At 50.3% G+C, this 136450-nt stretch overlaps 12 protein-coding genes and 1 pseudogene across 18 annotated transcripts; 5 read left to right on the top strand and 8 right to left on the bottom strand.

Annotated features, from left to right (window-relative positions):
- Positions 1-4173: 4173 nt before the first annotated feature.
- LOC114887633 lies at positions 4174-5101 on the bottom strand (annotated as a pseudogene).
- A 1931-nt stretch (positions 5102-7032) lies between these two features.
- Positions 7033-32456, bottom strand: CAPN1 (calpain 1). The gene is made up of 23 exons (XM_029208050.1): positions 32438-32456; positions 31809-31868; positions 30808-31075; positions 30584-30653; positions 30203-30321; positions 28532-28665; positions 28276-28444; positions 27347-27430; positions 26912-26997; positions 26481-26555; positions 26183-26343; positions 13780-13961; positions 12884-12895; positions 11875-12086; positions 11730-11769; positions 11110-11175; positions 10966-11023; positions 10111-10175; positions 9643-9711; positions 9299-9377; positions 8558-8674; positions 8206-8264; positions 7033-7834 (listed from the first exon to the last, which is right to left on the bottom strand). The coding sequence occupies exons 3-23, from the start codon at positions 31072-31074 to the stop codon at positions 7808-7810; spliced, it is 2151 nt and encodes a 716-aa protein (XP_029063883.1). The 5' UTR covers position 31075; positions 31809-31868; positions 32438-32456; the 3' UTR covers positions 7033-7807.
- A 7832-nt stretch (positions 32457-40288) lies between these two features.
- Positions 40289-42016, bottom strand: SPDYC (speedy/RINGO cell cycle regulator family member C). Its single transcript, XM_029207098.1, has 6 exons — positions 41875-42016; positions 41551-41609; positions 41203-41288; positions 40928-41099; positions 40502-40844; positions 40289-40323 (listed from the first exon to the last, which is right to left on the bottom strand). Exons 1-6 carry the CDS (start codon positions 42014-42016, stop codon positions 40289-40291), a joined length of 837 nt encoding a protein of 278 aa, XP_029062931.1.
- A 24359-nt stretch (positions 42017-66375) lies between these two features.
- Positions 66376-73484, top strand: SYVN1 (synoviolin 1). 2 transcript variants are annotated; one of them, XM_029208193.1, is made up of 16 exons: positions 66376-66451; positions 67296-67444; positions 67670-67762; positions 67852-68004; positions 68127-68175; positions 68591-68694; positions 69343-69469; positions 69567-69666; positions 69744-69809; positions 69906-70022; positions 70116-70279; positions 70567-70695; positions 70793-70945; positions 71035-71221; positions 72052-72203; positions 72280-73484. In XM_029208193.1, the coding sequence occupies exons 2-16, from the start codon at positions 67313-67315 to the stop codon at positions 72384-72386; spliced, it is 1833 nt and encodes a 610-aa protein (XP_029064026.1). In that variant the 5' UTR covers positions 66376-66451; positions 67296-67312; the 3' UTR covers positions 72387-73484. The 2 variants fall into 2 exon arrangements, with proteins under 2 accessions (XP_029064026.1, XP_029064027.1); XM_029208194.1 differs by lacking the exon at positions 66376-66451 and adding an exon at positions 66531-66656 and having other exon boundaries at positions 72280-72392.
- Positions 73208-77113, bottom strand: MRPL49 (mitochondrial ribosomal protein L49). The gene is made up of 4 exons (XM_029208195.1): positions 77030-77113; positions 75879-76029; positions 74930-75054; positions 73208-74820 (listed from the first exon to the last, which is right to left on the bottom strand). The coding sequence occupies exons 1-4, from the start codon at positions 77105-77107 to the stop codon at positions 74674-74676; spliced, it is 501 nt and encodes a 166-aa protein (XP_029064028.1). The 5' UTR covers positions 77108-77113; the 3' UTR covers positions 73208-74673.
- Positions 77114-77304: 191 nt separating this feature from the next.
- FAU (FAU ubiquitin like and ribosomal protein S30 fusion) lies at positions 77305-78848 on the top strand. Its single transcript, XM_029208346.1, has 5 exons — positions 77305-77429; positions 77695-77777; positions 77864-78008; positions 78454-78509; positions 78675-78848. The coding sequence occupies exons 2-5, from the start codon at positions 77703-77705 to the stop codon at positions 78798-78800; spliced, it is 402 nt and encodes a 133-aa protein (XP_029064179.1). The 5' UTR covers positions 77305-77429; positions 77695-77702; the 3' UTR covers positions 78801-78848.
- Positions 78849-81100: 2252 nt separating this feature from the next.
- On the top strand, positions 81101-82460 carry ZNHIT2 (zinc finger HIT-type containing 2). The gene has a single exon (XM_029207273.1). It carries the CDS (start codon positions 81213-81215, stop codon positions 82410-82412), a length of 1200 nt encoding a protein of 399 aa, XP_029063106.1. The 5' UTR covers positions 81101-81212; the 3' UTR covers positions 82413-82460.
- A 120-nt stretch (positions 82461-82580) lies between these two features.
- TM7SF2 (transmembrane 7 superfamily member 2) lies at positions 82581-87253 on the bottom strand. Of its 2 annotated transcripts, none has more exons than XM_029207270.1 (10): positions 86948-87253; positions 86333-86529; positions 85915-86230; positions 85593-85787; positions 85411-85514; positions 84087-84206; positions 83825-83993; positions 83538-83618; positions 83329-83451; positions 82581-82997 (listed from the first exon to the last, which is right to left on the bottom strand). In XM_029207270.1, the coding sequence occupies exons 1-10, from the start codon at positions 86994-86996 to the stop codon at positions 82837-82839; spliced, it is 1515 nt and encodes a 504-aa protein (XP_029063103.1). In that variant the 5' UTR covers positions 86997-87253; the 3' UTR covers positions 82581-82836. The 2 variants fall into 2 exon arrangements, with proteins under 2 accessions (XP_029063103.1, XP_029063105.1); XM_029207272.1 differs by having other exon boundaries at positions 82612-82997; positions 86176-86230.
- Positions 87254-87329: 76 nt separating this feature from the next.
- Positions 87330-110904, bottom strand: VPS51 (VPS51 subunit of GARP complex). The gene is made up of 10 exons (XM_029207269.1): positions 110644-110904; positions 110024-110153; positions 91281-91427; positions 90980-91199; positions 90160-90877; positions 89552-89767; positions 89134-89352; positions 88486-88607; positions 88307-88394; positions 87330-87693 (listed from the first exon to the last, which is right to left on the bottom strand). Exons 1-10 carry the CDS (start codon positions 110866-110868, stop codon positions 87433-87435), a joined length of 2346 nt encoding a protein of 781 aa, XP_029063102.1. The 5' UTR covers positions 110869-110904; the 3' UTR covers positions 87330-87432.
- A 146-nt stretch (positions 110905-111050) lies between these two features.
- On the top strand, positions 111051-119740 carry TMEM262 (transmembrane protein 262). Of its 4 annotated transcripts, XM_029207277.1 has the most exons (5): positions 111051-111223; positions 114531-114737; positions 118990-119280; positions 119387-119486; positions 119587-119740. In XM_029207277.1, the coding sequence occupies exons 3-5, from the start codon at positions 119107-119109 to the stop codon at positions 119661-119663; spliced, it is 351 nt and encodes a 116-aa protein (XP_029063110.1). In that variant the 5' UTR covers positions 111051-111223; positions 114531-114737; positions 118990-119106; the 3' UTR covers positions 119664-119740. The 4 variants fall into 4 exon arrangements, 3 of the variants coding, with proteins under 3 accessions (XP_029063110.1, XP_029063111.1, XP_029063109.1); XM_029207278.1 differs by lacking the exon at positions 114531-114737; XM_029207276.1 differs by lacking the exons at positions 111051-111223; positions 114531-114737 and having other exon boundaries at positions 117376-119280.
- LOC114886599 (protein FAM161A-like) lies at positions 112296-116551 on the bottom strand. The gene is given in 3 exon segments (XM_029207279.1): positions 112296-114490; positions 114701-114799; positions 114801-116551. Coding segments are annotated over 3 exon segments (2163 nt in total). The 5' UTR covers positions 115457-116551; the 3' UTR covers positions 112296-113082.
- ZFPL1 (zinc finger protein like 1) lies at positions 119709-123831 on the bottom strand. Of its 2 annotated transcripts, none has more exons than XM_029207274.1 (8): positions 123664-123831; positions 123237-123346; positions 122815-122926; positions 121419-121612; positions 121254-121326; positions 121033-121179; positions 120660-120783; positions 119709-120171 (listed from the first exon to the last, which is right to left on the bottom strand). In XM_029207274.1, the coding sequence occupies exons 2-8, from the start codon at positions 123336-123338 to the stop codon at positions 119985-119987; spliced, it is 939 nt and encodes a 312-aa protein (XP_029063107.1). In that variant the 5' UTR covers positions 123339-123346; positions 123664-123831; the 3' UTR covers positions 119709-119984. The 2 variants fall into 2 exon arrangements, with proteins under 2 accessions (XP_029063107.1, XP_029063108.1); XM_029207275.1 differs by having other exon boundaries at positions 119713-120171; positions 123651-123815.
- Positions 123832-123991: 160 nt separating this feature from the next.
- Positions 123992-129326, top strand: CDCA5 (cell division cycle associated 5). The gene is made up of 6 exons (XM_029208673.1): positions 123992-124091; positions 124313-124407; positions 124489-124554; positions 124641-124676; positions 127060-127497; positions 127690-129326. Exons 1-6 carry the CDS (start codon positions 124046-124048, stop codon positions 127768-127770), a joined length of 762 nt encoding a protein of 253 aa, XP_029064506.1. The 5' UTR covers positions 123992-124045; the 3' UTR covers positions 127771-129326.
- Positions 129327-136450: the final 7124 nt, after the last annotated feature.

The raw sequence follows: 136450 nt of genomic DNA, 5'->3' as shown, positions 1-136450 counted from the left end.
CAAGAATCATTCACAAAATAATTTTTGAATTCTATTTTGCCCCTATTTCTTTCCTTTGGGCAGCCAACACATTACCATGAGATTAGGGAGGGGGGTGTGCTGATCCCAGTTCTTTTGCACAATGCTGGAAACAGGGACTGTTGCCGTGAGGACTTTTTAGAATGACTTCTTGGCATCAGTGATGCACAACTTGGTCTAGGGTCAGACATGCACACAGGAGAGCCTGTGGGCTACAAAACAGGTTATTCCTTCCTACCACTGTAGCCCCAGCTGAGCTGGTCTTTGTCCTTGGTGGAGAACCAGACCTCTGCTGAAAGGCTGAAAACCTATCCCACTGCCCCTCACCTCTCCATGCCCCCTACCAGTGGGACGAGCTCCATGGGAGGTCACTGATTGGAGCCTTGGCTGCCTTCTGGGTCTTCCCACTTCACAGGCTTTGGGGAACTTCAGCATCGCACAGATCCTTCCCTCACTCCAAGCCTCAAGAGGGGCTGCCCTGCCTCTGAGAAACGGCCTAATTGAATTCCTATAATTTTTTTCATTGTGTGCCTCATTCCCTTGAATACCAGAGAAAACCTGCTCAATGTAGATAATTTGGAGAAAAAATTTTTAAATATAAAGCAGCCAGGAAAAAAATAAAATATCACCTATACTTTGAGTCAACCACTGTCACCATTTTAATATATTGTTTTCTCTCTACCGAGTCTCTATTTCTTGACATAATTAGGAAAATATCATAAGTAATTATAATACACTGTTTAACAGCATACTGTAAACATTCCCCTTGCCATTAAAAACTCTTCATCAACATGGCTTTTAGCTAACGCACAATGTATCATAATTTATTTAAATTGTTCGATATTTGGAGAGTTCACATTTTTTTCTGGTACATTAAGCAGGATGATGAATATCCTTGTAAATAAACTTTGTCCGTATTTCAGCTTATTTTTTTAGGGCAGAGTCTGGGAAATGTCATTGCTGCTTAGAAGAATGTGAAAATTTTTCCAACGCATGATCTATAATGCCAAAGAAACTTCCAGAAAGGTTGCAGGAGTTTCCTCCTTGCTACCCGTACATCTCCTGCATTGACTATGCATTGACATTACTATGTTTGAAAATGTTTCCTTAAATATTTGAAACAGGGCATCTCCTGGTTTTAACTGCATTTCTCTGATTATGACTGATGTGGAATCTTTTCCTCTGTTTACTTCCTATTGGTATTGTCTCCTTTGTGAATGTTCTATTCTTACATAAAAGGATTTTTTTTGAACGGGGTTAGTCAGGTGCTCCTTTGCTACGCTGCTCCAACAAACTCGGGCATAAACCCAACTGGGTCACCGTGGCTGACCCCCAGACTACACCAGGCATTCAGACCATTCTGAAAACAGTATCTGGTCTCGTGATTAATGAAAGATCTTGGGGATGAGTAACTTGAACCCTAGAAACAGGCATTTTCTTTTCATCTTAATCTTTAACATCCCGAGCCTATGACCAGCACTCATAATTATTTGATGAGATTAGAAATTGAGGGCTTCCCTGGTGGCGCAGTGGTTGAGAGTCCGCCTGCCGATGCAGGGGACACGGGTTCGTGCCCCAGTCTGGGAAGATCCCACATGCCGCACAGCGGCTGGGCCTGTGAGCCATGGCCGCTGAGCCTGCGCGTCCGGAACCTGTGCTCCGCAACGGGAGAGGCCACAACAGTGAGAGGCCCGCGTACCGCAAAAAAAAAAAAAAGAAATTGAGAAAAATGAGATGAGCTGAGGAGTTCTGAATTCTTATTGTCCAGAAGTCTGAAACTCCACTTGACTATCTCGTGAGAGAGGCTGTCTCTCGCCTCCCCTTCCCCAATGTCACCGTTTCCCCACAAACTAAAACAAGTCCAGTTGTTTCCATCTCATGTTTGCTTGGACAAGGACTGTCAAGAAGAACCCTGGACAAGTCACTGAAGAAGCCCATGTACCAGCCAGTAATTTATAAATGTGCTGGTCAAGTCTGAACCTCCTCTTGGAGCAGCTTCTACCAGCTTGTCTGCATTGTTTATTGAAAATTGTAGGTTCATGGTCTGCTCCTGGTTTACCAGGTTACACAGCCTGATTTGGGCTGTGACCAGAGGGATAGAAAAAACTCCTCAGCAAACTTGTACTTGGCCTCCCTGAGATAGAGATAGCTCACATCCATCCAATGGCTTGTGATGCAGGGATGAATGACACCCTGGGGGCTGCGAGGACCCTGGGAGGTGCGCCTGGGTGCCCTGGCCCTTCCTGATGTTCGCCTGTATTTTCTTCCTCCTGCTGTATTGTATCCTCTGTCTTTTTTTTTTGGCTGCACCGCACGGCATGTGGGATCCTAGCTCCCCAACCAGGGATTGAACCCAAGCCCCCCACATTGGAAGAGCAGAGTCTCAACCACTGGACCATCAGGGAAGCCCCTGTCCTTAGTCTCATGAAAGCCTTAAATAAGTGTGCTTTGTGGAGTCTTATTAGTTCTTCCAATTATAAAACCCTGTGTAACTGCTAGAGTCACGAAAGTCAAAGAGCAAAGGACCTACTCCTGAAAGAGAAGCAACAGCTAAATGCCATTTGCGATTCTGAACCCGATCCTCTTGCTTTATAGGACATTGTTGGGGAGGACTAGGGAAACTTGAATGAGGTCTGAGGGTGAAATGGTAGTCATATAGCAACTCTAACTTTCTGACTGTGGTGGTTATAGTGTGGTCATACAGGAGAACATCCTTGGAGGAAATACACATGAATATATTTGAAAGAGATGTCAACGTCTTTCAGAAAAGAAGTTCTTTGTCCAGCAGTAGCACTTCTGTAAGTGCTTCTGGGCCCCAGGTCCTGCTTCTCCGCAGGACATGCTGACACAGACCCAGGAACCTAGAGGGAGGAGAAGTGGAAAAATAGAATGTGGCAGTGGGTTCTCTCCTAGCAGGGCCCAGTATCTGCCCCCAAACCACTTACTGAGAAACTCCTACCATCCCTCCCAGCCATCCCCAGGTGTGTGAGTCAGTGGAGATGGAGCAAAAGAGAAGAGACTTCTAGAAAAGGCGACAGTAATTCTTGTTGGCCCTAGGCAGGCCGGGGGGCGTCAAGGGAGAATGCAGGTCTGATTTCACCACTCCAGCTCCTCCCAGGTGGACATGAGAGGCAAGGCCCCCAATATGATGCTGGACAAACTCAGGTGAAACATCTCATGGCCCTTAACACCGCAGGGGAGGCAGTGTGATGTGGGCTTCCTTTGGTCTGGAGTTGTTAAGCTTGAGAGTAGATAATCTGACCTTGGAGGGACCAGTTCTGCTTCACTGGTCTCCTGACCCCACCTGGACATCATGGTCACTGCATGGACTGTCTTCTCGCCCACGCTTGTCCTCCACTGGTCACTCCCTTCTGGTTGGTTCCTCTTGTCTCAGCTTCCCTGACATGGCTCCTTCACCTCTCTCCTCCCCACTCTGTCTGGTGTTGCTCTGTCTTCTTCCCCCTTCTTTCTTCTCTCAAGTGTAGATGCCCCTGTCTTCCTTACCTTCACGAGTTCATTTGTTCTTTAATTTGCTCCTGCACGCTGCCATGTAAACGTTCTACTATGTTCTGGGCACACAGCCCTATCGGGGCTTCCAGTCCGGTGTGGAGACCAGCATTTGGGGAAGGAAATCCATCATTGAAGAAACTTTGTCACGTCACTGAAAATACAATAAAGTTATCCATAATGTTTCCCTGCCTTGACGTCTCCTGAATGAACACTGACTCCCTTCCTTTTAAAGCCTCCCAGGGGACTTCCCTGGTTAAAACTCAGAGGGCCTGGGTTCGATCCCTGGTCAGGGAACTAGATCCTGCATGCATGCCGTAACTAAGAGTTTGCATGCCACAGCTGAGGAGCCCGCGTGCCGCAACTAAGCCCTGGCGCAACCAAATAAATAAAAATTTTTTTTTTTAAAAAGGAATATACCTCTTTTTTTTTTTTTTTTGGTACGCGGGCCTCTCACTGTTGTGGCCTCTCCCTTTGCGGAGCATAGGCTCCGGACGCTCAGGCTCAGCGGCCATGGCTCACGGGCCAAGCCGCTCCACGGCATGTGGGATCTTCCCGGACCGGGGCACGAACCCGTGTCCCCTGCATCGGCAGGCGGACTCTCAACCACTGCGCCACCTGGGAAGCCCCCCTCAGGGGCTCTTTTGGTCAGCTGTGGCTCATCTGCACAGTGGGATGCAGCCCGGACACAGGGAGGACAGGAGAGCTTTTTCTGAAGGAATACGCAGAGGCCACGAATGAGGTTAAAAGCCAGATACAAAACCATGCATGGGTGTGTCAGCATTTGTATAGAAAAGGGGGATGGAGCACATGTACATGTTCACCTAGATTGTATAAAATCATAAAAAATCTCTGTAAGATACATGGAAACCAGGCTGCCCTGTAGAAATTACTGGAGTGTGGGGCAGAGGGGAGAACGCTTCCTTGCATACCCGCTTGTACCGTCAGGAATTTTGAAGCTTGTGAATGTATTGTATGTATTATCTATTTTAAAATACACAAACTTTAATAAAGAAAAGTTAATGAAGAGGCGCGGGAGGCTGGGACCCGTGGTGCCCACCAGCACCCCGGTCATGTAGACGGACTGAGCCAGGTCTCAGAGGGCGTGGGCCTCACACACCAGATCCCACCGCGGGGAAGGGAGGGACGCTCTAGCCTCGGCCTCAGGCAGCAGCCCCATGGGCCCCCCCGGCCCCTCCCCCACCCCGACCTCCATCACCATGGTGGGCGGGAAAACACTGTGGTCCTAGACTGAGTCGTCCTTGCGGCCCTTGGTGGCCGCCCTGTGGATGGAGGTGTTGTGGCCCAGGAGGGCCCACTGAGGCTGCATGAAGTGCCAGCATGGCTCGGGGGGCCCCAAGCAGGTCCAGGGGTACGGTGGCCCTCAGCCAGGCCCTCGAGCCATTGACAGTGGCCGCAGTGTGGTTGGCGGGCCTTTGGCAGTAGTGGCGGGGCACGGCGGCCATGAAGTTCAGTTGTGGACGGCCAGCAGGCTGCAGGGCAGCAGCAGAGCCGTGTAGACCAGCTGGAAGCCACCCACGCCACCCAGGGTGTCCAGCGGGTCTGTGAAGGCCATGGCCACGGGCCTGACCTGAGGCCCAGCCTCGGAGCCTTATGTGAAGGGGCTGGGACGGGGCCCTGAGAGGTGGAGGAACAGGCCAGGGTTAGGACCTCAGATGCCCTCGTCCCGCAACTCAGAGGGGTCGGGTTACACCTCACAGGAGGCCTTGGGTGTCCCCAGGTCTGCAGGCCTCCCCCTCCTGCCAGGCCCTTTCTCCTCATTTCTCCCAGCCTCTCACCTCCGAGTTAGAAAAGCGAAGGGTCCTAGAGGGCCGCCTCATATCCCACTGCCCAGATCTCCAGGCTCAGCCCCCTGCCCATGGCCCTCGCAGGGGGGACCCCAGCAGTAAATGTGGCACCATCGTCACCCTCCCCTTTTCTCTGGAGGCCACTCTGAGGCACCTTCAAGAGCCCAATTCCAGGGGACTTCCCTGGCAGTCTAGAGGTTGAGACTCAGCGCCTCCAATGCGGGGGACGCGGGTTCGATCCTTGCTCGGGGAACTAGGATCCCACAAGCCGAGGGATGCGGCCAAAAAAAAATAAAATAAAATACGTGCAATTCCAGCCTCAGCACATGGGATCCAGCCCTGTGCCTGGGCTCCCTTGGCGCCGGCAATTCCAGCCTCAGCACATGGGATCCAGCCCTGTGCCTGGGCTCCCTTGACGCCGGCAATTCCAGCCTCAGCACATGGGATCCAGCCCTGTGCCTGGGCTCCCTTGACGCCGGCAATTCCAGCCTCAGCACATGGGATCCAGCCCTGTGCCTGGGCTCCCTGGGCGCCGGCAATTCCAGCCTCAGCACAAGGGATCCAGCCCTGTGCCTGGGCTCCCTTGGCGCCGGAGCCTTAAACGCTTGGAGGTCACACAGGGGGCACCAGTGATTACAGCTGCTTGCCCCTCCCCCACTTCCCTGGAAGTCAGAGGCTGCATAGGAGACACTTGGAAAAAAGTCCTTGAAAAATGCCCAAATAGGGCAACCAAGAGGAAGCCCTACTCTCCCTGCCCCCATCCCAGGTACTCTCAGGCTGGGGGTGTGGGAGGTGGCAGGGTCTCCGCTCATCCAGACCCGCAGTGTTCCAACCTCTCATCAAAGGAAACCCAATACAGAGAGCTAAGCGGGTGGCGCCTGGTGCACCAGGCTCCCCGCCCCTCCGCCTGGCCCCTCTCACAAACCAGCCCAGGATTCCGGGAAGTGACGGGCCACCCCTCTCACTGATGAGGAGGCCTAGCAGGACTTGCCCAGGGACTCCCAAAGGCAAAAGGCAGATTCCAGGCCCTGTGCCCGACAGTCTGCCACTCAGGGCTCCACCTGGGGCTCCTGGTGGCCGAGGGCAGCCCCCACCCCCCAGCTGGGCTCCTTCAGTCTTTGCTCTGCAGACGCTGCCCTTGTTTGCGGCTCACCCCTCCCCACGCTGTCCCAGCTCCTCCTCTACCCCCACCTCAACCTACTCTTTGTCTTATCTCTGGTAAGAAGAGCTGGGATCCCAGAGGGGCTGGAGCAGCTTATATAAGCTGCAGGTGTCTGGGTCACAGGGGCAACTCCCCTCCCCCACCCTCGAGAGAAGACTTAAAAAGAGGCTCTGTGTTCTGGGGAGCTTCCTGGGGGTCAGGTTTGCGCTAAGTAGGGGTTTGGGTTTGAGCCAGAGCTGCACGGGCAGAGTGTGTGGGGAAAGAAGGGGTCAGGGCTTAGAGGAGCGGGGCATGTAGGACCAGCAGGGCCATGTGGGACCTCAGCAGTATGGCCCTGTCCCTGCAGGGGGTACCCCATCCTCCCCTCCCAGATGCCCAGGACTCCAGCAGAGGTGCGAGCCTCCAGGGTGATGGGGAAGGGGATGGAGGGCAGGGCAGGGGCGGGTGTGAGGCCCTGAGCAGAGTCCCTGCAGGACAAGGCTTGCTGCGCCCTCCTGGGCGGCAGGTTTAGGCAGAAACGCACTCTGGAGTCAAAGGTGGGGCCGTTTCCTTTATTATTCGGGGTTTCTCTGCATGGAAACATGAGACTGCCCCACCCCATGCCCAGGTGCCTCTGGCACCCCCATAGGTGGTACGTCAGTCCCCACAGAGGCCCCTTTAAAATCACCAATATAAAAAAGGAGGGAGGGAGGGAGGGAAGGCCTGACCACCCCGCAGGCCAGGCCGCTCCTGGTCGGCAAGTGGGGACAGGGCTGGGGGGAATGTGGGGCAGAGGGGGGCACTGGCTTTGGCACAGGAAGGAACAGGCATTCATTCCCAGCCCTGCGGAGGATGCCCCAGCTGGGAGCGCGCTCTGCGCCGCTAGACGGCAGGCTGTGCAGAGCTAGTGGTTATAAAGGCTGCAGCTGGGCCGTGGTGGGCTTGGGGGTGGAATGGGTGGCCTGTGGAGGGAGGGGAGGGGACACATCAGGATGTCCAGAGGCCTGGGGCCGTCAGCTCCCCCTGGGGCCCCATGTGAGGCAGGAACTAGCAAAAGCTGCCTTCCCGGTTTGGCAACCAGAGGGGCTTGGGGAGCCCATCTGAGCCCGTGGCCAGTGGAGGCAGGGAGGGCCACACAGCTCTGCCCGGAGCAAATGAACCGGGGCGGCCGGGAAGTGAGGACGAGGAGGACGAGGCCGCCTCCTGCTCCAAGGAAGGCACTTGCAGCTGGCGGGGCCTGGTGTGGCAGGGCCTGGTGTGGTGTGGCGGGAAGGCATGGCCCGGCAGACGAGGAGGGCAGAGAAGCACAGCAAGGGGCTCGTGCAAGAGCCCCTCATGCGAACATGGTCAGCTGTAACCACTGCCAGGCAGAGAGAGGGTGGAGAGAGGGGTCAGCCAGGGCAGAAACCCCAAGTCCGGCCTCCCAGCTCCATGGCTCAGGAGTCGCCATCTCCTCACCGCCCTGAGGGCAGGTGGGAGAGGGACCCTCCCGGGGAGGGGGCGGGGCACTCCCTTACCTCCTCGACCCCTGGGAGCCCAGGCTGCTGGCTCCTGTACAGGCCTCCCGGGGTCTGGCCCATCCTCCCCAGGACCCAGGCACCCAAGCGTGTCCTTGCAGGACCCAGGTGGCCGGCCTTAGGGCTGGCGCTGAGGCCGCAGCCTCCAGCCCAGGAGGGTAAGAAAACACTGCCCCTGAGCACCTTCCCCAACCGGACAGGAGGACAGCCCCACCTTAAACAAGTCAAAGGTCACGACTCCATCCAGATCCGTGTCCAGAGTCTTGAAAAACCCTGTGTGTTCAAGAAATGATGACATGGGGCTGAGAACTCAGTGGGACCTTCAGGCAGGGCCAGGGCCAGGGCCAGGACCAGGCCCCACCTCCTGCCTCACCCCCACCTCCCCACAGCGCCGCAAGCTCTCACCCTCACAGCCGGGGAGCAGCCCTTCCTGCTGCTCGAGAGGCCCCTCCAGAGTTCCCACCCAACTCCGTGTCGCCTGGCACTCAGCCTGCCTGGACCCCACCTCCCCGAGACCCTCATTGTTGGGGACTGAGCTGGAGGGGGAAGCCGACGGGGACACTCACGGAACATGGTCTCCAGCCGCACCAGGCAGCACACAAAGTTATCGAAGTCCACAGCCAGGTCGGGTTCCGAGTAGCGGGTAATGATAAGCTCGTACAGCTTCTTGTTGAGCTTGAAGCCTGGCGCAGGAGAGCAGGTGAGGGCCAGGGACGTGCAGCCGGGCCAGAGGGGGCGGAGAGGGGGACTGAGGCTGGGCAGGGTGAGCCCCAGGGCTGGGGGGCATGAAGACCTCCTGGGCAGGGCCTCGAGCTGGGCAAGTGCTGGTCCAGAGGGAGCTTGAGGACCCAGACTGCCCCAGGGAAGCAGGTGCTGGCCATCAGGGCCCAGGGTCCAGTTTCATTTGTTCTGAATGCCCTGGCCTCATCCTGACACGGGGCTGAGGATGAACCCTGCGCTGCTCCCTTTGGAAGCTCTGGAGGCCAGCTCCACTCCTCCCTGGCTGTGTGGCCTCAGGCCAGTCACTACCCCTCTCTGAGCTGCACTTTTCTCTGCTCAATGGGATACTAAAAGACCCTATCCTCATGAGGCTGCAGTCAGAACAAAAGGAAATGCTAATAAAGCGCTTGGCTCAGTCACCAGGAGAAAAAGGCAGTAGATGGCTGTTACAGCTTCACCACCATTGCAATCACCCCCCCCAGGGACAAGGGCTAGGGGGTGGGCCACCGCCCTGGGTAGCTGTCAGAGAAGCGAGCCAGGGCCATCTCCCTGGGGCTCCACGAGTGCCACCAGCCCTCAGGCCTCACCTGCAGACTCGATGGCCATCCGCATCTCGTAGGCACTCATGCTGCCCGACTTGTCCAGGTCAAACTTCCGGAAAATCGACTGGGGGGTGGTGGGGGTGGGGGTGGGGGGCAGAGGGTGAGGGCTTGGTGAGCATCCGGCCCTTCCCGTCTGCCCAGGGTGGAGGGCTGACGAGGGTGGAGGGGAGAGGCCCGAAGGGGGTCAGCCACTGGGACACGTGGGCTCAGAGAGGCAGACCCAGGGCAAGGGCCTAGTCCACTCAGCTGGTCTGGGAGCCGGAGCCCGGCCGCCCGCTGCGACTGAGGCTGCTGAGAAGGGGAGGGTGCCGCCAGCAGGGGCCACCTACCAGGTAATTCCGGATGCGGTTCCACAGGATGTTGAATTCCACCAGGCCCAGCTTCCCGTTGCCGTCACGCTGGGCGGCCGTTAAGAAGAAAACTCCACAGCCTAAACCAGGCACTGGGTGAGTGAGCACCGGGGAGAGCAAGACGAGGAGGGGGAGGGGAGAAGGGGCAGGAGCCCGCAGACAGCTGCCTGGGGCCAGGCCTGAATCGGGGTGGCTGGGAGGGGTGCAAACAGAGCACCAGCCTCAGGGTCACCTGCAGACGAGGCCCTGCCTGCCTCTCACTCAACGCAGGCCTGTGCCTCGGTCCCCGCCCCACCCCGATCAACGGGAAGATGCCAGGAAGGAACTGGTCTGTCCACACTTATCCCTTTCTCTGAGCTGCTCCTGGGATGGGTCACCCAGGGCTCTCCCCATGCCTACATCCCACCCCAAAGGCCGGCTCAGGAGGCAAAAGCAAAGGGAGGATACGTCCATGAGGTTCACCATGCTGCGGCAGGACTCCAGGCTGAAGCCCTTGGTCCGCAGGTCTTTGTCTGCAAGAAAAACCAGTCCCAACACCTCAACCCAGCCAGCTTCCTGGGCCTGCCCCATGCTGGGCACACTGGTGGGACAAGGGTCCGGGAGGCACCATTTCTGTCCCCTGGTGTGTAAAATCTAGGCTAGTAGGTATGTAGGATTGTTTCCATCAACAGAAAAAAGAGTTTAAGGTATTTTAGCAGTCAAGCCGGTGTCCCAACAGGTACGTCAACACCACCATTAGACCCGAGTGAAAAGGAACAGTGCTAAGTATAAGTGAAAGAAACACAGTGGAAACGTGCAGCATAGGTGGTCACGGCAGGGGTGGGGTTTGCTGCAGGCCCCGAAGGGTGAGAAGAGCAGGAGAGGGGTCCTGGGCTGAGGGAACAGCAGGGACAGAGGTCGGAGGTGAGAGGTGAGAGGCGGGGGCAGAGGGAAGGTTGAAGGGTGGTTGCCTTCAGTTTTGCACATTGGGGAGTGAAGCCGGCCACACGCCTTCTGGGAGGAAGGGGCGCCCGCACACTGGCCCTGAGGTGCTGTCAGCCGGCTAAGCTTCTAGTTACACCAGGCACAGCGCTCAGGCACGGAGAGCAGCAAGACGGCATGAGGAGTTTGGGAGGAAAAAGGGGGTGAGCAGGGCTCAGAAAGGTGGTGGAGGCTGCCCCACCCACGGAGACCAAGGGGTTGGGTTCAGCCCAGGGTGGGAGCAGAAGGCTAGATTCTGGAGTTTGGAGGAACGGAGGTGGGGGGGTAGGGGTGTTGGGAAGCAGGACATGGGGCGGAGAGCAGCCACTCAGGGATGCTCACGTTTGCCGATGATCCTGTTGAGGATGGTCTGCAGCTCCTTGACGCTGATCTCCATGTCCTGGGGGAAGAGGGAGGATGGCACCCACTCTGGGGAAAGGCTGCCCCTCGGTGCCCCCGACCACCCGTCCACGACGCCCAGCCTACCTCCCCTGCCAGTTGTCTGAAGAGGGATTTGAAGTTCTCATCAATCTCCTCTTCTGAGAGTACTTGCTGGATGGAGAAGCGGGGGAGAGCAGGTCAGGGGCACCCCCGCCTGGCCCCTGCATGGGCAGCTGCTGGAGGCAGGGCTGGGACCACTCATCAGCGATGTGTCACTTCACCTCTGAGCCTCACTCTCCTCATCTGTAAAATGGGAACCTGGCCCCTACTCTATCCCTGTCCAGGCCTCTGTGGCCTAAATGTGGAGAGTGAAGGTCAGCTCAATGATGAACAGTGAGGCTTTGATTCCCTGCTGCACGACCTTGGGCAAGTTCCTTAACCTCTCTGAACTTGAGTTTCCCAATGAGACAGCTGTTATGGAGGAAACGGGGTGACCCAGGTAAAGAGCTCAGCACAGACCCAGCAGAGAGCAAGAACCCAGGGACCCTGTGCCATTATTATGACAAAGTCCTTTGCAAACTGTAAAGTGCTGGGCAAATGAGGGATTAGTATTACTCTTACGGCTCCTGCCAGGAGGGGCTCTGCGCTGCCAGCCGGAGCCCAGGGCATAGGACACCCAGGGTGAGGGAGAGGAGGAGGGTGGCTGGTGGGGGCAGGGCACGTACCTCGTCAGGGAGATTGGCCTGGATCTGGTCATCCAGCTCTCTGCAGAGGGTGGGGAGACAGGGGGCCAGTCAGCAGTGGGGGGGGGGGGGGCAGGGGGGGGGTGGGGGGGGTGCAGAGAGCGGGGTGGGGGGCCCTTCTACTCACTGGGTCCCAGCGCTCTTCTCTGAGAAGAAACGCAGCACAAAGTCGCCCTCCTTGTTGGGCTCGAAGGTGGACGGCACCACCACATACTCCCCGGGTGGCAGGCGGAAGCGGGTGCTGACCTCCCGCAGGTTGATGAACTGCTCGGAGCGGGCCCGAGACGCATTGGCCAGGAAGAAGTCCCGCTTCAGGTGCACGGCCGGCCGGCCCATCAGCTGGCGGGAGGGAAGGAGGGAGCGGGGGCTGCAGCTGCCCGCTCAGCCCACCCTTAGGAGCTGCCCCCAGACCCAGATCCAGACCCAGAACCAGACCCAGATCCAGACCCCAGGCTCCAGGTTCTGGCCAAGCGGCTGGAGAGCTGTGTCACGGCTCCGTCACCCACAGGCTACCCGACCCTGACAAGTCACAGTGCTTGTTGCCTCATCTGTAAAATGGGGGTAACAGCCCCGCCTACTGCACCGGGTGGAGGGGAGGAGACACCATGAGGTGAATGTAGATACTGTGACACCATGAAATAACTTTGTCATTATCCTTACCTGGAGCTTCCCCTGTGTCAGACACCGCAGGGCCTTTTACACATGTCACCTCACTTAACGCTCATGACAACTCATTTTACAGACACTGACGCCAAGGCTTAGAGCCTAAGCAACTTGCCCAAGGGTACAGGACACTCAGCCCACTACCAACCTGCTCCTAACCAGCACCCCAGACGGCCTCAGTGTGAACAGTAAGACAGGAAGAGCCTCACGGGTGCGTGTCAGGTGGGGCTCTGAGGGCCAGGGTTCAAATCCAGCTCCCTTACTTATTGCCTGCTCTGACCCCCAGGAGGACAGTGTTTGCTCTGCCCACTGAACAGCAGGCAGGGGGGTGGGGGCACTGTGTTAGCCCCAAGATGAGAAGACTTCTTAGCCCTCTACGTGTGGGCTTGCCGCCGTCCTGCTCCCTCTGGGCACCATTGGGCCATGTGTGTTCAAGGGTGTGTAAATCCAGGCGAGTCAGATGCCACACCTACCTCCGGAGGGACCTGCCAGAGAGATGAGGGAAGTCAGAGATGCTGGCCTGGCCCAGGGGCAGATGCTGTGGTGTGTGCTGGGCAGCGGCCCTGAGTTCTTGAAATGAAAATGATGGGATGAAGAGACCAGGAGACAGGGTCCTGGACAGGGGCCAGTGTTGACCCAGACCTGTATTCATGCCTGAGAGGGACCCCAGGACCCCAGGAGGGAGGCCCAGGCAGGGCCCTCTGTTCCTGGGATGCCCTGTACCTCATCTCTGAACCAGAGCCTCCAGGACTGCCCCATGGGGCGGCCAACTGCAGAGTCCTCCGGCCCAGGGACACTGGAGGTCCACCCCAATCTGCTACAAGGGGCCGTGGGCCTGGGCTGAGGCTGCGACTGTCCTTTACCCCCACCAGGGAGATCCAGAAGTCTCTGTCTTGAATACAGTGCGTGAAGCAGGGCCCTCCATGGCCAGCCTCTGCATACATACTTCCAAGACAGGGAGCTCACTACTCCTTCAGGGAAGACCACTTGCCCACTTCTTTCTGAAACTGAGTCAAAGTCTTTCTCCCAGGTGTCAGCTAAGGCAGATCCCTCTGCCCCAAAGCAGCCATGCAGCCTCTAAGGACAGGGGAGAATTGCAGAATCTTCCCCTCTCCTAGCTAAACATCTTCCTCATCCTCCATCTGCCTCACGGGATGAATTTCAGGCCCCTGGCTGCCCCAGAGGGCCTCAGCAGGTGCCTCCCGAAGGCTCAGTCTAGGGCTGCGTGCCTCAGGGGTGTGACTGGCCCCAGTCGGCTCTGGACGGGCGGGCGCCGCCTTGTCCTCTGGCGCCCCTGGCGCCCCCTGGCGGAGCTTTCCAGGAGGCCGCTTTCTCTGCCGGGTGCTGGGCGATCTGCCCGCTCGCTCACCTCGTAGACAGCGAAGCCTATGGTCTCCATGTCGCGGCCAAATCGGCGCTCCCTACGGCGGTGCTTCTGCATGAGGGCGAGCAGGAAGCTACAGCCTGACTCCCGACTCCTGTAGTCGTCGTCGTCCGGGTCATCCGTCTCCTCCAGCCGGATCTTGAACTGGGGGTTCACCCAGAAGGTGGCTGCAGGAGGTAGGGAGGCAGGATCAGAGGAGAAGCAGAGCAGTGCCCCCAAGCCTTCCCTCCCCCATGTTTTCATTCATTCATTCATTCAACAAATTTCTACTGTGGCCACCGTGTGCCAAGTGACAGATGTGCCACAGGGACACACAGGGTCCCTGCCCTCATGAGCTCCCATTCCAGAACGAAGCGGAGGCAAAGCATGAACAAGTCAGGTTAGTTAATGGAACAATTACAAAGAAAGCAAGCTGAAGTCCGGCAGGGAAGGAATCTTCGAGGTGACATTTGATCCTAGGAAGCCTAGGCAGAGGGAGAAGAAAAGACCCACACCTGGGGCTCCAGTGAGCACAGGGGATCCAGGGAGGTTGGCAGACGTTGGTGGAAGCAGGGTCGGTGATAAGAAGTGTGGACTGAATCAAAGACCAAAAGGACTCCCTGACAGGTTTACACTGGGAGGGGCATGACTGGATCAGGATTTTAGAAGGTGGCTGCAGGAACTTCCCTGGTGGCACAGTGGATTAAGTTTTCATGCTCCCAGCACAGGGGGCCCGGGTGTGAGTCCTGGTCAGGGAACTAGATCCCACATGCATGCTGCAACTAACAGTTCACGTGCCACAACTAAGGAGCCCTCCTACCATAACTAAGGAACCCGCCTGTTGCAACTAAGGAGCTGGCAAGCTGCAACTAAGACGTAGCGCAACCAAATAAATAAATATTAAAAAAAAAAAAAAAAAGGTGGCTGCTGTGTGGACAGTGATTTAGAAGAGGGCGAGAGAAAGCAGGGTCTGAGAGGAGGCCACTGAGCTGCAAGGGCTGAGGGGGACTTGCATTTCTGGCAATTTAGTGATTCAGCTGCCTGAACAATCCTCCTGACTAAAACAGCCAAGTGCCGGAGAGAATATGCAAAACTTCTTTTTAAAGGCACCAATAAGTCCAGCATTTCCCCCTCCCCACATACAAAATTAACATTAATCAAAAAGAGAGATAATAAGCAAGGATGTGGGGACTTCCCTGGTGGCGCAGTGCTTAAGAATCCGCCTGCCAATGCAGGGGACATGGGTTTGAGCCCTGGTCTGGGAAGATTCCACATGCTGCGGAGCAACTAAGCCCGTGCACCACAACTACTGAGCCTGTGCTCTAAAGCCCATGAGCCATAACTACTGAGCCTGTGTGCCACAACTACTGAAGCCCACACGCCTAGAGCCTGTGCTCCGCAACAAGAGAAGCCACTGCAATGAGAAGCCCGTGCACTGCAACCAAGAGTAGCCCCCTCTCTCCACAGCTAGAGAAAGCTTATGCACAGCAATGAAGACCCAACGCAGCCAAAAATAAATAAATTTATTTTTAAAAAATTTAAAAAAATAAGCGAGGATGTGAGAAATCAGAACCTCAAGCATAGCCGGTGGGAACGTAAAACGGTGCAACTACTTTGCATAATAGTCTGGCAGTTCCTCAAATGGTAAAACACAGAATTACCATATGACCCCGCGATTCCACTCCTCTGGGGGTGTGTGTGTGTGTGTATATCCAAGATTAATGACAACATACACCCACACAAAAAACATGTGACTGTTCCAAGTAGCATTATTTATAATTGCCAAATGGTAGAAACAACCCAATTTAAACAAAATGTGATATAACCAAACAATGGAATATTATTCAGCAATTAAAAGGAATGGAGTACTGACACGTGCTACGTAACATGGATGAACCTTGAAGACATTATGCTAAGTGAAAGAAGCCAGTCACAAAGGACAACGTGTTGTATGATTCCATTTATATTAAATTATTGTCGGGAACAAGCAAATTCATAGAGACAGAAAGTAGATTAGTGGTAGCCTGGAAATGAGGGGGAGGAGGGGCTTGGGAGTAACAGCCAGGGGGAATAGGTTTTCTTTTGGGGGTAATGAAAACGTTCTAAAATTGATGTAATAATGGGTGCACAACTCTGTGAACATAGTAACGGCCACACTGTAAATGGGTGAATTATGTGGTATGTGAATTATATCTCAATAAAGCTGTTTTAAAAAATGGAAACTGGGAGCCATGAAAGGTAAATAATGCCAAAGGATTTCTGCAGACTCCTAGAGGTCTTGAGTCCTGCCTGGGCTCAGGGGCAGGAGATAAGGTCCAGTAGGAGATCACAGCCATAAAACTGGAAGCCCCGTGAGGAATGCCAGCAGTGCAAGTGTGAAAGAAAAATAAAACCACTGGGAGGAAGTAGAACATTCTCTGAGGATTTATAACCACAAGCCAGCCTTCTCAAGAGCTTGCAGATTTAATTCATGCTGCCCATGAGGTCAAAAAAAAAAAAACATTAAGGAGAAAATTTATTTTTAAGAGTCCTGGGTCGGGAGTATCCCAGGTGACTGGCAGAAACACTAGAGGAACTTAACTTCATCCAATAACTCAAACAACTCCTGAAGATAAACTTCTAGGTCAAATAAGCCAAAAACCTCAGAAGGTTGAGAACCAGCAGCCACAATGGATGAACCTCATGGTGGCTAAGGATGAGCAGCGACAAACAACAACTCACCAAGACTTCAGATACTGAAATTATCAGACACAGAATATGAAAGACTAGGCTTACTATACTTAAAGAAATAAATGAGATGCTTAACTATATGAGCAAGGATGAACAGATTAGAAAAAGAGCCATTAACACTTCCAGAAATAAATTTTTCAAGTGAAATTAAGTATTTGTTGGAAGGATTAACCAACAGCAAAAAAGAAAATTTGTGCATTGAGAATAGATCTAAAGAAACTACCCAGAATGCAATCCAGGGACATTCAGAGATGGAACATTTAAGAGATGTTAAGAGATCTTGAGGGTTGACTGAGGGGGTCCAGCTTACATTTGATTGGCATTCCAAAAGAAGAAAATAAAGAGAGTAGGAAGGTGATATTCTAAAAGATCATGGCTAACAATTTTCTAGAATTATTGAAAGACATCAATCTTCATACACAGGGAGCTCGACAAATCCAAAGCATAATAAAAAGAAATCCCCACCTCAACACATCATGGTCAAATTGCAGAATATCAAAGAAAAAGAATCTTAAAAGAGAGAAAAGACAAACCATTTCAGAAGGCATGGTAGACAGACTCCCGACTCACATAGTGACAGTGGAAGCACAGTGAAGAGTAATATAGCATATTCAGGGAAGTGAAAGTAATGTCAACTCAGAGTTCTATATCCAGAGAATTGTCAAGAATGAGCACACTATAAAGGCATTTTATACAAGTACTGAGAAAGTTTATCACCAAAAGACCCTCAGTAAAAGAAATTCAAAAAGATATATTTCAGACAGACAGAAAATGATCTCAGATGAAAGGTCTCACCGTTCATGAGAATAGTGAGCAAAAATACTGATATTATGTGGGTAATCAAACAAATACGGGCTATATCAAATAATGGGGATGATGATGGTGCTAATTTAGGACAGGCAGGAAACTGTTAAGAATTAAAATACTAGCTAAGGATAGCAGATTGAACAAAGGGAGGGTGTGATCCAACTTAAATATTCTCAAGTCTTTACATTATTCAGGTGGAGGGTAAAGATACTGATCAACTAACTTTGGAACTTATTAAGCAAGCTCTTCTGTCTTCCAAACTCACATAGGGAAAAACAAGCAAAGAGAAAAGAAAAAATTCAACCCAAAAGAAGGCATAGCAGGAGGGACAAATCGAAAATGCATAGTAAGTCTGCTGAAATAAATACAAATATATCAGTAATCACTATGAATGTAAATGGATTAAACTTTCCAATCAAAGGACAATGTTTTCCAAATTCAGCTATTAAAAAAATCAGTTATATGCTATTTATGAGAGATAACTAAAACAATGAGCTATAGAAAGATCGGACATCAAACTGTATAACAAGACATACCACAAAAGTACTAGTAGTAACTAAAAGAAAACTGCAACAGCATAGTAACACAGACTGAAACAGACTTGAATGTAAAAAGAATTACTAAAGATGAAGGTGGTCACTAGATAGTAAAAAAAAAAAAGTTTAATTCACTAGGAACTTATATCAATTTTAAACTTGATGCACCTAGCTCAACATATGCAAAGAAAAATAACTGACAGAAATAAAGGGAGAAATGGGCAAAGCCAGCAAGATGGTGTGAGATTTTATTATCCCTCTTCCAATAATGGATAGATTAAGCAGACAAAGTAATCAATAAGTTTGATATAATGAACAATTATAGAAGATTCCCCCTAACATTCAGAGAACAGTATACTGGTCAAGAGAACAGACTCCAGGTTCACACTGACAGGGTTCAAATCCCAGCTCTGCCACTTATTAGTGACTTTGGCAAATTGCTTAATCACTCTGTGTCTCACTTTCCTTATCTGTAAAATAGTGATAATGTAGTACATCCCCCATAGGGTCAGTGTGAAAGTTAAGCAGGTTGTTACATTTAAAATATTTACAGGAGTGCTAACACAATATATGTGTTAGCCAGTCTTTTCAAGAACACGTGAATATGCATGAAAACTCACCACATGCTGGGCCATAGCACCAGCTTCTGTTTATTTCAAACCTATGATCTCATATAGATCATATTTTCTGACTGCAAGGAAATTAAGTTAAAAATCAACAATAAAATAATAACTGGGAGGTTTGATTATTGATTCAATCTCTTAAGTGTTACAGGTCTATCCAGATTTTTTATTTTTCTTGAGTCAATTTTCATAGTTTGTTTCTTTCTAGGAATTTGTCAGTTTCATCTAGGTTATCTAATTTGTTGTCATACAATGGTTCACAGTATTTTCTTATAAATCATTTATTTCTGTTGGGTTGATAGTGATGTTCTCTCTTTAATTCCTGATTTTAGTAATTTGAGCCTTCTTGTCTTTTTTCTTGTTCAGTTTGGCTAAAGGTTTGCACTTTTTGCTGAGCTTTTCAAAGAACCAACTGTCGGTTTCATTGATTTTTCTCTATTGTTTCTCTGTTTCATTTATTTGGCTTTCTTCTGCTTGCTTTGGGTTTAGTTTGCTCGTTTACTAGTTTCTTAAGGTGGAAAATTAGGCAATTGTTTTCAGTTGTTTCTTTTTCAATACAGGTACACAGTGCTTTAATTACTATTCTATGTGATTTCTCATTTACATTACTATTTCTTTTGATAAACTAACTCATTCTACGGGGCCAGCATTACCTTGATACCAAAGCCAGATGAAAACATCACAAGAAAAGAAAATTACAGACCAGTAACATTTATGAATATCAATACAAAAATCCTCAACAAAATACTAGCAAACCAAATCCAACAGTATATTAAAAAGATTACATACTATGAAATAGGATTTATCTCAGGAATGCAAGAATGGTTCAACATAAGAAAATCAACCAATGTAATACATCATGTTAATAGGACAAAGGGAAAAAAAAAACACATGACCATCTCAACTGACATGGAAAAGGCATTTTACAAACTCCAAAACAAATTCATGATAAAAATATTCAGGACTTCCCTGGTGGCGCAGCAGTTAAGAATCCGCCTGCCAATGCAGGGGACACGGGGTTTGAGCCCTGATCCGGGAAGATCCCACATGCTGTGGAGCAACTAAGCCCATGCGCCACAAATACTGAGCCTATGCTCTAGAGCTCACGAGCCGCAACTACTGAGCCTGCATGCCACAAATACTGAAGCCCATGTGCCTAGAGCCCGTGCTCTGCAACAAGAGAAACCACTGCAATGAGAAGCCCGCACACCACAACAAAGAGTAGCCCCTGCTTGCCGCCAACTAGAGAAAGCCCGTGCACAGCAATGAAGATCCAGTGCAGCCAAAAATAAATAAATTAAATAAATAAATTGTTTTAAAAACTCAGAAATTTAGGAATAAAAGGGAACTTCCTCAACATGATAAAGGGCATTTATGGAAAACCCACTGCTAATATCATACTCAGTGGTGAAAAAAAAAAAAAAAGAAAGCTTTCCCCCCAAGATCAAGAACAAGATGCCCACTTGCACCACCACTATTCAACATTGTATTGGAAGTTCTAGCTAGAGCAATTAGTCAAGAAAAAGAAAAAGTATCCAAATTGAAAAGGAAGAAGAAAACTATCTCTACTTGCAAATGACATTATCTTGTATATAGAAAAACCTGAAGAATCCATAAGAAAGTTTAGAGTTAATAACAAATTCAGCAAAGTTGCAGATTACATTAGAATATAAAAATCAGTTGTGTTTCTATACACCAACAATGAAAAAATCCAAAAAGGAAATTAAGGAAACAATTTCTTTATAATAGCATCCAAAACTATAAAATACCTAGGAATAAATTTAACCAAGGAGTTGAAAGACTTGTACACTGAAAATTACAAAACATTGCTGAAACAAATTAAAGAAGACATAGAAAAGTCAAAAGACATATCTTCATGGATTGGAAGACTTAATATTATTAAGAGATCAATATTACCCAAAGTGATCTTCAGATTCAATGCAATCCTTATTAAAATTCCAACAACCTTTTCCCACAGAAGTGAAAAGCAGATCCTCAAATTCATATGGAATTGTAAGGGGCCCAGAAGCCAAAACAATCTTGAAAAAGAACAAAGTTGGAAGACTCACACTTCCTGACTTCAAAACTTACTACAAATCTATAATAATCAAAATGGTGTGGTACTGGAATAAAAATAGACATACAGACTAAAAGAACACAACTGAGAGTCCAAAAGTAAACCCATACATAAATGGCCAATTGATTTTTGACATGGGTGCCAAGACCATTCAATGGGGAAAGAACAGTATTTCAACAAATGATGCTAGGACACCTGGGTTTCCACAAGCACAAGAAATAAGTTGGGTACCTATTTTGCACCATAAACAAAAATTAACTCAAAATGGATCAACAACCTAAATATAAGAGAGCTAAAATCATAATGGTCTCAGAAGAAAACACAAAGATAAATGACCACGGATTTGGCAATGGATTCTTAGATTATGACACCAAAAGCATGAGAAACAAAAGGAAAAAATAAAAATTGGGCTTCATCAAAATTAAAACCTTCTGTGCTTCAAAGGACACTATCAAGAAAATGAAAAGACAACCCACAGAATGGGAGAAAATACATACAAACCATCTACCTCATAAGGCTCACATCCAGAATATATAAAGATATATATATATATAAAATATATGAAAAGACAGCCCGATCTAAAAATGGGCAGGGCTTCCCTGGTGGCACAGTGGTTGAGAGTCCGCCTGCCGATGCAGGGGACGCGGGTTCGTGCCCCGGTCCGGGAAGATCCCACATGCCGCACAGCGGCTGGGCCCGTGAGCCATGGCCGCTGAGCCTGTGCGTCCGGAGCCTGTGCTCCGCAACAGGAGAGGCCACAAGAGTGAGAGGCCCGCGTACCGCAAAAAAAAAAAAAAAAAAAAAAGGACAGAGGAACTGAATAGACATTTTTCCAAAGACATACAGATGGCCAAAGAACACATGAAAAAATCCTCAACATAACTAATCAACATCGCAATGAGATTTCACCTCACACCTGTCAGAATGGCTATTATTAAAAAGACAACAAATAAGTGTTGGCAGGGATGTAGAGAAAAGGGAACCCTTGTGCCCTGTTGGTGGGAATGTAAATTGGTGCAGCCACTATGGAGAACATGGAGATTCCTCAAAATGGAATTCCTCACTATGGAGATTCCTCAAAAAATTAAAAATAGAACTACCATGATATCCAGCAATTCCACTCCTGAGTATTTTTCCAAAGAAAATGAAAACACTAATTCAAAAAGACAAATACTGGATGATTTTGTTTATACGTGGAATCTAAAAAAACAAAACAAATGAAAAACCACAGCTAAACAGTAACAGAGTCAGAGATACAGAGAACAAACAGGTGGTTGCCAGAGAGGAGGGGGAGAGAGAGAGAAGACAAATAGGTAAGAGAGATTAAGAGGTACAAATTTTCAATTACAAAATAAATGAGTCACAGATATGAAATGTACAGTGTGGGAAATATAATCAGTAGTTTTGTAATATCTTTGTATGGTGACAGACGACAACTAGATTTATTGTAGTGATGGTTTTGAAATGTACAGAAATATCGAATCCCTATGTTGTGGACCAGGAACTCACATAGCGTTGTAGTTCAATTATCCTTCAAAAACAAACAAACAAACAAACTCATAGGAAAAGAGATCACATTTGTGGTGATCAGAGGCAAAGGGTGGGGGCAGAGGGAATTGGATGAAGGTGGTCAAAAGGTAGGGAATTGGATGAAGGTGGTCAAAAGGTAGGGAATTGGATGAAGGTGGTCAAAAGGTATACATTTCCAGTTTTAAAGTGAATAAGTGCTAGGGCTGCAATGTACAACATGATAAACAGAATTCACACTGCTATACGTTATATATGAAAGCTGTGCAGAGAGTAAACCCTAAGAGCCTAAGAGTGCTCATCACAAGGAAAAGATACATTTCTTCTATTTCTTTAATGTGGTATCTATATGAGATGACAGATGTTCACTAAACTTACTGTGGTCATCATTTTATGACGTATGTGAGTCAAATCATTATGCTGTGCATCTTATACAGTGCTGAATGTCAATTACATCACAATAGAACTGGAAAGAAAAAAAGATGTCATAAAGTCTAAAAATAAATCCAAAGAAAGCAGAGGAATGAGATAACAAGCAAGAAAGCAAAGATTAATAATATAGAAAAAAAAACTAAAAAGGATCGATAAAGTAAAAAAATCATTTCTATTTAAAGACTAATATTGACAACCCCCTCACAGGATTAGTAAAAACAAAAGAGACAGTGCCAACAAGCAACATTACCAATAAAAGAGATGATATCATTGCACGTGAGGTATCGTATATTAAGCATGACTTCACGCTAATAATTGTGAAAACAATATGCAAAGGATCAACTTCTAGAAAATAAAACTCATCAAAAGAGTCTCAAGAGGAAATAGAAGACCTGAATAATTCAATCACCATTAAAGATACTCAATAACAAAAGTTAATCTTCACACAAATAAAAGAGCAGGCCTGACAGCTTTATAGACCAGTTCCACCAAACATTCAAGCAAAAAATCATACCCACCTTATGCAAACTCTTCTAGAAAACAGAAAAAGAGAAAACATTTCCCAGTTCACTTTACCAGCCAAATACAGCACCAATACCAAAACTAGACAAGGCAAGTATGAGAAAGGAAAACTATAGGCAAATCTCAGTCATGAACATGGATGTAAAATTATTGTATAAAAAAAGTTATGTCATGACTCTGGTTTTCTTTTTTTTTTTCTTTTTTTTTTTTTGCGGTACGCGGGTCTCTCACTGTTGTGGCCTCTCCCGTTGCGGAGCACAGGCTCCGGACGCGTAGGCTCAGCGGCCATGGCTCACGGGCCCAGCCGCTCCGTGGCATGTGGGATCTTCCCGGACCGGGGCACGAACCCGTGTCCCCTGCATCGGCAGGCGGACTCTCAACCACTGCTCCACCAGGGAAGCCTGACTCTGTTGTTTTTAATCTCAGGAATGTAAGGTTAATTTAATATTAGAAAAGTGATCAGTGTAACTTACCTTTTTAACAGATAGAAGAAAAAAGCTAATTCTAATAATAAAGTATTTAATAACATTAAGCTTCATTAATCTGATAAAAGGTGCATACAAAAATGAAAACAAGGGGCTTCCCTGGTGGTGCAGTGGTTAAGAATCTGCCTGCCAATGCAGGGGACACGGGTTCGAGCCCTGGCCTGGGAAGATCCCACATGCCGTGGAGCAGCTAAGCCTGTGCGCCACAACTACTGAAGCCTGAGCGCCTAGAGCCAGTGCTCCACAACAAGAGAAGCCACCGCAAGGAGAAGCCCGCAAACCGCAACGAAGAGTAGACCCCGCTCACTGCAACTAGAGAAAGCCTGCACACAGCAACAAAGACCAAACAAAGCCAAAAATAAATAAATAAATGTATAAACAAAAACAAAAACCTACAGTAGAAAAGTTTTTAGTGATGAAATCTACAGTCAACATTTACTAGTAAAAACTTTTCCTTTGGGCTTCCCTGGTGGCGCAGTGGTTGAGAGTCCGCCTGCCGATGCGGGGGACACGGGTTCGTGCCCCGGTCCGGGAAGATCCCACATGCCGCACAGCGGCTGGGCCCGTGAGCCATGGCCGCTGAGCCTGCGCGTCCGGAGCCTGTGCTCCGCAGCGGGAGAGGCCACAGCGGTGAGAGGCCCGCGTACAGCAAAAAAAAAAAAACTTTTCCTTTGAGAGAGGGGTAATACCAGGACATAGCCAGTGTTAGTCAGCATGCTGCAGGCCTGGCCAGCACATTAAACAAGAAAATGCAACAAAAATAATAAGAATTGGAAAAGAAACAAATTCATCACTATTCTCAGATGCTATACTGTCAGTTAGAAAAGCAAAAAGGATCTACAGAAAAATGAGTAAAGTTAACTACAGTTTAACAAGTTTGCTGGATACAGAATAAACTTAAAAGGTCAGCTGCGTGCTACAGTATCAGCAACTACTTGGGAGAGGTAATTTTAAAAGAGATACCATTTACAACAGCAACAAGATGATAACGCATCTAGGAATAAATTTCAACAGACGTATAAGCCCTTTACGATGAAAGACATTAAAGAAGGCCTAAATAAATAAAGAGATATACCACATTCTTGGATAAGAAGATTCAAAATTGTAAAGATGTCAATTCTCCCCAAATTGGTCTGCAGAGTCAATCCAATTCCAAAGTAAAATCTCAAAAGGGGCTTTTTGTAGGACTTGGTAAACTGATCCTAAAATTCACATAGAAAAAACAAAAAGAGGAGCACGAAGAGCTAAGAGGCTCCTGAAGAAGGAATTCATCCTGTCCAATTTCAGGACTTATAAATCTATAGCTACTAAACCAATGCACTCTTGGCAGTGGGATAGGCCAAGGGACAGAAAAGCAACTCAGAAACAGACCCACACATACGTGGGAACTGTATGACGGGGCTGGCGTTGCAGGGAAAGGATAGACTTCTCAATAAGTGGTACAGGGAACAGTGGTCATCTGTTTGGGGAAAAACTGATGAAATTAGATCCCTGTGAGGGAGAAGAATGCTTGAAAACAGAGGGCTGTGAGCCAGCCTGAGAACTGCTAACAGGGGCAGGTCATGAGAGCAGAGCTGTAGTGGTGGACGCGGGACAGCCGAAGCTGGCCAGTGAGACGCTGCAGCACCGGGGTGGGGTGGAAGCTGGACCAGAGGGGGTTAAACGCTGAACTGGAAGCGAGCAAGGAAACGCTGAGGGCGGCACTGCTGAGAAATTTCACTTTGAAGGGGAGCAGAGAAATGGGCGGGGGAGTGGGTCGAGAGACAGGCGACTGTTCTGAGGCAGGCAGTTCTCTCATCACGACACAGAGTGAGAGGTGACAGATGAAGGAGCGGGAGGCTTTCAGAGTAAGGGAGAAGGGAGTCTGGAGCAGAGGTGCGGGAGGAATTCCACGAGCAGGAATAGTTCTGCCACTGTCCCGGGTGGCAAGGCAGCAAAGGCGGGCACAGGTCCAGTCAGGCTGGGGGACTTGGGGGTGGGAATGGGATGGGTGTCCCATGAAATCATATGAGAGTGACAGTGGAGGCAGGTCTGAGGAGAGAGTGGGAACGTACTCATAGGAGCTGCTGGGGTCATGCAAAGTGCACGACTGAGGTTTGCGTCTGTGAATTTACAGGGAAAATACTGCCCCAGGTGTGTAACTTCTCTTCAGGCACAGTCAGCGGTTCTGGAGCCGGTGGAGAGGGTTCAACTAGGGTTATGGGGCACAAGGACAAAGGGGCCGGGAAACTCGAGCGTTTGCAGGGGGAAGATTAAAATGGTGACTCCAACCTGGTAAGGATGAGGGCTCTAGCCTGGTAAGAAGAGAAGGCGAGATGGGAGAGGAAGGATACCCCACGGATCTAGACGCCCAGGGAAAGGTGACAGAGAATCAAGGAGGGAGACAGTGGGCCAGGAGGAAGGTCTTGGAATGAGGAGTGACAGGAAGGTGGCTGGACGGCAACAAAGCCTTCTCCCCTTGTCAGCACTCTGGCTCAGACCCCAGCAAGGGAATCAAATGTGGCTCTTTGGAATTTACAAGGACATTCAATATTTCATCCTCAAAGCAAACTCACGAGGTCAGCACAACTACCCCTACCTTACAGGCAAGGAAACTGAGGCTCAGAGAGAAGACATGTCCGGGGCAGCAGGGCCCAGACCCGCCCCCCTGCGCTCTCAAGGCCAGGTCACCTGGGTAGTTGCGGCAGCCCCCCGCGGTGCTCCCCCGCCTCCAGGTGCCCTCGTACAGGGTGGTGTTCCAGTTGCGGAACCTCTGGCTCTTGAGTGTGTCGGGCGTCAGGTTGCAGATCTCCAGGCGGGTGAACTCACGCATGAAGTCTCGGAAGGACATCCTGGGGGGGTCGAGGTGAGAGGTGAGCCAGGGCCCCCAGCCAGGGCACCGAGGGACGTGGCACGGCTGGGTTTGGGGGGATTGGGAGCTGGGGTGCCTGTCCCCAAGAACGGCCAGACTGAAGAGGGGGCTGCTCACCAGAACTCCCCGTCCTCCATCTTGACCCGGAGCTGCTCCCGAACATAAGGGTCTACGCTGTTCCACTCCGGGGAGCTGTGGGGAAAGGGCACTGCCAGGGGCTGCTGGCCACTGACCTGCCCAGCCTCTGTCCCTGAGGCCTGTCCTCCCCTGGCCCGGGTCAGGAGGCCTCCTCCAGGCCAAGTCCAGAGATCCCAGTCCCAGTTGTCTTATAGGGGCCGGGTCAGATGCCCCAAGGATGCTCACAGGCTGGGCACAGCGGCCCGCACAGCCTGAGCTCTGTCAGGGCAGTCCTCAGACCCAGTCACATGCAGATGGGCCCCTCTGTCCAATCCTGAGCCCACCCTGGGCTGGCAGAGCCCCCAGCAGAAATGCCAGTGGCACTGAACAGCCTCCCCCAGCCTCCCTGGCCAGTGTCAGCGGCCCCTCACCCGTCACTCCAGGCTCCTGTCCACTCCACCTCGCCCCAGGGGTTCCGCATCCGGATCAGGTTCACCATCTGGCCCTGGTAGTTCACCTGTTCCCCAGAGCTCCCATCAGTGCCTGCTTCTGGTACACACTTTTAGCACCCCTTCCCTCCACCTCACCCTCGCCGAGCCCAGCTCAGCACCCAGCACCCACCATGGGAAGCACAGCTGAGAAGCCTAATGGGGAGTAACCTGCTGAAGAAGGCAGCTATGTGCACAAACTAGAGTAAGTCAGGGGGGCACAAGATAAACATCTCTGGATGAGAGTCCCCAGGAGATAGAAAAGGTGCTGCAGGAGGTCAAAGGAAGAGTCAGCCTCTCCCACAGCCCTGGCCACAGGCCAGAGAGACAAGGAAGCAGGAACGGCCCTGCAGGGAAGACCTCCACGTGGGGCAGTACCTGCTTGGCCCCGGTCACAGAGTAGGCGTGGCCCTTCACTAGCTTCTTGAAGGTGACAGCCTCCATATCCAGAATGCTGGAGATCTGCAGAAAGGCACACATACTATGGCCATTGTCCCCATCCCCGGTCAGGAGATGAACCCCGAGTCTTGGCGTTCCCTTGCACACACAACAGCTATGCAAAGTGATAGGCAGGAACCCTGACCCCATCTCAGCCCCTGGAAGGGGTGCTGCCTGCTACTCCACCAATGTTACCACTGGTGGCGGGGCCTGGGCACCCCACTGACACTGCTTGTGGCCAGAGCTGGCCACACCCTGTGCAAACATGCATGAACACACACATACAGCCATGCATAGCCCCTCGCCTCACCACAGAGCCACGAGGTCCTCAGAGGACCTCGTGTGGAGGGACACAGTGAGGCGGAGAAGAGGGCGGAGAACAGACTAGAGTCGGGTAGGACTGAGGAAGAGCATGGGGGCGGGGCTGGAGTGGAGGATGCAGTGATGGTGGGGGTGGAGGCTGACATCAAGGATGAAGGAGGTCTGAGGATGAGTCGTGGGAACAGAAAAGCAACTGAGGGAGTGAATGGAGTGCGGGAAGAAGCGGGGGCCCACGGGAGCCGGCACTAGGAAGGAGCTGAGGTCTGAGGCTGCGAACTGGAGAGCAGACAGGCAAGGCCTTAGATGACAGGAACAAGGAGCTGAAGTGAGGAAAACAAGCTGAGGTCTGAGGCTTTGGGGACCAGGATGACGCCAGGCATGGAGGTGGAAGATGGGACTGAAGTGATGGGCGCGGCTGGGTGAGGATCCGGGGATGGTGTGAGGTGAAGGATGGGGTCTGGAGCCAAGCCTGCAGCGAGTCTGAGGCTGGGCTGGGTAGGGAAAGGGAGCCACTAGGAGGCTCAGGTCACAGGATGGAGCGCACTCACATCAATGGAGCAGCCCAGCAGGGAGCCTCGCTCCAGCGCCTTGAGGATGATGCTGTAGAGGTCGCTGGGCGCCTTCCGCAGCTCGTACCATTCGGTGACCCCACCTGTGAAGTCCTCAAAGCCCTCGGAGGTGCTGCCTCCTGAAAGGGCCTCATAGCTGCCATTCACCCTGTGGGAGGCCCCGGTCAACACTCTGTACCAAGCGGGACCCCACACTCTGGGGGTGGCCTGGAGCTCTCGCTGGGCCCCTACTCACTTGGCATAGGCCTTCTCCAGCAGAGCACTCCAGAACTCGTTACCTTGGGCAGAGTGCACGAACACCAGCTTCCCGTCCTTGGTGGGCAGCAGGTCATCCACCACCACGTCCACCCACTCCCCAAACTGCCACAGCTGGGGGAAGAGAAGCATAGTGAGTACCTGCTTTGAGATCCCCGGGGCCTGAGCTTAGGCCTCAGCAGCTCTCCCACTTACTAGATACCTGATTCTAGGTCATATGTCCTAGACACGGGATCTGAGCCAGTTATCCTCTCTGAGCCTCACCTTCCCTCTCCACAAAAGGGAAAAGCAATGCCTTCCTCATGGGAAAACTAAAGAAGATTAGGAAGGTAGTTTTTAGGGCAGCATTGTTGATATTTTTTGAAACAGACCAAGGGATGGAGAGGTTGCAAAGCCCTTGGGCCTTGGCTCTCTCGGAACCTTTTAAGGCCATGACCCCTGCCTTTCCCCCTCCCCATTCTAGGCCATGGTGTGTGTGTGTGTGTGTGTGTGTGTGTGTGTGTGTGTGTGTGTGTGTGTGTGTGTGTGTAGGGGGGCTGCGGATACCTATGTAAATTAGGTGTGGAATAAAAATGTGTCATCCAGATCCTTCAACCACAAGGTGGACAGCAAACCGCAGGGTTTGCTTCATAGATGCCTTGAGGGCCAAGTTTCCCAGAGAGGTAGGAGTCGGCCTGCCGAGGCCAAAAGTGACTCAGTGCTACGGCATTGGCATTCGGGGCTGTGTGTGTGCGCCGAACAAGGGGGCGAGGGGGGGAGGTGGGCCCACCGCACTGTCTGTGAGGGAGTGAACGGGCCAATCAGAGGCCGGGGAGGAGCGGATTGGTGGAGTGAGGGGAGAGGGTGGGGAAAGGGCGGTGAGGCCACGCCCCGGTGGGCCAACGCTGGCAGGTGCCGCACTTGGCCGCAGTAGTTGCCACCGCACGGTGGTCCTGCAAGTCAAGCCTTAGGCGCCGAGGCCGGTGAGGACGAGGTAGCGCAAGGGGCTCCCTGGCTAGGCGGAAGGAGAGGACACAGGGGAGAGATTCTCATCCAGGCTTCCTGGGGGTGTGTCTCTCCCAAAACCAGCCTACTGAGAATTCATTAGCGTGATTTGAAAAATGGGCCCTGTGCGCAAACAACATCAGGAAACGCTGGTTTAAATAGGCTTAATCCCGAGTCTTTCTTTTCTGCAAGGCTCTCTAAGAGGCTGGCGATTGCCAAAGTGCAGGCGGAGCTGGGAGTGGGTGGGTGGGTGGACTGATGCCAAGGGTGTAGATGGCCACATGTGCTGGTCGGTTTTCCCGGCAGAACACTCTCTGTTTCTCAGATAGGGAAACTGAGACCCTGAGGAGGAAAAGGATTTGTCCCACAGGATATAACACAGAGATCTTTCTACTCTTCTAAGCACTTTTCTCCCCCGATGTGCACAAGCGTCCAGGAAAGCTGCCAGCCGAAATACCTGTCCAGCCGTTTCACACATGACAGGTTCTCACACATGACGGATCGGAGATGGAATCAAGAGGTCACACACAATACTTTCGAGAGGGAGGGCTGGCCCTGCAAGGTGTGGCCCTGAGCCACCCTAACTTCAGTGTCCCCACCACCTGCAGTGCCTGCTACCCCTCTCTCCCTCACCCCCCTTGCCCAAGGTGCATGTGGGGCTCCTCACCTGGAAATGGAAGATGCCGACGTAGCCATCCTGGAAGCTTTGGCCATGTGGAACTACTCGGTGCAGGAGGGTGTCATTGAGGGTAAGGGAGGCGATGGCCGCCAGGAGCCAACAGTCCCCTGGGATGGGAAAGAGCCACGTCAGGCCTGCTCTACCAATCTGCGCCCAATGGTGCACACGAGTGCCATGCTGGGGAGAAACGGGCTCCCTGGGCAGGGCTCCCCTCAACTTACAGAAAAGACCCAGGAATCTGGGCAAACCAGCCCCAGCACTGATAGCCAGAGCCCGCTTGGGCTTGCAGAAGGGAGGGGCCGAGGCAGAGCAGGAAGGAACGGGTATAGGGAACTACTTTGGAAAAACACTCAACGCCCCAGGGCCTACCCAGTGCTCCCTGGCAGATGTCTGTGCGGGTGGCTCCATCCACGATGAACTGGGGGTTTGAGAACAGCTCCTGCAAGAGACCCAGAGTCCTGTCTCTGGGCCAGCCCCTCCTAGAAACTGGAACCCAGGTACCCCAGACCCCACTCTAGGGACCTGGAGTCCTATTCCCACTCCTCACCCAGGAAGGGGGTAAACTGAATCCCACCCAGGGTGGCCCCTCTCACCGTGGGACGCTTCCACTTGATGCCATAGGTTTTGGAGGAGTTAGGGCCCAGGTCCTTGAAGCCCAGGCTCTGGGGCACTGGGGGGAAAGCCTCATCACGGAAGAGGGCCCCACTCTGCAGGCAGTGAACCCGCAGCTGATCATAATCCTGGCCCAGGTACTTGATGGCGTTTTCATGGCGGCCCAGGCCCAGCTCCTTGGCCCGCTGCTTTTGCACTTGTGCAGACACCCCGGTGCAGTACACCGGAGTGATGACCTCCTCAGCCATCCTGTGGGAGAGATGGGCCTGCTCAGAACCCAGGCCTTCCCAGGACTACAGCTGGGACTCCTGTCTGCTAACACTGCTTTCCTTCCTCCCCAGACCTGGGATTCCCCCCACGACTGCTCCTCTCACTGAATCAGGGCTGCCACCTCCCTTTGCTCCCAGAACCCTGGAGAGGGGGCTTCCCATCCCCCCAGGTATGGTGGCCACCATCTCCCTACCCCCACCCAGTGCTACCACCTCTCTTTTCCCAGATGCCCATTGTCCTGGGTCTGCAGTCCTGTGGTCAGCCAGTCAGGTTGGGGAAGGGCGGAGCCCGAAATAACACAAGGAACCAGGAAGGTGGGAGACCCCAGGGAAGGCCTCTTACCGTTTGCCTGCCTGTAGCCCCCCTCCTCAAACTAGCCGAGCTCCCGTACACTGGCCCCTTTCCCTGGCCCGGGGGCTGAGTACTCCAGGCAGTCGGGGTCCCCCTCCCCAAGCTCCTGAGACAGGTTGAATGATCAGGGCTGCTGCGCCTCAGTCCTTCCCCCTCCGGCCCTCCCCTAGCCCAGCGCAGCCCGGCCCCTGGAGGCAGTGAGGAACGCAGGCTGGGGCGGGCGCCGGAGCTGTGCGGCTTCCCCAGCCCCTGCCCCAGTCCCAGGCACTCAGAGAGCCCGGGATAGAGGTAGCCCCTCAGCCCGGGAGCGGGAGCAGTGGCCAGGCTCCGGGAACAGCGGCCCGGCCACCCACCTCCTTACCTGGGGGAGGAGTGTTCGGGGGGTCGCTGCGGTCCCTGCGGCTGGCTTTCCCGGTGGCAGCTGAGGACAGGGCCCAACCAGGAAGAGCGCTCCTCCCCGCCCTGCTCCCGCGGCCCCTCCGCCCTCCTCCCTCCCTCCCTCCCTCCCTCCTTCTGCCCCTTCTCTTCCTCCTCCTCGGGCTCCAGGCCCGCTTCCTCTCTGCCCTCCCTTATCTCTCGGGCACCTTCTCAGACTATCTCTCTAACTCACGGTGTCTCCCCGCCCCTCCCTCCGCAGACGCCGGGCCAACTGCGCGAGAGGACAAATTAGTAAAAGGCAGAGTTGTCCCCGGGGAGGGGCCAGCGCCAGTCGGGGTGGGGAGGGCTGGGGCCCGGACGGAAGGGCACCGCGGGGGATGGGGAGGGAGAGGACAGGACAGGGGGTATTTTTAACCAGGGGCAACAGCTCGAGTTGCAGGGCCCGGCGGCCCCACCCCACGCGGCGCCCCCAGAGGGCATTCTCGGGAGTCCGGCCCGGCGGCGCCGCCTTCCGCAGCCCCGGGTCCGTACCCCCGGCGCCCCTCCTCCGCGGGGCCGCAGCTGTCCCTCCGCCCCCGGCCCCGCGCGCCCTAAGCGCGGGGCCGAGATTACCTCGGGCTGAGGCAGCTGCTCGGAGGAGGGGCCGGGCTGGCGGGCGAGCCGACCCCTGTCGGACGCTCTGCAAACGGCAGCCCCACCCTGCCGGGTCCTCGCCGCAGACCGGCTCCTGGGCAGGGCCGGCTTCCCCCCCACGCCACCCCCGCGCCCTGGGGCGCAGGCTCCGGGCGCCGGGCGGGGCTCGAGGAACCGGTCCCCCACGCCCGGGCTGGCTGCGTGACCTTGGGTAAGTCCCTGCCCCTCTCGGCCTTAGTTTCCCCATTCGCGCAGCGACTGTGATGAAATGAGGAACCGTGGAAGCCCATCTTTCTCTTACTCTCTGAGGTTTCTTGAACCTGGAAGTTGCGAGGCCGGCATCCCTGCCCTCTCCTCCAAGCTCTCCTTCTCCCATCCACCTGGGAATGCCCGTGTGCCGCTTTACCCAGGAGGCGGCGGGAGAGACTGCGAGCAGGACAGTAGGCCCACCCGGGACCGGGAGAGACCCCACCTCCCGAGATGCAGAAGGTGGAGAGTCGAGAAGCAGGAGGGAGCGAGACTGCAGCGGTCCGGTCCCCCAGCTCAGGGCTTTTGATTGACCTTGGGGGCCCCGACCTAGCAGGTCGAAGCCCTTATATGATGTACACACAAGCATTTTGTTGGGGAAACAGTGCGTAGCCTTCCTAGGACTTGAGGGCGCATGACCCCAAGAAGGTTAAGAGCCACTGATCTAATCTGACTCCATTCTCACTCCTAGTTTACAGATGAGGAAAACTGAGGCCTAAGAGAGTGCGACTTGCTCAGCTCCTTCAACTGGTGAGTCAGGGCTAGAACCAGCTTCTGAGCTCTTTGCTCTTCACCACTGGGCATTAATGTGTCCAATCTTGACTAAACCGCCGACAGGTCTTTGCCTAACAGAGACCCATGACTAAGGCAGACCAGCGCGTGCTAGAGGAGGCTGCTCTCCTGGTTCAGCTTTGGGGATTAAGGAAGGTGAATCCTATTGGAAAAGTCGGAATTAACCAGGCAGTGAGGTGCTGGATAGGGTGTTCTTAGCTGAAAGAACTGCGTGTGCAAAGGTCCAGAGGCTGGGGGAACAGGCCAGTAAGGGGAATTGCAAGTGTTCCTTGTGACTGGATCACAGAGAGCAGGGGCCTGGGAGAGGAAAGATGCTCTGGAGAGGTAGCAGAGGCCACCCCTCCCCTCAAAGCCCTCTGGCTCAATCTATGTGTCCCACAGTCCTCAGAATTACTTCCACCCAACTGTCACTCCTGCTGACTGCGTTTGACTGTTCATGGGCACTGACCACCTCCTGTATGTGCAAGGCACTGTGCTCACCTGGGCATAAGATGGTGAAGACCTATGGCCTTGGCTCCCTCTGAAGGAAGCAGACAGTGCCTCAACTTTTAGACCCACGATTGGTTGAGAAGAAGAATGGTGTGAAGGAAGCCCATAAGTGAAGCCTTAGCTAATCTAGGTGTTAGAAGAGGCATAAATCAGACAAAGGGAGTTATGGCAGGGGTGGGCGAGATGCCAGTGAGGGGAATTAATTGCCTTGGCATATGGAGGAACTGAAATATTCTTAGTGTTGCTTGAGCACAGAGAGAGAAAGGGAGAGAAGAGTTGTGGCAGGTCTGGGTCGGCCATGGAAGATGGATTTTGTTCTACATAGAAGGCTGCTCAGATTTGTACAAATGAAGGAGAAGGATGCCTGGGAGTGGGTGGATCAAACTAGGGAGGTGGTAGACACAAGTGGGAAATAGATGGATTTGATAACTATTTAGGATACACCATATCAAAATGTAACTCCAACTGGATTATACACCTAAATATATACTCTAGGACTATAAAACCTCTAGAAGAAAGCATAGGAAAAATCTTAGCAATCTTGGGCTTGGCAAAGATGTCTTGGCAAAGATGACACAAAAAGCTGAAACAATAAAAGAAAAACATTAAGTTGAACTTTATCAAAATAAAACACTTTGTTTTCAAAAGGCACTATTATGAAAATGAAGAGACAAGCCACAGACTAGGAAATAATTGCAAATATATATATGTGTATCTGATGAAGGACTTGTATTTAGAATATATAAAGAACTTTTACAACTTAAAAAAATAATCCAATAAAAATGGTTGAAAGATATGAATAGACATTTCCGAAGAAGATATTGGATGGCAAATAAGCACATGAAAAAATGCTCATTCACTGGTAAAGTGCAAATTAAATCAACGAGAAGGACCACCATTGCAAACCTGGAATGGCTAAAATTAAAAAGACCGACCATGCCAAGTGTCGACAAGGATGTGGAGGAGTTGGAACTCTCATACGCTGCTGGTGGGAATTCAGAATACCACCACTTTGTTAAACAGTTTGGTAGTTTCTTTAAAAGTTAAACATATATTCAGCAATAAACAGAAATAACCTAGCAAGCTACAGAAAGATGCCAGAAGCTTAAATGCATATTGCTAAGTAAAAGAAGCCAGTATAGGGGCTTCCCTGGTTGCACAGTGGTTAAGAATCCACCTGCCAATGCAGGGGACACGGGTTCAAGCTGTGGTCTGGGAAGATCCCACATGCCGCGGAGCAGTTAAGCCCGTGTGCCACAACTACTGAGCCTGTGCTCTAGAGCCCGCAAGCCACAACTACTGAGCCCACGTGCCACAACTACTGAAGCCCGGGTGCCTAGAGCCCGTGCTCTGCAACAAGAGAAGCCACCGCAATGAGAAGCCCACACACCACGACGAAGAGTAGCCCCCGCTCGCCTCAACCAGAGAAAAGCCCACGTGCAGCAACAAAGACCCAAGGCAGCCAAAATAATTAATTAAATTAATTTTTTAAAAAAAGAAGCCAGTATAAGAAAACTATATAGTGTATGATTCCAACTATATGACATTCTGGAAAAGGTAAAACTAGAGACAGTAAAGAGATCAGTGATGGCCAAGATTTCAGGGAAGGTGGGGGAAGGGAGCACAGGGCATTTGTAGGGCAGTGAAACTCTTCTGTGTGATACTGTAGTGGTGGATACATAACATTATGCAAAACCCATAGAATGTACAACACTAAGAGTGAACCCTAAAGTAAACTATGGACTTTAATAACAATGTATCAATATTGGTTCATCAACTGTAACAAATACACCACACTAATGCAAAATGTTAATAGGAGAAACTGTGCGCAGGTGGGAAAAGGGATATGGGAATTCTCTACCCTTTCTGAGCAGTTTTTCTGTAAACTTAAAACTGCTCTAAAAAAATAGTCTATCTTAAAAAAAGAAAAATAAAATTAAGTACACACCTACGACACGACCCAGCCATTCCACTCCTAGGCATTTACCCAAGGGAAATAAAAGCGTGTGTCCACACAAAGACTTGTGTGTGAATATTCATAGCAGTTTTAATTGTAACAGCCAAAACTCGACACAACCAAATGTTCATCAACAAATTGTGAACGGATAAGCAAATTGTGGTGCGTATATATGCAATAGAATACTACCCAGTAATGAAAAGGAACAACAATGGATGAATCTCAGAATAATTATACTGAGTGTAAGAAACCAGACCAAAGTACATTCTTCTATATAGTTCCATTTCTATGAGAATTCGAGGAAAAGGATGGCCATTTAGTGACAGAAAGCAGGTCAGTGGTGCCTGGAGGGGCCGGCAGGTGGGAAAGGGCGGGAGGGAGAGATTACAAAGGGGCTTGAGGAAACTTTTTGGGGTGATGGATATGTTCATTACCTTGATTGTGATAATGGTTTCATGGGGGTATACATGTCAAAACAAAAATGTACCTTTTAAGTATACATAGTTTATTGTATGTCAACTATACCTCAATAAAGCTGTTGAAAACACCTATAGAACTTAGCCACTGATTGGATATGGCTCTTGGGAGATAGGGAGGAATCTGGGTGGATTAATGGTGTGGGGGACACTAATCTGGAGGGGATACTGGAGGATCAGGTTTGGGAAGTACCTTTGGGACCCACCCCCATCCAAGGGGAGATGCCTGGGGGTGGGACTAGCCCTCAGAATAGAGGTACAGATTTGGGAGTCACCGGCCATCGGTGCCACCTGAAAGAAGTACGTAGAGGCAGGGGACAGACACTTCATTCTGGACACAAAGATGCTTCATAAAGATGTCTGTTCTTAAAGTAATCTATAGATTTATCGAAATTAACAATTCTAGGGACTTCCCTGGCCATCCAGTGGTTAAGACTCTGCGCTCCCAGTGCAGGGAGCGCAGGCTCCATCCCTGGTTGGGGAACTAAGATCCCGCATGCCGCGTGGTGTGGCCAAAAAAATAAAAAATTCTAACAGATTTTTTAAAATTCTAACAGATTGTTTGAGGGGAAGAGGGACTAGAAAAGCTGATTTAAACTTCATATGGAAAATTGAACAAGCAAGAATAGCCAAGAGGGACTTCCCTGGTGGCACAGTGGTTAAGAATCCACCTGCCCATACAGGGGACATGGGTTCGAGCCCTGATCCGGGAAGATCCCACATGCCGCAGAGCAACTGGGCCCATGTGCCACAACTACTGAGCCTGCGCTCCAGAGCCTGCAAGCCACAACTACTAAAGGCCGTGAGCCTAGAGCCCGTGCTCCGCAACAAGAGAAGCCACCACAATGAGAAGCCCGCACACCGCAACTAGAGAAAGCCCGTGCACAGCAACGAAGACCCAATGCAACCAAAAATAAATAAATTAAAAAAAAAAAAAAAAGAATAGCTAAGAGACTCCTGAAGACAGGAGACTAACCCTACCAGATATTAAATCCAATCTATAATAATTAGACGTAATGAAGAGAGGTACTGATACACAAAGATCAATGAAAGATAGAAAAACCTAGAAATAGATCCAAATGCATATAGAAATTTAGTATAAGAGCAGCAATTCAAATCTGCTGAGAAAAGATGAGTTTTTCACTAAAAGGCATTACAAAAATGGGCAGGAATTTTGTATATGATAAATTCCAGATGAACTCATGATTTAAATGTAAAAAATGAAAACAAAAATACAGCCAGCAGCTAAGGGAGACAGTCTTTTAATCATCTCAGTGTGGAAAAGGTCTTTTCAACTATGACACAAAACCCAGCAGCCACAAAAATTTATTTTACTACACTAAAAAATCTGCATAGCAAAGTTAAAATGATAAACCAAAGAAAATACTTCCAATTTACATCCTGAAAGGCTACTTTTCCTTATATGTGAGTCAGGTACCAAAAACAGTGGCAAAATGGGCAAAGACAAGGACAGTTCACAAAAAAGTAGACAAAGAGCTCGTAAACATGAAACAATGCTTGAGCTCACTCAAAAGAAAAATACAAATTAAACCTTCACCAAGACACCATTTTCTACTTAGCAGTTTGGCAAACATAAAACAATCTGGTACCTCACTGATTGGTGAGTGTTCTGGAAAACAGCCTTCACATGCTCTGCTAGAGGTTGGGGGGGAAGGTCAGTACAGGCATAGCCCCAACAGAGGGACATTTGGCAAAGTCCTTCAATTTTGACTTGACCTTTGGCTGAACAATTCTTCTAGGAATTCACTCTACAGATACCTTTTCACATTTGAATAATGCTGTTCTTACAAGGTCTTAGTGACTCTCTATAGCACTGTTTGGAATAGCAGAAGTGTAGAAACAAATGCCAATCAATAGGAAAAAAGATACATTATAGTACATCCACACAGAGGAATACTACACAGCTGTCAAAAGGAATGTGCAGACAAGGAACCATCTTTAAAATACGTTGATAAGTACACAGTAGGATGTATGGAATTCTCCCACTGGAGTGTTTTAAAAATGGGGGTGGGACATATATGCATATTTGGTGTGGTATCTTTTTTCTGACACCACGTCTCACACCAAATAGCTTTTTTCCCGGATACCAAATACATGCGACGGATCCACACCAACTCTCCAAAACCATCTAGGTGCCTACAATTCAATTCGGACACCAGTTGCCAGAGTTAGCGCAGACCCCATGGGTTAAGGGCTCAGTTCCACAAGATGCCAGCCACAAATGGAGTGCCCAGGTGACCCACGCTCCTGTCTGGCCGACTACAAATTTGGGGATGCCCACAACACCCCTCCTCAGGCCTGATAATTCAGTAGAACGCTCTCAGCACTCAGGAAGGTGCTTTACCTACTGTTAACAGTTTCTTATAAAGGATACTCAGGAGCAACCAAATAGAAGAGATTCATAGGGCAAGATGGGGGGGGTGCAGGCGGAGCCACCCTCCCCACAAACTCCAAATCTCCAGTGCCCTGCCCCTCCTGGAGGAAGTAGGGAAGCTGAAAGTTCCCACCCTCTAGATCAGTTTTTCTGGTGATCAGTTTTCCCCCATCCTGAGTAACCTCATTAGCATAAACTCAGGTATGATCCAAAGGCGCTCATTATGAATAACAAAAGACACTCCTGTAACTCTGGAAATTCTAAGGGTTTTAGGAGCTCTGTGCCAGGAACCAAGGACAAAGACCAAATATGTATATTTTTATTATACCACATTTGGTTATATACATTCAGATTCTTTCTCTGGAAGGACATGAATTATTACTTTCATTGCTTCCAGGAAGGGGAACCAGATGGCTGGGAGTCAGGGGTAGAAGGTGACACTTGGTGCAAAATTCAAAACATACATGTGAATATATTACCTATTTGAAAAACTCTTACAAATACTTTACAGTCCTTGTCATGGCTTCTAATGGTCGCAGTCTCCAGGCTTTACCTCCTTACTTCTTGGGAGCCACTCATAGAGAGGCAGGGGAATCACGTCCAGATTCCTCTGCCACCTGACCCTTTAGACTTCTCTGTCTTGTGTTCCGGCCGCTCCCCAAACGTACATTCCCCTCTAGCCTTTCTCTGGGCAGCAGTTCCCTCTACTAGTAACACCCACATTTGAGCTCTACTCTTGAAACGTAGTTCTAAACCCTTCTAGGATTAACTCATTCAAATCTCAACCGACACCCTTTTTAGTGTAATACCCATTTTACAGATGAGGCAGTAGAGGAGATTAAATAACAGGCTAAAGTCACACATAAACCTGGACTTTGAACTTAAGCTGTCTGGCACCAGAGACCAAGTCTTAATCACTACTCTGGACTGTCTTTCCAAGAACACTGTTCCTCACCACCAGCACCCCAACACCACCACCCGAGCACGGGCAAACCTGACATTGTTCAAGGCCCCGTTCAAATGCCAGCTCCTCGGGTGAGTCTTCCCTGCTCCCCAATTAACAAACTTACTTTGGGGAAGGGAGAGGGGGTCTTGTATTATAATAATTACATTATATTCGATTGCCGCCCAGAGCAAGGACCAAGGCTCTTTCCTAAATAGACCTGACCCTGCAGGCATTTCTAGACTGACAATGGAACCGTTTTCCTTCTGAGCATTTTTTTGTCCAGTAGGTTCCAGACCCTTTTCTAAGGACTGCATATACCTCATCTCATTTAGTCCCATCTGCACTGTGTGGATCTCACCATCCACATGGATGTTAAAAAGGGGAAACAGGCTCAGGATGACTGGTCACGAATGGGAGGAGAGGAGCTATTACAGGACCTGTGCTCATGGGTCTCCAACCACTGGTACCTAAACCTGGCAGATGCCCCTCTCCCGGTAGCTCCCTCCCTACCCCCACCCTGGGTCAGGGACCCAGACTAGGGCCTAAGCACAGTTGGTGTCCTGTGGACATGAATTTACTTGAGGAGTCAGGTCAGAGTGCGTACAAGTTGCAGGTTGGGAGGAAGGGGCAGGGGGCATGGGCAGCCCTGCCAGCCTGAGGCCAAGTAGACAGGAGGCCGGAGGGGCCCCAGCCAGTAGAGCACTGGGTCAGCAGGCGAGCAGACGGGCTGTTCTTCACCCTGCGAGTGTCAGCGCCGAGGGCATGGCAGCAGCTTTGAGAAGACTGGGGGAGGAAGGATGGAGAGAGGCTCAGAGGAAGCTTGCCAAGCCCAGGCGGCTAGGAGGTGGCAGGGCTGGACACATGCCCAGGTGTGCTGGACCCCAGGCCCCTCCTTCCCATTCTGCTGGCCCCGCACCTGCCCCCCAGCCCCTCTCAGCTCCCCCTACTGTACCCTACTCACTGTGGAGGGTGTAGGTGCCTGGCTCCAGTTGCAGCTGGGTGGGCAGGACAATGAGGAAGGCCCCACTCCAGGAGTCTCCAGCCACTGAGAGACAAGCTTGGGAGGGAGGGCGGTGCCGCTCAGGGTTTTGGGAAGGGCACTTGGATATGACAGGCAAGGGGCAGGGGTGGTGGCAGCGGTGGCTGTGGCAAGGGGGCAAGCCACACAGGGGACAGTGGGGTGGCGAGAGGCCGGGGCCCCGGGGGAGGGGGATCTGGGCCTTTGGGTAGCTCCTCTGAGCCCTGCCGTGGTGGGGATGCCTCTCCCGAGTCCAGGCCCAGTGGGTCGGCTCCTTGGCCATGACCTGGCATGAGAAGAGTGGATGGTAAATGGGAGGTGGGAGGTCCAGCCTCTTTCCCCCACCCCAGGGTGCTGGTGGGACCTCACCTCCTCGCAGCTCTGGCGTCTCACCACGGCCCTGAAGCCCATCCGTGCCCATAGCTTGTCCCTCTGACACAGGAAGTCTGACACTCGATGATGCCAATCTTGGCCCAGGGCCCACAGAAAAATCACGCTTTTGGGGTCCTCCAGGTCTTCCTCCATGTCATTTGCAAGGTACCTGGCCACAGAGGCAGGGGGCAGGGAACACAGGCTGTAAGCATCTCCCTGCCCCACCCTGCCACTCCGAGTCAGGGTCCCCATCACGCGCCCAGGCCACTCACAGTGCCAGGAACAGATTGCTGTGGGTGTACTCGCTGAGCTGCAGGTTGGCGCGCCGGAAGTAGACCAGCACCATGGCCAGGAGATACTGCAGACACAGAAATGGGGAGAGTTAGAGTGAGGCACTGGGTGGGGAGGGGCTGCGCCAGCCCCTTCTGCACCCAAGGAAGTTCTGGTGGGGCTAAAAACTCTGGGGTAAAATGGTGGGGAGGGGCCTGCAAAGAGATGGGTTAGAAGGGAGGTGCTCCCTCCACCAGACCAGAGGACCCAATGAATTAGCAGCACCGGAGCCCCACTAATTCAATCTTCCCCAAGCGAGGCTGGCCTCTGCCCCCACTGTGCCCTCTCACCTTATCTGAAATCTGGAAACAGGGATCTTTGGAGAGGAAATCCTGGAGGAAACTGTGCTCTGGGGGTAGAGAGGAGAAACGGTGGACTGGGGTTACCACCCCAACACACACAAGATAAGAGGGGCAGTAGCCGTTCCAAAGCCCAAGCCTCCCCTGAACCCACTTTCTGACATGACACTCCCCACCTGCCAAACTGGGGCCACCTGAGAAGAGAAGGGACAGAGGCTGCAGGTGATTGCACGGGCAAGCTGAGATCCCACCTCCCATATCTGTTCACGCTTGGTCCCCACGGCCCCTGCCGTGCCAGCCCCCAAGTGGACTCACCCAGAAGGCTGAGGAAGGCCTGGAGCTCCTCGTGCCGGCGGAAATGGAAAGACTCACCCCCCTCCCCTTGACGGCTCCAGCCCCTCAGCTTCACCTGAGTGCCAACCGCAGGGATTGTGGCAGGATCTTGGGCATCACTCATCTCTTGGGGGGTGGGGGTGGGTGAGGTGGGGTGGGACGGGGTGACCTGTAAAGGAAGCAGCCCAGGACTTCGCACTTACCCCACTGCCCCCCAGAAGTCAAGGGGATCAGCATGCTGGCCTGACAGATGACCTCTGGGAAGTGGAGGCATGGGAAATGGGGGCTCAGAACAGAAGGAAACTGAGATGTGGCGCAGCGGGTGGGGGAGGGGGCGGGGATGGGGGCAGAAAAGCAGCAGAGCTCCTGGAGGCTACAGCACCCTCCCCCCTCCTCCTGGCACCCCAGACCAGGCCAGAGAGGAAGAACAGCAGCAACAAACACCTCTGAGGGCTTCCTAAGTGCCTGAAGCTGTGTTAAATGCTTTAAGGACATTATCTTATTTCATCCTGGTAAGTAGACCCATTTTGCAAACACGGAAACTGAAGCATGGAGGTCTCACGGCCACTTCAAGGTGGAGCCTGTCTGACCCCAAAGCCAGAGTTTAACGGCTCCTCTTGTCTCCCACCTCACAACAACCCCCTCACCCTTCACCAAAGCGGCAGCCCTGAAAGAACCAGCAACCCTTTACCGCCCAGAAGGAAAACTGAGGCCCAGAGAGAGGAAGGTTATTGGACAAATACTGGGGTTTAGGGCAAGTTGAGGTGGGGCCACCTCAAACATTTTTAGCTACGAAGAAAGAGACTCCAACTATGGGGCTTAGGGGAGGGACCCCTCCACCACCCCTCGGTCAACCTAGGGGCCTCCATCTTGCTTCCCACAAGCAGCCCAGCCTCTTCCCTCCAGAAGCATTACCTGAGCTCAGGAGTTAACCTACAGCGTGACTCCAAGCCCAGCCAGCGCATTTATATAGCCCCAGGGCTGCCCCGCCCCCGCAGCCCTCCACCAATCAGGCCCCTTCCTGGGAAAGGGTGGGGCTTCTCGCCATCACCACCCACCTCTACCTGGAGAAAATCCAGTCAGTTTCCACCACTCGTCTCCCAGCTGCGGCTCCCCAAGGTAAAATCTCCTCCAAAGTCTCATCACCTACAAGAGGGTTGATCTCATCACCTACAAGAGGGGTGAAGGCAGGCTAGCTGGACCCCACAGCCTGAAAGGCAGCAGGAGCCCCTCTCGGCTCTTTACAAATGCAGAGCCAAGGCGCGGGGCGGGAATGCTACCGGCCTGGGCTGAGGCGAGCGGCTGATGAGTAAGATGGGATTCAGGGATTGGGCCTCGCTGGGGAGGGGTCGCTGGATGTGTCTGTGTTTGTTTCAGATCCAGGAATCCCCAAACCTGGGAGCCAGAGAGGAGACTGTCTTGGCGTGAGAATTCCCAGGGGCCACATCCTCCTCCCAAGGTCTTTTAGGGGTATGGGGAGCCCGGCCAGCAGCTCCAAGGTGGGGGAGGAAGGCTTTGCCCAGGACCACCTAGCTCATCCTCTCCACACCGCCACCCCCCGCCCCCGCCACACACACAGCAGACCTTAAGCCTTTTCATCTTCACTGGCTCAGTTACGCTTTACAGCCGGTTGTATTGGACAGTCAGAACCTGCATTACTTTCCATATGGGACAGGTGACATTTTTTCCCTATTTTTTTTTTTACTGTGATAAAATACACATTACATAAATTTAACAATATTTACTGCCTTAAACTAACTTTTTAAAAATAAATTTATTTATTTATTTTTGGCTGTGTTGGGTCTTTGTTGCTGTGCACGGGCTTTCTCTAGTTGCCGAGAACGGGGGCTACTCATTAAGGTGGCTTCTCTCGTTGCAGAGCACGGGCTCCACGAGCACGGACTCAGTACTTGTGGCGCTCGGGCTTAGCTGCTCCGCGGCATGTGGAATCTTCCCAGACCAGGGTTCAAACCCGTATCCCCGGCATTGGAAGGCGGATTCTTAACCACTGTGCCACCAGGGAAGTCCCTGCCTTAACATTTTTAAGTTCACACTTTTAAGTACTCACTAAATGCCTCCCCATTTCAAAACCTTCAACTGAGGACTCGGGGGCTAAGAAGGAAGGAGAATATATAAAACTCGAAGTCATCGGACAGGATGGCAGTGAGATTCACTTCAAAGTGAAAATGACGACACATCTCAAGAAACTCAAAGAATCATAATGTCAAAGACAGGGAGCTCCCATGAATTCACTCGGGTTTCTCTTCGAAGGTCAGAGAATTGCTGATAATCACACTCCAAAAGAACTGGGAATGGAGAGAGCAGATGTGATTGAAGTTTATCGGGAACAAACGGGTGCATTCAACGGTTTTGATATTCTTATTTTTTGTTCTTTTCCCTTAATCCTTTTTTATTTTTTTTTATTTTTTTACATCTTTATTGGAGTATAATTGCTTTACAATGGTGTGTTAGTTTCTGCTTTATAACAAAGTGAATCAGTTATACATATACATATAATCCTTTTTTATTTTTAAAAATAGTTCCTTGTAACGTGGTGTTCAAACCAGAATTGAAAACTGGCACCCCATCTCTTTAAAACATCTGGTAATTTGAATTCTAGTGCCCACCAGGGAAGTCCCTCATCCTTTCATTTTCTTAACATTGTTTTCACAGAGCAAGTCTTTCATCTCGATGATGTGCAATTATCAATTTTTTTTTTTTTTTGGTATGGATTGTGGGAGGGGTTTCAAAGGCAGGATTCTCCCATCCCCCAAGACCTCAAGAAGCCCCAGAGAGTAGACAAAACCCAAGAGAAGAGGCAGCCAAAGGCAGGCCACTGTAGAAGAAGGAGCCAGAGGCCTGGGGCTTCCAAGCTGCTCTGGTCAGATGTGTAGGAGGCCACGCTAGGGCAGAGAGGCCTCTGGGTGGGGAGGTGGGCAGGGCATGGGAGTTGTAGATGAGGGGGATGAGCCCTGAGTGGGTGTGGCCAGAGGACTGCCATAGATCACAGATCCAGGAGGCAGAGGGCAGCCACCCTTTCAAGCCTGGTTCTGGTGCCCCTTGCCTCTGCACACCCTCCCTGATTTGCTCCCTGAATTGCCTCATCTATTCCACTGGCATTGAATCCCTCCAGGGGTTCCAAAGTTTCTCGCAGCCCTAATGCTCCTCCAAGTCCACACCTGTACCTCCAGGTGCCTCTTGGACACCTCCACTTGTTTTCTCCAGGTACCTCATTATCTGTCCCCATGAACCTGTTCCTTCCTCAGTTTCCCCATCTACTTACCAATAGTTGATCAAAAAATTTAAAACAAACAAACAAACCTGAGAGTCATTGTTTTTAAGTAAACTTTTTATTACAGCACAGCAGCCAGACAGTAAAGTGCACAGATCAGAAATAACTAACTGGGGACTTCCCTGGTGGTCCAGTGGTAAAGAATCTGCCTTACAATGCAGGGGACACAAGTTCAGTCCCTGGTCAGGGAACTAAGATCCCACATGCTGAGGGGCAACTAAGCCCGAGCGCCACAACTACTGAGCTCGCACGCCTCAACTAGAGAGCCTGTGTGCTGCAAACTACAGAGCCCACGTGCTCTGGAACCTGCGCGCCACAACTATACAGCCCAGGCGCCCTGGAGCCTGCGCAGGCCACAACAAGAGAGAAACTTGCATGCTGCAACGAAGAGCCCGCACACCGCAAGTAAGACCCAATGCAGCCAAAAATAAAATAAAATTAAATAAATAAATAATTAATAAATCTAAAAAAAAAAAAAAACTAACTAACTGGCTTGGGAATTCCCTGGTGGTCCAGTGATTAAGACTCTGTGCTTTCACTGCCGAGGGCCCAGGTTCGATCCCTGGTCGGGGAACTAAGATCCCACAAGCTGCATGGCACGGCCGAGAGAAAGAAAGAACTGGCTTGATGAATTTTCAGAACACTCCCGTGGAGCCAGCACCAGATGAAGAAACAGCACATCACAGCAGCCCCTCATGCCCCCTCCTAGGCTCCAGTCCTCCCCACACCGCCAAGGTTAATCACCATTCTGGCTTCTATCATCACAGTTAGTTTTGCCTGTTCTTTTTTCGTTTGTTTCTTTTGGCTGTGTTAGGTCTTTGTTGCTGCACGCGGGCTTTCTCTAGTTGAGGAGAGCGTGGGCTACTCTTAGTTGCAGTGTGCGGGCTTCTCATTGCGGTGGCTTCTCTTGTTGCGGAGCACGGGCTTTAGGCGCACAGGCTTCAGTTTTGCAGCACGTGGCCTTAGTAGTTGTGGCTCACTGGCTCAGTAGTTGCGGCTCGCGGGCTCAGTAGTTGTGGTTCATGGGCTTAGTTGCTCTGCGGCATGTGGGATCTTCCCGGACCAGGGCTCGAATCTGTGTCCCCCGCACTGGCAGGCGGATTCTTAACCACTGCTCCACCAGGGAAGTCCCAAGTTTTACCTGTTTTAAAACTTGATGTAAATAGAAGCACACAGTAGGTCTGCTTTGGGGGGAGATTCTGTCAGGCTGCGTGTTCCTTCCCCTCACTGGGCAGTGTTCTCTCAGATGAGTATTCGGAAGTATTTCTACCTTCTTTCTTGCCCCCAACATCAAATTTATCACCGCATCTTATGGATTCTAGCTCTCTCTCTAATCCATGCCTGCCTCTCCTCCCCACTGCCTCCCTTGGCCAAAGCGGCCTCATCTCCTGCCTGGACTATGTCAACACTCCCCTAAACAGTCTCCCAACTTCCTGTGCTCCCAGCTCTTTCTAGAGCTGGAATGATCTTTTTAAAATAGTCCTTTTAATAAAGCACAAAGTTTTAACTATAGCACTTATTTGATCACTGTCTGCAATCATCTTGCTTCCTTATTTACAATACTGACTTCTCATGCATTCTTCCCACCAGGTCAGTGCCTTCAGGACAGGGACCTTGGACTACCCTGGTGGTCCGGTGGTTGAGACTCTGCACTTCCACTTCAGGGTGTGCGGGTTCATCTCTGGTCGGGGAACTAAGATCCCACATGCCACACAGCGTGGCCAAAAAAAAAAAGAACAGGGACCTTGCAGCTTTGTCAGTCCCCAAACCCCCAGCCTTGACTCAGAGCCTCCTGTGTAAGCATGTTGCTCACATTTTTTGGATGAATGAATGGTTTACAAGGCCCTTGCTCATCTCTCCAACTGCACCCCGACCCTGCCCCTCCATCACCATCTTCCAGCTACAGCAGCTTCTTTCAGTTCTTCTGTCAACCCCATCCTCCCCCATCTCCACCTCCACCCCCAGTTGCCCCAGGACCTTCATATATGCTGCCCCCTCCCAATAGGACAAGGTGTCCTTCCTTCTGGGAGGATGCTACTCCCTACTCCATGTATGCTTACTCACGTGGTTTGCTTCAGTCAGTGGAATTTGAGCAGAAATTGTTTTAAGAACTCCAAGGTGGTTCTGCACTTCCCCTTTTCCATCTGCCCCGGGTCAGGTGTACCCCGGGTAGTGGCAGCCTCTCTAGCCTGGCGTCTGGGATAAAGAAGATATGGAGCAGACCCAAAGCTAAACAGTAAAGGACATGGAATATGAATAAGAAATAAACTTTTTGAAAAAGAATATATGTATAACTGAATCACTTTGCTGTACACCTGAAACATGGTAAATCAAATATAATTTAATTTTTTAAAAATATTATTTTACAATCTTCTTTTTTAAAAATTTTATTTATTTATTTACGTTTGGATGCGTTGGGTCTTCATTCCTGTGCACCGGCTTTCTCTAGTTGCAGCGAGCGGGGGCTACTCTTCGTTGCGGTGCGCGGGCTTCTCATTGCAGTGGTTTCCCTTAGTTGCGGAGCACGGGCTCTAGGTGTACGGGCTTCAGTAGTTGTGGCTCGCGGGCTCAGTAGTTGTAGCTCGCGGGCTTAGTTGCTCTGCGGCATGCGGGATCTTCCCGGACCAGGGCTCGAACCCGTGTCCCCTGCATTGGCAGGTGGACTCCTAACCACTGCACCACCAGGGAGGCCCTCAATTTCTTTTTAAAAAAGGAGACTCTTGTTAAACAACGTTTTCTCTAATTCCTCTAACAAAAAAAAACTTGTTTTTGAAAGCCACTGAGATTTTGGAGTTGGGTATTATTGTATTGGATTTCTATTTGCTGCTGTAACAAATTACCACAAACTCAGTGGCTTAAAATAATACAAATCTATTATCTTATAGTTCTGGAGGCCAGAAGTCCAAAGTGGGTCTCACTCTGCTAAAATCAAGGTGTCAGCAAGGTATAATTCCTTCCGGTGGCCACCACATTCCTTGGCTAGTGGCCTCCTTCCTCCATTTTCAAAGACAGCAGAATAGCATCTTCTGACCCTGACTCCTTTCCCACTTTTAAGGATGCTTGTGATTACATTGAACCCACCTGGATAATCCAGGATAATCTCGCCATCTCAAGGTCCTTAATCATATCTGTGAAGTCCCTTTTGCCGTGCAAGATAATATGTTCATGGTTTCCAGGAGCTGGGATGTGCACATATTTGGGAGGTCATTATTCTGCCTACTACATTTCTCACAGCATAATTTCTACTGAGCTAACTAATATACTATTTGTAAAATAATTGCACTACAAGTTAGAGGCATATGTCCATTTACTGCGTTTTGCTTTATTGCACTTCACAGATATTGCATTTTTTACAAATCGAAGGTTTGTGACAACTGTCAACAAAAATAATGAATAAACAACCTATAATAGGAATAGAAGAGTTGTTTTGTTTTGTTGTTGTTTGTTTTTTTCTTGGCTGCATCGCACGGCTTGCAGGATCTTAGTTGTGGGATCTTAGTTGCCCCTGGCAGTGGAAGCGTGGAGTCCTAACCATTGGACCACCAGGGAATACCCTAGAAAAGAGTTTTATTTGAGCCAAACTGAGGGCTAGAGCCCGGAAGCCAGCTTTCCAGATTACTCTGAGCAACTGCTCCAGAGAAGCATGATTTTCAGCATGGTTTTATATCTTGCCAGAACAAAGAACATTAAACAAATCAGGAATACATTTCTTCACGGTTTCAAAAAAAAAAAAAAAAACAGACCAGCAAGTATACAGCAAGTCAGTATGGCCTTAGCATCTGGGAACCGGTCTTATCATCAAAGGAGGATCAGCATTGACATCCCAGGAAGAGAGGCATTTAATCATTATTTTAAACATGGACATTCTTTACTTCTGGTCAATGTGTCTTTTTATTTAATAATTAAAGGTACAATGTATGTTTGATAGGCCACAAACAGGCTGTTTTTGTTAGCATAAAATTCAAGTTAACTCATGTATAAGCCAGAATGACTTCCCCACACCTCAATATGTGAACGTTTCTTTTATCACAACCATGTGTCGAGCTAGTCTATCAGTGTAATTTTTTCAACAGCATTCACTCACTTCGTGTCTTTGTGTCACATTTTGGTAATTCTTGCAAAACTTCAAACTGTTTCATTATTATTATATTTGTTATGGTGATCTGTGATCAGTGACTCTTTGGCTCCGTTGGGTCTTCCTTGCTGCGTGTGGGTTTTCTCCAGTTGCAGCAAGCAGGGGCTACTCCTCGTTGTGGTGCACAGACTTCTCACTGCGGTGGCCTCTCTTGTTGCGGAGCACAGGCTCTAGGCGCACGGGCTTCAGTAGTTGTGGCACACAGGCTCAGTAGTTGTGGCACACGGGCTTAGCTGCTCCGCGGCATGTGGGATCTTCCCGGACCAGGGCTCAAACCCGTGTCCCCTCCATTGGTATTCTTAACCACTGCGCCACCAGGGAAGTCCCTGTGATCAGTAATTGGTGTTGCTATTTCAAAAAGACTATGACTCCCTGAAGGCTCAGATGATGGTTACCATTTTTTAGCAATAAAGTATTTTTAAATTAAGGGTATGTACATTTTTTTAGACATAATGCTATTGTACTCTTAATAGACAATAGTAGAGTGTAACATAACTTCTATATGCACTGAAAAACCGAAAAATCTGTGACTTGTTTTATTGTAATATTCACTTTACTGCAGTAGTCTGGAACCAAACACACACTATCTCTGAGGTATGCCTGTATTTATAAAAGATACATATAAATATAAGGATATAAAACGTTTGGAAACAGAAGGATGGAAAAAATATCAGGCAAATGTTTACTAAAAGCTGGAATAGCTATAAAGTATGAGTATCAGAAAAAAATAAATTTCAGGTTAAAAGCATTACTAGGGAGAAAGAGCATGCTTACTTAGTGATTTTTAAAATACACAGCAATTTTAAATTTATTTATTCTTAATTTATTCTTAAAAGTAAGATTAACAAGCAATAAAGATATATATATATAGAATAAAGCCACAAGGAAAAGCAGATTAAATCACAATCTTATTTGTAGATTCTATGGCACATGCAGGCAAAAAAAAAGAAAAAATTAGCAAGGGTATAAAAAATATGAAGAATATGGTTAATAAATTTGACCTAGTGGACCATTGCACCTAAATGCAGAACAGTGTATGCAGAACATTTCCCAATAAATCGATCAAATTCTAGATCATCAGGCAACGGAACTAATTTCAAAAAGTTAAAATCATTCAGTCTGTGGTTTGTTTGTTTTTTTTACCACAATATAATTAAGTTAAACATCGTCAACAGACAGATTAAAAAAAAATCCTACCTATTTTGAAATTAAGAAACATTTTATGAGATGTCTGGGCCAAGAGAAAAAAAACCACAACAGAAATTAGAAAATAGATTATAAATTTGTGCTGTTTTAGATTACAGTCGTAATGAAAATATCGTATATCCATATTGGAGGACCCAGCTAAAAATTCTTAGAGAGAAATTTATGACCTCAACTGTATATATTGGAAAATAAGAAAGGGTCCAAACAAATGAGCTAAACTCCGTCTTTAAAAGTTACAAAGGAGGGGGACTTCCCTGGTTGCGCAGTGGTTAAGGATCCACCTGCCAATGCAGGGGACACGGGTTCCAGCCCTGGTCTGGGAAGATCCCACATGCCGCGGAGCAGCTAAGCCCGTGCGCCACAACTACTGAGCCTGCGCTCTAGAGCCTGTGAGCCACAACTACTGAGCCCGTGGGCCTAGAGCCTGTGCTCCGCAGCAAGAGAAGCCACCGCAATGAAAAGCCTGGGCAGGGCAACAAAGAGTATCCCCTGCTCACCACAGCTGGAGAGGGCCCGCATGCAGCAGCAAAGATGCAACAGAGCCAAAAAGAAAAATAAATAAATTAATCAATTCATTTAAAAAAAAACTTAACAAAGAAGGGACTTCCCTAGTGGTCCGATGGGTAAGACTCCGGGCTCCCAATGCAGGTGGCCCGGATTCGATCCCTGGTCAGGGAACTAGATCCCAGCATGCATGTTGCAACTGAGAAGTCCACGTGCCACAACTAAGACCCAGCACAGCCTAAATAAATAAATATATATTTTTTAAAGTTACAAAGGAAGGGGAATTACCTGGCGGTCCAGTTGGTAGGACTCTGTACTTTCACTGCTGAGGGCTCAGGTTCAACCTCTGGTAGGGGAACTAACACAGCCAAATTTAAAAAAGAAAAAAAAATGTTCCTCTGTAACTTTTTTTTGAGTTTCAAAGGAAAAGCAGCGGGACTTCCGGGGCGGCTGCTATGTCCCCATCTCTCAGTGCTTCCTTCCCAAGCAAATCGAAACAAGAATGGGAAATAAAACTCTGCCATAGCCTCAGCATAACTTGAAAGCAGAGAATGTCCGAACTTCAAAATAACTGTAAATAAAAAGAAAGCCCCCCACAGGGTTGTGCGGACCTCTTGCGCTCCAGCCCCACACAGCCCTACCACCAGGCTCTGTACCAAGATAAACGGGGAAGAGACAGAAGAGGGGAGCTGGCAATGGGGCGCAAGGTCGATCTAGAACCTCCATCAGGAAGACGATGTCATCTGCAGTCTGTAAATAACAGGAAAATGTCCTGGGGGATCAGCGTGCAGACTACAGGGAAGGGACTAAAAGATATGTGGGATTTGAAGCGTCAGTCTTTAAAATACATAGTTTCTGGGAAAGGAAAAAGAAAAACACCGAATGGTCGAAGAGTCTTTGGGCAATTGAGTGATGAAGGGGGAAAAAGCAAAAGGGAAAAATTTAGGGTCTTGCAAGACAAAAGAGAAACAAACAAAGAAACTGGAGGACACAAACCCCTTTCCCCAACCAGACAAACAAATTAAAATGCACTGAAGTAGGGCTTCCCTGGTGGTTCAGTGGTTGAGAGTCTGCCTGCCGATGCAGGGGACACGGGTTTGTGCCCCGGTCCGGGAAGATCCCACATGCCGCGAAGCGGCTAGGCGCGTGAGCCATGGCCGCTGAGCCTGCACGTCCAGAGCCTGTGCTCCGCAACGGGAGAGGCCACAACAGTGAGAGGCCCGCGTACCGCAAAAAAAAAAAAAAAAATGCACTGAAGTGTCTGGACTTTGCTGTATTGACATAAGAGTGTGCTATAGAGCTAGGAATCTTGTAAAACACCCCAATATCACAAAAAATGAACAAGAAAAGGAGTAACAGATCCATCTGGAACTATTATTAAAAACCAAAAAATAGTCAGAAAATAAAATCCAGTACACATTAACTGAGGAAATTTCCCCCTGAAAAAAAAGACCATAAATCCAAAGAAACAAAATATCACAAAAAATTAATCGTATATTAGGTCACAAAGAAATCATCAGTAAGTTGAATAAAATGGAAATATTATAAACAATATTCTCTGAGCAGAATGTAATAAAATGAGAAATCATTAACAAAGACAAAAACAAATTAATTAGGTGAAAAACTGGAATACAAAATTCCAAAAAATAATGATAATGAAAATACTACATATCAGATTCTATGAGATACATTTTTTAAAATAAATTTATTCATTTATTGCTGGCTGCGTTGGGTCTTCATTGCTGCACATGGGCTTTCTCTAGTTGTGGCGAGCAGGGGCTACTTTTCACTGCGATGCAGAGGCTTCTCATTGCAGTGGCTTCTCTTGTTGCGGAGCATGGGCTCTAGGCACATGGCCTTCAGTAGTTGTGGCACGTGGGCTCAGTAGTTGTGGCTCAGGTGCTCTAGAGCGCAGGCTTGGTAGTTGTGGCACCCGGGCTTAGTTGCTCCGTGGCATGTGGGATCTTCCCAGACCAGGGCTCGAACTGGTGTCCCCTGCATTGGCAGGCGGATTCTTAACCACTGAGCAACCAGGGAAGCCCTATGAGATACATTTAAAGCAATGATTAGAATAACATTCATAGGATTAAACATGTATATCATTAAAAGTAAAAGAATGAAAAGAAATGAGTTTAATTCCCAGCTCTAAGAAAACTAGAAAAAGAACATCAAAGTAAACCAAAAGAAAGCACAAAGAGGGAAAGAATAAAGGTAAAAGCAAAGATTAATGCAGTAGAGAACAGAAATTAGGCCTGAATATTTGGAAAAATTAACAAATAGACAAACAACTAGCTAATTTTTCAAGAAAACGGGGGAAAGCACATATATAGCAAATAAATGACAAGAGGAAAATAACCATGGGAACAAGAAAATTTTTTAAAAATTTAAAATGAATTGGGATGATTGGGAGATTGGGATTGACATGTATACACTAATATGTATAACATAGATAGGTAATAAAAACCTGTGGTATAAAAAATAAATAAAATTCAAAAATAAATAAATAAATAAATTCACCTTAAGCAAATACCACAGTAGTAATTGTTGCAGGCGTGAATCATTGATGGATGCTAAAGTTAGTAAACAAAAGTATGATGAGAAACAAGGTATTTGCATACACTCAAAGTGTCTCTCCCCATGATGTTTACTAATCACAAATGGAAAAAGAGAAACCTGGCAGACACCACCCTAACCAAGTGATCAATGTTAACATGACCAGTAATAAAACAAACCAACATCATATACCATCCAATATGATTCACTGAGAAGCACACATCACTTCCGTTTTATTCTTTCTTTTTTAAATTTTATTTATTTTTGGCTGCGTTGGGTCTTCGTTGCTGCTGCAGGCTTTCTCTTGCTGCAGCGAGCAGGAGTTACTCTTCATTGTGGTGCGCAGGCTTCTCATTGCGGTGGCTTCTCTTGTTGCAGAGCACAGGCTCTAGGCGTGCAGGCTTCATTAGTTGTGGCACGCAGGCTCAGTAGTCGCGGTGCGCGGGCTCAGTAGTTGCGGCAGGCAGACTCTAGGGTGCGTGGGCTTCAGTGGTTGTGGCGCACGGGCTTAATGGCATGTGGGATCTTCCTGGACCAGGGCTCGAACCCGTGTCCCCTGCATTGGCAGGCGGATTCTTAACCACTGCGCCACCAGGGTAGTCCCCACTTCTGTTTTATTCTTCTCCCAAATGAATAACCTCAAAGTAATCATTACAAAACTTTTGATAAATCCAAACTGAGGGATACTCTACAAAATAACTGGCCAATACTTCCCACAAGTGTCAAGTTCATAGAAGAAAAAGAAATCTGAGATGTTTCCCCAGATTGGAGAAGACCAAGGGGACAGGACAGCTGTGGTAGCCAGCCTCCCAGGTGGCCTCTGAGTGAGCCTGGTATTCACGGAATAGGGTTGACCCGTTTACCAATAGGACGTTGTGGAAATGACACCCTGTGACTTCTGAAGCTAGATCATAAAAGACTTTGCAACTTCAACCTTACTTTCTCTGGGAGAAGGCAGCTGCCTTGTCATGAGGCCACTCAAGCATCACTATGGAGAGACCCACGTGGTGAGGTACCAAGGCCTCCTGCTCTTCTGTGAATAAGCCATCTTGACAGCAGATCCCCCAGTCTGGTTAAGACGTCAGATGAGCTCAGTCCTGGCTGACATCATGAGTACAATGTCATCAGAGACCCTGAGCAAGAACTACCCAGCTAAGCGGCTCCCAAATTCCTGATCCACAGAAACTAGGAGATAATAAATGTTTGTTGTTTTAAGCTGCTAAGTTTTAGGGTGTTTATTACACAACAATGAATTACTGATTACATGCAATTTGGAATCCTGATTGGATCCTGGACCAGGAAAAGGGCATCGGTGGGACCACTGGCACAATTAAAATGAGATATATCGATTAGCTAATACCAGTATATCGCTGTTAATTTCCTAGCTTCAACAACTGTCATATGCTTGTGTAAGATGTTCCCATCAAAAGAAGTTTGGTGAAGGGTATACAGGAATTCTGCACTGTTTTTGCAATTTTATGTAACCCTAAAGTTATTTCAAAATAAGTATCTTTTTAAAAAGAGCAGAAAAATATACCTAATTAAAAATAGAAGGAATAAAGTAATAAAGAGCAGAAATTAATAGAAAACATATACTAATGGAAAGAACCAGAAAAGTCAAAATTTGGTTCTTTGATGACACCAATAAAATTGACAAGCTTCTGGCAAGATGCATTCAGAGTAATTTTTAAAAGAGAAGGCACAAAAAAAATGAAAATAAAAAAAATTAATAAAAGAGAAGGCACAAATTAACTAACAGGAATAAAAAGGGAGATACGTTCGACAATAAAAATATGAAGATATCATGAACAACTTTATGCCAACTTTTATACTTTATACAATTTAACTATTTATATTTATATAAAGATAGACAAGTCTCTGTAGAAAAATAAAACTCAGCAAAACTAAAACAGGTAGAAATATACATCCTGATTAGTCCTATAATATTAAACAAATTGAATCAGTAGATAAAATCTTACCTCAAACATATAGAATGGATAAACAACAAGGTCCTGCTGTGCAGCACCTAGAACTATATTCAAGATCCTATGATAAACCATAATGGAAAAGCATATTTTGAAAAAAGAATGTATATATATGTATAATTGAATCACTTTGCTGTAGAGTAGTAACTAACACAACATTGTAAATCAACTACACTTCAATAAAATAATTTTTTTTAATCTTATCACAAAGAAAACCCCAGGCCTATATGGCTCCAACAGTAAGATTAACCGAACATTCAAAGAACAAATAATCTATCTTGTACAAATCCTGCCAGGGTATATAAAGAGAGGGACCTTCCCTCTCACATGTCATAAAGGTAGCATACTTGATACCAAAAGCTAAAAAAGAAAGAAATACTGCAGGCTCATAGACACGGATGTAAAATACCCTAAGCAAATTATTAAACCGAACCTGGTAATATAGAGACAAGATAACACACAGTGCCCAAGTTGGATTTACTCCAAAACTGCAAGGTTAGAGACAAGGAAATTAATGTAATTTACCCCCTTAATAGATTAGAGGAAAAAAATTGCACCATCTCAATGAATGCCGAGGCACATCTTGCCTTGCCCAGTGATACAGATCCCATGGGGCCATAGGCGACAAGTGGTTAAAGCAATGGGAGGGGCAGTGGCTGGGTGGAAAGTCTGAGCCAGTTGCTGAGGTGGATCAAGTTATTGGCAGCTTTACCTGGAGTGCAGTCAATTTTGCACTGAAGGGACTTCCCTGGTGGCGCAGTAGTTAAGAATCCGCCTGCTAGGCTTCCCTGGTGGCGCAGTGGTTGAGAGTCCGCCTGCCGATGCAGGGGACACGGGTTCGTGCCCCGGTCCGGGAAGATCCCACATGCCACGCAGTGGCTAGGCCCGTGAGCCATGGCCGCTGAGCCTGCGCGTCCGGAGCCTGTGCTCCGCAACGGGAGAGGCCACAACAGTGAGAGGCGCACGTACTGCAAAAAAAAAAAAAAAAAGAAAAAAAAAGAATCTGCCTGTCAATGCAGGGGACACCGGTTCGAGCCCTGGTCCTGGAAGATCCCACATGCTGTGGAGCAACTAAGCCCATGCACCACAACTACTGAGCCCGTGAGCCTAGAGCCTGTGCTCTGCAACAAGAGCAGCCACTGCAATGAGAAGCCTGCACACCACAAGGAAGAGTAGCCCCCGCTCTTTGCAACTAGAGAGCCCGTGTGCAGCAATGAAGAGCCAACGCAGCCAAAAATAAATAAATAAATGTATATTAAAAAAATTTTGCACTGAAAAAGAAAATCCTTTCAATGATTAACTGGAACATTTTTGTAAGCATATTTATAATAAAATAACCACTTGGGTTTATGAGAAAAATAAAAGCAAGGTAATGAGTTTATAAATAATTAATATTTAAAAATAATAGGGAACTTCCCTGGCGGTCCAGTGGTTAAGACTCCCCACTTCCCCTGCAGGGGGTGTGGGTTCCATCCCCGGTTGCGAACTAAGATCTCATATGCCGAGTGCCTCGGCCAAAAATTTAAAAAATAAAATTAAAAGAAGGATACATCTGAAGGAATACACTATATAAAGGTATTTTTAAAAATAAAAATAATAAAATTAGGGGTGTGGTATCTTGTGGTGGGAGATGGAGACGTGATGGGAGACGGCGATGTTGCTAATAGTCTGTTTCTCAAGTTGGGCGTTTATTATTTCACTCTATTGCTTATGTGTATTTGACATCAATTATTTTATACGTATCAAATATTGCATTATTTTACAAAGTGAACTCAACATGCTGCCTTGTAAACCTGCTGTCTCTGGGATTCCCCTGTCCTTGAGAATAATTCTACCTTCCACATAGAAGACTGGGCCCGCTGGGGCCCTTTCCCTCCCCTCGGCCAGCCCGCTCCCCCCGCGACACACACACACACACACACACACACACACACACACACACACACACTTAGTCAAATGCTGCCTCCTGGCCCTTCATACCTTTAGCATCTCCGTCCACCCTGCCCAGCCCGGAGCGGGCTGTCTTTATCTCTCCCTGAGCGGCTGCAGCAGCTTCCTGACCACTCTTCCAGCTCCAGCTGATGCTCCCCTCCCTCCTCCAGGCCGGCGCTCTGTCCAGATCCGCTCAGCTATCTCCTGCGGAAACCCGCAGTTTCTTCCCACTGACCCTGGATAAAGTCCTAAGAGGCTGTTTACAAGACCCTGCGCCATCTGGCTCCACCCACCTCCTCAGACTCATTTTCAGCCATTCTCAGCCTCTCTCCCCAAGCTCCAGGGATTCTCTTTACTTCCTAAAATACACCCAGACTTTCAGGCCAGAGGTCTTCCCACTGACCTTTATTCCTTTCTCCCTTCCTACCTTCTAATCATCTTTTGGTTCCATCTTAAAAGTCAGTTCCTCATCCCATTTTTCATTACTTTTTATTATTCATGACCAGGTATGGCCTTTGAAAACCTCCCTCTCTTACGATCTGCCTCACTGTCATTTGACTTCCAGCCAAATGCAGAAGATTTCCAGGTAACTCCAAGGGTCCCTAGGGAATGGTAGGGCCACCAGATACAAGGAGCCTGGGTTCTTGAATTACCAGGTAGAAGCCCACCCTCCAATCGCTCCTCACTCTATCCAAGACACCTGGGGTATTAGTTAACTATTGTGTAAAAATTACCCCAGAACTTTGGGGTTTAAATTTTTTCAAAAAGCATTTCATCTCGCTGTTCTGTGGGTCAGGAATTCAGGAGCAACTTAGCTGGGAGGTTCTGACTCACAGTCTCTCATGAGATTTGTAGTGAAGTTGGCCAGAGCTGCAGTCGTCTGAAGGCCTGGCTGGGGCTGAAGGATCCCCTTCCCAGGGTGTCACTGCCATGGTTGTTGGCTGTTGGCCTCAGTTCCTCAGCATGTGGACCTGTCCATAGGGCTGCTTGAGTGTCTTCATGCCATGGCGGCTGGCTTCCTCCAGAGCGATTGACCCAAGACAGAGCAAGCAGGAAGCCAAAGTGCCTTTCGTGACCAGGCCTCCAAAGTCTCACACCATCACTTTTATTCTATTCGTTAGGAGCAAATCACTGAGTCCAGCTTATACTCAAGGGGAGGGGAATTAGGGTCCACCTCTTGAAAAGAGAGGTATCATGAATGTATGGATATATCCTAAAACTACCACGCCTAGGAGACTCCAACTCTGGCTGAACCCTTCCATCCACCTACTTAGTACCTGCAACAGAGGAGAAAACAAATCAGATGAGCAGAGGGTTGCTTCACTTTGAACTCAGGGCTCTAAGGTCATAAAATTCTTTGGACACTCATGCTTCCTGGCACTCCTAATGCAGCTCAATACAAAGTTCCTACTCCCTCTTTCTGAGATAACTAATCACAACTTCTCACTCCTCACATCCAACACTCTTTCTCTTCTCCTGCCCCTGAATCTACCTGAATCCACATCTGTACACACCTCCTGCTCAGATAGAACTGTCTCTCCTCCTTTCAAACACTCAGGGTCCTCCTCATCTGCCCCACCTCCCCTACCCTCTTGATTTCCCAAAGTCTTCACTTCCCTGTGTGTTTCCTTGTGTATTTGTTGTCTTTTATTGACTGTACACTCCGTGAGGGCAGGGATTTTTATCTATTTTGTCCACAAATGCATTCTCTACACTTAGAACAAGGCCTGGCTGATGGCGGGGGCTCACTATATACTTGTTGGATGAATAAACAACTGAATCCATGGGAAGAGGGAAACTCCATCTATTCTAAGGGGAAGGAGACAGGAGCAAGCGAGAAGTAGGAGGAAAGGTGTGTGCCCCAGATTTCTTACCCTGGGCAAGAAGGCTCAGGAGGGCGGAAGGTGTCTTTTTACTCACACCTGAGTTCCCAGCACCCAGCCCCGTGTCTGACACATAACAGGTTCCATTAAAAGTGTGTTGATTGGCCAGGTGCCAGCTGACTGCCCAAGCCACACCTTTCTTTGTCTGAACTAGACTTGGGTGATAGGTGCTGTCCCCGGACCTGTCCCCTGTAATGTATGTCCCTTTCCCTGAAGCCCATGGTGGCCCGAGTTGCGTCCTGACATGGCCTCACACCTGGCTGCCTGCGCCCTTCAGCAGGCAGAGACTTGGGCTTCTGACCCGGCTCTGCCCTCCGAGGACGGCCAAGCTGTCTAGCCTTGTGGTGGCTGTTCCGTGGCTTTGCCCAGAGACTGTTGGGAATGACTCAGCCCCCTGACACTGCTTGAATTGGGGGGTGGAACCCCTCACAGGCACTGGGGGAGTGGGGACCAGGCAGTGGGACCTGGCAGCTGACTAGGAGGGCTGTGGTGTGTGAGGCAACCAGACAGTCCCAGCTCAGCCACTCTCCAGGGTGACTGAGCCTAAGTCCCTTAGCCTCTCTGAGCCTCCGCTTTCTCATGAATGAAACAACACGTTGTCACGGGGATTGAGAAAATGGACATGTTACAAAGTACACAGGGTGAGGGGGGGCTGTGGGATCACACTGCCTGCTTTAAATTCTGACTTTGCCTTTTCCTATTAGCTGTGCAAACCTTGGGCAAGTCACTTAACTTTTCTGTGCCTCAGTTTCCTCATCTATGAAACAGGCATGAGGGACTTCCTTGGTGGTCCAGAGGTTAAGACTCTGCGCTCCCAATGCAGGGGGCCTGGGTTCCATCCCTGGTCAGGGAACTAGATCCCACATGCCGCAACTAAAGATCCCGCCTGTTGCAACGAAGATCCCGTGTGCCGCAACTAAGACCCAGCACGGCCAAATAAATAAATAAATCTCAAAAAAATATATCTACTCCCTTAGCAACTTTAAAAAGTATATTTATTGGTCTAGTCATGTTTTCTATTTCGTGTTGGGTCAGTTTTACACATCTTTTGTTTTCTAGGAAATTGTTACTTTCACCTAAGTTTTCAAATTTGTTGCCATAAAATTGCACCTACTACACCCTTATTATTATTATTTTTTTGTTAGAGGATGAATATTCTTTTTTTCTTTGGTTGCCACCGGGTCTTAGTTGCAGCAAGCGGGCTCCTTAGTTGTGGCATGTGAACTCTTAGTTGTAGCATGCATGTGGGATCTAGTTCCCTGACCAGGGATTGAACCCGTGTGCCCTGCATTGGAAGGTGGATTCTTAACCACTACACCACCAGGGAAGTCCCCACACTTATTATTTTTAAATCTCCATTGTGTCTGTGGTTATCTCCCTTTTTCATTCATTATATTGTTTATTTTTACCTTCACTTTATGTTCTTGATCAGTCTTGCCAGAATTTTGCCTATTAGCTTATTCAAAGAGCCAGCTTTGAACTTCATTAATCTTCTCTATTTTATTGGCATCATAGAAGTGTTAAGTGTTCTGATCCACAGACACAGTATACCTCTCCATTTACTTAGATATTTAATTTCTCTTGGCAATGTTTTATACTTTTCACTGTATAAGTCTTGCATATTTTACATTAATTTTATCATTAAGCATTTCATATTTTAATGCTCTGTAAGTAGTATTTTAAAATTTTTAATTTCTGATTGTTTACTGTATTTAGAAATGCAGTTTCTTTTGTATATTGACTTTCTATCCTACAACCTTGCTGAACTCACTTGTTAGTTCTAATAACTTTTTTGTGGCTTCCTTAGGATTATATGTATAGACAATTATGTTGTCTGTGAACCAAGACAGTTTTATTTCTTCTTTTAAAATCTGTATGCTTTTTTTTTTCTTGCTTTATTGCCCTGGCAAGGACCTCCAGTATAATGTTGAGTGGAAGTGGGAAAAGCAGACACCCTTGCCTTGCTCCTCATCTTAGAATTTGTCTAATTTATTGGCATAAAATTTTTCATGATATTCCCTTATTACCCTTTTAATATCTGTAGAATCTATAGCAATGTCACCTCTCTCAATCCTGATATTGGTAATTTGTATCTTTTTCTTTTTTTCCTGATCAATCTGGTTAGGAAGTCTGTCAATTTTATTGATCTTTTCAAGGAACCATCTTTTGGTTTCTTTGATTTTCTCTATTTTTTTTGTTTCTGTTTTCTATTTCATTGATTTCCTTTTTGGAGTTAATTACTTCCTTTATTTTGCTTATTTGGGGGTTGATTTTTCTCTTCTCTTTCTAGTTTCTTAAGGTGGAAGCTGAGGTCATAAGCAGTCCTTTCTTCTTTTCTAACATAAGAATTTAGTACTATAAATTTCCCCAAAATTCTTTAGTGGAATCCCACAAATCCTATTATGTGTGTTTTCATTTTCACTAAGTTAAAAAGACTTTCTAGTTTCCCTTTTGATTTATTCTTTAATCCATTACTTACTTAGAAGTGTTTTGTTTCCGAAAATTTTGGGATTTTTCCAAGCATCTTTCTCTTATTGATTTCTAAGTTAATTCCATCGCTGCCATAGAAATACTTTATGTGGGTTGAATTCTTTTAAATTTATTGAGTCTTGTTTAATGTCCCCAAATATGTGTGTCATGGTAAATGTTTTATGTACATTTAAGAAAAACATGTATTCTGCTCTTGTTGGGTGAAGTGTTCTGTAAATGTTAATCAGGTCAAGTGGTTGATAGTATTGCTTAAGTCTACTCTATCCTTGCTGGTTCTCTGCCTACTTGTTGTTCTATCAATTAATGAAAGAAGATTATTAAAATCTTTGACTATTATTATGGATTTGCCTATATCTCCCTGCAGTTCAATCAGTTGTTACTTGTAATTTGAAGCTCTGTTATTAGGTGCACAAATGTTTAGGATTGTTATATATCTTCTTGATTGACTGACCCCTGTATCATAATAAAATGACCTTCTTTAACACTGGTGATATTCTTTGCTTGGAAATCTACTTCTTCTGTTCAGTGTGAGGAAAAAAGACTCAGGCCTCCATCCTTAAGCTCAGGGCCTCTGCAAGTGAGATTTAAGTTCATTGCCAAAGTCAGCACAGGTTGCTAAGCCCCATGATGGGGAAACACAAAGCATTGTGGGAACACATGGAAGGGGCCCCCATCCAGACTGAGGAGTTAAGCAATGTTTACTGTGTTGATAATTGAAGAGAAAGACAGTCTTTGGAGAAGGAAAGGCCTATACAAAAGGTGAGAGTCGGACTTCCCTGGTGGTGCAGTGGATAAAGAATCTGCCTGCCAGGGCTTCCCTGGTGGCGCACTGGTTGAGAATCCACCTGCCAATGCAGGGGACACAGGTTTGAGCCCTGGTCTGAGAAGATCCTACATGCTGTGGAGCAACTAAGCCTGTGAGCCAAAACTACTGAGCCTGTGCTCTAGAGTCTGTGAGCCACAACTACTGAGCCTGCATGCCGCAACTATTGAAGCCCGCGTGCCTAGAACCCATGCTCAACAAGAGAAGCCACCGCAATGAGAAGCCCACGCACCACAACAACGAAGAGTGGCCCCCACTCACTGCAACTAGAGAAAGCCTGTGCGCAGCAACGAAGACCCAACGCAGCCAAAATAAATAAATAAATTTATAAAAAATAAAGAATCCTCCTGCCAGTGCAGGGGACACACATTCTATCCCAGGTCCGGGAAGATCCCACATGCCACAGAGCAACTAAGACCGGGTGCCACAACTACTGAGCCTGCATGCCACAACTACTGAAGCCCATGCGCCTAGAGCCCGTGCTCCTCAACAAGAGAAGCCACTGCAAGGAGAAGCCTGCGCACTGCAACAAAGAGTAGCCCCCACTCGACACAACTAGAGAAAGCCCACGTGCGGCAACGAAGACCCAACGCAGCCCCCCAAAAGTAATTAATTAAAAAAAAAGCTGAGGTTCCCACTTGGGTCATGGTATGTATGGTGCATCGGGAGCCCCCAGAAATGGGGCATAGGCCTGAAGGGCAGTGTTTGGGAAAGGGAGGCAAGATATGTACTGAGGTGTCAGAGGATCTTTTTTGCCACTGCTTGGACAGTTAATAGGGAGGAGAGTGTAGGAAAGGAGATCAGTTAGGTGACTGTTGCATTTGCCCAAGCATGAGATAATGCTGGTCTGAACTAGGACTAGGAGATGAAGATGGAAGAGAAAGAATAAATTCTAGAGACACTCAGGAGGTAGGCTCAATAGAGCTTCATATTGATAAATGGAATATTGATAACTGGAATATTTCCTGCCATATCAGTAAACAAAGGATGTCACAGCCATCAACAATTGCAGCCCTCCAACATGAGCCAGTGAGCCCTGAGGAAGCTCAGGATGTGAAAACACAGGATACTAGCCCCAGATAGCTGAGGTGCATATCAAAGGAAAGATTTCACTGAGCCCAGACTCTTGCATCTTCCCATACATAGAAAAGCACTAAATTCCTTAACTTGATATATCTGGTTTTCTTTAATTAACAATAATCTTTTGATGTTCAGACTACCTGCCCTTTGTTGCAAAACTTCTATATAACCGGGCTCCCCCTCTTTGCCTCCTCAGAGCAGCTTCTCAGAGCTATCTGAAATGCTGTCTCTTGGGGTGCAGTCCTTACTTTGACCCAAATAAAACTTAACTTGCAACTCTCACGTTGTGCATTTTTTTAAGCCAGTATCTTGCCTGATGTACGGCAAGAGCCTCCTAATTGATCTCCTTGCTCCAAACCCTTGTCCTCTACCCCACAACATCCCACAGCACAGGAGCTGGAGTGATCCTTTTAGACCTAAGTAGGACATGTTACACCTCTACTCAACACCCTCCAATGGCTCATCATGTCACTCAGAGTAAAAGTCAAAGTCCCTATAATGGCCAACACCTTCTGGCCCTGCCCCCCTCTCCTACTGCTCACCCTTTTGCTATTTCTACTCCAGCCACATTCACTTCCTCCAACAAACCAGGACTGGTCCACCCTTACCTAGCTGCAACTCTACCCAGACATCCACTCAGCTCCTTCAACTCTTTGCTCAAATGTCATCTTCTCGCTGATACTGCAACCTGCTTCGAGCACCCCTCCACACTCCTGGTCCCCTTTGTTCTGCTCTACTTTTCCCCTACAGCACTTCTTACCTTCCAACATATTAGATAATGCACTTACATTATGTATATGGTTTATTGTCCACCACATCTACTAGGGTGAAACTACACAAAGGCAAAGATCTTTGCTTTGTTCACTGACATCCTAAGTTACTAGAGCAGGCAGCATGGGATACGTATTTGCAGACAACTGAATAAATAACTTAATTACCAGTTTGGATGTGGGGGGCAGCTCGAGAGGGAGATGGTGAGTGTGATGCCCACGTTTCTGGAGCTGGGGTTTCGGTGGAGGACTAGGGACACTGAATTTTTTTTAAAGCAGGAGAGAGCCCAGCTGAAGACCTCATATGGGAGTCATCAGCAACAGGGCAGGGGTATTGAAACCACAAGAGCAGAGAGGATCATGCAGGGAAAGCAGACAGAAGTGGCCAATGTGGACAGCATTTAAATAAAAGGAAGGGGACAGAGACATAGCTGGGGGGAAAAGCAGAGGCATGTGGGGTCACAGAAGCTCAGGCAGGAGACTTTTAAGGAGAGAGAGGTTGAGTCAGGCAAGAACTGAAAGCTGGCTACTGGACGCAGTCACTAGAAAGTCATAGACAGCCTTATGGGGGAGCCAACTCAGTGACAGGTTACAAGCTAAACTGGTCAGGCCAATTCAGGTCAACAGGTGGTGGTAAAGGTAACTGAGGTTAACGGTACACGAATATAGGGTCAGAGAGATCTGGTGCCAATCCCAGGACTTGTTAAATTTCTGAACCTCAGTTGGTCCCACGTAAAATGAGGATAGCAGCACCCAGCTTATTAACTTCAGTGACTGATGATTCAATTAGATGATGGAGGAAAACGCAAGGCACAAAGTGGGTGCATTAGCTCCATTCTGCCAACGAGCCGACTGGGTTGGCTGCGAAGCAGACATAGACAGACATAGACAGCCAAGACCAGGTGGAGCTGCGCCTACGGCCCAGGAATGATTGATATAAGGACAGCAAAGCTGTAGGCTTGGGGAGGGGTGCGGGCATGCGACGTTGAAATCCATCCCTTTGCACAGAACACTCCCATCCCAAGATTAGCCGGAATGAAAGGTCGGCCTTCTCCTCACTCCCAGGCACAGCTCCCTCTCGGAGCGCAACAAACGTCCCCTGGGGCCGACTCGGAACACCCGCCCACTGATTGCGCCTTTTCTACTCTCGGCCCACCCGGGTTGGACCTAGCCCTAGGCAACGCTACCTTCCGCCCCTAGCAACCGCTCACCTGCTTTTCTCTTTCGATAGGCCAGCGATTTTCCTTTCTTTTTCTTACTGGTCCGCGTAACTCTATTTCGAGCAATCAGTAGCAGCCACGGGGACCCAACTCACTCCCACACAACTTGGGGGTGATCTAGGAGGAGACATATGTTTCTTTCCTGAATCCAGTTCTCTTAGAAAGCATCTGATTTGTCAAACTGTTGTGAATCCCCCTGGAATGAGTCTCTAAGACATTTTATTTTTCTTAGGCCTGTAATGTCTGTCCCTTGCATACTCACCCCTCCAAATGGTACGGCCCGCACAATGCCCCCCCACCCCCACCCCGTCCAGCCGCTTTGAGAGTCCTCCGCTAGGTTGAGTCCACTCAGAGGTGAAGACGATACCATCTGTGACTAATAAATAGGGAGTCTGTAATCCTCTCCGGATTGCCTATTCCGCTTAGACCACCTCTCCCATCTGTCGCTAGAACCGTGAGCACGAACCCCAGTTGGGTGGTGGGACTACTGTTTCCGGCACCGCGCGGAGCGCGCTGCGCGGGCAAGGGAAAGCGGCACTTGGTACGATCCATTCCCCGCCCCGCCCCGCCGGAAGTGAGGTGTCTCACTCCCGAAGTTCCGGCTCGCAGTGGGTGGGGGAGTGTTGTTAATCGGAGTCGCCTCCGCAGTCGCGGGGTTTGAGCGGGCCCGCGGCGCTGGGCACCTGGTGAGTGGGCTGGGGCCGGGGTCGGGCCCGGGTTGGGGTTGGAGTCGGGACCTGGATCTTTCCACTTCAGGTCTCCGGGGTCGGCGCGCCCCCTCAGCCCCGTCGCCCGCTTTCGGCCTGTCATCTGGCCGTAGACAGGCTCCCGCGCGGCCGCTCTCAGAGTCTCGGCCCCGTCTGCGACGCTCGCAGCTCCTGGCGTTTACAGGTGCGCGACCGTGGAGGCGACCCGGGTCCCTCTCCGTCCCGCCCCTGCATCCTGACGGTCGGCCGTTTCTCCGGTGCCCCGAGTTGACACTGCCCTGGGGGTTGGGGAGCGCCAGGGTTCCAACCTGACGTACCCCGCCCGCTCCCGCGGGGCGCGCGTCGGAGCTGCCCACCCTGGCGGAGCTGTCACCGGCGCTGTCGCCTGCCCGGCTGCGCCCCCCAGCGCCTTGGCTTCTCCCGGTCCAGGCTGCACGTTCCCGCTGCGGGAGATTTCTGCTTTTGCATCCCACCCCATCACCGTCACTTTAGGGACACTGGGAGCAGTTCCCTCCTCCTCCGACTTTGCTGCCTTTCCTCATTCTTCCCTGGAGGCGGCGGTCTGGCAGGCGGCGTGGAAAGAGCCCTAGATCTGAAACAAGACTAACCCAGGCTGCTGGCCTTGCGTCAGTGTGATCACTTAACCCCTTTGAGTCTCAGTCTTCTAATTTGTAAAATGGGGGAGTATATGCTGTTCTTGATGCGATGATGGTGAGGACGAAGTGAGGTTTCCTTTTCTTCCTCCTGTTTGTTAGCACTGCGTCTCAGGCACTGTGCTACGTGTGCCCAGTATTGGGCGTCACACAGTCCTTTCCCCCTGCAGGTCCCTAGGCCAGGGCAATGTTCCGCACCGCCGTGATGATGGCGGCCAGCCTGGCGCTGACCGGGGCCGTGGTGGCTCACGCCTACTACCTCAAGCACCAGTTCTACCCCACCGTGGTGTACTTGACCAAGTCTAGCCCCAGCATGGCAGTGAGTTCAGGGCTCAGGGAGGGAGGAACTCCCTGGGAGGGAAGGAGAAGTCTGTTTGAGACAGGGGTGGGGCTAAAGGTCAGGTAAGTGGGAGACAAGTGAAGTAGCTGCCAGGCCTAACTTTGAACAGATTGTGATGGGGATGTGGAGAGGCTCCTGAGTGATGAGCCCCGGACAGAGCAAAGCAGAAAGTGACCTCAAACCATAGCCTCTCCTCACTCCTAGGTCCTGTACATCCAGGCCTTCGTCCTTGTCTTCCTCTTGGGCAAGGTGATGGGCAAGGTGTTCTTCGGACAGCTGAGGGCAGCAGAGATGGAGGTGAGATGTTCATGGCTCCAAAGGTGAGGGGCAGGGAGCTGGGCAAGCAGAATGTCTGAGTTCCACATCATTCCTTGCCCAACCTGCAGCATCTTCTGGAACGTTCCTGGTATGCTGTCACTGAGACTTGTCTGGCCTTCACTGTTTTTCGGGATGACTTTAGCCCCCGCTTCGTGGCACTCTTCACTCTCCTTCTCTTCCTCAAGTGTTTTCACTGGCTGGCTGAGGACCGTGTGGACTTTGTGAGTTGGGTCGGGGGGTTCTCTGGAGCAGACAGAGGGCTGGCTTGTGGAGTGATGGCTGGGTTGGGGACATGGGGTGAACCCCAGCCTTCCTGACGGGCCCCCTCTCTCCTCTGCCTCAGATGGAACGCAGCCCCAATATCTCCTGGCTCTTTCACTGCCGCATTGTCTGTGAGTGAGACCCATGGGAGCGGAGAGGAGGGAGCTGGAGGGAGAAGAGGCACCATGAAGGACTGGAACATGAAAAGTCACTAACCATGGACCTGTACCGTAGAGCACAGGCTGCCCTCGGCCCTCAGCTGTACAGGAAAGATAATTTAGGAAGTTAATTTGCATCATCTCTGCCTGTTCCACTCCAGGGCTTCTCAACTGCCTAGCCCCTTAGCTCTTTGCCTCCTCACCTGGAGCTTGGGCCACCCCTAGGCAGAACTGGAGTTCCCAGGGGGCCGGGTTCAGTGGAGTGTACCCACCTGACTAGATGGCTAGGGCCGTGGTGGGCTTGAGGGTGGGAGCTGTCTTAGAGCAGGAAGTGGCTGTCAGGCCCTGGGCTGACCCCACCAACCTCCCATTTGGGGGGTCCCCACAGCCCTTATGTTCCTCCTTGGTATCCTGGACTTCCTCTTCGTCAGCCATGCCTATCACAGCATCCTGACCCGTGGGGCCTCTGTGCAGCTGGTGTTTGGCTTTGAGGTAAAACTGGCTTGGGAGGTTGGGAGGACAAGCCCAAGGTGGCACTGTTGTGCCCTGACAAACCTTTATCGAGCACCTGCTCTGTGGCCAGCCCGTGTGGGCCACCAAGGAGCAGCCATCAGTCAGTCCCAGCCCCTGCCCTCTACGCACTCCTAGGAGAGCGGGGACGGCGCAGAAAGGCGCGTGTGGAGGAGGAGCCCTGACCTGGCGCTCAGGGAAGGCTTCCTGGAAGTTGATGCCAGAGGAGCTGGCTGTCGATGGACAGAAGGAATTAGCTTGATGGACAGCTGGGGAGGTGTGTCCCCAGCAGAGGAAGAACGTGTGCAGTGACAGCAGTTCACGTCTGTTGAGTGTTTACTGTAGGCCGGGCCCTGTGCTGAGCACTTGACCTGCATCTCTTTTAATCAGCAAAACAACGTTGTTATAAAGGAACAGTTAATTCTGTCATTTACAGACAAGCAAACTGAGGTTCAGAGAGGTCTATGAGTTGCTGAAAGACACACTAGCTAGTGAGTGGAGAAGCTAGGAGGACCCCGGCTGTGTCCAAGCCTGTGCTTGTACCGTGGCCCTCCGCTGTGCACGGGCCTGGGGACAGCGGTTTGGCTGGAGCCCGGGGCCTGTGTTCATATGTCCACCCCCCACCCCCAGTATGCCATCCTGATGACTATGGTGCTCACCATCTTCATCAAGTACGTGCTGCACTCTGTGGACCTCCAGAGCGAGAATCCCTGGGACAATAAGGCCGTGTACATGCTCTACACGGAGCTGTTTACAGGTGAGACGGGCCTGGACCTCCCCTGACCTGCACCAGTGCCCCCAGCCCTGCCTACCAGGCCCTGTGACCTGCCGCTCTCTGCACCCCTTGCCCCCAGGCTTTATCAAGGTTCTGCTGTACATGGCTTTCATGACCATCATGATCAAGGTGCACACTTTCCCTCTCTTTGCCATCCGGCCTATGTACCTGGCCATGAGGTGAGCCTAGCCCTGCCCTGCCACAGCTCTGACCCCTCCCCTCCGTCTCCCTCCTTCTACTGAAACTGTCTTTTCAGGCAGTTCAAGAAAGCTGTGACAGATGCCATCATGTCTCGCCGAGCTATCCGCAACATGAACACACTGTAAGTGGGCGTGTCCTAGCTGCTCGCCCAGGCTGTGCCCCAGGTGCCCCTGCCTCCAGCTGTGGTCTTGACGTGTCCTTGGTCTGTCCTAACCAGGTATCCAGACGCCACCCCAGAGGAACTCCAGGCGATGGACAACGTCTGCATCATCTGCCGAGAAGAGATGGTGACCGGTGCCAAGAGACTGCCCTGCAACCACATTTTCCACACCAGGTGGACATGCCTGAGCAGCCCGCACATGAGGGAGCGGCTCTGGAAGGCAGACCCCGAGGCACCTGCTAACTGCTGCCTGGTCTTGACCCCCAGCTGCCTGCGCTCCTGGTTCCAGCGGCAGCAGACCTGCCCCACCTGCCGTATGGATGTCCTTCGGGCGTCGCTGCCGACCCAGTCACCACCGCCCCCTGAGCCTGCGGACCAGGGGCCACCACCTGCCCCCCACCCCCCGCCACTCCTGCCCCAGCCCCCCAACTGTGAGTGGCACTCATCTGGCCATGCAGCACACTGCTGGGTTCTCGCCCCACACTGGGAGTGGGAAATGCGGAGGTGAATCAAGAGTCGCTGCCCTCGAAGCTCAGTCTGGGGCCGGGGGGCTGGTCACGGGAAGAGACGCAGACGATTGCGGTCATGTCTGATCCGTGCTGGGCTCAGAGAGGGCCTGTGGGAGCAGAGGACAGAGCCCCAACACCCGGTCCCTTGCCTGTGATTTGGCTCTATCTCAGTTTGGACCTTTTCTCACCACCCCGTCCTCTCTCTGCAGTCGCCCAGGGCCTCCTGCCTCCCTTCCCTCCAGGCATGTTCCCGCTGTGGCCCCCCATGGGCCCCTTTCCTCCTGTCCCACCTCCCCCCAGCTCTGGAGACGCTGTGGCCCCTCCGTCCACCAGTGCAGGTGAGTCTTTTGGGTAGCACGCCAGCCAGGGCGGTGGAAGGAAGGGAAGCAGAGGCCCCTCAGCACGGACTAACTTCCTATTCTTGCTCTTTCGCAGCCCTTTCTCGGCCCAGTGGAGCAGCCACAACCACAGCTGGTTCTGCTGCCTCTGCCCCAGCACCTGGCTCGGCCTCCACCCCTGACGCTGGCCCTGCCCCAGGCTTCCCCTTCCCTCCCCCGTGGATGGGCATGCCACTGCCTCCACCCTTTGGTAAGCTGGGCCGCTCTTGGGGTTGTTTTGGGAGGTGGGGGGGTGTCAGGCCCAGGCAGCCCAGGCTGAGCCTCTCTCTCTCTCTCCAGCCTTCCCCCCGATGCCTGTGCCTCCTGCCGGCTTTGCTGGGCTGACCCCAGAGGAGCTGCGGGCTCTGGAAGGCCACGAGCGGCAGCACCTGGAGGCCCGGCTACAGAGCCTGCGCAACATCCACACGCTGCTGGATGCCGCCATGCTGCAGATCAACCAGTACCTCACCGTGCTCGCCTCCCTCGGGTACGCCTACACGGGGGCCAGGGTGGGCAGCAGGGGTGTGGGGCTGCCGAGAGAAGGCCCCCAGCAGTGGTTCTGGGCCTTTTTCTCCCCTGCCACCCTGTGATATGTATCGATTCAGGCATTCTATCTATAGGCACACCCAAGGTGTCGGGGTTCTTGGTGCCTTTTTATCTTCCCACTGCAGAAGGCCTGTCTGGATCTAAGGAGGAGTGGTGTTTATTAGAGAGCTATCCTTGAATCTTGTCCTTGTATATAATTCCCAGTACTTTAATCACGTGTACTCTCTTGACACAGGGTGACACTTTGACTGGGAATCACTGCCCCTGATCTGAGACAGCAAATACAAAGTCACTTGGAGCCAGCTTGGCCCGAATTCAAGTCCTGATCTTATTACTCACTTGCTCTGTGACCTTCATTACCTTATTTGAATAGAGTTCTAATTCCTATTCGCAGGGGACATAGACGAAGTGCTGGCACCCAGCAACGTCGGTACAGACTTGGAGGGGAGCTTGAGTCTGAGACTTGCGTGCTTTGTGTTATTCAGTGCACTGTCTTAGTTGGTACTCTAGAAGGTGCCTGGCATCTCAGAGTGGCAACTCCGCAGTGTAACAGTGAACAAGGCCAACGGTCCCTGCCTGCAACAAGTGGTTTACAATCAATCTGTGGTATAGAATTCCAAGTATCATTCAACATGTGTTCAGTCGTGTCTGCGTCACTGGGGCTGCGAGGCACATCGGCGCTGGAGTGCACCCCGCAAGGCTCACGGAGGGCAGAATCTCTCGAGTCATGCCAGGATGCCAAGGCCCTCCTCTTGTCCCTTCTCTTCCTAGGCCCCCCCGGCCTGCCACCTCAGCCAACCCCACTGAGGAGACTGCCCATACAGCTGTCGCTGCTGCCTTCTCCACCAGCACCCCCAGCTCTGAGGCCACCACCCCATCCCTGGGAGCCTCCCCACCAGCCCCTGAACCTGAAAAGCCTTCAGGTAGTTGCGGTCAGCCTACAGTGGGGTGGGGCAGGGGACTTCTCTGGGTTCCGCTTCTGGACCTCTCTGTCCCCAGCTCCTGAGTCAGCGGGCACCGAGGAGCTGCCTGAGGATGGGGAGCCTGATGCAGCAGAGCTCCGCCGCCGTCGCCTGCAGAAGTTGGAGTCCCCTGTTGCCCACTGACACTGCCCCAGTCCTGGCCCCTGCCCCCACTCTTGAGCAGTTCGCGCTGGAACACGTCCTGCCACCAAGTGGCAGCTCCCTCTCTATCTGCACCAGGGAGTAGTAACCCCCAGCTCTGAGACAGAGGAGGTGGCATCTGACCAAGTGGAAAGAGGCCTGAGGCCCCAGCTGACTCCAGCCCTTACAGTCCCGGGCAGCCATGGGGATCTTGGGTCAGTTCCAGCCTTCCTCTCCAACCCTGCAGCCCTGTGTTCTGCTGGGGCCACGAAGACAGAAAGGTGCAGTGTCTGAGAAGCCCTCTGACCCACCCAGTCCCTTTCTGGGAGAAGGGGAGACCCTCCGAGCCCCCCTTGTGTGTGGAGTCATGCTGCAGTGCCGAACAGTATTAGCTCCCGTTCCCAAGTGTGGACTCAAGGGGCTGGAGGTAGGCCAGGAACTTGCTCCCGGGCCCACCCACGAAGACTGGTACTGATGTCCTCTTCTTACCCGAACTCCCCAGGAGCCCTTTGTGGTGGTGGCTGTGCCCCTTGTGCCCTGTGGCATTTCCATGTCTTACTGGCAACCACACAGCTCAGGGAAAGGAGTGTCTGGGGTGGAGAAGCAGGCCAGCAGCACTGAAGGGCCCTGCTCTGCCCCTCCCCTCCAGGCCCTTTTCTCCCTGCAGTTTGTCTGAGGTGAGACTGTCTCTGGTCTCACCCAGCAGCCACTGTGCAACCTCACTCTAGGCTGAGGGCTCTTGTGTCTGCTTCTGAACCACTGCAAGCCCCAGAACCTACAGAAGGCAACTTGAGTTTAGAAGAATTGGAATTACTTCCTTGCTATTGTCTTTTGGCTTAAATTTTGTCTTTGAATTTGAATGCTTGACCCCAGGAAAGGGGAGCAGGAGTGCCAAGCTCCCTGTCTTTCCAGTTTAGAAAAGGCTCTGGGCCAGGTGGGGACGACAGGAGCCAAGGCGTTGCCTGCCCCTGTCTTTTGCCCCTCGGTGTTGTGTTACAGGAGTTGCTGGAGACAGTTTCAGGTGATTATTTAATTTGTAAATATTGTACAAATTTTAATAGCTTAAATTGTATATACAGCCAAATAAAAACTTGCATTAATGACTGGTGGAACTGGTGTGATAGGATCAGTGTGCCATGCTCCTTTTTCTTAACTCAGGCCGTAGACTCGAGAGTGGCCTGGAATCTCCAGGAGTGAGGGTTTACTTACACAAGCCAACACTGTTCTTGGGCACAGTGTTGAATATTAAGGTATTAGAAAGATATACCCATTTTACATATGAAGAAACTGAACCCCAGAAAGGTTAAGTACCCTGCCTTAGGTCAGAGCAAGTAGGGGAGCCAGGCTCTGAACCCTGTCTTAAGCCAGCTTGCTGCTGAGATGGGGTGGGAACTCTGGCTTTTGGCCCTTGTGACTCCCAAGGATGGGGCAGGTGTGAAGGTTCCTTGGCTGGGGTGGGATGGGATGGCAGGGACAAAAGGTCAGCATCTTCCTGCCTGCAAACCCCCTGTCCAGCCTTGATACTAGGTCAGCAACCTGGGAAGGATGGCCCTGTGCTGGGCTGCTAGGAGCTCTCAAGGAGCCCCTTCCTTGTGGGCAGACCAGCTAAAGCTAATCACTTAATTTGCTGGAGCTGGAAACCCAGTCAGACCCAGTTCTTAATATGGAATGGAACAGAGGTAACTGGCCTTTTTGCCCCTCCATGGGTAAAAGGAATGAGCCGAGGGGCTGACGTGCACTACACTTGCAACTGAAGACCTCCAGGACCCACGTCTGAGCCGTGTTGTGTTCTCTGTAGCCTCTACCAAGTCGGGTCTGACCTAGAGCAAGGGCTCAGGGATTTTTCTGCCGCAGTGAGGGTCTGCGGGCCAAGGAAGGAATGTGCCCAATGGGTCTGCCCTGTGCTACCCTCCTGTAAACTGGGCTGGGCTACTGCTTCCAACAGAGGGGCAGTCAACCACCTCTACAGCTTGAATAGCTGAGTCCAAGGAGCTCCAATGAAGGGAAAGCAGGAACACGCCAAAGTGGGGGGGGGCGGAGGAATTAATGCTCCCCCCCTAGCTTGGCTGTTCCTGGTGGGTCTCCAATATTAGACAGCCCTCCCCCCGTGCTGGCACCTATACAGAGTCCCATTTCCTCCTTTATGCAAACAAGGCCTGCTCCAAGGCCCTCAGCCCTGGTCTCTGTGCCCCTTTCCTCCAGCTGCCTCAACAGCCTCTCCCCTCCTCCTGAGATCCCCAGCACTCCAGTCGCAGGGGGACGCTGGTCGTGCAGGCTGCTCAGCTGGGCTTCAGAAGCCCTTCTCCAGAAGCCAGGCTTTGAGCTGCTGATCAAAGTAGCCCTTGACCCGAAGGGTACCTGTCACCTCATTGACCTGGGTGATAGGTGTCTTCCCCAGCAGCGGGCTCAGAAAATCTTCCACGTCCTTCTGCAGGGCCTGGGGGAAGATGCTGAATCAGGCCTGGTAAGACCTTTCCCTCTAGAGGGTTCCCATCCCTTCAGCCCTGAAAGGTCAGAATCGGACCCTGACCCACCCACCCACTTACCCAAATGTCCCCCTCCACCTTCCGGATCACAGTCATCTGACGGTTTCCATGCGTGATGTCCTTGTAGACTGGGATGTTGTGCATACGAGAGCGTCGCACAAAGTAGGGCAGGTTGGGTGGGGGGTCTATGACAGAGAGGGACAGTGATAAGTCAAATGTTCCCAGACTTCATCTCACCTCAACCAAGGCCTTTCTCCTCAGAGTGTGCAGGGGGTCAGTGAACCTAACGGCAAAGCCACCTCCAGACTTCAGATCAGGAGACCTGCTCTTTCCCTAAGTTTAGAGCCAGGACCAGCTTGTTCACCCTGGTACCTCAAGGCCCAGCACAGACCTGGCACCAGAAGGTGCTCAAGAGGAAACGAGGTCAGGGCTATGCCTCCCGGGATCTTTGAGCCCCCTCTGGAGCCAATCCTTGCCCTTCTCCACTGGGTAGGGGAGGCTAAAGTCAATCTCTGGCACAAAGGGATGGGGGTTTATAAGAACTGAACACCTACCGCAGGCTGGGCTCTGCATGACACGCGTTATGTGCTGAGCAGATGATCTCTACTTTGCTGCAGCTGAGGCTGGGAGAAGCTAAGTGGCTAACTCAACCATACTGGCAATAGACAGCAAAGCCAAATTTGGACCCAGAACTGCCCACCTCCCAAGCTGTGTTCTCAATTATGGCCGGGGGTGGAGGTGGAGGTCCAAATTCTTGGGTCTTCTCTCTATGCTTCACTTTCCCCACATGGGAAGCCCTCACCCCAGTACTGTGGATGGATGGGTACTAGCCAAACAGGTCTCCGATCCTGGGCCCTTTGTTGAACGTAAGACAGATGCTAGCTCTGAGAGATCTCAACACAAGTCCTGAACCCTCTGGGGAGTACAGAGCCTCAGCCAGGGCAGATAGATCTCTAGGGAGGGGGATGTTTCCCTGCAGCCTTCAAGCCATCCCCATCACCCAGCTCACCTCTGGGGGGCTGCCAGCCACTAGAAGTGGGATAATGTTCATGCTTTGGGGGCTTTGGGATGCTGGTGGGGGGTAACAGGTGCTCCACAAAACGGTATTCATCCACAGACTCCACGAAGCTGGGGTAATCAGGAGGCCCCTGGGTCTGGCTCTGAGGGGGGGAAAAAAAAAATCTCTCCATCAGCCTACCCATCCCCCACGCCCCACCCACCACCCCAGAATAGGGAGAACTTCAGTTAAGTAGAAAAAGGAAACATGACAAGCAGAGAGAATAGCATAAATATAAAAGGCTGGAGGTAGGAAATCACCAGACTTCAGTTTGCTAGAGTGCAGGGTACAAGTGGGTCTGAAAAAGAAGTTCAGGAACTCAGAAGGGCCTGCCTCTCTCAGGATTTTTGTGGGACTCAAATGAGAAGTGTGTGTATACATCTGAAAAGCTGGGTAACCGTAAGTGTGACCTATATGGCATTTTTCAGTATTTTAAAGTTTCCTGTGAAGATTCTACTGAAATATTCTAGTTCTGGGTTAGGCTCTTTCAGCAATCGTGAAAATTTCCCACTCACACTCATCCGATGTGACCCTCCCTCACCTGGAATATTTCAGCCTCATATGGACACCACCAGGCACTAAGTGCTTACAACTTAATTCGACAAGTCAGGTATTTTATTACCCCCCGGTGTACATCCAAGAAAGATTAAGACATTAGCAAACAATCTACCTAAGGTCACATTCCGGAGTCTGTCCTCCTATACTTCTCCCAACAGATACCCTGGACTCCTGATAGGCCCCAGGGTTACAATGAGAATGAGAAGATGAAGTGGCCTATATGTCGTGAGTCCTAGGTTCTCAGAAGTGTCGCCAACGATCTGGGGCCAATTCCCACACTCTGGTACGGTTTCCCCTGCAAAAAACTAGGCAGCGGGAGTCTATGTGCAGCACCTCCCAGTTCCAACTAACTCAAGTTGTCCTCCAATCATATTTCAAGCCCCACACTCCGAAACGCGCTCCAAGCCCTGCCACCTTCCCTGTCAATCTTTTATCTGAGCTCCAGAAAAGTGCCCCCTAGGTAGGGACGCCGTTTTTAGACTACAAGAAATACGGTGAGCCTCCACCCAGCCCTCTGCCCCCAGCTTCAGGGTCAGCGCTCTCACCAGTCGCCGCAGCCCACAGCCCGGCGGGACACCGGTCCTCCAGCCTCGCTGCACAGTCCGAAACATGGTGGCTGCCATCTTGAACTCCCCCATACACTCGCTTTCTGCGCGCGCAACCAACCTGGTCCCGCCCCTTCCGGCTCGCCCGGCCCCACCCCCACCACACCCCACCCCCACCACACCCCACCCCCACCCACCCCGGGACCGAGATAACGCCTGCGCAAAGCACAAAGAGGCGGAGCCAGGCGGCCTAGGGCGGTACAAAAGTCAGAGGCCTTGGCGGTCGCTCAGCAGTGACGTGACACGCAGCAGGCGACGAGTCCGTACTTGCCCTAGCTTCTTCCTCTTTCTCGACTCCATCTTCGCGGTAGCGGTAGCGGTAGCGGTATCCGCGGTTCAGGTAAGGTTTGTGCCACGGATGGATCCGAAGGGCTCGCAGGTTGGCCGCGAGGTTAGAGGACGCGGGAAAAACGGGGGAAGAAGGGCCTCTGGGGGCCGGGCCAGTCCCCGTCCGACCTCTCTGGCAGGCCCGGCCTTACCCACGTGAGACCCCGAGACCACCTACTTTTCGGCGCCGTCGTCCCCGGCCTGCCACCCATTTTCTGACCCTCCTCTCGCCCAGAGTATTTCTTCTCTTAAAAGCACCCCCCCTTTTTTTTTTTCAGTCGCCAACATGCAACTCTTTGTCCGCGCCCAGGAGCTACACACTCTCGAGGTGACCGTCCAGGAGACGGTCGCCCAGATCAAGGTAGGGCTCCGTGGTGCTCCCTGGGGTCTTTTGTGTTTTTCATCCTCGCCCGCCGCGGGAACGCTGAGTCTCGTTTTTCCCTGTAGGCTCATGTAGCCTCCTTGGAGGGCATCGCTCCAGAAGATCAAGTCCTGCTCATGGCAGGCACGCCCCTAGAGGATGAGGCTACCCTGGGCCAGTGTGGGGTGGAGGCTCTGAGCACTCTGGAAGTAGCCGGCCGCATGCTTGGAGGTGAGTTGGGGAGGTCTGTGTTTTGAACTGCTTTGTAAGCTCATGGGTGTAGGGTGTGTGCTCAGTCCAGGGTGGTTCTTCCTGTTTACATCTCTCAGAACGAACTTTTTGAGAGGTCCATGGGAGACTGAGCCAGAGTGTCATTCTATTTCAGTCACTTACTAGATAAGACCCTTGTCTGTGTCCTAATTTACTCACTAAAATCAGGAGGTCAGACCAGATCTCCAAAGTGCTCTTGAGGCCTTAAGGTCAGTAGTTGGAAAATTCTGAAGTGACACCCCAGAATGTACCAGACTAGACATTCTTAGATTTCAAGTCTTTGTGACTTTGTTTTCATTCCCTGTTTGGGCCCATCTTGCCTTTAAACTTGAGTTGAGGGAGAAAGGGTTCTGCTGGGTGGGGCCTTCTTGTTATAACTGCTTGCTGTCCTCCTTTCCTATCACAGGTAAAGTCCATGGTTCCCTGGCCCGAGCCGGGAAAGTAAGAGGTCAGACACCGAAGGTAAGTGAGAGTATTAGTGGTGTTGTTTGGACTTTGTTTTCTTGTGGCACAGCTAAGCCAAAACCCTTGGCCCTTGCCCTGTTTGCTTTCTCCCTTCCTGGCGATGAACCTGAGGGAAGGCATGGAAGAGGCAACCCAGGTTTGATCATCCCTCCCTTTTCCCAGGTGGCCAAACAAGAGAAAAAGAAGAAGAAGACGGGCCGGGCCAAGAGGCGTATGCAGTACAACCGGCGCTTTGTCAATGTTGTGCCTACCTTTGGCAAGAAGAAGGGCCCCAATGCCAACTCTTAAGTCTGTTGTCATCTTGGCTTTCTCTAATAAAGTCACTTAGCCCAGTCATCTCATTGTTTCATCTTCATGTGCAGAGCCTCAGGGAGAGATGTGGCTTCTCAGGCTGGTGGTATGAAGAACAGTGAGGCCTCATTTTGGTTTTCTTGGCGGTGTCAAGAGTCAGCAGCTTGGCAGGGATGTGTGGGTGGAGGTGGTTAAGTGGTAAACTACAAAAAAAAAAAAAGCTTCCTGTGAAAATTGGTAACCATAAATGCCAGCCTTTCAGATGGAGAGTTGAGGAAAATTCCAATCCCAATGCTAAATAACTTGATAATTAACTTCCAAATATTTTCTTTTTTTGGTCTTTTTCTTTTAAACAGAAGATAGCAGGAACCATCATTGTGGGAGAGATTTTATAGGGGCAGCAATGGAGAGGAGATTGATCGAGTAGAAGATGTATCAGGGAACACCAGTCTGGCATTTCCCTGCACTTGGAACCAGCTGTGGCTTTAGTAGAATCCAGACCAGGAATCTGGTCTGCCCCAGCTTCCAAAAGTATTGCCTGATTACATTAGCACTGCAGTGATCTTATTTGTTCTGATTACCTGATGGGCCTTGCTAACCTAATCACAGGTGAGGTGGCTCAGTTGATTGTTTCAGTGTTCCCAGAATTGGAGTTCTCTGGAGCTGATTCAAGTTTCCTCCTAGCAACACATGCATACCCATTCATTTATTCTGCTAAGCTTTTTGAACCTGCTGGTTCTTGGAATACAGCATACTACGGGGTAAAGATCTTGGGCTCTAGACTTGGACTGCCTTAAGTTTGGATCCTTGTTCCATTTATTCACTGGCTGGCTGACTTTTTTTGGGCTGTGCCATACAGCATGTGAAATCTTAGTTCCCCCACTAGGGATCGACCCGGGGCCCCAGCAGTGAAAGCGCCGAGGCCTAACCACTGGACCACCAGGGAAGTCCATTGCCATCATCTCTTGAGAGTTGCTTTGAGGATTTTATGGGAAGTGCTTAGATCAGCACCTGCCCTCTAGAAAGTGCGCAAATATATTGGCTATTTTTGAGTTCTACAGTGAGCTTCCTAGAAAGACATTGGCCCCCATCCCTTTTAGGAGTTTAGATTCTTGTGCGGAAAGCAAGGAAACTAGTTACAAGTGTTAATGACCTCAGAAAGTAAGCAGGGTGCTGTAATAAAAGGGAGTGTGACAGGTAGATAACTATCCTAGGGGAGGTCTCTGACGATGGGATGTGTGTGAGACCTGAAACAGGAGCTGATCAAGTGGTGAGATGGTGAGAGTTGCAGCCAAGAGACCTGTGTGCAAAGGTGAGTGGCAGATCCTGCAGGGTCTTGTCAGATGTGGAGAGGAGTTTGGTTTGAGTCCAAGTGCAGGTCAGGGTTTTAAGCAAGGGCCTGATGTGATCTGACTGGTGATCTAGTATTTTCTCTGGCTGACTTTTCTGGAGGGCTGGCAAGAGAAAAGGAAACCAGTTAAGCTGGTGTCACATCTAGTTGAGCAAGTAGCTTAGACCACCGGCGGTGAAGGGGATGCAAAACTGAGCAGACTCTTCAAATCCATCCAGGTCGTGGTAGGGAAACAGATGACCCAAACTGAGACAGAGACAAGGTATTTCGAAGGCAGAGCTGACTAGAGGTGGGGCTGGGTATGAGTGAGGTGAGGGACCAAAGAACCAGAGCTTACTTTTAGGGGTGCCATGGATCAAGTCTTCACAGCGCTTGGCACAGTTTGTGAGTCGTCACCTGCACTCTACCACAAACTGTAAGGTCCATTAGGGCAGGAACCTCATGTCATTTTGCTCTTCAGTGTGTTTTCGCTGCCTAGTGTGAAGTTTGCGCTTTAAAGTTGGATGAGGAAGTCGAGCAAGAGCTCAAATATTTGTTAATGCTTCTTTCTTAAGAGGGGAAATGCCCCCAACACACCCAGTCTAGGCACCCCGCCTTGGCCTTCTTCCACTCTCCCCTTTGTGTCCCCTAGTAGAATGGCTGCCCCTTCAGCGCAGGGACGCCTCATCTCCCATGGGTTTAGCACAATTAGTGGCCCAGAGTAGATTAAAGTTAGCAAAGATTGGGTTTTGCCGCAGCGCTTTATAGTGCCAAAAAGGCAACCACTAGGGGGCGAGCTGGTACCGGCGAAGCGTCCGCCGGACGCACTTTCCCTACGCTCCCACCGCGCAGGGCCGAGCCCCGCCGTCCCCACCGGTTCCGGCGCATAGCCCAAGCGCGGCTCAAGAGAGGGGTGGGGCCTGGCTTCCGAGTGTGGGCGGAAACTGACGAGAATCCTCGAAGAGCTTTGACTAAGCACTCCGTCGGCCCCGCAAAGAGGCGGAAGTAACCGAGAAGCGCCGGAAGATTGTGATCCGCTGCCCTTGTGCGTTCCCGTTTGGTGTGCGGCGCCAGGTGACATGGAGCCGGCTGGGCCTTGTGGTTTCTGCCCCACCGGGGAGGCCCAGCCAGCGCGCTACACCTGCCCTCGCTGTAACGTGCCCTACTGCTCGCTGCGCTGCTACCGGGCGCATGGCACCTGCGCCGAAGACTTCTACCGTGACCAGGTGCTGGGAGAGCTGCGCGGTCGCAGCGCCTCTCCCAGCCGCCTGGCCAGCGCCCTACTGCGGCTGCGTCAGCAACGTGAGACCGAGGACGAGCCCGAGGACGCAGGCCTCAGGCCTGGTCCGGCGCCCGGCGGCCTCTCAGGACTCTGGGAGCGGCTGGCACCGGCCGAGAAGGCGGCCTTCGAGCGGCTGCTGAGCCGAGGCGAGGCCGGGCGGCTGCTGCCCCCGTGGCGGCCATGGTGGTGGGTTCGCGGCGCCGGGCCGCGGCTTCTGGAGGAGCTGGGTGATGCCCCGGGCTGTGACGCCGAGGAGCTGGAGCCCTCCCCTGCGAGGACGCCACCGGAACCCGAGAAGGATGAGCCTGCGGCTGCCGAGCCAATTCTCGGAGACGTCCCCGGGGCCTGCCCTCCCGCCGTGCCCACCCTCATCCCCACGCTGGCCAGCCTGAGCAGGGGCCGGACGTCGCCGCTCGTGCGCTTCCAGCTGCCCAACGTGCTGTTCGCCTACGCACACACTCTTGCCCTGTATCACGGCGGCGACGAGGCTCTGCTCTCTGAGTTCTGTGCCACGCTGCTCAGCGTTTCTGGAGTCCTGGGCGCCCAGCAAGTCTTCGCCTCTACCGAGGAGGCCCTGCAGGCCGCAGCCCACGTGCTGGAAGCAGGCGAGCATCCCCCCGGACCCCTGGGCACACGGGGTGCCATGCGCGAGGCCGCCCTCATCCTGCTGGGTGAGGGCCCGGCCAACCAGAAAGGCTACACGTTGGCAGCACTGGGGGACCTGACACAGACCCTGGGCCGAGCCCGGAAACAAGCTGTGGCCCCTGAGGAACGAGATTGCCTCTACCGGGCCCGAAAGAAGTGCCAGTTCCTGCTGTCTTGGACCAACGAAAATGAGGAGGCCCTCACACCCCTGGCTCTAGACTGCGCCAGGGCCCACCGAGCCCACACTGTGGCAGCCGTGGAGGTGGCAGCCCTCACTGGGGAGCTGGAGCAGCTTTGGGGAGGCCCCCTGCCACCTGCCCGGAGGACTCTCATTGAGGAGCTCCTTGGCTGAACTGGACACTCTTTGTCATTAATAAAGCCGTGACTGGTCTGCCCTGTCGCCAGTGCCCATTTCTGAGGGACAGCTGTTGTGCCACCCACCCCCAGACGCTTGTGGCCACAGACCACCTGTCAGCTTCTCCCTGATCGGGGCTGACCCAGCCAGTTTTTAAGCAACCTGGCCCCAGAAAGGGAGAGAAGCAGCACCAGGCATTCCAGATGTTTATCCAAGGAGGAAGAGCAGCCCCTCCACTCCATTTTGTCTTCGTTTTCCCCTTTTGCCCCAACCACCTATCAGGCTGTTCACCCCTGCCTGTCGGAGCTCAGAGCAGGGTAGGGTGCAGGCCCTTGAGTGCCAGGTGAGTCCAGGCTCCTGGTGCTGGGTGTGCTGGCAGCTGGGTGGGCACGTGGCCCGACCTGGGACACGTGGAGCTGCTTCAGTAGATGTAGGGCACGATTCGGTAGGGCACACGCCGGCAGTATGCGTGCCAGGCCAGGCCATACTTCCGCAGACACTGCTGCTCATCCCGGGCCTCACGGTGTACCAACAGCGCAGTGAAGTAAAGGAGGTAGAAGTAGGGCAACAGGTGGGACACCCCTGTGGGGAAAGGGGTCTCTGTGACCACTCAGCCAGCCCCCCCCCCCCCCCCCCGGTTCACAAAGGTTTCCACAGCTGATGGCTCACGGGGCCCTCAGGGCTCCATGGTGAAAGGTCCAAGGTCTGCAGGGAGTGCTGGCGTGCTAGGCTGTCACAGAGGTCTGGCCCAGCCACACCCTGAGTCCATCCCCAGCTCCCTGACTACTCCCTCCACTGGGGTGCAGCCCTGTTCTCCATTCCACACCCAGACTGGGCATCCTGTGCTCACCACTCCACCTCTGCCCCTCACACACTTAACGGCCCCTGCCGTGCGCCAACCCAAACCACTCACCGCAGGGCAAGGACCAGGCCAGAGCCATGATGAGGTCTCCAAGGTAGTTGGGATGGCGGACCATACCCCACCACCCAGACACCAGCAGCCGTCGCCCTGTGGCTGTAGAGATGGTCTCAAGGTCTGGGGAAAGACGTAGTAGGATGGGGGACCCCCTGGAAGTCCAGCTGCCCAACCTCACTTCATGGCACCCCAGAAACCCAGCTCACCAGCCACTCTGGGATCAGAAGGATTCTTCCGGAAGGCGTTTTTCTGAGAATTGGCTCCACGGAAGATGTAGTAACCAACAGCTGGGAGAAAGTGTGAGCAGGCAGTCAGGGGCCTTCTCTCTGACCCTGCCCAACTACCCACAGCCTGGACTCAGTCTGCCCGGAGAGCCAGGACCCAGCCCTTGGCTTTAAAGAAGGGTGTGAGGCTTAGCACCTACCCAGTGGGTGCTGAATAAATAGTGAACGAATGAAAGGGGGAGGGAGAGCGCTGCCCCTTCCTGACTGACCATTGATGAGGCAGATGACCGAGGCCAGGGGCAACCCCAGGGGCTCTGGGTGGTACAGCAGGAACTGGGCCTGCAGGCTGTAGGTGAAGGGTACCCAGGCGAGGTCCCCAAAGGCCAGCATGAAGCCAAACCCGTCATGTATGATGTCCATGGTGGTGAGGACCGCCTCCTGCAGGGACAGGACCCAGACACACTGGCTCAGTCCCCACGAGGTCCTCTCGTGGGAGGCACCCTCTCCCTCCCTAGCCTAGTCCTGCCTCACCTCGTGCCAAAGGGCATCACCCACATACAGTAGCTGGAAGCCATTGACCAGCCACATGGCCAGTGAGGGACTCCCCCGAAGTTCTGCTTCCTGCATCAGCAAGGCCAGGTTGATGAGGACCTGGGGTTACACAGGGGGTGAGACAGGGCAGTCTGTTCTCAGTCCGTCTCCACAGAGGTGGCAGCGCCTGGAAAGACAGTGGCCAGCCTGTCCCCTTCTCTCAGCTGTCCGTCACTAACTCTCCAGGCCTTTGTTGAGTGGCTCCGGCCCCTGTACCCAGGGGCAGAGAGACGGCACTGGACCACCTCCTGACCTGTTTTCTCTTGCCGTGTCCTGCAGTGTTCCCTTTGGGAGAGCGCTGTAGGGAGCGACTGCATACTTCAGGCTTGAGAGTTAAAACAGACCTGGTTTTGAATCTCAAGCTTTGCCACCTGTGCAAGCTGCTTACCCTCTCTAAAGCGTATTTTCCCCACCTCCATGTAGAAAAGGGAGATAATCATGGACCATAATGTGTGTGAAGCACTAAGCACCTAGTAAGTGCTCGATAATGATTAGCTGGCAGCCAGCCTGTACTGAGCACCCCCATTCTGGTAGCACTGGGCTTGAGGCTGCCAATCAGGTTACCACCTCTAATCCTCACAGTAATCTTGGGAGGAAGCTCTTACTTTATCCCATTTCACACATGAGGAAACAGCCTTGAAGACCAGATCTGTGACGGGCGCCCAGCACTCCTCCCGTCTCTGGATGAGGTAGTTTCCAAGGTGACAGGGACCTTGCCCAAGAAACCCTTCAGGAAGTCTTGACCAGTCCAGTATGGGTGATTATAACCAAAAAAACACGGTTGGCCTGTTTTCAAGGCTACCAGTGACAGGTTGCTAAACCCAGTGACCAGTTTGAAGTTCTGCACCGCTTTGGCCAGCAAGCAGCTCAGGATCACTCTCTTCTCGAAACAGATTTTGCGCTTGACCGCTTTAGTTAAAATTGCACCTGCTCCCCCAACTCCCTCGCTGCTCTTTCCCCGTAGCACTTAGCATCCCCTGACATGCGATACGTATTTTACTTATTTTTTGTCTGTCTTTCCCCACTAGAATGCAGGCTTCATGAAGACAGAGATTTTTTTTCTTTCTTTCCTGTAACTTTTCTTTCTTTTGTCTCCCAGTACCTAGAGCAGTGCTTGGGCACATGATGGACTCAACAAATTATTTGTGGAATGAATGATTAATGATTTATGTCAGCACAATATTGGCCCTGCCCTGCCCAGGCACTGCTCACCCATCCCACCCCTCCTCCTGGCTGGAAGCCCACTTAGCCATGCCCAGCATACCCAGCCGATGAGGCCAGGCCGCAGTTCGCAGAAATATTTGAAGTCAAAGGAACAGATGCGCGGGTTGAGCTCCCGTCCCAGGAAAAAGTCGTAAATGGGATTGCCTGGAGAATAATGGAGGGTGAGGTGCAAGCAAGCACCCCCATCTGCCTCCATCTACACCCTACTGGGACTCCTCTCACCTGAGTTTCCCCCGGGTGCCAGGGCAGAGGCAGGGGCTACCAGAGCCTTCAAATAGAGAAGGAGGCTGAAGATGAAGGCGATGAGGGTGGCCGCAAAGGCCAAGGGCAGGAGCATTTCCGGGAGCGCGCTCAGGGGCAGCCCGGCTAACACTCCCAGGCCCACCAACAGGGCTGTCAGCACCAGGGCCTGGAAGCCTGAACCACAGCACACAGTGAGACCTGGGGATTGCGCCCCTCCTCCTCCACCCCACCCCCAAATACACACACACACACACACACACACACACACACACACAGCCTAAAGCCCAGGGAGGTCGCAGACCTTGTCCCGAGCCATTAGTCAGACACTTTAGCTTTCGGAGGGTCACCCCAGCCACTTCTCTGGTGCATAGAGTGGCAGCAATGCTGGGAGTGGAGGGAGGAGGGGTGTGGAGGGAGCCAGTGGAACCCCCTACGTCCTGGGCGTAAAAGAGGCACAAAATAGAAATTGGGGTCGCGGGCTCATCTCCACAGACCTCCCCACCGGGCCTGGGGCTCCAACCCCATCCCCACAACTCCGCGCAAGGACCCAGCCCCCAAGCACCGTTAATGGGGTAGCTCAGTCGACTCTTGTCCTTCAGTTCCTGCCCCTCGGCCACCTGTGGGCACAAAAGGGCGCTAAGGGTTAAGGCTGTCTTTCTTCTCGCCGAGCCCCCTCTCTCCGCCCGCCTCCCCCGCGCGTCCGCGAGCCGAGTCCGCACCTTGCGCGCCGGCAAGAGGTAGAGCGCCGCCTGCAGGCCGAGCCAGGTGAGACACAGCAACAGCGCCCAAGGGCTCCACAGCTCCTCGAGTTCCGGCAGGTAAGGGGGTGGGCCCAGGAGGCGCGCCGGGCCCGAGCGGGCTACCAGTAGCAGGTGGAACATGGTGGCGGGGAGCAGCAGCAGCAGTGCCGCAGCGCCTGCGGAAGGGGGCAGCCGCGTCGGGGGTCCACTCTCCAACTCTCCCGGACCCCCACAGGCGCCCTGTCATAGCCAGGGCCCCGTCAGCATTCCCATCGCCGCCTTCCACACCCCATTCTCAGCGCTCGGCCCCCTTCTCTGACTGCTGTCTTGGTCCCCTCGAGGGTCCTGCTCGCGTTTCCCCTAGTCCGCCCGGTCCTCCATGCCACAAATCCCCTGCTCTGCAGCCGCCAGAACTGGCTCCTCCTCAGCCCCCTCTCCAGACGCTTCCCCGCACACTCCTAGATCCTCTGACTCCCGATACCCCTCAAAGCCTTTCATCCTCAGACCCTGCCCCCATCCCCGCTCATAGCTCAACCCTCCAGTTCTCCCTCGCATAGCTCTGGCCCCAAATACCCCCTCTCTCTGCCCCATTACCCAGGGGTCCTCCGAATTCCAGCTCAGCCCGGGAGCCCTGAGGGGCCATGGTATCCTCCGCTCCGCCGGGGGTTGGGGGCTCTCAAAAATCCGTCAAGAAAACACAGCCCACCCCATCCCCCAGGAGATGGGCTCGGTGACACGGAGGACCCAGCCCAGCTGGGCTTGCACCTGTCTCTGCACGGAGCACAGACAGCGACCGCTTTTGTCCCGAGGTCTTTAAATGGACCCGCCCCCGGCCCATCCTGGGCCCAGCAGGTCAGCCAATCGTCTCTCAGGGGCGAGACCAACAGGACCGCCTCCAAAGCCGCCTCGGTAGTCTCAGGCTCACAGCTCCACCTCCCTCCCCCCACAAGCCCCGCCCAGGCAGGCGACAGGGAGCAGGAGACAACACGTCTTTATTAGGCAGGCCCCGAGGGGAAGGGCCACCAGGGCGGGCCACCAGGGCGGGCCACCAGGGGATGAGTGGATTGGTGTGACCGGGCCTAGCCACGCTCACAGATGACCTCGACGACACTGGGCTCCATGGGCACTGGGTCCGGGCAGCGCAGGGCAGCTGAGGCCACCACTTCGTCCAGCAGCAGGTGCACAAGCTCCTCATCAGCCACAAAGCGCCACAGGTAGAGCTGCAGGAAGTGGCAGTCCACCTGCACCTGCTGCAGCCCGAAGCGCCCGAAGGTGCGCAGCCGCACGCACTCCAGCAGTGTCTTCAGGCTGATTTTGATGATGCCGGTCAGCACCGACACCTGCACGTAGGGACACAGGGATGCAGATCCACTACAGCAGGTGTTGGGGAGGGGTACTAGATCCCCGAGGAAGGGCACCCACGTCCTGTGCAGGGGCCAAGGAGATGGCAAAATGCCAGTAGCTGTGATGGGGTGGAAAGTCCCAGGACCCAGGTAAGAGGGAGGGACCATACAAGGTTGGCCCCATCATCTGGAGGAGAGTGGACGGGGAGGGCCCAGCAACCTGAGGCAGAGATGGGGGTCAGCACTGATATGGGGAGGGGAAAAGCTTACTAAGTTGGAGGGAGAGTATCAGGTCCCTGAGCACGGGCTGGGTTGGGGCAGGGCCCATGGTGTGACTAGGAATCCCTGGGGAGGACCCAGGGCTATGGTGGGGATAAGGACGAGGGCCAAGAGGTATACTAGATTATCACCCAGACGCGGGCAGAGGGCTATGAGATGGTGATGGCGGGGCTCTGGATGACCACTCACTCCTAGAAACATCCCTCAGAAACAGAGACGGGGTGGGGGGGTGGGGAATCAGAGTCCTAGGGCTCCCTGGGCCAGTGCGGGGCTGCTTCAGCCAACCTTCCCAAGGGGCCCTGGGAAGGCAGGGTCACTGTGGACTTCAGACCTTATTGAACTCCACAGGACTGAACACGTCAATACGCTCAGAGAACAGCTTCTGGATGTTGCTCAAGAGGTTGGTGTCCATCGGGGCACTGAATGGGAGGAGACAAGCAATCAGAGCCCACCCCTGCACCCCGGTCCTCCTTTCTCCATCCCCCCTGCGCCTACCCTGACCAGCCAGACCTGGGTGTGTAGCTGGGTGCATAACGGCCTTGCTGCCGAGAGCTGCTGTAAACGGAGAAGGTCCTCTTGCTAGAGTCGCTGCTCTGGGCCTTGCGAACACCCTCCTCATACAGGAGCCCCACCTGGTGGTGGAAGGAGGAACTGCAAGGAGGCCAGGGCACGGGGAACATGCAGCCCACCAGGTGCCTTGGGCAAGGGCCAAGGATGCCCTAAGTTACACACTCATTTGTTGTAAGAATCACAACCGTTATAAAAACCACAGGGTAGTTAGGGCCTGTACCTAGTTGGTACCCAGTCACTATTTACAGAACCAGTGGAGTGGGGCAAGAGTGGAACATAAGAGTTGGTACTGAGGCCAAATCTTCAGGGCCAACCCTGACCTGATTTCCTGGGTGACTCTGGGCCTCAGCTTCCTCCTCCTAGCTGAAATGGGGGTGATGAGGCCACCATGGCTGAGGAGGAAGGCCGTAGATGCAGGCACTGCCTGGCCCCTCCTGTCATGATCCTCAGAGGGCTGTTCCCCCAGCACCCCCAGCCCCGTCAGAGTTCCCCTGGCCAGCCCAGGGCAGCACCTGCACGTCGATAGCTGTCGTGTCCTCCAGCACCCCCAGCCCTATCAGAGTTCCCCTGGCCAGCCCAGGGCAGCACCTGCACGTCGATAGCTGTCGTGTCCTCCACCACCCGCTTCATGACGGCACGCACGTTCCGAGGCTCCAGGGTGCCGAGCCAGTCCCGTGTCTCCACACTCTTGCGTAGCATCTGCGATATGACCAGGCCCTGCAGCTTCACGTAGTGGGTCAGCAGCCGCCGTGCCGTCTCCCTGGCCTCCGCACACAGTGTGCTCACGGGTGTCAATGGAGACTGGTCCTGAGCCAGGGATGCAGAGGACAGACAGGCAGTGGGCACTGGGGGCAGCTCTGCAGCCACTGGCCACCAGGAGCTGGGCACAGGCTGGGCAAGGGGCAGGCTGAGTTGGGCACAGGCAGCCCTGACCATGAGGGCACTGCCCAACCTCCTGTGTTCCTAGCATCACCTCCCCCCACCCTGCTCTGAGCTAGCAGTTCACCTGCACCAGAAACTGTTCGTCGGTGAGGGTGAGGATGTAGGAGATGGTGGCGGTCTCGTAGTCCAGGCAGAGGCGGGAAAGCAGCAGGAGCAGGGCAGGCGGCGTGGCGCCCCCCTTCTCCCCAGGGCTCTCACAGAAGTTCTGAGCTGTCTGGCACATGGAGCGGATGAAGCCCACGATGAGGCTCTCACGGACACCCTGGCTGCAGAACTCGCCCTGTGAGGAGGAGCGCCCCAGATACACAGCAGGTCCAACCTTCCAGGCAGAGGCTGCTAGTGACCTTCTACTGGGACTCGAAGTGCCCTGGCCTCTCTCGAAGGGACAGTTTCACCCCACATTCCAGAACCCCAGAGCAGCTCCCCTGCTGCGGGAAGGGAGTGCAGGGGGGCAAAGCCAGCACTGGGGACCCTGCTTGCAGATGCCCTCAGAGCCTGCCCCACCCCTCCAGGCTATGCCAGCCTTTCTCAAGGCAGCCTGAAACCAAATCCAGACTGCCTGGGGCAAGGACTGTGTGCCCTGGTAGCTGCCAACCTGCATGCAAGATAAATGAAAGAATGCCCTGAAAAGGAAGGAAAAAAAGAAAAAGGATGCCCAGGGGAAGATCGTACCCGGAAGTAGGGCTTGTTGGAGAAAGACACCTCCTTGGCAGTGAAGAGGTGCACAGAGGCCAGCGAGGCCTTAATGTGGCTCAGGGTGGAGCTGGCCACGTTGGCCAGCAGCTCGGCCAGGCCAGGGCCTTCCTTCCCAGCAACTCGAGGGGCGGCCAGCGCCTGCCGCACGTCCGTCAGGCAGCCCAGGAAGGCCGACTGCAGGCCCTGCAGGTGCTGGCCCAGGCGCTCGCGGGCCACTCGCTCCACGATCTCTGTGGCGGCCTCTGCCAGCCCGGCAGCGGCCAGTAGGGCCCCGGGCGCCCGCAGGCGCCGGTGGAAGCGGTCCAGCGCCCTAACGAGCAGGGAGTTGTCACTGCCACCCTGCTCCTGAGCCAGCCGCCGCTCCACCAGAGCAAAATAGCGGCTGCCCAGCTCCCGCGCAAAGGCTGCCAGCTTCTCGGCACTCGCCGGGCCCTGGGCCGCAAACAGCTCCTGGTAGGCCGCCGCCACCTGGCAGAGGCCCCCGACGAAGCCGCTGCCGCCGCGGTCAGTGAATTCTAACACGTCGGGGGCCGGAGGGGAGGGCCCCAGCTCCGCCTCCAGGCTTCTCAGCTCCTCCTCCAGCCGTGCTCGGCCGTGAGCCAGGAACTCCTCGCACAGCTCCTCCGCAGGCTCGCCCAGGGCCAGCAGCAGCTCCACGCACTCGGCTTGCTCAGGGGCGCCAGAGCCACCCTCCCTGCGGGAAGGGAGAGGGAGGTGAAGGGCAAGAAGACAGAATTCGGGGCGGGGGCAGACCCAGGAGACCAGCGGGTGTGGCATGAGGGCCCAGAGCCCACACCTGAAGCGCTGCCGTAGCTGCTGCGCCAGGCGGGCCGTGATGACCTGGCAGTCGTCCTGGATGGCTCGGAATGAGGGCAGGTGCTGGTACTGCTGCAGCACGGCCCGCGCGCGGCCTTGGTAGCGCACCGCCTGCCCGTAGGCGCCCAGCTCCACGCACTTGGTGAGGCGCGAGGGCAGCTCGAAGAGGAACTGCAGCTTTCGTAGCAGCGCGTGGACCCCTGGGGGACAGGGGGAGGTGGTGTTAGCCCCAACTCCCTGGGGGTGGCCCACTTTAGCACCAGCTCTGGGGCGGGCCGCACCTGCCAGCTTGGTGATGCGCTCGTGGCGGTCCTGCAGCGTGGCGCTGATGCGCGCGCTGAAGTCCGTGATCACTGCCATGTTGGTGGCCAACCGGTCCATCTCATCCTCCATCTTCCGGAAATCGTTCTTCATCTTCCGGATAGTGTCTAGGAGGACAAGGGCGCAAGAGGGGGAAAGGCAGATGACTAGGGGCACAGGCAGAACACTCAGCTTGAGAGGTAGTCCAAATGCCCTCACACACACCCGCCCCCTTCCCAAACGCGCCTGAGCTCACTCCTCGAGGGTCACATTGAGGATTAGGTGCTTGAAAAGGACTGCAGTGGTGCTTGGTCACTATAAATGGGGGTGAGGTGTCATTATGTCAGTGCAGCAGACGTTTTCTGAACACCCCGTGTGTGTCCCTAGCCCCAGTGCAGTGGGGAGATGCCCATGAAGCCGCAGTCTTTGATCTCAGAAGATGCCCAGATCCAAAGGAGGGCCCAGGGCACTTGGCAGGGACCTGTCTGCTCGTTCCCAAGGGCATCCTCCATGCCCAGCACCCTGCCTGCCATGGGACAGACAGTAAATACTTGTTCAGTCTTACCTCTTTCCCAGAATTCCCTAACCCTTTCACTCTGTCTTCTAGAACATGGTTGACCTTCCCTGAAGGGTTCTTTCCCTTTGGTCCTGACAGAAACCTGCCTAAGGAGGCTGTTCTTCCTTTCAACCCAGATGCCTCAGGGCCTGGCCCCTTAACACTTCTAGATAGCTTCTACTCCTCCTCCCTTTGAGACCCCAGCTTCTTTGAAGACCATGACATCAAACTACACCCCTTCTTGTTGCCATCCCTACTGTCCTCTTTGCCACACCCCTCAGTTCCAGATCACGGCCACACCTCCTCGTGGACATCAACATACACAAGGATGAGCCTTTGGACATTCTTGACTCTCCGTTTGCTGACCTCCTCAACTCCATCCATTCTTGCATCTGCCTTCTGTGCCACTCTCCCTGCCCTTGCTAAGAACTGCGCCCTCTAAAACCTTAGCTTCAAGCCTCACAACCTTCTGTAATTCTGATCATTCACCCTGTTGACCCCGCCCTAACAATCCTTTGGCCTTTCAGTAACTCCAGACCCAGCGGCCCTACCACTTGGTCACTGTTTGTAATACCTCTCATGGCTGCACTTCCTTCCTCACTCCTCTTAGAATCTATGGTCCTCCACGAGCATCAGCACCCATTTGCAAGCCCCCTTGCATCTCTTGCCCCCTGGCCCCCGTTATTTGTCGGCAGAACCCTACCACAGGTTAAGCCCAATTACCAACCCACTCCCTAAGAATGACAGCTGAAAATGAGCCACAAAATCATACCAACTGGCCTCCCTTTCAAGTTAGGACTTTAAGTCCCAAAGCAGCACTGCACACTGGTCAGCTGTCCTTCCAAACCTTCTAGTGAGTCTTGTGTTTCCATTTTCCAAAATAACATTTTGTCCTCAGTTCTCAAAACGCCAGTACATGCCCCCAGCTCTCAAATGGTGACCTTGATTCACACTTCACAGAGAAAATACAAGCAAACATCAACTCCTTCCAAACCTGCAGAGTGAATAGATCCCTGAGGGAGTCTCATCCTGTCCCACGGCTGTGATGACTTGGACATTTCTGCCTCCAGTCCTGACCAAAGCCCTGCCTAACAACTTAATATCCTGATGTGGATGGCAAACAGGCACCTCAAATATGATATGTTGAAAACAGAATTTTTAAAAATTTTTTGAATTTTATTTATTTTTATACAGCAGATTCTTATTAGTTATCTATTTTATACATATTAGTGGATACATGTCAATCCCAATCTCCCAGTTCATCCCACCACCACCCCTCCCCACCACTTTCCCGCCTTGGTGTCCATACGCAAAACAGAATTCTTGACTTTCCCCAAACCTGTTCCTCCACTAACCTTTTCCATTTTGGCTCCTGTTCATTTATTTCTTTACTTATTTTTAAAAATTAATTAATTTTATTTATTTATTTTTGGCTGCATTGGGTTGGGTCTTCGTTGCTGCACGCGGGCTTTTCTCTAGTTGCGGCGAGCGGGGGTCACTCTTGGTTGCGGTGCGCAGGCCTCTCATTGCAGTGGCTTCTCTTGTTGCGAAGCATAGGCTCCAGGCATGCAGGCTTCAGTAGTTGTGGCACACGGGCTCAGTAGTTGTGGCTCACAGGCTCTAGAGCTCAGGCTCAGTAGTTGTGGCTTGTGGGCTTAGTTGCTCCGTGGCATGTGGGATCTTCCTGGACTAGGGCTTGAACCCGTGTCCCCTGCATTGGCAGGCGGATTCTTAACCACTGTGCCACCAGGGAAGCCCTCCTGGCCATTTCTTAAGAGTCATCTTTGATTCTTATCTCTCCTTTACCTTACATTCAGTCCATTGGCAAGTTGCATAAAGTTTACTTCCAACATTTTCTTTCCAAGCCACCATCATCTCTTGTCCAACTACTACTAACATTTCCCAACTAATATCCCTAATTCCACTCTGGAACTCACCATCAATATGCATAAATGAAAGCAATGAGGATGAAGCAGAAACATATCTATTATAGGAGACTTTAATCCACTTCTGTCAATCCGTGACAGACCAAAAGGATAAAAACCAAATGAAGCTACAGAAGTCTTAAATAATATCATTAATATGGAAGACCTATTTGATTTTTATTCTTTTCAAGATTCCATAAAATACACCAAAACCTTACCACATATTAGGTCATACAAAAAAATCTCAATAAATTTAAAGAAAAGAAACTAAATGGTACAGAAAGCATTCCCTGATCACAATGCAATGAAATTAGAGATTAATAACAAAACTAGAAAATAAAGAGATCCCATTATTTAGAGAAAAACCTCATTATTATCAACTACTGGATCAAAAAGGAAATCAAAGCTGAAATTTCTGTATATGTAAAAAATAACAACAATCAAAACACTGTAAGAACCTATAGGATATAGCTGAAGCAATGTTCACAGGAAATCAGTCCTAAATTCTTATAGTACTAATTAGAATAAACATTCAACTCAAGAAGTTAGAAAAAGCACTACAAAAGAAACCAGAAAAGAAAGCAGAAAAATAAAAAAGAAAGCAGGAATTAATAAAGCTAAAAGCAGAAATTAATTTACTTTTTTAAATGGGAGAACTAATAAATAGATCAAAGGTCAGGGTCACTGAAAAAAAAAGAAAAACAAAATATATAAAATGTGAGCTACCCTAATCTTTAAATGGGGAAAAAAATATACACAAAATAAGAAATAAGGGGAGAAACAATCACAAATACACAGATATTTTAAAAATCACAAGATACAACTTAGCTCAATTCTGTGTAAAGAAACTGAAAACCTAGATGAAATGGATAATTTGCCACAAAAAACCAGAATTTACCTAAATGGATTCCAGAAGAGCAAGAATACATGAACAGAGAGAACTGAGAATGTTGTCAAAGAAAGATTGTCCAGGACTTCCCTGGTGGCGCAGTGGTTAAGAATCTGCCTGCCAATGCAGGGGAAACGGGTTCGAGCCCTGGTCTGGAAAGATCCCAGATGCCATGGAGCAACTAAGCCTGCGCGCCACAACTACTGAGCCTGTGCTCTAGAACCGCGAGCCACAACTACTGAGGCCACATGCTGCAACTACTGAAGCCCGCACACGTAGAGCCCATGCTCTGCAACAAGAGAAGCCACCGCAATGAGAAGCCTGTGCACCGCAACAGAGTAGCCCCCGCTCACCACAACCAGAGAAAGCCCGCGTGCAGCAATGAAGACCCAATGCAGCCAAAAATTTAAAAATTAAAAAAAAAAAAAAGATTCTCCTTCCCCCCCACAGAAAGGTGCCAGAGGATGTCATGGGGGTGCTGCCATAGCTCTGAAGGACAGCTCATTCCAAAGCTCTGTGTAAGAAGTACTCAAGCAGAGAAAATTAGAAAAGCGTTCACATTAACTTTGTGGAAGAAACATAACACTGATACAAAAATGTGACAAAAATAGCTCAAAAATGAAAGTGACACATTCATATCTTATGAATTGAGATGCATAGATACATTAATTAAATTAATTAAATAAATGGAGATACACATATAAATTAACAAACAGAATCCAGCAATGTATTAAAAGAATAATTGACAAATATGTCCAAATGGTTTTTATTTCAGGAATGCAAGGACGGCTCAATATGAGAGGATCTCGATAATAATTCACCATATTAAGAGATGAAAGAAAGACGATTCAACGGCTATTCTTGATTTTTTTTAAAAAACTCTCAATAAAATATGAACAGCTGAATATTTCCCTAGCCTCCAAACACCAGCATCATGTTTAATGAGGCAATGCTAGAAGCAATTCCCATTAAAATCAGAAACATGGCAAGGAGGTTCATGATCACCACTGCTGTCTGACATTGTTCTGGGGTACTAGCCAACACAATTAGACTCAGGTAATATATTACAGAGATACAAAAATTGTAAAGGAGGTAAAATTATCACTATTTGCAGATGATATAATTGCATAAATTGAAAAGTCTAAAAAACAAATCACTGAAAATACTACTACAAACAATAAGAGATTAGTAAGGTGACTGAACATGAAATTAATATAAAAAACCTATAGAATTAAGCAACAACATTCACACATAGTAATAAGAAGATACAGTAGAAAATGACCCATTTTAAATAGCAATTTTAAAAGATCAAAATATCTAGAAATAAATTTAAGAAATGTTCAACATTTACATAAAGAAACCTTTATAAGCTGAGGAACATACTAGAAGGCCTGAAGAAGTGTGAAGACATACCACATTCTTGGACAGGAAGCCCCAAAACCTAAGATGTTGATTCTCCCTAGAAATTTAACTTGATCAGTAAAATTTTAAGAGACCCCCCTCCTTTTTTTTTAAAAGTATAATTTGATGAACAGGTGGAAAAATAAGAATGGGGAACTAAAATTTGGAAGTGAAAAAGAGTAAGAAGGAACTAGCCTTACTAGAATTTAAAACGTGCAGTTTTATAGCTACAGTAACTTAAAGTGTGTGGCACTGGTACATGGACAATTAGAGATAAATTGAACAAAACAGAAGGTTTTTCAAAAATCTAGAAACATAAAGAAATTTACTATTATGATAAAGGTAACATTTCAAGTCAGTGGGGAAAAGATGAATTATTAAATAGTGTTGGGACAACTGGAAAGCCATTTAAAATAAAAATATAGTTGGGGGCTTCCCTGGTGGTGCAGTGGTTGAGAGTCCACCTGCCGATGCAGGGGACACGGGTTCGTGCCCCAGTCCGGGAGGATCCCACATGCCGCGGAGCGGCTGGGCCCGTGAGCCATGGCCGCTGGGCCTGCGCGTCCGGAGCCTGTGCTCCGCAACAGGAGAGGCCACAACAGTGAGAGGCCTGCGTACCGCAAAAAAAAAAAAAAAAAAAAAATATATATATATATATATATATATATATATAGCTGGACTCAGACCTCACACCTTATATATACACACAGAGCAGAGGGATCAAAGTTTAAATGTGATTTTAAAATGTAATCACAAAAGTACATGAAGAAAGTCAGAGAGAATTTTAAAATAATATTAGGAATGGAAAAGGTCTTGCTTAGAAACACCTCAAACTCAGAAGTTATCAAAGAAGAGATTAATAAAATTGTTTGATCAACAAAAACCACCATGAGCTAAATCAAAACGAACTTTAAAAGAACTGCAAATCATACCATACAGGGCTACTTTTCCCTAATATGTGAAGAACTCTTACAAATCATTATGAAAAAGAACAACTCAGGAGTTCCTTGGAGGTCTAGTGGTCAGGACTTGGCACTTTCACAGCTAAGGCCTGGGTTCAACCCCTGGGTGGGGAACTAAGATCCCGCAAACTGCCCAGCATGGCCAAAAATAAAAAGAAGAAAAGAACAACTCTATAGAAAAATAGGAAAAGGACATCACAGACAAGGATATCAAACAGCTCTTAAGCATACAAAGAATGTTCAACCTCACAAGAGAAATTAAATTAAAACTACACAGAGGGACCTCCCTGGTGGCATAGTGGATAAGGCTCTGCGCTCCCAATGCAAGGGGCCCAGGTTCGATTCCTGATCAGGGAACTAGATCCCACATGCATGCCGCAACTAAGAGTTCACATGCCACAACTAAGAAGCCCATGTGCCGCAACTAAGGAGCTGATGAGCTGCAACTAAGGAGACTGCCTGCCGCAACTAAGGAGCCCACGTGCAGCAACTAAGACCTGGTGCAACCAAATAAATAAATATGTAAATAAATAATCTTATTTAAAAAAACTACAGAGATACTACTTTTCAGATTGTCAAAGACTGAAAATTTTAGTAACTTAGTGTTGGCCAGGGTGCATGGAAAGAGCTGTTCTCCTATTTGCTGGTGGTTGTGCAAACAGGTCATTTTCTACGGAAAAGAATATGGCAATATCTAACAGCAGTCACTTGTGAGCCTTCGCACACCCACACCTGGCCTGTGTGTGGCTCCTGGACTGTGGGAATGTTCTCTGAGCAGGATTGGGGCAGCAACCCAACTTGGGCAAAGTGAGGAGAAAAACATCAATGACAATGACAATAAAAAGGAACAGACAGACACAAAATATGCAGGGAAAAAATAGCTGGAAAAAATCAAACAAAAAAATGCACAAGAACTCACAGAGCTAACACCTACAGAACAATTAAGAGATTTTTAAAAAAGTTACACGAAGAGGTAGACCAAGAATCACAAAATGAACTTCTCATGTTAGCAACACAGTCTGTGGGACAAGACCATTCACCCTTCTTAGATTCCACAGAGAGGAAGGTAACTAAAAAAATAAAGTCCCATAATATGAAACATCTGTACTACTCTTTGGGGCTACTGGTTGGAGTTACTTATATTTTTTTGGAAAATGGTGACTGTTGCCAATTCACAAATAATGAATTAATGGACATAGCACAGACAGTGCCGTGCAGTTAAAAACTGAATAAAAGGGACTTTCCTCGTGGCGCAGTGGTTAAGAATCTACCTGCCAACGCAGGGAACACAGGTTTGATCCCTGGTCCGGGAAGATCCCACATGCCTTGGAGCAACTAAGCCCGTGCACCACAACTACTGAGCCTGTGCTCAAGAGCTCTCAAGTCACAACTACTGAAGCCCATGCGCCTACAGCCCATGCTCCACAGCAAGAGAAGGCACCGCAATGAGAAGCCCAGACACCGCAACGAAGAGTAGCCCCTACTTGCGGCCAACTAGAGAAAGCCCAGGCGCAGCAACGAAGACCCAATGCAGCCAAAAAAACAAAACAAAAAAAACAACTGAATAAAACCAGAGCAAAGGCAAAAGATGGAAGCTCAGGTACCAGAAGGCTCACGGGCTGACGATCATGAAGAGGCTTGGAAGTTCATGAGGCGTTTCGTCTTCCCCCAGTGAATTCTTGTTTTTGCTTACAAACCATTTAACCTATGACACAACCTCCTTCCAGGGCTGTCAAATGCTACCATCAGAGGAGCCGATTCGTTTTGGAGTGGGTGTTTGGGACCATGACATTTAGGTACTACATCAGAAAGGAAACTTGAATCTGACTTTCAAAGGGAAAAAAAAATCCAAAAGCTAAGTTGTCATTAAAACAGAATAAAAGAAAACCTAGTACTGGTGGCATTGCTGTTGAATGCACAGCCACAGAGCCATTTAAATGGAAATAAAAGTTGCACCATGGCAAAACAAAAAACCATCCACACCACTGAGTAATAAAGACTACACTGTACATCCCCGAACTCTTTCAGGCTTGCTAAGATAAGTACTTTGCAACTAGAGAAAACTCTCCTTGGGAGGAGAGTGGGTGGTAACTGGTAGGAGGCTGGAGGGGGCCTTGTTGGTCATGCTGTTGATTGACCAGGGTGCTGACTGCACAGAGGCGTTCCATTTGTGAAATTCCAGGAGCTGGCCACTATGACCTGTGCACTTTTCTGTTAATCTTCAGTAAAGTTTACCATTAAAGATTGTTTTGTCTTTACCTGGGGAAAGGAATGGGAAGAGGCTTTTCACTATACAACCTTTGGGACCTTTCCAATTTTGGAACAGATAAATGCATCATTACATAAACAAATGCAGTGTCTAGGCCAAAGGTTGGCAAACTATATACCCTGCGGGTCAAACCTGGCTTGATAGCGGTTTGGCTTTTTGATTTTCAACTGGGCTATAATGGACATAGCATAAAATTCAGTGGTTCTTAGTATATTTATTATATGCACAAGATTGCACAACCAACATTACTATCCAATTCTTTATTTCATCACCCCAGAAAGAAACCTTGTATCCCTTAGCAGTCACTCCCTATTTCACTCTCACCTCCGTCCCTGGCAACCATTCATCTATTTTCTGTCTCCATGGATTTGCCTATTCTGTACATTTAAAATAAATGGAATTAGGGAGTTCCCTGGTGGTCCCGTGGTAAAGGATCTGCCTTACAATGCAGGGGAGGTGGGTTCGATCCCTGGTCAGGGAACTAAGATCCCACATGCCGTGGGGCAACTAAGCCCACGTGCCACAAACTACAGAGCCCACGCGCCCTGGAGCCTGTGTGCCACAACTAGAGAAAACTCGCACACCACAACTAGAGAGAAGCCCACGCACCATAAGGAAGAGCCCACACGCCATAACGAAAAATCGTGCACGCCTCAACAAAAATCCCACATGCCACAACTAAGACCCGACGAAGTCAAAAATAAATAAAATAAATAAATAATAATACCAAAAAAATAAAATAAATGGAATTACATACAGTATGTGGCCTTTTGTGTCTGGCTTCTTTCACTTAGCATGTTTTCGAGGCTCATCTAAGTTGTAGCGTGTATTAGTACATCATACTTTTTTATGGCAGAATAATATTTCATTGTATGGAATAGACCACACCTGTTTTCCATTCATCACTTGGTGACCATTTGGGCTGCTTTCACTTTTTGGCTGTCATGAATAACACTGCTATGAACAACTGTGTATGTGTTTTTGTAAACATATGTTTTCAATTCTCTTCGGTATATTCCTAGGAGTGGAACTGCTGGGCCTCATGATAACTCCATGCTTAGCCTTTTGAAGAATGGCCAAACTGTTTTCGGGTACACCATTTTGCATTCCCACCAGGAATGCAGAGGGTTCCAAATCCTCCACATCTTCACCAACATTTGTTTTATTCCGTTTTCTGGAAAACCTAGTGGGTGTGCAGTGGTTATCTCATTGTGGTTTTGATTTGCATTTCCCTAATAACCAGTGATGTTGAGCACCTCTACATGTGCTCGTTGGTCATTTGTATATCTTCTTTGGAGAAATGTCTATTCAAATCTTTTGCCCATTTTTAAAAAAATTTATTTATTTTCGGCTGCATTGAGTCTTCATTGCTGCGTGCAGGCTTTCTCTAGTTGTGGTGAGTGGGGACTACTCTTCGTTGTGGTGCATGGGCTTCTCACTGCGGTGGCTTCTCTTGTTGCGAAGCACAGGCTCTGGGCGTGTGGGCTTCAGTAGTTGTAGCATGTGGGCTCAGTAGTTGTGGCTTGCGGGCTCTAGAGCGCAGGCTCAGTAGTTGTGGTGCAAAGGCTTAGTTGCTCCGCAGCATGTGGGATCTCCCTGGACCAGGGCTCGAACCCATGTCCTCTGCACTGGCAGGCAGACTCTTAACAACTACGCCACCAGGGAAGCCCCTGCCCATTTTTAAACAGGGTTGTCTTTTTAGTGCTGACTTAATCAAAGTTCTTTACATATTCTGGATATTAGACCCTTATTAGCTATATGATTTGCAAATATTTTCTCCCATTCTGTGAGCTGTCCTTTCACTTTCTCTATAGTGTCCTTTGAAGCGCAAGATTTAAATTTTGATTAAGTTCAATTTATCCAATTTTTTTCCTTTGATTACTTGTGCTTTTGGTGTCTATAAAGTAAAAACCCACTCCTGTGTGTCTCTACTCTCAACACTACTTCACACCTGACACCAGATGTGTGGGTTTTCCACTCATCAAGCAATTCTGTGACATCAGCTGGGCATCCTATGATTTAACTTAATTCTGACACCATCTACTGGGAGTTAGCATCAGATCTCATAGGTTAAAGACTCAGTCCCACAAAACTATCCTCTCTCACTTTAGATTTCAATCACAAGTCCAGGTTGTCAGCTATGATTCTGACTGATTGGCTCTAAATTGGAGGTTCCCATGACCCCCTCCTCAGGTTCAATTAATTTGTTAGAGCAGCTCAGCAAACTCAGGAAAACAGTTTACTTACTAGATTACTGTTTTATTACAAAAGGAAACAACTCAGGAACAGCTAGATGGGAGAGATGTATAGGGCAAGGTATGTGGGAAGGGGTATAGAGTTTCCATTTCCTCTCTGGCCATGCTACTTTCCCAACACCTCCACATGGTTCACCAACCCATCCTTTTGGGTGCTTATGGAGACTTCACTGCATAGACATAATTGATTAAACCATGAGCCATTGGTGACTGAATTCAATCCCCAGCCCCTCTCCCCTTCCTGGAGGCCTGGGGGGTGGGGCTGAAAGTTCCAACCCTCTAATCACATGGTTGGTTCTGCTGGCAACCTGCCCCCATCCGTGGGTTATCTAGGAGTTTTCCAAATATCACCTCATTAACATAAACTCAGGTGTGGTTGAAAAGGGCTTGTTATATAAACACCAAAAGACATCCATGTCACTTTATTTCACTAGAGCTATTTCAGGAACTGGGAACAAAACTAAATATTGTTAACAAGGCTCTTATATGGGAAATTACAAGGGGTTAGGAGCTATTCCAGGGATGGTGCACAAAGACCAAATGTATATTTCTTATTATAAATCACAAATCACAGTGTCATATCTAACAAAGTCTTGTCTAATCCAAGGACATGAAGACTTACACCCATGTTTTCTTCTAAGAGTGTTTAGTTTTAGCTGTTATATTTAGGTCTATGATCCATTTTGAGTCAATTTTTGTATAGCGTGTGAGGTAGGGATCCAATTTCAATCTTTTGATATGGCTATCCAGGTATCCCAACCATGTGTTGAAAAACCTATTCTCCCTGTTGAGTAACTGTGGCTTCCTTATAAAAAAATTAACTGACCACAGATGTACAGGTTTATTTCTGGACTCAATTCTATTCAATTTACAGAAGCCTACAGGTTGTTATGTGGGGCCAGATATTGGTGAGAAAACGGCAGCCTTCACGAGGGCTCACGCCAGTAAGAACTGCCACTGCCAGTGTCCTTGTCCCTACAGTGAGCCAAAGCCGGCCCCCACCTTAGCAGGAGACCCTCCAATACTACTGGGTGTCAAAGCACTGTTACCTGCCCTGGCCATATTCCAATTCCTGATCCACAAGTCTCTCTCCTGCAATAGAAAGGTTTTATACCATAAAGTAATCGACTGCCACCTCTTCACTCCCAACCACAACTAATGGGACTAGAGGGCAAAATCTGACCTATCATCTAGCCACCTCACTGCCACTTGACATTAAAGAAATAAAGACACAGACACAGGAGAAGGCCATGTGGAGACAGAGGCAGAGGTTAGAGTGGTGCACTGCAAGAAATGTTTTAAGTCAACCAGAACCTGGAAGAGGCATGAGAGATTCTCCCCTAGAGCCTTTGAAGGGAGTGCAGCCCTGCTGACAACTTGATTTTGAGCTTCTGGCCTCCAGAACTATGAGACCATAATTTCTGTTATTTTCTTAAAATTTCTGTTATTTTAAGCCACCAAAATTGTGACAGTTTGTTATAGCAACCATAGGATACTCACACAAATACTAAGGATTTTTTTCCCCTGTAGGAAGTGAGTGGCAGGGGTTTTCATTAAATATGTCTTGAATATATAAACCTTGCCTCTATTTTCTTAAGCATAATATTGTGGATGTAATTTAGACTGTTTTCTTGACTCTGGATAAACTTTATAAACTTTCTGCGAAGATAACGATTTGCCAGTGACTGCAAACGCTGACAGAGCTGTTAGTTCCTACACCAAGTGGCCCCAGGTTACTAGATCTTCCTGAATTATCATTTCTCCTTTATGGCAGTATTTTGTTTTAGTCTATTTGTCTACTCTCTGATTGTCATGATTTTATTTTTCACTTGTTAAACAATAGTCTAACATAAAACTTATTCATTTAGGGATTTATTTATTATGCATAATGTTTGTCTTTTATAGAAATGCAGTTCCTTCAAAAGCTACTACAGGTACTAGAACAAAAAAATCTGATTTTTTTAAAGTTATTTTTGGACTTGTTTTGCGTTTGAAACAAGGCATTAAACATTATGTCTTATCTATAAAATTTAGACCAAGTTATTTAGCATCTCATTACCTCAGTTTCCCTATCTGTAAAATGGAGATATAGTTAACTACTTCATAGATGTGTAAGAATTAAATTAATAATATATGTAAGCAGTTCAATGTGTAGTTTTATATTAAACACTCAATAAATATTGCCTAGTATTAACCAGTTAAACTTGCTATTATATATAACTATTAATAAATTAGTTTTACTTGTAAAGATCTGCTAATAATGAACTCTCTCAGTTTTTACTTATCTGCGAATGTCTTAATTTCTTTCTTTTTTAAAAAATATTTATTTATTGTTAGTTAGTTGCACCGGGTCTTAGTTGCAGCATGTGGGCTCCTTAGTTGCGGCAGGTGGGCTCCTTAGTTGCGGTTCCAGGGCTCCTTTAGTTGCGGCTCACCAGCTCCTTTGTTGAGGCACGTGAGCTCCTTAGTTGTGGCATGCAAACTTAGTTGCAGCATGCACGTGGGATCTAGTTCCCTGACCAGGGATCGAACCCGGGCCCCCTGCATTGGGAGCGTGGAGTCTTATCCACTGTGCCACCAAGGAAGTCCCTCTCTTTCTTTTTTACAGGATATTTTTACTGGGTATATAATTCTTTGTTGACATTTTTTTCATTCAGCACTTTGAAATGTGAATCCACTGCCTTCTGACCTCCATGGTTTCTGACCAGAAATCAGCTGTTAATCTTATTGAGTATCACTTGTATGTGATGAGTCACTTTTCTCTTGATGCTTTCAAGTTTCTCTCTCTCTCTTTTTTTTTTAGCAGTTTCACTGTGATATGCCTAGGTGTGAATCTCCCTGCATTTACCCCACTTGGAGTTTGTTGTGCTTCCTGGATGTGTAGATTAATGTTTTTCAGTAAATTTGGGTAGGTTTGGGCCATTATTTCTTCATATATTCCTCTGCTACTTTCTCTCTCCTCTCACTCTTCCCATTATGCATATGTGGGTACACTTGGTGTCTCACATGTCTCTAAGGCTCTGTTCAATTTTCTTCATCCTTTTTTCTTTCTATCCTCATATTGAATAATTTCAACTGACCTATCTTGAAGTTTGCTGATTCTTTCTCTGCTTGTTCAAATCTGTTATAGAGACCCTCTAGTGAATTTTTCATTTTCATTGTGGTACTTCATCATTTCTAGTTGGTTCTTTTGTTAAATAATTTATTCTCTTTGATATTCTGTATTTGGTGAAACATTCTTATGCCTTCCTTTAGTTCTTTAGATACAGCTTCCTGTAGGTCTCTGAACAAATTTAAAATAGTGGATTTAAATCTTTACGTAGTAAATTCAACTTCTAGGCTTCTTCAGGGACAGTTTCTACTGCTTTTTCTTGTGTATGGGTCCGATTTTCTACTTTATTTGCACGCCTCATAAATTTTTATTGAAAAAACAGACATGTTAGATAATATTGATATAACATGGCAACTCTAGAAATCAGATCCTCTCTCCTCCCCAGGGTTTGTTGTTGCTGCTTGTTGCTATTGTTTGTCTAATTATTTTTCAGAGTTACTAAACCTGTACTAATTCGTTTCTGAACCAACTCTGTAAAGTTTGTATTCTTTGCTGTGTATAGCCACTGAAGCCTTTACTTGGTTAGCTTAGTGATTAGCTAATGACTGGACAAGGATCTCCTTAAATATCTAGTACTAATAAATCTCCTAGTATTTACTGAGGCGCTGTGTGTGTGTGTGTGTGTGTGTGTGTGTTGGGGCATACCTTAAACACTCAGCCAGGAGGTTTACAACTCTCCCTTAACCTTCACTTCCTGCTTGCACTGAGCCTGAAGTAAGCCAGAAGTGAGAGCTTAGGACGTTCTCAGGTCTTTCTTTCTTTCCTTTTTTTTTTTTAATACATTTATCTTATTTATTTATTTATTTTTGGCTGTGTTGGGTCTTCATTGCTGCACACAGGCTTTCTCTAGTTGCAGTGAGTGGGAGCTATTCTTTGTTGTGGTGTACGGGCTTCTCATTGCGGTGGCTTCTCTTTGTTGCTGAGCACAGGCTCCAGGGTGCGTGGACACAGTAGCTGTGGCTCACAGGCTCTAGAGCACAGGCTCAGTAGTTGGGGCACACGGGCTTAGCTGCTCCGCAGCATGTGGGATCTTCCCAGACCAGGGCTCGAACCCGTGTCCCCTGCACTGGCAAGTGGATTTTTAAATTTAATTAATTTATTTTATTTTATTTTTGGCTGCATTGGGTCTTCGTTGCTGTATGCGGGCTTTTCTCTGGTTGTGGCGAGCAGGGGCTACTCTTTGTTGTGGTACACAGGTTTCTCATTGTGGTGGCTTTTCTCGTTGGGAGCATGGGCTCTAGGCATATGGGCTTCAGTAGTGGTGGCACGCGGGCTCAGTAGTTGTGGCTCATGGGCTCTAGAGCGCAGGCTCAGTAGTTGTGGCACACAGGCTTAGTTGCTCTGTGGCATGTGGGATCTTCCTGGATCAGGGCTCAAACCTGTGTCTCCTGCATTGGCAGGCAGATTCTTAACCACTGCGCCACCAGGGAAGTCTCTCAGGTCTTTCTTAAGTATGTGTACTACCGTACACATTCGTGGCCTTCAAGATTCCTAATAATGTGTCAGAGCTTGTCAAAGCCCCTAGGGACATCTCATTCCTCAGCTTTTCCTTTTAAGCTTTTGGGTTAGTACTATTGTTTGCCCAAGTGTTATCTATCACTTCAGACAGACACATCATTTGCCTGTAATTGTTTTTGACAAACAACTCTGGTGAGAGACTTTTTTTTTTTTGGCGGTACGCGGGCCTCTCACTGTTGTGGCCTCTCCCGTTGTGGAGCACAGGCTCCGGACGCGCAGGCTCAGCGGCCATGGCTCACGGGCCCAGCCACTCTGCAGCATGTGGGATCTTCCTGGACCGGGGCACGAACCCGTGTCCCCTGCATCGGCAGGCGGACTCTCAACCACTGTGCCTCCAGGGAAGCCCTGGTGAGAGACTTTTAGCACTGGGTGACCTCCAGGTCAAGACAAACCTATGGGGTGGACTGTTTCAGGAAACCACCAGACAGGTTAAATAATGACAATTCTTTGGGCATGAGGCTTTGAAAGAACTCCAGCTTTGTTCTGCTCCCTCTAGTATTAGGAGTATGGGCTATTTTTCAAGGCTACTGCTAAGCTGGAGAGGAAATGGTGGGGCTAGGACAAGCTAAAATACCATATGATTCATTATTTTTACCATGATTCAGCTCTTTTTCTTGAATAAATGCTCCTCTGATTGCTGCACACCTCTGGTTACTTTCCAGAGGTCTAAGAAAGCTTATTCTAACCATTCTGGCCAGTTCAGGGCTGCTTTCATGGAGGGGATATTTTCAAAGGCACTTACTCCACTATTTTTGCTGACGTCACTCTGGATGCCAGGGCTGTTTTTGTAAATGAGTTTTGCTGGAATACAGCCATGCTCATTCATTTATACTGTCTGTAGTTGCTTTCATGATAATGGCAGAGATAAGTAGTCGTGACAGAAACCAGATGGCCCACAAAGCCTAAAATATTTACTTTTTGGTCCTTTCAGAAAACCTAAAAAAAGAAAAGAAAAGAAAAGAAAAACCTCACCACCCCTGTTGTATATCCTATGCAGTCAGACCCCGCTCCCTTCACCCCCACACTCTTGCTTTCCCTTCTCTGGTCGTAGAGTTTCCAGGGCCTTTGCACAAGTTGTTTCCTCAGCCTGGGCCACTCTGCCCCCAAATCCTCCCATCGTCAACTTTTCATCATTCACCTTAACTGTGACCTCTTTGGAAAAGCCTTTCTCTGCCACTCTCTCTATATCAGTCCCAACCACCCACTCTCTAATATATTATCCTGTTTCATTTTCTACAGAGCTCTTGTTGAAGTGAACTGATCTTATTTTCTTTCTTCATTATCTGTCTCTTTCTCTAGAATGTACATTCTATGACAGCTGAGAAACTGTCTTATTTACTGCTATATCCCTGGTGCCTAGAATAGTACTTGGCACACAGGCAAATATTTGACAAGCGATTGAATAAATGAATGAATCAGTTGAATTAACGTATATTCATACTGACACCACTCTCCCTCTATGACCACTCCTGTCTCCATCGCAGGCTCACCCTCCTCCTCCCCATGGCCATCAAACGGAGGCGTTCCTCCAAGCTCTGTCCTGGGCTCTCTCCTTTTCTCAGGCTCTAACCCATTCTTGACCAACCCTGCCCACACTTCCCTTTAAACTCTCCTCCTCTTCACAGCTGCCTCCAAGGCTTATTCCTCTAGCTCAGATCTCTCTTCTGAGCTCCAGAGCCACATATGCATCTGCCTTCTTGTTAGCTCCTTACGCACAGCTCCAAAACCTCAAAACCTAGCTCCCTTAGCCTCAAAGTTCTTTCAAAGAGTTATGAGTTCTCACCACTAGGTAAAGGTTCCCCACTTCTAGCAAGAGTCAGAAGGCCACTCCTTAGAGATACTCTGAGGAAAGAAGAGATGGATTGGACTAGACCCCCTCAAGCTTCCTTCCATACTGAGATGCTGTGATTACCTGACATGGATCTCTAGAGTTCTTATGATTAAGACCAAAATCCTTCTTATTTTGTCTACAAAGGCCTTCATGATCTGGCCCCACAGGCTCGTCCAGGTTTATCTCATGCCTTGCTCCCCTTAAAAAAACAAAACAAAACCAAACCTAGCTCATTATGTTCCTTTTCCAACACCCGATATTCTTGCAGTTTCTTGGGCACCACATCCACCATCCACTGTTCAAGTTGAAACTTGGGTCATTCTGTACACCCAAAGCTCCTCAACAGCATGTCCTGTCGATGTTGCCTCCTAACACTTCTCAATTCACTCATCACTGTCCATCCCCCCCCCATTATCATCCTGGTGTTAGCTCCCAGAATCTCTGGTTCGGACTACCGAAATGGCCTCACTCCAGCCACCTCTCCAATCTATTCCTTTCAATGTAGCCAGTGACAAGAGGGATCTTTTCAAAACACAAATCACATCACTCATTTGTCTAAACACTTTGATTAGCTAAGTACTCTTTAGATAAATGGAAAATTCCTTAATGTGTTCTGAAAGGTCTCTAGTTAAACTCTACCACACCTATCCACCTGACTGGCTCTGACCACAGTCTGCTTTCCCTCCTGCTACAGTAGATGAGCTCTTGACCTCCTGTTAAGGCCAGCCTCTCCAATGTGCACTGCTCAATCCCCTCCCTCTTTCCTGAGGACTTTGCTTCTGCAGTTCTTCCCTCTCTTGCACCACTGATGAGCTAATGTATTGGTCAAGCTTATCAATTCCATTTCTTGGAATGCCTTCTTCGTTTATCTTCTAAGACAGCCATGGTCTGGGTTGTTCTCAAACTTTCCCAAATGTTTGTTTCTTTGAGAAAGAAGATTTGTGAGATTTTCCTTCTTTTCATGACTTCTGAATGCTAGGATGCACCAGGCTTCAGTCCTCAGACCTCTTCTCTCTGTACACTCCCCCCAGGAGAGACCATCTTGTTCCATGTACCTCAAGTTCCAGCCTTCTCTGAATTCCAGATCCCTCAACTAACAAATTTTTAAGAATCTTGAGCCATTCTACTTTTCCACGGTTACCACCGTGGTCCATACAACCAGCATCTTGCCTGGACTGTTATAATACCCTCCTAATGGGTGTCTCTGCCATCCTTGCCTCCCTATAGTCCACTCTCAACAAGTGGACAGAGGGATCCTTTTAAAACAACAGTCAGGTCACCCCATTCTTCTGTTCATCCCACTCAGAGGACAGACATTCCCATAGACTGCAGGTAGACCTGCAAGATCTGCCTCTAGGACTAAGTACATGTGGGTCCCAAAAATCTGAACAGTGCATTTCACCAACACAGGACAAAAGCTAGTGTGGATGATACTGAACATTGTCTAGTACCATCTTGAATAGAGAATAAAGGGGACAGAAGGGAAAAAAAAAAAAAACCTTTATATGATGTTTGTCCCTTAATGTCATACATTTTCTATCTCTGCTTCATTTAAAAAGAGAGAAAGGGAAAAGGGGAAAGGGGAAGGAAGGAAGGAAAGAAGGAGAAAGGAAGAAAAGAAAGAAAAAAAAAGAGAGAGTGAAAGAGAGATAAGTCCATTCTCAAGAAAGACCTGAACCAGAGAAGAAAGCTACTACTAATAAGAGAAACTAACCATTACTGAGGCGTCCTTAGTGTCAGAGATTCTAAGTGCTTCAGGTAAATTCATTTCTTTTTAAAATTTCATTTTGTCCTTTTCTCCCCTTTGGTCCTCAAAACAACCCTCTGAGAACAGTTATCACCTCAATAGTCATCAAAAAGCTCTGAGAGAGAAAGATGAGAGTGCATTAGTGCCAGGGCAGGACTAGAATCTGGGTCTGCTCTGTCTAAATCCTCTGCTGGTTTCCCCAACACAGGAGAAACTGGGGGATGTGGGACGGTGAGGAGTGTGCCCCAGTAGGAATCACCTGTGGCTGAGATGAACTTGTTGTAGTTCTCATAGACCAGGGTCTGCATGTCGCTGTCTAGAGCCCGGATCTGCCGCACCATGTCCGTCTCACTGTCCATCAGCTGGGCCAGTGGGCACTCTCTTCGCAGCTGGAGGAAATTAGGTGGTTAGTATCCAGGACAAGGGGGCACTCATGTCCCCCAGCCTTGCCCCTAACTGGTAGGCTTTTGGTGCAAGAAAACCCTGATCCCACCCCTGCCAGGAATCTCAGACAAGGAACCTATAAGTGGCATAGCTCAGAAGTTACCAGGTCAGACCCTGTTTGGGGTTTGTCGGCATTTGAAATACTCAGCTGCAACCAAGGCCCAGTCCTATGCCTGTCAGCGCCTGGGCCCCGCCCCCTATATCGGGTCTATCAGAACATCAGCCCAGGAGACCTCAGACTTCGCACCATCTCAGGCCAGTCCAAGTCTGCCCACGACCCCTTATCTTCCAACTCTGCCCCTATTGCCCGGCCCAGGGTCATCCTGCTTTTATGAACACCTCTTCCCTCGCCCCCCCCCCCCCCCCCAACAAAGTCGCAGGCGTGATGTGGGGTGCAATATATCGGGGGCCAGTTCCCCCTCCCGATACACACACCTTGTCCAGATACACTTCCGGGTCGAAGTGCGCCCCATTGAGATCTGTAGGGTCCAAGGGGTCCGGCCCCGCGGGGCGCCCCGCCGCCTCCACCTCCGAGAGGCCGTAGTAAAGCTTCAGCATCCCGTGCGCCTTCCGCCGACGCTCCGGAGCCTCCGCCTCGGGCCCCTCTGGGGAGTCCCCAGGTCCACAGCCCGGGCCACGTCCTGCGGCTGCCGCCGCCATGGCTCCAAGTGCAGCCCACAGGAGTGAGGCTGCGCAGGGGATAGGGAGGAGGTACTTCCGGGAGCCATAAAGTTGTTGTTGAAACAAGGCAGTCCTTCGGGTGAAACGTCCCCCTGCAGCCCTGGGTCCTTCGAGACTGGAGTTCCCCCGCACCTTTCCTCCCCGAGCGAAGAGGTTCCGCCAGAGCCCTGGGTTACCCCAGCTTCGCAGGAAGGATTTTGTGGAACTGGACGAGTCGCTGTCCTCCCAGAAGGAGGACGAGTCGTGGCTTCCAACCCTGCACCCCCGCAGACAGGGGCTGCGGAATATGTCCCTAGATGCAGTGGACGGAGCGCGGGCCGTGGAGCCAGAGAGGGTATGTCTGGCATCCTGCCACTGCCTTGTTACGGAGGTAGCAGCTCAGTTTCCCCCATTCCTAATATTGGGGTACATATTTTACAGGGGGCTGTGAGGATTAAATGCACGTACAGTGCTGCTCAGTGCCTCTAGCGCAGTGTTTCTCAAGGCCTGGTCCTCTGACGTGCATCAGAATTGCCTTCAGAATTACTTGTGGCATGTTGTAAAGACTCTGGGCTCCCCTCAGACCTAGCTTATTTTTTTTAAGTCAAGTAGTTCTGGTGCACCTGAACTTGAGAACTCCTATTATACGCTGCTTAGAAGACACAGTTGGCACATCTTAAGTGACTGATGGGATGTGCTGACGGAGGGGTTAGGTGGAGATGTTGAGGATAATTCTCAGGTTTCCAATTGGGACAAAGGTACAGCTGTTCACCCAGGTGAAGAGCTGAAGATAGGGAAAGACTTGCAGTTCAAACTGAGACACGCCGAGTTTGAATGGATGAAAAGGAGAAAAAGACTGTCAGTGTGGTCCTTGAAACATTACTTATGATGGGCTGGGGGGGCCAGGGATGGAATGGAAACCACTTTATTCTTTGGCAGGGGTCCTGCCAGCCAAACACAGCCCACCACCTGTTTTCATATGGCCTGTAAGCTTTTTTTTTTTCATTTTTAAATGGTTGAAAAAAAAATGGCATTTCATGATGTGAAAATCATATGAAAGTCATATTTCAGTGTCCATGGGAACACATCCATGCCCATGCATTTACATATTATCTATGCCTGCTTTTGGTTTTTTAATTTATTTATTTTTGGCTGCCTTGGGTCTTTGTTGCTGCGTGCGGGCTTTCTCTAGTTACGGCGAGCGGGGGCTACTCTTCATTGTGGTGCGCGGGCTTCTCATTGCGGTGGCTTCTCTTGTTGTGGAGCATGGGCTCTAGGCATGCAGGCTTCAGTAGTTGTGGCACGCGGGCTCCAGTAGTTGTGGCACACAGGCTCCAGTAGTTGTGGCACGTGGGCTCAGTAGTTGCAGCTTGCGGGCTCTACAGTACACGCTCAGTAGTTGTGGCACACGGGCGTAGTTGCTCCGCGGCATGTGGGATCTTCCCAGACCAGGGCTCAAACATGTCCCCTGCATTGGCAGGCAGATTCTTAACCACTGCGCCACCAGGGAAGCCCTATGCCTACTTTTAACTACAACAGCAGAGTTGAGTCATTGCAACAGAGACGTACGGCTGGCAAAACCTGTAACATTTACTATCTTGTTTTTTTTTTCTTTTTTAATTTAAAAATATTTATTGATTCATGCTTTCCAGAACTTTTTTTTCAAACCAAAGGCCAATACTCCCCTCTGCTCTCAATGCTAAGCAATTTTTTCCACCCAAAATTATAAAATTATGTATATTTTTATACCTAATCAGTTTGTGACAGCTGTGATTCTCAAACACTTTTTAAAAATAGAAGTAAGATCAAAGTTGCAAACAGACCATATGTAGTAATTTTAAAAACTGAATAGGCAAAGCCTGACTCTAACTGACCAAATGACCCATCAGCTGGATTCGGCCTTTTCAGGCTACACGAGGACTTTGCTCAAGAGACCTGCACGGGGCTTCCCTGGTGGCACAGTGGTTGAGAGTCCGCCTGCCGATGCAGGGGACAAGGGTTCGTGCCCCGGTCTGGGAAGATCCCACATGCCGCGGAGCGGCTGGGCCCGTGAGCCATGGCCGCTGAGCCTGCGCGTCCGGAACAAAAAGAGACCTGCACGTTATCAGACGGGTTCCCATGGATGTCCTTAACACCACACGTGCGGCTTCTGACACCCAATGCTGCCAACAACATCAGGGGAACAGAGAGGAGACCCTGTCGACTGATTCAGTTTTATTCTTCAACACAATTCTCTTCTCCACCCTCTTCATCAGCTTCACCTGTTTCCTTGCAAGAATCTTGGCTGTTGGTATCAGTAAGATAATTTTCTTCCCCATTCTCTCTTTCTTCTATTTTTTCCTCATTAAAGCTTTCTTTATCTTCAGTGAAACTTTTCACCTCTTGATTGCTGAAGTACTCAAATATTTTTCCACTTTGGCCTTTCTTTGAAACAAACTCATCAGATATTCCTAGTGCTTTTAAGGTGTTAGAATAATGCTTTTCTGCTGCCATTCTTGCATTTTTCTGAGCAACTCTTTCAAATAGCAGCGGCCTGTTTTTTAATTTTTCTTCTCTTCCTTCTAGTTCTCGTCGGTATTCTGTCATCCTTTCTTTTTCACTCTTTCTGAGAGATTTTACTCTGGATTTAGACATTTGAGCTAAACTCTGATGTGAGTCATAAGCCTTAGCCCGGGTTGTCAAGAGTTTCTGCAATTCTTTCATTCTTTGCTTCTGCTTAGTTAGGATCCGATTTCTCTCTTCTTCCAACATTTTCTTTTCCTCAAGTGATCTCCTTGTGGCTTGTTCTCTTCCCCTGGAGGACACCGTGGGCATGGGAGGGTTGCAGCTACAAGGCACAGGTTTTGCATTTCTACTTCTTACTGGTGACCTGCGCCTTGGAGACAGATAAGGCCAACGTGTTTGTTTAAAATTTTCTTCATCTGCTTCAATATCTGCCAAGATTTTCTCTCTTTCAGTGGATGCATGTGAGGCTGCATGAAGGTCAGATGGTTCACAGACTGTCAGGGGTTTTGGACACTTCTGTTCTGAGTGATGTTTCTGATATCTCTCAGGAAGGTCTTCAGTATCAGCAGTCTGGCACCTAACCTTGTGTTTACACTTGGACTTTTCAGCCTGTTCAGGACACTTGGGCTTCCTTGTAGCATAACTTCTGTGAGCTGGACTACAAGGCAGAGGGGATGAATTCTGTAAAAAGTCTTGGGTTCTCTGCTGCGTCCTAATGTTTCTATAGAGCTCTTCTTCTGTTAACTTGTCATTGGCAGTTGAACCATAAGTAGATCGAGGTATCGGTCTGGCTTTAAATTGGTTTGTTTTCTTTTTAGACTTAAAAAAGTCTTTCAGCTGCTTTTCCCGAATTTGCTTCTGTTCCTCCCTTGCAATAAACTTAAACGGCTTTTGCGAGGCCAAAAGAGCTTCTTTGTTTTTCTCCTTCATAGACCTCCTCCGTTCTTCATTTTGCTTGACTATATCATGATAAAGGGGGAGAAAGACGAACGCAGGAACTGGGTTGGCTCGGAATTTTTTCTTACACTCTGATTCTTCTTCTTGTTTCTTGAGCAGTTTGCGTGCCATTTCAATATCTGATTTAGATTTCATGTTCTCTTCTTTTTTCTTCTGCTCTCTAATCATCATTTTTTTTTTTTTTTTTTTGCGGTACGCAGGCCCCTCACTGCTGTGGCCTCTCCCGTTGCAGAGCACAGGCTCCGGACGCGCAGGCTCAGTGGCCATGGCTCACGGACCCAGCCGCTCCGCGGCATGTGGGATCTTCCCGGGCCGGGGCACGAACCCGTGTCCCCTGCACTGGCAGGCAGACTCTCAACCACTGCGCCACCAGGGAAGCCCTCTAATCATCATTTGAAAAGGCTCAGGTACTGTAATCTTTGGCACCTATTCTTTTGGCTTCTTTTTTTTTTTTCGAGTGCTGGCAATCAGCATCTTCAAACTGAATATAATCTTCAACAGAGAAGTTTGTCCACATGTTGTTGATGAGCTCCTTAGCATAGGTCATCATTCTGCTTTTCTCAGAATACTCTTTTTCTACGTTGGGCAACTCATCTTCAGAGGAAGACACAATCAAGGAGGAAGACTGACCTAAATCAGGCTCTGAAATTGATGTCATTAATGAAACAGGATGATGGGAGCTCTTTTCTGATACAGACCTGGAAGAGACACTAGCAGCTTCTTCCATGGTGATCGCTAGCTGAACTTCCTTTAAATTTAATTTATTCTGGTACATTTTCTCTAACTTTGCCATAGTTTCCATGTGGGCTGCCTTCAGCTCTTCTAGTTTCCTGAAGTACTCTTCATTAGAGTGGTAAATATCAGAAAGGTCCACAAAATCCTCACAGCTTATACATTTTTGTTCATTTACCCCAGAAATGTTGGTGTTAAAATCAGCTGGCGCCCGCGCCAGCCCCGCCGCCTCTTCCTCCTCCTCTTCCTCCTCCTCCAAGGCCGCTGCCGCCGCCGACAGGGACTCTACGGGGTCTTTGCGTTCGTAATGGGTGACCCGCGCTCCGGTGCTGGGATTGACCGGGGTTTGGAGACTGCTGGCCGCCAGCTTCGCTGCTCCGTGCGAGGCGGCCATCACCACGCCACCGAGGCCTGAGCGCCCGTGCTGGCCCGGGGCGTGCTACTATCTTGTTTTTCACAGAAGTTTGCTGACCCCTGACTCTATGGGATACTCAGAGGCTGTATAAAAAATATACATGAAGATTTAAGCTTATCAAGCTATAATCTTAAGAAAAATGAAGAAAAGAGTATAAAGATTTAGGGGCTTCCCTGGTGGTCCAGTGGGTGGGACTCTGCACTCCCAATGCAGGTGGCCTGGGTTCGATCCTTGGTCAGGGAACTAGATCCCACATGCCTGCTGCAACTAAGAGTTCTCATGCCGCAACTAAGAAGTCCGCATGCCACAACTAAAGATCCCACGTGCCGAAACCAAACATGCTGCAACGAAGATCCCACCGCAACTAAGCCCCAGCGCAGCCTGAATAAATATAGTTTTTAAAAAGAGTAGAAAGATGTAGATCTACTCCAAGAAATCTATAAACTTCAAAAAAAAAGTTGCAGAATACTGTTAAGAAAAATTATCCAAACTTTGGAATACAGACGGTAGCATGACCTTCCAATATCATACTGGGGCATTGTTTCACAAGCCCACCCAAGGATTATTTAATTACCTATAGGAGTGTACATTTGTTTGATCTTGCTATTTAGATATTGTCCCAAAGAGATGCAAAACATCTATATCCAATGGAAAAATAACCTCAAAATTTGGCTTGTTTGCCCTGTAGGACACCAGCCAATTTTGTATCTAACCTAGTAATCATGTTCTAATATTCCTCTTTAAATGCCTATCCATATCCAGCTCCTCAAGATGCATTCCTACCTTACTGAGGGGGAACCCCTTCACCGATGAGTTAAGACATCTTAGTTACATGTTTATTCTTTATTTAGAGATCATATTTTTAACTTTCTGAAAATTATACTTTGACAGTACATATGGTGTGATTTTGTTTTTTAAATTATGCATGTAGATGTACACGTAGGTGTATGAAGTTACATCAAGAAGGGACTCAGGGCTTCCTGGTGGCACAGTGGTTAAGAATCCGCCTGCCAATGCAGGGGACACGGGTTCAAGTCCTGGTACAGGAAGATCCCACATGCCGCGGAGCAACTAAGCCCGTGCGCCACAGCTACTGAGCCTGCGCTCTAGAGCCCGCGTGCCACAACTACTGAAGCCCATGTGCCTGGAGCCCATGCTCCGCAACAAGAGAAGCCACTACAATGAGAAGCCTGCGCACCGCAACGAGTAGCCCCCGCGGCAGCTAGAGAAAGCCCATGCTCAGCAACGAAGATCCAATGCAGCCAAAAATAAATAAATAAAACAAATAAATTAAAAAAAATAATAATAGGGCTTCCCTGGTGGCGCAGTGGTTGAGAGTCCGCCTGCCGATGCAGGGGACACGGGTTTGTGCCCCAGTCCGGGAAGATCCCACATGCAGTGGAGCGGCTGGGCCCATGAGCCATGGCCGCTGGGCCTGCGCGTCCGGAGCCTGTGCTCCGCAACGGGAGAGGCCACAACAGTGAGAGGCACGCGTACCGCAAAAAAAAAAAAATAATAATAATAATAATAATTTTTTAAATTTTTTTTAAAAAGAAGGAACTCAAAAGATGCCCACTCACCGAACTGTTGAAGGGGTTACCTCCGTAGGTGTGGGGGGGGGAGGGGGGAGACTGGTACATTCTCCTCTGTATGCCTGTGTATGATGCAAATCTTTTACAAGAACATATTCATACACTATGGGGGTAATTTTTTTTTTTTTTTGCATTATGCGGGCCTCTCACTGTTGTGGCCTCTCCCATTGCGGAACACAGGCTCCGGACACGCAGGCTCAGCGGCCATGGCTCACTGGCCCAGCCGCTCCTCGGCATGTGGGATCCTCCCGGACCGGGGCACGAACCCGTGTCCCCTGCATTGGCAGGCAGACTCTCGACCACTGCGCCACCAGGGAAGCCCCTGGGGGTAATTTTTTTTTTTAATGACATTGAGGTAGAAGCCCTAACATAAAAACATTCGTTTGTATTCAAATGAGAACTAAAGTGCAAACAATTGTTTCAATGTTGTGAACACAGCTGGGCATCGGGCATCACCCCTTCAATGTGTTAAGATGGGGGTCTGAGGGTCTCTTGTGATTAATGACACTGGGCAGCAATAATGGATAGTGGTGTCAGGCTTTATTTAACCTTACTGCTTCCAGGCAGGAGACTTCCGGTCTTGACCTGACCTGGGACCTGACTTCTGGGGCAGACAGTGAGGCAGGAGGCAATGGGGCGGGCCAAGTTCAACATCAACTCTTCTTCTACAATAGTTCCTGGGAGTTTGCATGTCCCTCCACACCATTTCTGGCCAGTTTTCTGACTTATTTTGTTGACAGTCCTGGAGTTCTCACCTCTCACACGTACAGAGGAAATGTTTTTTTCTTGGCATCTAATTGTCCCTGCCCATTCCACAGCCTCGGGTAGAAGTGGATATTAGTACTGATTCCCTCACTCATTGGCTGCGAAAACTTGAGCTGACAATCCCTCTCTGTGCCCCAGGCTTGTGTGTAAAATAGGATTTGTGCCACCAGTCCCAGCTTTCTCATGGGACTCTTGGAATGGTAGAGACAATGAGTGTTAAGATGCTGAGTGCTGGAAGGCAGCAGAGGGGAGAGCTGGTCAGCATCATGTGTTGGAAGAACATCTGGGGAGAAGATGGAAAAGCCAGTTGCTCTCCAGGGCCCACCTGGGGAGGATGTGGGAAGGTCCTGGGACAGCTATGGAGAATCTGTTGTCCCTTCCCTTACTTCCTCCCCATTAGGGGCTGGAACAAATACTTGGAGTTTGTGATCCAGCCCAGGCCTGCCCTCACCTGGCTACATCCTCCAGTTCTACTGGAGAGATCTCATTAGGAGAGATTACACCTGACCTCTCATCTGCCTAAGACTTGCTGAGGACCTACATGCCCCTTCACATTTTTTTTTTTTCTTTTTTTTGGCTGTGTTGGGTGTTCGTTGCTGTGCGCGGGCTTTCTCTAGTTGCGGCGAGCAGGGGCTACTCTTCGTTGTGGTGCGTGTGCTTCTCATTGTGGTGGCTTCTCTTGTTGTGGAGCATGGGCTCTAGGCATGCGGGCTTCAATAGCTGTGGCTCGCAGGCTCAGTAGTTGTGGCACACAGGCTTAGTTGTTCCATGGCATGCGGGATCTCCCTGGACCAGGGCTCGAACCTGTGTCCCCTGCATTGGCAGGCGGATTCTTAACCATTGTGCCACCAGGGAAGTCCCCCCTTCGCTTTTCTGAGCCCCAGTTCTTCATCTGCAGAATGTGCCCACACTACCTCCTGTGTGGAACTGTTGAGGACTTAGTGAGAAGATTTGCCCAAGAGCACAAAGTGTGTGGGCTGGGATGGTGAGGTACGCTGTCCCTCCCTCAACACGCTAGGGCCCCGCTGCTCTGTACCTTTAGCCCAGCCCCCCTCCACAGTTCAGAGCTGCCCTGGCCACCCAAGAAACACTCCTGTATTGGCTGGAAACAGCCTGTGCTCGAGAATCTTGTTCTCTATGTCCTCCCAATTCTAGAATCCTACGGCTATTCCAGACTGTGCGCTCCAGAACCAGAGGGGTGGGCTGCTCCTCCTGGGCAGTGTCCGCTTGCTCAAGCTGTACCAGCTGCCTTGAGTCTGTGCTGCCACCAGGATGCGGTGGCGGGACCGCGTGGCCGTGCTCTTCTTCCCACAAGGCATGATTCTCACCATGGCTGCTCTGATGCTCTTCTTCATACACCTGACCGTCTTCGCCAGCGACGTGCACAACTTCTGTATCACCCACCACTATGACCGCATGAGCTTCCGCTACACAGTTGTCCTGATGGTAGGCCAGGGCAGGGGCTCGAGGGCTGGTCAGGGGAGGCCCAGGGGCTGATGGAAATCCCCCTGTTGTGTCAGGGGGCCACTCTCCCACGGGATGGGGCCTACAGTTCTCCCAGGTGATCGGCATCTGCTGGGCCGCCATGGGGTCACTCTACGCTGAGATGACACATGACAAGTTTCATCGATGCTTTTCCCTGACTGTCCTGAGTGAGTAGGGTGTACGCAGCGGGAGAGGGGAGCTCTGGAACCCTGAGATGCAGCAAGGAGGGGGCAGGCAAGGCTGATGGGGGCTCTCTCCTCTGCCCAGTGCTCAACGGAGCCATGTTCTTCAACCGCCTGTCCCTGGAGTTTCTGGCCATAGAGTACCGGGAAGAGAACCACTGAGGCTTGGGGCCCAGGCTGAGAAGGGGGAAGGAAAAGGCTGCTTCGGGTGTTTTAATAAAGTCTGTCATTTATTTCCACCTGTCAGCTCCTTTGGGGGAGGGAGGGGGAAAGCTGGAGACCCAGGAGGAGAAGGTCAAGACAAATATTTGATCTGCAGGAACCCCAGGCCTAGCCTGCAGCCACTCTGGTGGACTTGGCTTTGGGCCTGGGATCTTAGTGTCTCAGGCTTGAGGAAGAGGAGCAGAGAAGGGCCCCTGGACCTCCCCCTCTACCCACCCTCAGGCCCCCAGCTCCTAGGCTGGCCTAGCCATAAGCAGGGGCTCAGGAGGGACCCACACGGATGTGAGGGTTCATGAGCGGGTCCAGGTTGGGATCGCTGTCAGCCGCAGCCCGGCCCAGGCGAGACATGAGCGCAAGGAGGGCCAGGAAGCCCAGCAGCCCCAGGAGCAGCAGCAGCCCTGCCCGCTGGAGCAGGGTCAGCGGCCGCTTACGAGACCCAGCCCGGCTCCTGGGGGGATGAGGGGAAGTCAGGTCAGGCCTCCAGTCCCTGGCGGCCCCTGCAGCCGGGAGAGGAGCCCCAGCCATGACGCTCATCTTCCGGCCCCAGCGCCACCATCCCTGAGCCTGGTTTCCTCAAGGGTGGTCATCCCTGCGCCTGCCCACTACCAGGCTGACTGTGCAGCTCAAACCAGCTGAGGCAACAACTGTGTTCTGAAACTGGAATGTGTTGGGTATAAGGAGAGTCACAAAGATTGGGGGGTGTCAGAGCAGGAAGGGGCCTCAAAGAGCCCGAGTCCGAACCTCATATGTAGCACGCAAGGAAACACCCGGAGGGGGGAAGACCCTAGCCCAGGCTTTGGTGCACAGCCCCTGTACCATGTCCCATTTTTACCCAGAACAAGCCTCTTTTGTCATGAAATCGTCCTGCCAGGGTCTCTGGCTCTCACTTCCCCTCCTCCCCCTTCCTGGCATCCTGCCCCACCTGACCCCATGTACCTGAGCAGCTGGGCCAGCCAGCCCAGGGCAGGCCGGCGACGGTACTTGTCATCATCACAATCCCCATGGAGGCCTGGTGCCCGGTCATCATCCCGCGTGTCATACACCTTCCTTGGGGCTGAGGCTGCAGGGGCAGAGCCACCGGCATCCACAGGCTCAGGAAAACTGGCCCATAGCGGGGTGGGGAGAGGGAAGGGCAGGACGTCCCGGACCTCCTCAGCCTAACAGCATCTCGGAATTGTGGGGAGGTAACGTCTGTGATGGAGTGAGGGAGGGTCCCTGTGGGTGGGTGTCTAGACCCCCGAGCCCCCTCCACGCAAAGCACCCCACTCCCATTCTATCCTCCTCTGGCCTGGACAATTCCCCGGCTCACCGTGAGTCAAAGGCTCGGGATTGCCCATGTGGATCACCATGTGCTGCTCGGGTCGGCTCGGGGAAGCAGGGGGCCGGGGGACTTGGCTGTAGAAGGCTGGGGCAGCAGAAGCGCTGGCTGTCTCCTCTTGTTTGGGGCTACCACTGGCTGTGGGCAGGAAGAGAGCTGTCAGCAGAGCAGGGAGGCAAGGGCCCCAACAGCAGGTGGAGACCACCACTTACCATTAAAGCTGGACCAGTCAGAGAAGTCGGAAGTGTTGAGGGGCTCAGGCTCTGGGCTCACCACCTCGTCAATCTGGAGAAAAGAACAGATGTCACCAGCCTGCCCAGTGCTGTCCCCACCCACCCACCTGGCCCAGGTGGGACCCAGGGGATACAGGCTCTCACCAGAGGAAGACCCAGTCCTGCCCGGGCCCAGTTGACTGTGGCCAGCTTCTCTCTCAGTGCGGAGGCCACTGGGCCGGCCAGGTTGGTTGGAGGGAAGATGGGGCCACTGCAGCTGGGGCACTGGTAGCCAGCAGGTGCTGTGTTTCGGGGTAGCTGGGCAGCACGTTCATTGAGGCAGGCCCAGTGGAAGAGATCTGAGGGCCCATGAAGTAGTGGAGGAAAGACATGAAGAAGAAGACACTTAGGACCCCTAGCCCAGCAAGAGCCCCCAGCCTGCTGCAGAGATACATGCACACGTAAGTGTAAGCCCAGGGCCTTCTCCTGCCCATCCTTACCCCAGGTCCACTTCATCAGTATTCCCTAAGACTTTGGCCTTCCTGGCCACCACTACCCGACTAAGTCAAGGCAGATGCTACCAAACTTCCCAGCCCACTAGGGGGTGGGGGTGGGTGGGAAGAAGATGCCACCTACCCTTTCCATGAGTCCTCTCTGGACTCGCACTCATCACAAGCTCGTTGGGCTAACAGCTCATCAAGAACAGTTTCAGAAAAGGTTACTAGACATACACACAGGAACACGTATGGGTGTACACATCCATGGGCACAGATATACACGTGTTTATATACATGTCAAACGCAGGTGCCATCCCCTACATCCACACATATGGGCACACTAACTCTCACATACACATCTATACACTCATGTTTGCTAACACTTAAGCACCCTCACCTAGGAATTCTCCTGCAACCCCACAACACACCTGTGCTTATATGTTCACATACAGCAGTTACCCATTCATTCACCCATAGTACAAATGAATACACTAACACTTATGTAAAGACAATGCACGTTCAGTTCATGCACATATAAACACACAGTGATAAACACATACATGGAGCACACTCTTTTACACTAGTTCCTTCAAAAAGTGGAGCTAAGGCTCTTACACCAGAGTCAGGTCAAGGTCATGACACATGCCCCTGCTGACTTCCTTTAGCTGACATTACTGTGAGGAATGCAGTTCCTCTCTGTTTAATCTTGGAATCAGAAATGGATCCTGAATGTCTGAAAGCCCCATGCTTTCAGCTCACTGCTGGTATGGCCAGCTACTGCCCACAGCTACAACCACACCCACAAGTTTGACTGGCTCTCGCTCAACCCTAGAGATTGGCAGGGAAGAAGCTAGAAGCTTTAATTTTTAGGGAAAAACACTAAGGCCTCGAAAGGGGAAATGACTTGCCTGAACTCACACAGCAGGTAAGTAACCTAGCTGGACCAGAATCTGGGGCTCCAGCCTCCCAGGCTTGAGAGGTCACTGTCCTGCTGCTTGGGGAGTGCCTGGAAACTGGTCACGCTGGGCCTGTCCTGACCCCCCCATAAGGTGCCCAGGCCTCACCATAACAGACCAGGCGGGTCGTCTCCCGGGCGGCCAGGGGTATGTTGCAGAGGCGGCAATTGGGGTTGTAATCGCTATCTTGGAGCCACTGCAGGTAGGACTGGACGATGCACTGAAGTGGGAGAAAGAGGTCACAACGGGAGCAAGAACTCCACAGCCCATCTCCCCAAAGCCCAGATGCCTCTTTTTCTCATCACAGAGGAGATTGATCCTTCTGTTCGACCAATGAATAAACATTTATTGAGCACACACAGTGTGCCATACTCTGACTTAAGCACTGGGGATACAACAGTGAACAAAATAAACTAAGTCCTTGTCCTTGTGGAGCTTCCATTCTAGGGCCAGGCCCTTCATGGATTTGGAGGAAGTCAGTACTACCTGCCCACCTAGTGCCCTGCTCAGCCGTTCCTCTGAACACCCACCTTGGCGTGATTGGCTACCAGGCAGTGCTCGCAGACGTTGACCCGGTGTTCGAAGCAGAATAGGTTGGTCACCTTCCTCTTGGGGCACTTGCAAAGCCCCATAGTCGACCCTGAGGAAGGGGTCTGAGTTGGCAGGGAGCCAGGTTCTGGTGGCCGCCACAACGCACTCACCAGCCCAGTTGTTTTCACTCTTACCTGCCCTAGACACCTCTCGTACTCACCCCAACCCCAAACTCTTGCCCACCGTCCCTCTCCATTCCGGCCACGCCCCCTGCATAAATCCCACCTCCGGAGACCCCAGATTCCTCCCGCATCCCAAACCTGGCCAGGCCCCTCCATCAGTCTCTCCGATACCACCGGCCCCGCCCCTAGGGGCCCCTCCCGAGCCCCACCCCCTCCAAGCCCCGCCCCCACCTTCCCCACAGACCCCACTCTGTGTTACGAATCGGCTGCGGCACTCGTCCCCACGGGCGCGAGCGCCGGTCCGAGGCGCGGAAGGTCAGACAGCACTCAGGCGAGTTCTCGCTCGGCTCCCTCCAGCTCAGAACCCTCCGATTATCCCTCCACTGCCACGTCTCTTCCGGGTGCGGCGCGCGCTGATGACACCAGCTCGCCTCTGGCCCCGCCCCTGCAGACGCTAGACGTGGAGGCGGGTGGAAAGGGGGTGACCAGAGCTCGGCGGCCCTCCCGCTTTACGTCACTTCCGCTTCCTCCCGGGTAAGGCGGGTAATTCGAACGTTTGCCTTTCGGGTTGGCGCGAGCCCTGGCGGCGGTGGCTGCGGCAGTAGAGCTCGAGACCAAGGCTAGACATGTCCCAGAGGCGAACCCGGTCCGGAGGGGCCGCCCAGTGCTCCGGTGAGCGGAGGGCGCGCGGGAGAGATGGGGCTGAGCAGTTTGTGGGACGCAGTTCCGTGAGGAAGGCCCTCCCCCCACCGCCCTAGGAGGCTCGTCCCCCGCCCGAGAAGGCGCCCCCAAAGGGCCTGTTTGGGAACTTCTCTCGCTCTCTTCAGCTCCTGTTCTCTCTAGACTCTGAGGTCTAGAGTCCTCCCCTACCTGCTAAATTTGTCTCTTTCCAGGTCCCAGCGCCCCAACTTCCACTCAGTCTCTGCGGAGGTCCCAGCGGAAATCAGGCTCTGATCTCCCAAGCATCCTCCCGGAAATCTGGCCTAAGGTGAGCCCCGGGTTCCTCAGTTCCTCCTGCCCCGGAGGCCCCTGGGCTAATGTAGAGCTCAAGTTCACCCCTCTTTTCCAGGCACCCCAGGCGGCTCCAGTCAGAAAGCCCATCGTCTTGAAGAAGATCGTGGCCCGTACTGTAGAGGTGAGGACAGAGAGAGGGGTTGTAGGTGGGGAGCCAGAAGTGGGATCAACTAGTGTTGATGTGATCAACTAGTGTTGTCTCCACAGATCCCGTCTGTTCATTCGCCTCGAAGGAGCCCCCGGGTAAGTTCATTTTCATTTTCTTAGTTAAGGGGAATCCAGGACAGACAGTCTAGAGCTGAGGCGGAATATAATGGCTGCTCACGTCTGCCCAGGGAGCTATTTGCTGTATTTTGAAACAATTTGCCTTTGGACACCTATGTGTATCGCCAGTCTTGCTTACTTCCTGCACGCTTGGTGCGTTTAGCTATTGATGCCCTGTATTCTCTACCATTTTCCTTTAAAAGTTGAGCTGTGTCTTAACTACTTTCTTCTTGCTCGTCTATTGTTCTCAGTGTAGTATAATGTCCTTAACTGTTTTAGCAGAAGTTATTGTTAAGGATGTCTCACTAAAAGGAGATCTGTACCTGAAGATATAATGAATGAGAAATACTAACTGCCTTTGAGTGGCTCACGGGGCTTACAGTCAAGTGGGGAGAAAGACAAATAAGTGATAACATAGTGTGCTGAGGACTGCAATAAAGAAAGTACTAGATGCTGTAAAGGCACCTAACCCAGACCAGGTAGCTCAGGGAATGTTTCACAGAAGAAGTGTTTAAACTGAGTCTTTGAAGACAAGTTAGGAGTGTTCTAGGCAAAGGAAGCTGTGTTTGCAGATGCCTGGAGTCCACAAGGAAAAGCATGAGGTTTGGGGAACAGCAGCTTTGATGTGTCTGCCGCAGACCTTGTCAGGGGAGGGAGCGTGCCAAGCCAGAGCAGATCCTGATGAGGCATGAGGATGAGCTTCGACTTCATCCTTTGTTCTGTGGGCAGCTTTGGAGAGTCTTAAGGTAGTGACTGAGGCAGGCTTGGATGTTTTAGAAAGATCTCTTTAGGGTCTGGGTGGAGAATGGATTGCAGAAAGCCTTCTGGGGACCCCCAGACCAGGTGGGCGGGCATGAAAGGAATCCCGAAGTGAGATGGTGGGAGCCTGAAGTTAGGTAAAGGCAGAGTGCTGCTTCTTCCCCTGGCTCACCGCGTGACCACCGCATCACACAGGACTCAGCTCAAAGGGCACTGCCTCCCCGAAGCCTGCCTGATACATTTCTCCATAGGCCTTATGAATAGCCGAGAGTATTTTGTTTGCATGTTTGTTGTCTTAGGGGCAGGGACTTCTGTCTCCCCTATGGTGGCCACTCTTTCTTGTTGGTTGAATGATAGATTCATGAGATATTGAACAAAAAATGCACAAGGACTTCGATGACTGCTTGGCTGTAGGGATTGAAGAAGAAGTCGTCTGGGTGACTCCCATTTTGTTCAGCATCCCTTTTACTAAGACTCATGGGGCAGATTCCCCAGAATCTGTAGCCAGGAAATGTCTCTCTTGATAACCAATATAATTCTATTAAACCACAAGGGCCCTAAATTTGTCCTGTTTCTCGCCTTGTCTTGGTTGTCACAAAGCTCAGTGTCAAGTTTTGTGAAAGTTAACTCAGTGATTATTTATGGAACACCGGCTCCACGCAGGGCTCTGCTGAAGGTGTTGGGCACAGGCAAGGTCAGCCAGACAGATGAAGACGCTCACGTGTGACGCGCACATTCTAGTCGGCGTCACAGTCAACCAGCGAGCAGCCACAATCGGATAGTGATGCTCACTGCTCAGGAAAGAGGTCCTTGTGACAGAGGTTGACCAGCGAAGGTGAGGAGGGGCTGCTCCGTTCCACGGTGAGGGACCGCCTCCCCGAGGAGGCAGCACTTCAGCTGAGACTGGAATTACGAGAAGCCAGTGTGTGAACCTCTTAATACACATGTCAGATTAAGTGCTTTCCTGTTCAGAACTTTGCCATGGCTCCCTGGGTCTCGGAGCAAGGGGCTCCATGGGTCTCCCCTTACAGTGGCCTGCAAAATGCCCTATAACACCCCCATTACCTCTCGAACCCCACGCTCAGTTCCTCGCCTCACTCCCTTTCACTTCAGCCTCGCTAGCCTTATTGTTCCTTGACCCTGACTGGTACCCTTTCACCTCAGGACTTTTGCACCTTCTGTTCTCTCTGCCTAGAACATTTCTCCTCCAGATGACTTACTCCCTTATCTCCTTCAAGTCATAGCTCCGGTGCTACCTCAGTGAGGCCTACACTGACCCACACTTACTTAAAATTCCAAACCCTTCCCCCACCCAGTATGCTCAGTCCTGTTGTTTTTTTCCAAAGTGCTTAACATATGACGTGATTCTCCCTATTCTCTATTTTCCCCACCAGAGTGGCAGCACTGTGGAGACGGGTCTTCTCGGTTTTATTCCCTGCTCTACTCCCAGTGCCTGGCAGGTGGCCAGTAAGGACTTATTGACTGGATGGACATTTTAGGTCCTGTGGGTCTTTCTTTCTGCCCTAAATCTCCTTGCGCCTTTCTTGAAGTAAGTAACACAGCCAAGTAACAGGGAGGCGTTCTCTTTTCTGTCCTGGTACAGATCGCTGTTTTTTTGGAGAAAGAAAACAACCCTCCTAGCAAGGAGCCTACTCGGGAGGACGTCTTCCCGACACGCAGTGTCCCTGTCACCTCCGCCTCCACTCCTGCGCTGTGCTCCCTGAATGTTGAGTCCGACTCCAGGGAAGGAGACCTGGACGCCAGAGACTTGGAAATGTCCAAGAAAGTCAGGCGATCCTACAGCCGCCTGGAGACTCCTGGCTCGGCCTCCACCTCCACCCCGGGTCGCCGGTCCTGCTCTGGCTTTGAGGGGCTGCTGGCCACAGAAGACTTGGCTGGAGTCTCGCCTGTGGTGGGTTCAAAGCTAACTGAGGTCCCCAGGGTCCCTGTGAAGCCCTGGGCCCCAGACACAACTCTCCCTGGAATCTCTCCCCCGGCCGTGAAAGAGAAACGAAAGAAGAGGAAGGTGCCGGAGATCTTGGTGAGTGAGGGGCAGGGGCCTTCCTCCGCCGTCACGCCAGACCCACGGGGAGACGCACCGGGACACGTGCAGGGCCGGGGCTCAGCCCTGGCTGTCACGGGAGAAAGGCGGTGCCTGCAGGGTATGGGTGGAAATGCTCCAGCCAATGTGCCCGCTTCTCCACTCACCTGCCCCCCATTTCTCTTCCCCCAGAAATCGGAGCTGGATGAGTGGGCCGCGGCCATGAATGCTGAGTTTGAAGCTGCTGAGCAGTTTGATCTCCTGGTTGAATGAGATGAAGTGGGGGTGTCCCTGGCCAGACTCCCCTCTTCCCCCTGTACATAGTCCCCTCTCCCTGTGGAGAAGACACTTGGGGTCCCCTCCCCTGGTCTCGTTACCTGTGCACACACTGTTGCTGCACATGAGGCCTGTCCTCTGAGGGCTGGCACAGCGGCAGCGGCCGTTTCAGCTTGAGGAAACGGGGCCCGCCTGGCCCAGCCCCGCACTGGTGTCCTGCCTGTAGTCAGTCACCTACCATCCTTTCCGCGCTACGTCCCAGAGTATCCCAGCCTGTTTCCAGTCGGGCCTCAGACTAGGGAGTAGGAATCACTGGCCCAGCCAGAAGAGGTTAAAGGGCTGGGGGCTGGGGGTGAGAGAGAGCACCTCTGCTCTTGTGGGGAAATGTGGCCGCTCTGCAGCAGCCCCACCAGAGCTGGATGCCGAGGGCCACAGCCAGCCTCGGGCTTTCTCTACTGAGTTGCCTCTGCTGAGGCTTGGTTCCCAGCCATGAGTGCATCTAGGTAACGAGGCTTGGGTTTCCTCTTAGATTCTGTAGATGGTCCGGGAGGACTGTCGCCATGGATTGGAGACAATTCTATCTGTGAGGAAGAAGCAGAATATTCAGCCTATAGTCTTAAGTTTTGAAGGAGGGAGGGAAGCCTTGGTTGGGTCTCAGACTATAAATGTCTGCTGCACAGAAGCTGTGTTTTGTAGTTCTGTGTGCTGTTGCTGAGATGTTCGGTTAAATGCAGGCTGGCGGAGCAGTGGCCGCTTGGGGAGGGAAGGTGTCTCCAGACCCCCCAGAACCTGAGGCTCAGGGCATATGGACGGATAACTGCAGAGGGCAGGAAGGGGCCCATGGCAGGAGGCCCCCCCTCTTATCACTCATACCTGTTTTTTACAAAACAAAGTGTACAGCGTCTACTTAGCTCTAGAAGAACTTAGGGGTTGAATGGTCCTGGTGACATTAGCATTTCGTAAAGTTCTAGGAAGCTTTTCTCATGTGCCAGAAAGGGGCCAGGGTTGATAGCAGTTTTAACTTTCAGCTTCCTTAGTGTCCTCTCACAGGAGGACACTGCCTGAGGTAGGTGCTGAACTAGGGGGAGGGTGGGGTCATTCATTGTCTCTGGGGATCCCCACTCCCCTAGCCCCCGTTTCTCTTTTCTCAATATTGTTAAAAGGTGAGCTTTCAAAGGCTGCCCAACCACAACTTCCGCCATAGCCCAGGCCTCTGTGCCTTTTGATGTTTACAGGTTCATGGAAGTAGGGGATAAGAGGAGTGTGGAGAGGCTAGTGGATAGCAGAGAATATCAGGGAAGATGAGTGCTTGCTTGGTTAGGGTCCCTGAAATGGCACGGGCCTGGTGGGTGCTAGTTAAACGCTTTGCAATTGTCCTCGCTGGCTGGCGGGACAACTCCTGGGAAATGTCTTAGTCCTGCAGAATCGGGAGTAGCCAAATGATGTTGAGTTGATGTCATGACTGCAAACTTCTCTTTGTCCCTGAAAAACTAAGAATGGAGTTTAAGGAAAAACTGGGGTTTGTTTTTTAAAGAAAACAACAATTAAAGAGTTTCTGCCTGTTCATATACTGTTTCTTTGTTGGGTCAAAGGCAGAGCTGAAGGTGTGGGACCCAGGAAGCCATGCCTTCTTTGGGCTGTGTCACCAGGGTTGTCCCTTTGTATGAGGGGCTGCCAGCCTGGCCTCCAGTAGCCTGTGGTAGATCACTCCTACCCCCACCCCACCCCCAGGTCTGTTTTTTCTGTCCAGTCACTCACCCACTCCTCTAAGAAGGGGAGCCCTGTACCCTCCTGTCCCAGGAGGAAAGAAGTGGGTCCGCGGTGAGGCTGCTAAGAGCTTCGCTTAGTGCCTGGGAACCAACCCTCCACCCCACCCCGAGTCCAGCTCTTATTCCCCGCCCCCTCTCCCTGACAGACTCCTGTGAAGGAGCCAGTTCCTCACACACTGGCCCAACCTGGGTGCTCTATAGCAGTGGGTGCAGAAACCCCTGGGGAGTTAGTCAAAGGTGCGATTCCCAGGAATTATCGCACTCGGCCAGAGGAGGCCCAGGGACATACGTGCACCTTGATGCAGGTGTCACAACCACTGTCCTTCCCCTCATCCTTCCTACGCTTGTCCTTGCCTCCTAGTCCTTAGAACAAATTAAGGCCTTTAAATTCTTTAATTCTCCCTAAACCTCCCCACTTCTACCTCCTTCCCTTACCCAGAGGAGAGCAGGCTCCTCTTTTCAAGGCCAAGCTTTGCATTTTGGCTTTTGATCCAATTCCCTCATCTCTGAGACCTTGTTCCTCTTTCTCCTACAAGTCTTAAACAGGCTTATGTTCATTTTATTGTTAAAAACAACCACCCTAATCCTAACCAAAAAGTTTTGTCCAGCATCTGTCTTCAGCTACTATTATGCCTTTCAAGGTTAAGCTCCTTGAAAAATGTTCAAAAGCTGCTTTCTGCTTCTGTTTCATTTACCTTGGGTGCCCTCATCACTCCATTTACTGCTTGGGCAGAAGTAACCAGTGACCCCCTAATGCCCAGTGCTAAAGACTCGGGCCTCTGTAGCCTTGGTGGAGAACACCTTCTTGGGGCCCTGGCACTGCTGGCCCCTCTTTCTTGGATTCCCCTGAAATATCAGGACACCCAGGTCCAGTCCTGGACCCTCTTTCCGATCTGCTTGCTCTCTCTGGGCTGCCTCCTTGCTCAAGGCTTGCTAGTCTATCTCCAAACCATACCTCTCTCCTGGGCTTCAAACTGGAATCTAGAACTGTCTTCTAAAACTGTATCTCAAAAGATGTTAAAAAAAAAAAATTGTATCTCAACTCAGAAGTCATCGCAAATTCAGCTCATCCACCAGCTTGCCTTTTCCTGTGCTCTCCCTGATGTTAGCAACACCACCAGCTGGCCCGAGTTGCACAAGCCAGGAAACTGGGGGTCCTCTGCAGCTCTACCCTCTCCTTTCCCCCATCCCATCAGCCCCACCCTCAACATCCCTCCATCCCCATGGCCACTGGACAGTTGCTCTGGCCTAGTGGGTCTTCTTCCCTTTACTCTCACCTCTACAAACTGTCCACACTGCGGCCAGAATGAGTTTTCTAGGAGACAAAAATATGCTGTTTCTCCCCTGCTTAAAACCCTTTGATACAATTCCTTTCTGGATACGATACCCAAAAGAATTGAAAGCAGGGTCTTAAGATATTTGTACACCCACGTTCACAGCAGCATTATTTACAATTGCCAAAAGGTGGAAATAACACAAATATCCATCCGTGGATGAATGGATAAATACAATGCAATATAGAGGTACAATAGAATATTCAGCCTTCAAAAGGAATGATGTTCTGCCACATGCTACAACATGGATGAACCTTGAAAACATGCTAAGTGAAATGAGACACAAAAGGACAAATATTGTATGACTCCATTTATATGAGCTACCTGAAACAGTCAAATGCATCAAGACAAAAGTAGGATGGTAGGCGCCAGGGACTGGGGCAGGGGGGAATGGGGAGTTCTTGTTTAACAGGGACAGAGTTTCACTTTGGGAAGATGAAAAAGTTCTGGAGATGGATGATGGTGATGGTTGCACAGCAATGCGAGTGTGCTTAATGCTACTGAACTGTACACTTAAAATGCTTAAAATGGTAAATTTTATGTACTTTGCCACAATAAATTAAAAAAAAAAACCCTTTGGCGACTTCCCATTGTCCATGCAGTCGTGTAATGGATGGTTATTGGGTTTTGGCTGCCCAGTCTCAACCTCTACAAATGCCCTGACTGCAAGACACCACTTCCCTCCATGGGCATGAAGAAGCCAGACACTTGCTCCCTGTGATCCCAGCAACCAGGACATAGGCATCTCACCTGAGCTCAGCCAATCAGGTTTTGCATGAGGACTTGGAACGAGGACCAGGAAGAGAAGGAAGGATAATTGAGGATTCAGTGAGGTGGTGGCCTCACGTGTCCAGCGGCAGCCCTGGGCCTCCGCTGTCCAGTGTGGAGATGGCAGAACACTACAGTTGGCTCCTGTGGCAGGGTCCTCACGTGGTCCTGGCAGCCAGCATCCCATACTTCCTGCCCTTTGAGTCTGTTCTATGAGTTCCGTGACTCCCTAGTATCCTTCCAATAAAGTCCTTTTTTGCTCAAATTAACCAATGTTGTTTTCTCTTGTTTGCAACCCAGAGCCCTGTTGCTCCAGACTGCTTGGCAGGGCTCATGAGGACTCCAGGGTGAGGCTGGTGGCCACATCTCCAGTCTAAGGCCCACAGAACCAGTGCAGACCCTGAGCTGCTGGAAGGTCCTCCCTCCCAGCCTTTGCTCAGACTGCTCTCTGCCTCACCTACTCTTCCCAATCCCGTCTCACCTGCTGAGTCCTGACTTGATTAGGTTTGGCTTTGGCTCAAGCGTCACCTCTGCTCAGTCTTTCCTACCTGCCTGTCCCTTCTGCAGCGACAGCATGGTGGGTAACAGCACAGATTCCAGAGTTCAATGGACTTTGGATCCTGGCGCTGCCAGTTTCTAGATGTGAGACCCCAGGCAAGTTAATTAATTTCTCTGTGCCTCAGTTTCCTTATCTGTAAAATGGGAACAATAATAGTACAGGTTTCCCCGCTATCTGAAAGTAGAGCATCCCTGTGAACCTTTTGTAAACCGAAATGGCGTAAGCAAAGACACAATTTACCTTAGGTCACAACAGCTTGCTAACGGATACACAACATAAATCGAGGTTAAAGCACAGATGCTCACAATGCTGAGATGTCAAGTGTAGTTCCTGGTGGAGGAGCTTGGCGGGGCCACTCTGGCTGCTCGGGGTGTGAGCTGCCTCTGTACTGGCACACTGCAAAACTGATGCTGGAAGCTGTTTTCGCTTTTTTCCTAAAAATGAAAATTGTCTTCAGATTTCTTTTGATTAGCAAAAACAGGTGCTAACGTTAGGCCTTTTGTAAAAGTGACTGGCATAAAGTGAACTTTGGAAAAGTGGGGGATACCTGTCCCCACCTCATGGGGTTTCGGTGAGAGAGGAAATGATACAAGTACAGTGCTTAGTACGTGATACGTACTCGGTGAACAGTAGTTGTTTTCAGGGAGACCTGACCACTCCCTCCTTTCTAACTCCCAGACCTCTCTCACAGCTCCTGTAAGCTCGAGTCTATCTGTGGGGCACACACATTTACACGGTAGTCTTAGCTCCGAGGGTGGGGGCAGAATCGTATTTGTCTCTGTCCCTCCAGCATCCGGGCACATCATGGATGAATAGGGGTGGTGGTTTCCCTCCAGCCTGGTCCACAGCAGCTCACACCCTCCTGTAGGAGCTGGGGGCTGAGAGCTTCTGGGTGCCCTGGAGGAGAGAGAGGTGCAGGTGGAGTCAGGAGCAGTGGCCCCTGGGTGGCCTGCACTTGGGCATGGGGCCTCTGCCTTCCCCAGCATGAATCCTGGCTCCAGCCCCAGGGCTCACACTGACCCCCACGGCCCTGGGAGTGGACTGCACCCTCCCTCTTCCACAGGACAGCTCCCTACCCGAACCACGGCCCTCGCCTCCTCAGCCTGAGTCCTGAGCCCCTGCAACCGCCAACCTTCAGGTGAGGCCTTGGCCCAAGGCCCGGGTGGTCCTCCCAACATATGGGCTTCAAGCAGGCTGCCTTCCCCTCACGTATTTCCATCTCCTGGCTGGCAAGTTGTCAAACTCTCTGACAGCCATCAGGTGGAGGCCCGGGTAGCCCTGGGTCTGAACCCTGGCTTTGACTCTTCTGAGATTATAGGCAAGTCACTTAGCTTCTTCAAGCCTCACTTTTCTCTTATGAAAAGTGGGGCTAATTCTTTATTTCTTTTTGGCTGCATTGGGTCTTCGTTGTGGTGTGCGGGCTTCTCATTGCAGTGGCTTCTCTTGTTGCAGAGCACGGGCCCTAGGCGTGTGGGCTTCAGTAGTTGTGGCGCGTGGGCTCAGTAGCTGTGGCTCGCAGGCTCTAGAGTGCAGGCTCAGTAGTTGTGGTGCATGGGCTTAGTTGCTCCGCGGCATGTGGGGTCTTCCTGGACAAGGGATCAAACCCGTGTCCCCTGCATTGACAGGCGGATTCTTAACCGCTACACCACCAGGGAAGTCCCAAGTGGGGCTAATTCTACCTCTATTACAGAATTGCTCTGGGGATTGTTTTCCAGGCTGATGGTCACATGCACAGCACCTGGTAGAGTGTAATAACTGACTGCTAGTATTCTTGTACTCAGTCCATGACTGACTCCTTAAAGGAGGAAATTCCTTTTTGTATCCTCCCCACATTCAGAGCAGGGCCTTGAACAAAATCATGGCTCTGTAAATATTTGTGGAGTTGAATACCCATTTTAGAGGCTAGGAAACTGAGCCTAGTGCCTGGGGCTGCCCCACCTTTGAACGGCAGAGCAGGACTTGAACATGGGTTTATGGATTTTCAGCTCTGAGCTGTCTTCTCTCTAAATCTGAATTAAGCACCTGTCTGAGCTTGGCCAGTGGGACCCTGAGGGGGCACCAAGGGAACCCCAGGCATTCTCTGGGGAAGAGCTCCATGGACTGCGGGGAGAGAGCTTGCGTACAGTCAGCTGTTAGACAGCCAGGCTGAAGGCCGGTGGGGGCACAGAGGGAAGTCAAAGAACTAGTGACCCTCGACTCCCTATCTTATTACAACTTCCTGTATCTCTAATTGTTCAGATACACACCTAGATCTCCAGTCATCCACCTCTCCAATCCTTCCTGGTTACTAACTGGTAACCAGGAAGCTGTTCATGCCTCCCAGTTTCCTCTGATGGGTACCAACAGGTGGGCATGGTGTTAGAGTTGCCAGATGTAACAAATAAAAATATACAGCATGCCTGGTTAAATTCGAATGTCAGATAAACGGTGAATTTTTGTTTAGCATAAGCATGTCCCAAATCCGATAAACAAGGCATAATTTTGCAGTACAAGTGCGTGCCATGCAATGTTTGGGACATGATCATACTAAAACAAATCTCACTGTTTATATGGCGCTCAGATTTAACAAGGCATCCTGTATTTTATTTGGCAACCCTGTGTGGTGCGTTGGTACATAGCACGTACAGACCATGCTCGCCTTCCCTGGTATTAACACAGTGTAGACACTTGTCATGGGCAGCAGTTGTGCGTGCCCCTCTCCTTCACCCCCAAGGCCCTGGGCTTCTGCCCCCAGGGTCTCCTCCTCCCATCCATCCTCTCAGCTACGGCCCAAACAACCCACACAGACAAACACTCAAAGGCCTCCCATGCCTCCTTGTCACCTGGGGGGCCACAGCCCAGGCCTGCTCACCCTGGGAGTTAGTGGGAGCACCCCACGCCTGGACGCACCATGCCTGTTGGCACCGTCCTGCCCAAACCATTCCCTCTTCTGGCTCGCCCTTCTTCCTTCTCTGGCTGACTCGACTCGTAGATCAAGCAGCACCCCTCGGTGGAGTCTTTCTGGTGCTCCTAAGCCAAGTGGCTCCCTCCTCTCTTGGTCAAGGTTTTCTGTACAGGCCTCTGGATGGCACATGTCCTTGCCCTGTGGTCACCTGGGAGCCTGGGCCACCCCTTCATCCCTGGGGGCTTCTCCTGGGCAGAACCGGGTCACAGTCATCTATCAGTGTGTTCTCAGGGCCCAGCCCGAGGCTTGTCCCACAGACAGTTGTTGGTCGACCAGTGTTTACTGGGGACTATTAACTTCAAAGCGGATTGTATTCTACCATGTTCATAAGTCATCGTTTACTTACCTTTTCTTATATTTGGGCCCTTTAGGCAGGTTCCAGTTTTTCTTCATGGTGTAAATCGGCTACCGTGGACCTCCATGTGAATTATTTTTATTTCCTTTGGAGTTGTTTCTTTAGGCCTAGTTTCCAAAGCAAAGTTACCAGGGCAAGGGTCTGGCTAGTTTTGCAGATCTTGTACATTGCCGGCATCCCTTTGGGACAGATCAAACCCGGTGGCAGAGCTCCCTGCTTCCAAGAATCGGTCTACCCTGAGGCACAGCGAGTCCCCAGGGTAACAGGCCCTCTGCGGGCACTGCCAGCCAATGAGATTCTGTTTACATCACATGCACAGGACTGTGGTATTTCAGGCGCCATCTGGAAAGGTTCGATGTAATGCAGAGAGCACATGGCATAGAATTCCTGCCACAACCCACAGGCCTTTCCAAAGCCCAGGTGGAGCTCAGCGTAAAGAAAGATGCGTCTGAGCTCACCATTTGTTCTCCAGTTGGATTGTCCTTCACCTTTTGGCCAGCAAGTGTACAAGATTCTGAAAAATTGGAGAGCGAAAAATGATGACGAGTCCATTTGTTGACTTAAGGCTTTCTGTGACTTGGGGAGAAGCTGCTATTTCAAGCCTGCTTGGTGGGACACCTTACATCACCTCATAGAGACGGAAGCATCGTCTGGCTCAGCCCAGCTCCGGCCCCACCACGGATCTAAGGGGGTCCCGGGGGAGGTGCCGTCTTTGCTCAGCGGAGAAAAGAGTGGACCAGGTTCAGATTACCAAGGCGGGAGGGAATGGGAAGGGGGGAACAGTGTGGGTGAGAGCACGGTGGTGGGGACATTTGGGGTGGTGTTGGGAAGGGAAGCTCCTGGCCAAGTCTGAGCAGAGGCTTGTTCGAGGACGGTGGAATAGTAGGTGGGTTACAAACAAGGGTGTCCATAGTTCAGGGTCTTGAATGCCACACTATTTGCTTCTCA

This window comes from Monodon monoceros, unplaced genomic scaffold (assembly GCF_005190385.1).
Source record: "Monodon monoceros isolate NGI ecotype Baffin Bay Population unplaced genomic scaffold, NGI_Narwhal_1 Super_Scaffold_7, whole genome shotgun sequence".
Lineage (NCBI taxonomy): Eukaryota > Metazoa > Chordata > Mammalia > Artiodactyla > Monodontidae > Monodon > Monodon monoceros.
The sequence above is the reverse complement of the archived record's forward strand: the minus strand, read 5'-3'. Positions and strand labels throughout refer to the sequence as shown.

Coding starts and splice junctions, on each gene's coding strand:
- CDCA5 (XM_029208673.1), top strand. CDS start 124,046: ATGTCCCAGAGGCGAACCCGGTCCGGAGGGGCCGCCCAGTGCTCCG. Junction 124,408..124,488: donor TCCCGGAAATCTGGCCTAAG/GTGAGCCCCGGG, acceptor CCTCTTTTCCAG/GCACCCCAGGCGGCTCCAGT. Junction 124,677..127,059: donor CGCCTCGAAGGAGCCCCCGG/GTAAGTTCATTT, acceptor GTCCTGGTACAG/ATCGCTGTTTTTTTGGAGAA.
- VPS51 (XM_029207269.1), bottom strand. CDS start 110,868: ATGGCGGCGGCAGCCGCAGGACGTGGCCCGGGCTGTGGACCTGGGGAC. Junction 91,428..110,023: donor CAAGTTCATCTCAGCCACAG/GTGATTCCTACT, acceptor TTGTCCTCCTAG/ACACTATCCGGAAGATGAAG. Junction 88,608..89,133: donor CGACAGCTATCGACGTGCAG/GTGCTGCCCTGG, acceptor TTCCACCACCAG/GTGGGGCTCCTGTATGAGGA.
- CAPN1 (XM_029208050.1), bottom strand. CDS start 31,074: ATGGCTGAGGAGGTCATCACTCCGGTGTACTGCACCGGGGTGTCTGCA. Junction 8,265..8,557: donor GCGGCTGGAGACCATGTTCC/GTGAGTGTCCCC, acceptor TTGAACACACAG/GGTTTTTCAAGACTCTGGAC. Junction 7,835..8,205: donor TGACCTTTGACTTGTTTAAG/GTGGGGCTGTCC, acceptor TCTGCCTGGCAG/TGGTTACAGCTGACCATGTT.
- ZNHIT2 (XM_029207273.1), top strand. CDS start 81,213: ATGGAGCCGGCTGGGCCTTGTGGTTTCTGCCCCACCGGGGAGGCCCAG.
- TMEM262 (XM_029207278.1), top strand. CDS start 119,107: ATGCGGTGGCGGGACCGCGTGGCCGTGCTCTTCTTCCCACAAGGCATG. Junction 119,281..119,386: donor GCTACACAGTTGTCCTGATG/GTAGGCCAGGGC, acceptor TGGGGCCTACAG/TTCTCCCAGGTGATCGGCAT. Junction 119,487..119,586: donor CTTTTCCCTGACTGTCCTGA/GTGAGTAGGGTG, acceptor TCCTCTGCCCAG/TGCTCAACGGAGCCATGTTC.
- SPDYC (XM_029207098.1), bottom strand. CDS start 42,016: ATGAGTGATGCCCAAGATCCTGCCACAATCCCTGCGGTTGGCACTCAG. Junction 41,100..41,202: donor AGCAATCTGTTCCTGGCACT/GTGAGTGGCCTG, acceptor CTCTGTGGCCAG/GTACCTTGCAAATGACATGG. Junction 40,845..40,927: donor GACGCCAGAGCTGCGAGGAG/GTGAGGTCCCAC, acceptor TTCTCATGCCAG/GTCATGGCCAAGGAGCCGAC.
- FAU (XM_029208346.1), top strand. CDS start 77,703: ATGCAACTCTTTGTCCGCGCCCAGGAGCTACACACTCTCGAGGTGACC. Junction 77,778..77,863: donor AGACGGTCGCCCAGATCAAG/GTAGGGCTCCGT, acceptor TTTTCCCTGTAG/GCTCATGTAGCCTCCTTGGA. Junction 78,009..78,453: donor AGCCGGCCGCATGCTTGGAG/GTGAGTTGGGGA, acceptor TTCCTATCACAG/GTAAAGTCCATGGTTCCCTG.
- MRPL49 (XM_029208195.1), bottom strand. CDS start 77,107: ATGGCAGCCACCATGTTTCGGACTGTGCAGCGAGGCTGGAGGACCGGT. Junction 75,055..75,878: donor TGGCTGGCAGCCCCCCAGAG/GTGAGCTGGGTG, acceptor TCTCTGTCATAG/ACCCCCCACCCAACCTGCCC. Junction 74,821..74,929: donor AGGTGGAGGGGGACATTTGG/GTAAGTGGGTGG, acceptor ATCTTCCCCCAG/GCCCTGCAGAAGGACGTGGA.
- TM7SF2 (XM_029207270.1), bottom strand. CDS start 86,996: ATGGCCCCTCAGGGCTCCCGGGCTGAGCTGGAATTCGGAGGACCCCTG. Junction 86,231..86,332: donor ACCTCTTGCCGGCGCGCAAG/GTGCGGACTCGG, acceptor TTGTGCCCACAG/GTGGCCGAGGGGCAGGAACT. Junction 82,998..83,328: donor GGCCTGGTCCTTGCCCTGCG/GTGAGTGGTTTG, acceptor CTTTCCCCACAG/GGGTGTCCCACCTGTTGCCC.
- ZFPL1 (XM_029207274.1), bottom strand. CDS start 123,338: ATGGGGCTTTGCAAGTGCCCCAAGAGGAAGGTGACCAACCTATTCTGC. Junction 120,784..121,032: donor TCCCGAGCCTTTGACTCACG/GTGAGCCGGGGA, acceptor CTGCCCCTGCAG/CCTCAGCCCCAAGGAAGGTG. Junction 120,172..120,659: donor TGGCTGGCCCAGCTGCTCAG/GTACATGGGGTC, acceptor TCATCCCCCCAG/GAGCCGGGCTGGGTCTCGTA.
- SYVN1 (XM_029208193.1), top strand. CDS start 67,313: ATGTTCCGCACCGCCGTGATGATGGCGGCCAGCCTGGCGCTGACCGGG. Junction 67,763..67,851: donor TGAGGGCAGCAGAGATGGAG/GTGAGATGTTCA, acceptor CCCAACCTGCAG/CATCTTCTGGAACGTTCCTG. Junction 68,176..68,590: donor CTTTCACTGCCGCATTGTCT/GTGAGTGAGACC, acceptor GGGTCCCCACAG/CCCTTATGTTCCTCCTTGGT.